Here is a 144,179-nt window from a genome sequence, read left to right as displayed (position 1 = left end):
GGTAGTGAAATACTTAGCTACTGTATGTCACTGCACAAACACAAGTCCTATCCCACCGCTGCCACCAATGTTAGAAATGGGTTTTTTAGTTGGCAGTCAGGTTGCCCTCTGTCCAAGCAAGAACCCTCACTCTAGTCAGGGTAAGTCACACACAATCCAAAATCAGCCTGTGCTCACCCTCCGGTAGCTTGGCCCGAGCAGTTAGGCTTAACTTAGAAGGCAATGTGTAAAGCATTTGTGCAATAAATCATACAACACCATAGCATAACACCACAAAAATACACCACACAGTGTTTAGAAAAATATATAATATTTATCTGGGTATCTTCAGGTCAAAACGATCAAAGTTGCAATATGAATTTGTAAAGATATCACTGAAAAGTGATATAAAGTGTCTTAAGTCTTTAGAAAGTAAACAGAATCTCTTTCAAACACAAAGTACCTGGTTTCTGGTGGAAAATCTCCTCAGAGGGCCACAGGAGAAGAGGTACGTGGAAAACTGGTGTGTGCGTCGATTTCTCCTCAGCACACACAGACTTGCGTCGTTATTTTCCACGCGGGGAGTCGGGTGTCGTTTTCCGGCGCGCTGACAGTCTCTCTCTGTGGTTCGCGGGGAGTACCAGATGTCCCGGGTCTGTGCGTGGATTTTCCTGCTTGTTTTCCGGCTGCGTGTCGTTCTGCGGGGCTGCGTGTTGAAGTTTCGATCTCACGGCAGGCGTCACGTCGATTTCTCCTGGGAAGTCGGGCGGCGTTGTCCTTGCGAGGCCGTGCGACAAAGGTTCGTTCTCACGGCAGGTGTTGCGTCGATTTCTCCCGGGAAGTCGGGCGGCGTTGTCCTTGCGAGGCCGTGCGTCAAAGTTTTGGTCGTCCCGAAGGCGTCGCGTCGATCAGCGTCGGTGTGCGGCGTTTTTCTTGCTGCAGAACAAGCTGTGCGTCGAAAAGTTCGGTGCACGGAGCGTCCAAGAGGAAGAGAGAAGTCTTTTTGGTCCTGAGACTTCAGGGAACAGGAGGCAAGCTCTATCCAAACCCTTGGAGAGCACTTTTACAGCCAGACAAGAGTTCAGCAAGGCAGCAGGCCAACAGCAAGGCAGCAGTCCTTTGTAGAAAAGCAGACAGGTGAGTCCTTTGAGCAGCCAGGCAGTTCGGCAAGGCAGCAGGCCAACAGCAAGGCAGCAGTCCTTTGTAGAAAAGCAGACAGGTGAGTCCTTTGAGAAGTCAGGCAGTTCTTCTTGGCAGGATGTAGTTTCTGGTTCAGGTTTCTTCTCCAGCAAGTGTCTGATGAGGTAGGGCAGAGGCCCTGTTTTATACTAAGTTGTGCCTTTGAAGTGGGGGTGACTTCAAAGAGTGTCTAAGAAATGCACCCAGTCCCCTTTCAGTTCAATCCTGTCTGCCAGAGTCCCAGTAGGGGGTGTGGCAGTCCTTTGTGTGAGGGCAGGCCCTCCACCCTCCCAGCCCAGGAAGACCCATTCAAAATGCAGATGTATGCAAGTGAGGCTGAGTACACTGTGTTTGGGGTGTGTCTGAGTGAATGCACAAGGAGCTGTCAACTAAACCTAGCCAGACGTGGCTTGAAGGGCACAAGGTTTTAGTGCAAAGAAATGCTCACTTTCTAAAAGTGGCATTTCTAGAATAGTAATATTAAATCCGACTTCACCAGTCAGCAGGATTTTATATTACCATTCTGGCCATACTAAATATGACCTTCCTGCTCCTTTCAGATCAGCAGCTGCCACTTCAACAATGTATGAGAGCAGCCCCAATGTTAGCCTATGAAGGGAGCAGGCCTCTCAGTAGTGTAAAAACGAATTTAGGAGTTTTACACTACCAGGACATATAACCACACAAGTACGTGTCCTGCCTTTTACCCACACAGCACCCTGCTCTAGGGGTTACCTAGGGCACACATTAGGGGTGACTTATGTATAGAAAAAGGGGAGTTCTAGGCTTGGCAAGTACCTTTAAATGCCAAGTCGAAGTGGCAGTGAAACTGCACACACAGGCCTTGCAATGGCAGGCCTGAGACAAGGTTAAGGGGCTACTGAGGTGGGTGGCACAACCAGTGCTGCAGGCCCACTAGTAGCATTTAATCTATCTGCCCTAGGCACATGTAGTGCACTCTACCAGGGACTTACAAGTAAATTAAATAGTCAATCATGGATAAACCAATCAGTAGTACAAGTTACACAGAGAGCATATGCACTTTAGCACTGGTTAGCAGTGGTAAAGTTCCCAGAGGTCAAAAGCCAACAACAACAGGTCAGAAAAAATAGGAGGAAGGAGGCAAAAAGTTTGGGGATGTCCCTGTCAAAAAGCCAGGTCCAACACAGAGCCTCAGTGATACAGTTAGGCACCACAGAGGGAACACATATAGGCCACAAACTATGAGCACTGGGGTACTGGCTAGCAGGATCCCAGTGACACAGCCAAAAACAAACTGACACACAAGTAAAAATGGGGGTAACATGACAGGCAAGATGGTACTTTCCTACAGTTCCCTCTCCAGTGTCCTGGGTGGTGCCTCTCTCTCCATGTTAGGCACTGCCACTCCTTTTCCTGTCCATCTGGGTGACATGGGTAGTGGTGACTGTTGAGGGGAATGGACATGTATGTTACAATTGCATAATCAGATGGGGTGCACAGGGCTGGGCTGTTTTGTGCGGGTTTGCATCTTTTGGGCCATGCAGGGTGCCTTTGTGAGGTTGCCATTGCATTTTTCTTAGGATGTGGAGATGCATTGTGGGTGGTGTAGTGCCTTTGTGATTCCTTGCAGAGGTGGGTGGCTGTGCACAGGGGGAGGTATGTGGGCCTGTTGGTGGAATTGTGGGCATGCAGGTTGACTGGATGTTGTGATTGTGGCCTGGGTGGGGTAGTGGTCCTGGTGGATGATGGAGGGGTGGGGTGGGGTGGAGCATCCATGTGATGGATATTGGGTAGTTGTAGATGACTTACCCGAGTCCATTCCTCCAGTGAGTCAGTGAGGCCCTCAGGGTGCAGGATGGCCAGTACCTTTTCAACCCAGTCAGTGTTGTCGGGTGGTGTTGGTAGAGGTCCTCCCCCAGTCTTCTGGACTGCAATGTTGTGCCGGGATGCCATGGACCTCACTTTCCCATGCAGGTCGTTCCATCTCTTGCGGATGTCGTCCCTCGTCCATGGATGGTGTCCCACTGCATTGACCTTGTTGACAATGGTCTGCCATAACTCCATCTTCCTGGTGATGGGTGTGTGCTGGCCCAGCATAATTGTGGCTCGACCTTCAGTATCTCGTTCACCTGGGTCCTTAGCTCCCTTTCTGAGAAGCGTGGGTGTTTGGGGGGTGCCATGGTGCATGTTGTGAGTGCTGTGTTGTGTGGATCTAGGTGAGGGTTCTGTTGTGTGGTTGAATGTGTGATTCGTGTGTGGTGGCGTTCAGTGTCTGCTTGTGGAGTTCTCAATTTCAGTTGTCCTGTTGGCGATGCAAAGGATTGTGGGGTGTGTCTGTAAGTGTTTTATAGTGTTGTGGATGTGTGTCAGGCGTGTGGGTTTCAAACTTGCAAATGTGTACAATTCTTACTCTTGGGAGCAATTGCTGGCCGTGGCGGTCTGTACCGCCAAGGGTCGTTTGACTTCCACTGACTGCCGCAGTGATTTGTGCACCATTATTTGGAGGGCAGGGAGTTTGTGTGCTCAGCGGTGGAGGAGTGGGATGTCCTGCATTTGCGGCAACAAGATTCTGGCGGTGACTGGTGGACGGGAAATTTTTGACGGATTCTGTTTTTGCATCTTTATATGGCAGGTTGCTGTTCCCCGCCAATGGTGGGATTCTGTTCAGCGTCGCCACGGCGGGGAACGGGGTTTACTGCCATGTTCATAATGACCGCCCAAGTGAGGTCATTGATAGAAAATGGCAGTCACGTCCGCAGCGGTGTAAACTGTCACCGCCACCTGTGATCCCCATTGGCCGCTGTAGTCCATATAGCCCCATATTAGCAAATGAGGAATAGCATGGTGGTGGAAAAAAACACCTTCTGCCATGACGCCCATCGTCGGCGGAGTTACCTCACTTCCACCTGTCCCTACATACAGGACAGGCATTCACCATTTTATCGTGTGGACAACATTCAGATAATTGAGAACTGCGTCATTGCTATGATTTGCAAATACATTGCCATTTCCCATAGTGCAACACATTAATGCTCAATGTACACTGAGGTGACGGTTCCATTGTTCAAATTGTGACATCCTACTCACTCTTGTGTACCTTAGATACCTACGACTGCAGAGGAATAGGAGGAGGAGACAAGACTACATGTACATACCCCTTGTGGACTTGGCTACACTGGAGGACAGGCACTTAATACTGACCTATAGACTAGACAGGCCCACAATCACAGAGGTGTGTACTCAATTGGAGCCTGATCTGATATCAGCTATCTGTCAGACCACTGTGATGCCCCTTCTTGTGCAAATTCTATCTGTGCTCCATTTCCTGGCAACTGGTTCTCTCCAAGTGACAGTAGGCTTGGCAGCAGGAACGTCACAGCCAAAGTTCTAAATCGTGCTGGCAAGGGTTTTGTCTGCCTTGGTCAGACACATGTGCAGCAACATTGCTTTCCCCCAGGTGGAAGATTTTGCCACTGTGAAGGCAGGATTCTATGCAATGGGACATATACCTAATATTATAGGGGTGACTGATGGAACACATATAGCGTTTGTCCTCCACCCGCGACAATGAATAGGTGTTCAGGAATCGGAAGAGTTTTCACTCACTCAATGTGCAAATGGTGTGCCTGATGTACCAGTACATTGCCCACGTCACTTCCAAGTATCATGGGCCAGTGCATGATGCCTATGTCCTGAAGAATAGCAACATCCCAAATGTGATGGCACAACTACAGGGGCACAGGGTGTGGCTAATAGGTGAGCCTGAGTCCCCACCCAATGTATGTCAGTGTATGCCTTCAGGAGTTAACCCCATACCATTGTGTAAGGCTAATGTTTGTCCCTCAATACTTGCAGGTGACTCTGGCTACCCAAACCTATCGTGGCTCCTGGCCCCTGTGAGGAATGTCAGGACAGTGGCTGAGAATTGGTGTAATGATGCACATGGGCGAACCAGAAGAATTATTGAAAGGACCTTCAGTCTCCTGAAGGCCAGGTTCAGATGCCTCCATCTGACAGGTGGATCCCTGTGCTACTCACCCGAGAAGGTCTGCCAGATAGTAGTAGCATGCTGCATGTTAAACAACCTGGCCATGTGCCTTATCTGCAGAAGAAGGAGATTGGAAATGCCCTTGTGGCAGCAGTGGACCCCGAGGCCGGTGAGGATGAGGAGGCAGAGGATGAGGATGTGGACAACAGAACATCAGCTATAGATCAATACTTCCAATGACATACAGGTGAGAGTGTAACTGACCATTCCTCTGACTATTGATGTTTTCTGTGTGGCTGTAGCAGAATGGCATTCACTTTCTTTGCATCTCAACTGACTGTCACCTAGGCCTTCTATATTTGCAGATGTTGGTGTTACAATAACTGTGTACTAATGTGATGACTACAGACACCTACAGGTCTTCATTTGTATGCTATCACAGTGTTCAGATCATTTGCACTAGATGTGACTGTTTCCATAATTGCACAGTTTCATAACGTAAAACACTATCACTCATGTTGTGTTCAAGGGTGTTTATTGTAGTGCAAAAAAATAGAAGGTAAGGTGCAATCGAATGGGGTGATGGTAGAGGTAAGTCCAGGGTATTGGTCCAGTCTGTTTGTAGAACAGGTCCAGTGTCCAAGGGGCCATAGGAAGGGGAGCAAAAGCAGTTCAGAGTGGACAAGGTGACAGAGTGGGACACAAGGGGGACAATCAGGAGAGTCTCATTTCCTGGCGGAGGTCTTGCTCTTGGCAAGTGTCTCTGTCTTCTGCCTGGGCCGCAGGGAACGTTTGCAGGGTCGTTCACCTTCTGCAGGGGGTTGGGTGCTGGTGGCCTGTGGGTCCTGTGCCAGGGCCTCCTGTCCACTAGCTGCAGCAGAAGTGGAGGGCTGGTCAGTAGACTGGCTAGTGGTAGGGGCCCTCTAGTGTGCTGTCCATTCCCTCAGAATGTTGGCCATATCAGCCAGCACCCCTGCTATGGAGATCATGGTGGTGTTGAGGGCCTACAAATCTTCCCAGACCTTCTGATGGTGTACCTCCTGCAGCCGCTTGTTCTTCTGCATGTTGGTGAGGATCTGACCCATCTTGTCCTGTGATTGTTGGTAAGTCCCTAGGTCATTAGTGAGTGCCTCCTTGAGAGTCGGTTCCCTTGGCCTGTCCTCCATCTGGTGCACAGCTGTCCTCCCAGTGTCCCTGTTCCCCTGTGCCTGTGTCCCATGAACGGTGTGCCCACTGCCACTGACTCCAGGTCCCTGATTGTCTTGGGGGTGAGGTGTGGACTGGGGTCCATGTACAGGTGGGCACACTGTCGATTGACGTGTCCTGGGGACAGAGGTGTGGGATGTTGGGTGGGTGCTGTGGGGGTGGATACTGATGGGGGAGGCTCTGTGGTGGACTGTGAGTGGGCTGGGGTGGCTGACTGACCAGTGGTCCCTGATGGGCCAGGTAGTTCATCCAGATCCTGAAGTCCAGAGTTGCTGTCATCATTGGGGGCGTCTTCTGTTGGAGGACTTGATAGTCGTGGCACCTCCTCGCCGCTGGGATTGACTGGGGCACCTGTGGGGATATAAGTGGTGTATTATGCTTCATGTCTGTGACATATTGCACATCCCTAGCTTCCCCTCTATTGTTGCTGTTGCCCTGCCACCTTTGTTTGTGTATGGTGATGTATTGTGTGATTGTTAGTTCTCTGTGCATGCTTTTGTGATGGGTGTACATGGAGGGCTGGGAGGGCTGAACATGCATTGGTATGGCATGCAGGGCTTGGCATTGGGGTTAGTCATATGAGTAGTTGCACTGTGTGGGATGTAGTGGAGTGATGGGAGTCAGGATGAGGGGGTGAGATGGCATGCAGGTATGGGGTGATAAGTAGTAAATATTGACTCACCAGTGTCCAGTCCTCTGGCTACTCCAGTGAGTCCTTCAGGATGCAGTATTGCCAAGACTTGCTCCTCCCCTGCTGTGAGCTGTGGGGGAGGAGGTAGGGGTCAACTGGCAGTCCTCTGGATGGCGAGCTGGTGCCTTGCTGCCACGGAACATTCCTTCCCCCGAAGGTCATTCCACCTCTTCCTGATGATGTCCCTTGTTCTTGGATTCTGACCCAGGGCGTTCACCCTGTCCATGATCCTCCGTTCATAGCTCCATCTTCCTGGCAATGGATATTTGTGGTACCTGTGCTCCAAATAGGTGAGGCTCTACCCTGACTATTTTCTCCACCATGACCCGCAACTCCTCACCTGTGAAACGGGGTGCCTTAGTGGGGACATGGGTGTTTTGTGGTGTGTGTTGGGCAGAGGGTGTTGAATAATGTGGTGGGGTATGGTATGTGGGGTGCATGACGGATGAATGGGTGTTTGTGGTGTGTGTGTAGTTGTCTCTTTGATTTTCGTGTCTGTCTCGTGGCAATTTTTGGTGTTCATAAAGGGTTGTTGGTAATGACAGTGTGAGTTTTATAGTACTGTGGGTGGGTGTGGGTGGTGTGTGTATGAATGTCAAGTGTGTGATTTTCGTTTTGCCCAATGTTTTGTTGTTCTGTATTTGGGTGGCCATTCTGAGCGCGCCGGTGTGTATCGACAATGGTTTACCACCATTCAATGTCCGCCGTGGTGATTCGTGGGTCCCAATGTGGTAAGCGTGGTTTTGTTGGCGTAACGGTTTGGGTGTTCGTACGGACACTTTAATACTGACCTTTCGGCTGGCGGATACATGTTTGTGGCAGTATTCTGTCGGTTTGGGGTGTGTGTTTCATAATATTGCGAACGGATGATCGCCACCGTGAAGGTATGTTGGCGGCCGTCACCGCAGCGTTAAGCAGCATTTACCGCCAATGTCATAATGAGAGCCTTAATCTTTAAATATTCATATCTCTAGTTCCCTACATTGAATTTTGTTGTTTTAGTGTCATTTTAAAGATGAAAATAATTTCTATGTTTATAAATTGTTGTTGGACTTTTACTGTGTGTTGTGTTTTACTTATTTACTGTTTTGTTGATATTAAATGCTTTACACACCTGTCTCCTAAGTTAAGCCTAACTGCTTGTGGGCCAAGCTACCAAGCTACCAAGGGTTGAGCAAGGATTAATTTATTAATACATTGACTGGACCTAGTGTGGGATTGTGGCCTGTGACTAAGTGTAGGTACCTACCTGCCCTTACTGACAATTCACTTTACAACAATCTATTATATCATCCATTACCAATTAATCTAGTATTTTGTTCAGTTGTTTCCTCACAATAATAGAAAAAGTCCCAGGATTTTGTGTTATGGGTTGTGTATTATTTTTATTTTTTTACAATTTTTTTCTGCTGTGTGTAAACCCTTATAGTTCTCCCAGACTCTGTGCAAATACCTCTGGAAAACTTTTGGTGACCCATTCTTCTCTTCCCAAATTCTTCACAGGCAATACCTATTGTTTACTGAGTGGATTTTAAACTATGCCTAAATTCCAATGATCTTTCCATTACAATATGTTCACGTCAATTCAAGCAACATATATAACATTATACCTGCACTGCAATTCTTAAAGTCCAGTTTTACTTTATATAAATCTAGAAAGTCAATTACACTACCATCAAAAACTAAATCAGCTGATTCTAAAGCTTTTTCAAATACAACATCATCAAGCTGTTCTAATACCTTCCTTTTGAATATTATTGTGCAAGGGTAACCCAAAACAGCTAACAAAGAGATTGTCTTATTCAATACAGCACCGTGTCAGTAGGGAGGTTCTTAACTTTGCCATCTCCAGTACTTAAATTCTGCAGAACAGATAATATAATCTCTGCCTTTGCCGCTGAGTCAATTGTCATTTTCACTTAAGCTTTTACTAACTTCCTTTGACTCACTGACCTATGACACTTTGGACCTAGATGAAGATTTATCAAACAATTTTGTTGTTCTTGCACCACACAGGGTGTTACAAGGGCAATGCAATCCTTAAAACCAATGTACCAAGCCACGCACAGCCACCTTGCATGGCCCTGCATGGCTTGGTAAATCTGGAGAAACGCAAGGCAGCCCAAGTCACTGCTTTGCACTATTCTATGCTGTGAAGACGCTACTTGGGTGGACTATTCGTATTTCACATCCATCCATGTTTTCTGCTGCACTCCATGAGGAGTAAATCTGGGAATGCGTCAAAAAATGTACACCTTTACAATAGCAGCAGCACACTTAGAAAGAAAGAGGAAACAGCTTCTAGGGATTAGTTTTGCAAGTTGTCCGTGTACAAAAACAATCCTGACTGCAACTCAAGGACCCTTGCACTATGTCACGTTGGTACTATGCAGCACAGTGTGCACCAGTGCAGTGAGAGAACAGGAATGTGCCATTTTGTCACCCCCCGTCAGCAGCAGCAGCTGTCAAATACAATGATAATAAACTATGGCCCATATTTAAACTTTTTGACGCAAAACTGCGCCAACGCAGTTTTGCATCAAAAATATTACCGCCAGCTAATGCCATTTCTTTGCGCCGTGTGGGCGTCAAATTTATACTTTGACGCACTGCGGCACAAACCACTGGTGTGAGTCATTTTCTCTGACACACACCACAGCGTCATGTCGTAAAGGAAAATGACGTTAACGCAGCGGAAATGACTGTGAGCCGTTTTACGACACCGCAAACCGGATATGCAGCGTTTTTTGACACAATTGCGTCAAAACTCGCCGCAAACACAGCAATTTTTGCAAAGGAGAGCCAAAATGGATCCAAGATGCTTGCACAGACCCCAGGAAGATGACAACAGACCAGGAACCAACCATGAGGACCCACAGAAGACCCAGGACAGGGAGAAGAAGAAAAGAAAGTGTTGCTTCAGTGCAGAGGAGCAGGAAATTCTGGTGAAAGAGATGACGGAACATCAGCACCAACTGTTTGTCACCTCAAAGTTGCCAATCAGTAGGAGAGAGGCAATATGGCAACAAATTGTTAACAAGATTAAAAGTGTAGCAGAAGTACGCAGAACAGTCATCAAGTGCAAGAAACGCTGGCATGGCTGCAAGTGCAGGACCAAGGAATAGATGGCCAGGAAAAGGAAGGCAGCACTGCAGACTGAAGGTGGGAGTCCAGCACACCAGGAGGCCCTGGACCACATGGAGGAGATAGTGGCAGCCATCATCCCTGAGGAGATCGTCACAGGGATTCAAGGACAGGACAGCACAGACTACCAGGAGACAACACACATGCAGGGTAAGTCGCATGGGGAATTTAAATGCACAAATGTGAACTGTAAGCGGGGGACATACCTCCTACACAATGCATGTAAGTTATGCTATTCAGGGAGTGGCATGCGCAAAGGGGCACGGCACGGGGGCATGGCCCGTTCAGAGGAAACCTTGGGCACACCACTAGACAACACCAACAAACTTTGCATGGGGGTATGCTGCCATGCCAACGATGTTACAAAGGTAAAGCCAGGCCAGGAGGGCAGGGCACAACGTCAAGCTGGCATCCTGTCACACATCAGCCACTAAACTCCCTACATTACCTAGGGCCCAATTAACAACCTCTGGCCATACCTACAAGTGGAATGTAACAATGACAACAGTTGCCACTACCACCTCCAATGTGTGTGCAGGTCAAGCAGCTAATGGCAGTAATGTCCCCATTGATCTAAAACACCTAAATTAGAGGGTTCAGGATGCCAACGTTAACAATCCCCTGACCATAGGTGCTGCAAACATCAGCCAATGTCATCAACATTAGGAGGTACACAGCACTAATGTCATACCCATGCTGCATATGTCAGGGTCCACCCTGTGCCTGGGTCACAATGCAACATCCCAAATGTCATACTGCTCAGATAACAGCATTGAGGGGGAGGACACATGTAGCTGGTCACAGAAATACACCTGCACAGTCAGAGGAGGAAACAGGACACTGCTATGATTATCAGGGCAACCACACATTCCCCAACATCAGCAGTACACATTACCAATGCTGACATCCATATTGTGCCATAACAATGCTATACATAGCATATGCTACATTTCAACTACATATAAGTGGATGTGAAAGATCAGAGACTGGGGCAGGTCCAGATTGTCAAGTGTGGTGCTAGTGCCACCAGAGCACCCACAGCCAGTGAAAGGCCTCACCATGAGAATGGAAGTAGACGGAGGGTTGTGTAGGACAAGAAGGTGGCAATTCACAATTTGGCCAGAACCAACACCTAGAGGATATGATGCTGACAAGTCCACAAACTGACCACAATACATGTGACATGCAGGTGGGGCATAGGCCTGGGAGAATGCCAATCTGAAAGACAGGAACAATGAACAGGAACCAAGATCACAATGTGAAAATAATCAAAAGGCAGGTATGTCACATTACAAAGCCCACAACACAGACACACTAATTGTACCATATTTCATTGCAGAGGACAATGGGTCTCCTGTGGATATGCCTGTCCAGGACTACCCTGATGACATAGATGATGAGCTGACAAACATCAACCAGCAGACCCTCCAAGAGGACCTTGAAACCCTCCAGACCCCACCTTCAGTCACAAGGAGGAGCACAGAACTAGCAGCCATCACAGAGGAACCACCCACAACCCCTATTGTACGACCTGCCAGCTCCAACACAGCTGAGGACTCTGACGGCACTGGCACCAGCTTTGAGTGAACTGTAGTTGGAGTACAGCGGGAGCTGGCCAAGGAAATGCGGGTGGGGATGCAAACTATGGCAGCCAGCCTAAAGGGGGTGCGTTCATGCATGATGTAAACTGAAGAACAGGCAGCAGCTATGCAAGGATGAACAACTATCCTGCAGGAAGTAGAAAAAAGGCTGAAGGAAATCAGCACAGCCGTAATACAATTGACCCAACACCTACAACAGCAATCCTGCCAACGCGTGCACGAAAGCAACATTGAACCCCTCAGGGCCGACCTGGCTGCCTACCACCGTGCTGTGGCTGCCATTCTTAAGGACCAGCAGATCCTCCTTGCTGCAGTACTGCCCTTAAGACCCCCACAGTGAGCAGCCCCCTGGATGTCTGACTCCACTTCTTCACACACTGAGATGTGTGTTGCCCCTTCACAACCACCACCACCAAGGGCAGAGGAGGCAACACACACATCACAAGATGAAGACCAGGAACAGATCACCTTCACACATAAGAGTACCTGGTAGCACTAGTTCCTGCCGCATGGCCACCTATTACCAAGGTCCTGGGCTTTGCAACATGCCAGTCTTGCAACAACTGTACTCAAGCACTGTTCTGCAACCCACTGTTTATCTTGTCAGCCTGCCCTGTGATTGTCTCTCACTAACTCATTGGCAAATTCTGTCCCTCTGCACTGTCTGACACTTCACCCCAGCATGTCCAATGACATGTCCTTTTGTACTTGTGTAGGATCACAATGGTAGATGTCACTATAATGGACTCACAATCATGGACAATGTACATATAGCACTACAGCACTTTTCAATAAATAGCACTTACACAACCACTTTGTCTCTGTGTAATGTGACACATCAAACGTGCGGTAGATCGGTGAAGTTTGCCTCCTGTCAATTATTATAGATTGTCAATAGAACTGTCCTGAAATAATGTGGACTGATAACTATGCATAGTGACCTGGATTGTACCATCATCTGCCCTTCCTGAGGGTTATTTCTGAGGAAAATAGAAACTATACACCATAATGCTGTGTTGGACAGAATAACGCTTCCTCAAGGGATGTCTAAGCCAGAAAATAGTGCCTTCAAATTGTGGCTTCAATGCAAAACTAACGCATGTGACATTTGCCACAAATTTAAGCTAACACTCACCAAACTGCATGAATGGAGGTGTATGAGTTGACATCCAAATAAGTAACCATGCTGAACAGTGTAACAAATGATCTATGTGAGCAGTGTACACTATACTACAAGAGAGCATACAACCACTCACCTTATAAAGATTTCCTTGGACATCAGACTGCAATCAGACTTAACACAGTGTCCCCAATACTGAATCTGGAAGCACAGTATGTGACATTGAAAACATACATCATGAAATAACCACACTTTGGGATCCATAGTGACCGTGATTGGTGGTTGCAATGAATGGCCGAATCTTAGCTAAGTAGCTTTGGGGTAGCTGTCAATGTAACAGCTCATTTGAGATATGGTTGCAGCATAGGACGCACATTCTAATACAAAAGAGACACTGTTCACTCATGCCAAGGCCCTGATCTACAAGCATTTGACACATACTGTAAAGGGTTACCTAGATATTTATTAAACAGTAAAAACAGAAGTGAAAACTAGGGGAAACACCTTACCTAACCTAATCTACTCTAACTAATCATTACCCACAACTGTCCCTAACTAACCTAAGCTAAACTTACATATCACATTTAACGAAATGATCTAAACATCTACTCCCCACCCCCCTTATAAGACGGGACACATGGAGGACAACAGATAGTAACCTAAACACATACTATCCTATACTAAACAAATATATTTTTTTGTAATATTTTATTTTGTATTTTTTTTTATTATTTAAAAAAAAAAAAACATTCCCAACATTGCAACTACACACACACACCCACACAAATAATAAAAAACAGTAGAAATGTTTAGAAACCCTCACGATCCACCCACTACCACTAACTAAACTAACAGCCTATACTAACCTAACACTAAGCCCCCTAAACCCACAAAGTATGAGAACCAGGAAAGAGGAGGGAGGGAAGGGAATGATGTCTGTTTAGATGCCTACAGGTTGGCCCTCCTCAGGGTCTTCTTTATGGGATGCACCCGCCGGTTGACCTGCACCACCTCCTGCTGCAGTCTGGTCATCTTACTTAGGACACGGTCCAAGTTCCTTTGCATCTGAGCAAAAGCAGCAGGGTCGATGGCTGCAGCAGGGGTGGTCTGTGTGCCAGCCGAGGAAGTATGGGTCTGTGTTGTTGCAATGGCTGTAGGCTGCCGTGCAGGTGGTGCTGTGACTGGTCCTGGAGCAGTTGCAGTTGATGGTCCCGCAAAGGTCCCAGGTGCTGTTGGTGCCACCTGGGTGGTAGTGGTGGTGCTGCTGGTGGTAGCTGTGGTAGACACAGAAGGGCCCCCCTTGTGCAAATGCCCTCCAAGCTCCGGAGGCACGTTCATGGCGATATCTTCGGGCCATGTTGCGGTACCCAGACTCGACATCAAGTATGTGGTGGTATTGCATTCCCCACCATTGAAACTCCCTGACCTGGATGGGAGTCATATTTGCAGCTGTTAAGACAAATAGAAAATCAAACATTAGGTACTGCATTGTGTGAAATGGCACAAGAAGTAAATCAGACAATACATTTAATGTACTTGTAACAGCACATATCATCATTCAGATCACTTATTGTCCCTGAGGAAGTACATGGCAAGCCAGCCTACAAAGGTCCTAACACACATAGCACATCCAAACCCTACAAGATGGGTAACAACTGGCATGATTTTGGCATCATAGTTCTGCCAGTTGTCAGCAAAAAATCATGCTGCATATCCTCCACCACTGCCAGGGCAACAAATGTCTTTGTACTGGATGGCAATCTAGGGCCACAAGATCTGCGAGTTGTAAATGGACTTGCCAGTATGGAAAGCATGTGCTAATCATGAGTGGGTATACTAGGTTCAGACAAGTGATTTACTGATTTATATGCCTGTGTACCAAACTTGTATCATCAGTCCTAGGTACACTATTCACAACCTACGCATGTGTCTGGGGGGTGGGGGGAACAATCAACTAATAATTTCTAACAACAAGGACACCCAGGAAGCTTAGGAAAGCTGGACATGGGTTTGGCCCAGCACACACACCACAGGTAAGGAGGAACTCCAAATAGGAGACAGCCAACCCTTGGAAAATCCCATCAAGAGGTATGTTTGGAAATGCAGACCTTTGTCCACATCATTTACGACCAGTAAGCCATTACTTACACCAAACAAGATGCAAGAATACCTCTGGCCATGAGTTGCATGCACACCTAGGCCATTGTACTCAAGTGCCACATACTGGTAGCACTACATGTGGAGCTGCATGCTGCTAGGAAGTTTAACATATAGTTCAACATGTTCATTAGTGAATAGGGAAGCAGAAGTCTGTGGGTAAGAGTTTGGCATCCCTATTCTGGGAGAATTCGGGTCTGACTGGCTGACTAATTCACTAATATGATCCACTACTACTTTTTCTGAATCAAGTTTTACCCACATGACTCATCCCTATTCACATTGCAGTGCCTACAGGACTGACCTAGAATACCAAAACATGACAATACAATAAGGATTGGCCAACTCAAAGATGGTGATAAAATGATATTCCACTCATGGAACAAAACAAATGATTGGCCAGCGCATCACACCTTGCTATGTGTCTAACACACAGGAGCCCATCACACATCACCAGCAAACACAACACATAACAGAAATATGACCACTTTCTGGAGATGTCTGGGTCCTCAAATCGAGCCACCTCGCCAATAGTGTAGGGTGCCGGTCCACCTGTAAGGCATGGAAGGGAGAAATGTGCTCGATGTCTGTACACTGTACAACAATTCCAAAGACAAATACTATGCGTAAGATTAAATCAGAAAGTAAAGCCTCTCAAACATGATGAGACTGCATCTTACATACCATGGCAAACATGTACAGACCCAGGGACTCCAGTGAGTGATACACACATATCTGCACACATGCATTGGCCCTAACTATCATGTAGTGGCAAACATGCTCCTTCATTAGTGAGCAGACAAAATCATGGAGTGTATTCGTCTCATCATGTGTATCCATGAGAGACATCCAAAGCCACTTTCCGTGAGGACTGCATTACCAGTCAACCAGCCTTTGTGACTATGACCAATTTATGACACACAGGTACAATGTACAGAGGGCCAGGGACAGTTGTTAGCCCTCAATTTATATTAGTTTCTTCATTTGATGTGGCACAGCTATGATGAGTTGCACCAACCATAGAGATATGAACCCATGTGCATACCTTTTGCCTGCCATCCCTAATTTAAATGTGGCACTACAAACTCCAAATATCAGTCTAAGAGGTTAGCTGAGCGCAGCTAGAATTTGTTACGTATGTGTCCAAAACCAGATCAGACATGTATCTGAAAAGAATGGAGGGGCACAATTATTCCAAATATTTTCGGGATTTCCATGATTGGTTTCCTGACACACTCACCGAACACACATGAAACATATGTTTGTGCCACATTGCTATCATCAATTGATGTGAGGCCTGCACTACTAATTTTCAGGCTCCTGTTGTGTCTATAAGGTTAGTCTAGCTGTTGCGTCAACAAATTACAGTAATGTGTCGGAAAATTCTATACCTCACAGGCAACTGTGGCCTATATCTATACATATTTTGCACCTGATTTGTCTTGCTGTTTGACACAAAGGCGGCGCAAACTTACTAAATACAAATGTATTTAGTAAGTTTGCGGAGCTCTTGCTTCCAAAGAGGTTGCAATTGCGGTGTTAACAAAGTAGAAATATGGCCCTGTATGTTTCACTAGCATTCCACATGCTCAACAACATTGCCAGCAGATATTGTAAAAATCAGCTAATGTCACTACAGAGCATTTAAACGTGCACATTGACCTGATTTGTACTCATCAACAGGGCCACCAATCACAATCCCCAGGTGGTCCAGCAGATCTTGCTCCTTGGATACAAGGTCAGCCCAGCGGTGCTTCAGCTGGTGGTCATTTCGTGGTGTGTTGTATATCCTCTGCAGATGATGCAACACCTTTGCCCACCGGAGCTCCGTGCCTCAGTGTGATACCCTTGGATCACATGACCACCTGCCTCAATCATCAGGGGTAGGAAATGGCACACCAGCCAAATGAACCCACCCAGCTCCTCCTCTCCCATCCTGCCAAGACGAGGCCTACCCAGCATAATGGTACAAAAAAGCAATAGGGGATAAAGGGTAACAAAGGAGAATAGGGGGAAAGTAGGACAGGAAAAATGCAAAAAAACTACAAACACAGCCCAACTATACCCAAACTACCACTACCCACAACAGACTCCCAACAAACAAAGACAATTGTTGACAACACAAGTGACCACAAAAACACTCAGACAGGATACCAGAGACAGTTATTATACACAAAAAGACAATTAGAAGACCACATTGGAATCAAAATCACTAAATGCACAGAGACAAATCGAGACACAGCCACACAGTCAGGAAATATGACAGACTGCAAAGTGAAAGTGAAAGTACACCCACTGTACCAATTCTGTAAACAGGATATCCTATTACATCACTTCCTGCCTAAAATGCGGTGCGTTTTTATTGTAATGCGTCAAAATATTATGACGCTTACAGTCTGCACGTCATTTTTTATTGACGCACCAGAGTAGATTTAACCCCGCATCGATATGTTTCAAAATTGTTTCAAACTTAACCAATTTCTGGGAGTACAGTGTGGAAAATACCGCTCAGGGCCAATGGATGTTTCAGGGCATTATGCGTCATATTTCGGGCATAAGCGTCATTTTTAGATGCATGTGCATCATTTTTTTTACGCGTATGCTGCAAAATTTCTGAAAATTAACTGGGTTTGGGTCATTTTACCATTTTAATAGTACATTACATTTGTGACAATACTGAGATAGGCTGATTGCACCCACTTTGGGCATGATGGTTTATGGGCACATGTAACACATCATACCATGATCCGCTACTTGATGTACAGGATTTTCACTCTTGACTGACGCAATAGATGGCCAAACGTGTGGGTTACATATATGTATTATACAATTGGGCATGTTTGGCGTCAGGAGAGGATAGCAAGATGACGCACAGAAGTACAATTACTCAATGCCTATGGGTCAGTGTGTGTGCTTTGGCTACTAATATTGTTGTTGACCCACTGTGTGACCATCACAAGATGCATTATAGCAAATATGCTTGTATGCATGTTGAGTCAATGTGTCCAACCCTCAGATGCAAGTCAGTGTGGAAATGAGAGAGGACATGTGTTAGTCATACATGTAGCAACAACTGCTGTGTGCACTTTCTGGTTTTTGGGTAACATAAACACCACAAATGACAAAGCATGCACTGGATAGATAGCAGACGTCCAAAACTTGGCCATCGCATGTCCTGGAATGTTGGATACTACTTCCTAGGCACTTGTTGGTGAACCCACCATGAGTCAGGCACGTGTACATACTAAGTGGGTACCATGTTTGTGACACGGAGAGCCAAAGATAAACCACATTTGTATTGTCACGCCACAGTTGAAGTCAAATAACTGAGCCACAACTCTCCTGTGGCAGTGGAGGACCAGCAGACCAAGCAGCAAGTGGCCACATATTTCCAGTGGTCAAACGCACAGAGGTGTCTGGTTAATGTGTGTGGGCCAATGTTTAGCCTGTATATTTTTAGGGGTCTATGTTGTCACAGTTACGGCCAGGTCTAGTCATGAGTCTGTGGCGGCTATTCCTGTATCTACTAAGTATCCTTCGGAGATCAATGGAAGTAAAGCCAATGAGGATTTGAGAACCCACATGGGGATGGTTCAACCCTGTCACTGCAGACATGTTACGAGACTGTCAACAGGGCAACCTTGGTGTGCCGAGTAAGATAATATCTCAGGATTCTTGTACCGGCAGGTGTCATCACAACATTTGTACACAGGTTGGCCTCTAAAATTCCCACTGCATCTAGGAACATCATAGCCTCTGTGCTGATTATTCTTGCAGCTATTCACCAAGCACGGCCCATCAATATGTTGTGAGTAATGTGAATCAGCATGTGGACTGTCAGGTTCCTAACATGTGTGAACATTTCATGCACATTATCTGACATTGCTGGTTCTCTTGGAGGCACGTACCAAATCCCTGGATATGGCCATGGTACACTGTCACAATTTGTCACTCATGCATACATGAGACCAAGACAAGGGATAGGCCATGATTTGGGTATTTGGAGACAAGTTCCCAACAATGGTACAATAAATAAACAGATTATGCTATACAATGTAATTGAGTATGCATTGTAGATCCACCTGACAAAATACCCCAGGAGGAATATGAGGGTTGGGAAAGCAACTATGATACAAATGCAGCCACAAGGAACCTTTAGGGTAACGCACAGACAGGAGCCAGTCAGGCTAACAGGATGCAGGGTCAATCAGGATCCAGACATTTCACAAGGTAAATACTCAGTGGTCTGACTGAGACTGGTCAGAGGAGGAACTAGACAGTTGAAATGGAAAACTGTGTTTGTCCTGTGTTTTGGAAGGTGTCACATTACCCCAAGGGCTGTGTTACACAGCTGAGTTATACAGCAATGCATAACACAGTTATCGATAAAAGGGCAGCTTCTATGCTGTTCCAAGCATCTGCAAGGGGAGTACATGTGTGTGCAGCATCAGTCTTTCCCAAGTCCTGTATATGAGATTCCCGTTCAAAGGGCCAACAGTACCGTTCACATGGGAATCAATGTACAGGTGATAACAGGTCTGATAAACTACAAGCCAGTGCATTATGTAACGTGACATCCATGCAGACAGAAGTACAATGACTATGGCATACCATACTAATGGGGGAAGCACACTGGATTAACATTGTGAGTCTGGGAGTGTTTAGAGTAGGGATTATCTGGGTACACATATTACCATTCCAGGGACCTCTGAAGACGGGTGGGGTGAGACCGGGATCATGGGTGTGTCAGGACTTAGGACATGGGCTGACATGTACATGGAATGTCATGTGCGCAATAGTTTCATAGCTGTGGCACTTGTGCTATCTATTTGCTGCTTATATGGAATTCTAGTTACACATAGTCCTTGCAAAGATAGGTGAAGTAATAGTTACTGCTGTCAAGGGTCTGGTCATACATTCCTGTTACTAATGCAATAGCACATCCACTGCCTCATGTATGATGCTTTTTCTTCCATTATTGACTGATGGTGTCTTAGTTGTGTGCCATATGCTGCAATGAACCATGTTGCCAACATGTATGTGTGAAATAGGCGTGGCCCTCTGCTATTGCCCTTCAAATGTGAAATGTACAGGATATATGTCATTTAGAGTGTGTGTGAATGTGACTGTAGATTAATACGCATCACAATAGCTTTGGAATTTTCTGTGTCCTGATCGGTATATCACCAATGCTCCTTGAGGCTACACTCTTATTCTGATAGTTAGAGAAAATGTTATGCAAAAATGATTACCCAGACCATGATATGGTGATTATTATAGGTGTTTATTTACATATGTTAAAACAGTGGTGATGGTGAGTTGAGTCTAAAGAATTGACAATATGTTGGCGCCTACGCAATCCTGCAGCTGTGTATTGTTGGTCCCCCTCATGTTGATAGCCAGCATCCTCCTCTTCCTCCTCTTCCTCCTCTTCAGGCATTTGTGGCTCTGGTTCTAATAGGGGAATGTTCCTTCGTACACATATGTTGTGCAGGATGGCACAGGTCAAAATGATCTTGCAGACCATTTCTAGTGAGCATAGGAGGCTGCCTCCAGTGATGTTGAGGCACCTGAATCTTGACTTCAGGGTGCCAAAGGTCCTCTCGTCTATGGTGCGTGTCCTCCAATGTGCCTCATTATAGGCACGCTCTGCTGTAGTGCATGGGTTGGCAAATGGGGTCATAATCCTTGTCTGGATCGCATACCCCTGATCAGCTGAAAGAGAAAATGATTGAGATCATGTTGATGTAGCTTGCACCATTAATATCACCTTGCATGGCAGAAGTTCTCTTGTGTTGTCTGTGACTCATTTGTGTTTGTGTTATTGTGTCGATTCCTAGGCTTCTAGGATGTACCATCAGCACTGGGTTGTTTCCTTAGCTGAATGAGTTTTTAGCTGCTGACCAGATGTCAGCAGTATATTTTGAGAGTTGCAGTACAGTGTGTACTCCCTTGCATTGTGGCTTGTGATACAGGTGTCCCTGTGTCTTCATTGGGGGTGAGATGATAGTTCCATACTCAGAATCAAATCAACAGTGATGGTAACACGTTTGCATCTATGTACCCTGGACATCCCATACATTTTGACCAATGCAATAGATTAATTTAACCTTCAGTGAGACCCTTAGATTTTGCAAGGTGAATATTAGCCAAACTTCTCCGTACGTTGTGATCACTGACGTGTTAACATTTGACTGTACACTAATTTCACATGTGTGACAAGTTCACTGCAGACCTATTTCTCTGCCCTTGCCAAGTTGACTCAGGTTGTAATGTGTACCTAGACTACTGCACATGGTCTAGTTCAGCTGGCTAACTTTGCTGTGAGGTTTTCATTTTGAATTTCAGAAGGTCCGTATGGCAGGACATCTGTTGTGTGTGTGTACATTTTTCACAATGCATATGTGTAGGAATGTGCACTTTCCATATTGTCCCATCAAGATGTGTTCTTTGCACAGTCCACTTGCCTCTTGGTAGTGAGCAATGTGAGAGCAGGAATGATGTTAGATATTGGAACAGCCTCAATGATTGCACGTGACCTTTATTGTAGTCATCATAATGCTATGTGTGTCATGGTGTTTGACCTGCAGCAACAAACATTCCACACCCCTTACACAGTACGTATTGATTTGAAGGGTGTTTGATTGAGTGTTATTGATGTGTTCTTGAAGTTTAATCTTCGCAGATGTAATGCCAGTTGGGGCCATGTGTTTGTCATTGTGTTGTTTTACATTTTCCCCTTGTGTCTGTGGAGTGGCATCAGTTGTTATTTGGAACGGTAATTTGTCCCTAGGTGTGTCTCCCATTGGGTGAAGATATGAAACATGCCTAGCGGTGTCACAACCTCAGTGTGTTTCGGTCCACATGTCGATGTTGTGGTGTATGTGTTGTGTGTCCTAGAGAGTTGCTGTGCAGTGTGTTTATAAGTAGGTTTCTGTACTTACCAACAAGTAGTCCATTTCCATATCGTTCGTCCTGGAAGTGTTGATTGATGGTGCAGTGACAGAAGATGAATGAATCATGTACACTCCCAGGATACTTTGCCGCGATGTTGGTGATCAATCCCTGGTGATCCACAATGGCCTGCACATTGATGGAGTGTGTGTGCTTCCTGTTGCGGTATAGATGTTCAGTTGCAGCAGGTGGCACAATGTGTACATGTGTGCAGTTAATGGCACCAAGGACGTGTGGGAATCCATAAATGTGGTAAACCCCTGTTTTGTCTCCTTCTGCCTCTGCTGTGTGTTGGGGAAGCTGATGTGGCGGGTGTGAGGGAGATGATGGCATCCAGTACCTTGAGCAGGAAGGTGGAGAATGATGGCTGTGAGATCCCAGGATCCAGGGCGCTAGTGGTTTGAAAGGAGCCACTTGCCAACATGTGTAGTACAGCTAGCAGCTTGGTTTCTGGTGGGATGGTGGGGGGTGTCTGCAAGCTGGGTGCCAAATGTGGCTCAATGTTGCACAGCAGCTGCTGAATGGCTTGCCAGTTCAACCTGTACCTCTGGATGATGTCATGTTCCCTGAGGCCATGAAGGGTTGTCCTGGTGCGGAATATCCTCTCTTGCCTTTTGCGTTGCCTTTGGGGTCCCTGCTGGTGTTGTGGATGCTGCTGTTGCTGGTCCTGTGCTCTGCGTCTACGTGCACGCTGGATGAGAAGCACCTCCATGTCTTCCTTTTGCAGCTCTGCTGTTGATTCTGTGTGTTTTCATTCAATACAGGTGTGTTTGCCCCATTTTAATGCCTGCCCTGACCCAGGCGTTAATTTTTGACGCAAATCGGGATGTGCATCATTTTCTGACTCCGCCTCCCGGTCGAGCGAGATTTTTCGCGGTAGCATAAATAAGGCACACGGGTGTCATTTTTTGGACGGGAACGCCTACCTTGCATGTCATTAACACAAGGCGGTTTCCCGCATCCAGAAAATGCCGCACATGGCGGAATTTTGACATCCGCGGGCTCGGGCGTCAAAAACAGAGTATAAATATGCCCCTATGCTTATTATCATTGTATTGTAGAAGGGGTGGGGCCACAGGCCATAACGATCACAGGGGGGAGTGCTCAGCACTCCCCCTCAGTGCGCATGAATGTTTGGCCGGCCCTCTCTGTCCAACTTGGCAATGCAGCGTTGCTGGGTTGGAGAAAGCAGGCAGACTCTCCCAGTCTGCCTAGGAGCGCTCTGACTGGGCAGTCCGAACAATCTGAATGCTGCTGTCATGCTGTCAGCAGCATGACAGCAGTGTTTAGATTGGCCTCAGGGCAGGCTGGGAGCCTGTACCTGCTGCAAAGGAAAGAGGAGCTGGGTGATGGTGGTGACAGCGGAGGCGCATACAGGTAACATTTTTTTTTTTTAATTATTAACTTTTTTCTTTCAACCCCCCCATCCTGCGTGCCGCACCGCCGCCCCCACATGCCTTGAGATGCTACTGCATTTTCTCAGCTTTAATAGCCCTGTTCCAATGTTCTCAAGGAATGGAATGGTAACCCTTGTTTTGAAGGAATTTTGGCAGTGGATCGAACGGCATGGTTGTTGGCTAAAATAGTATAACATACCTTAAATGCAAAAATATATTCTTCAAATGTAAGAATGTTTAGATGAATACACTTAAAATGGTTTAGTAATTTATTCATGGAACCCTCGGTCACAGAGGTATATCACGGACTGATGAGTTTGTGCTGTTGTTATAAATGTATTGTAGATTGGAACCAGATATTAGCCAAAGCATAATGCGGTGACACTTAACTGCTGAATTGTGTGCATGTCACGGGAAATAAATAAATAATTAGTTGAGCCATATAGATATATAAAAAATTGTGCATGTCACAGAGGAGTTGGCAACTGTTTCCATTTGATGTGACGCATGTTTTCACATATTTAGGCCCGTATTTATACTTTTTTACGCTAAACTGCGCTAACGCAGTTTAGCGTCAAAAAGTTTTGCGCCAGCTAGCGCCATTCTGAAGCACCATGTGGGCGCCGTATTTATTGAATGGCGTTAGCCGGCGCAAGCAGACCGGCGCTGCCTGGTGTGCGTGGAAAAAAACCACGTACACCAGGCAGCCCCGGCGTTGGGAAAAATGGCGCTAGGGCGTCTTAAAAAGGGTGCAAGTCAGGTTGGCGCAAAAAATCGCCTCCACCCGATTTGCGCCATTTTTAACGACGCCCAGACGCCATTTACATGACTCCTGTCTTAGTAAAGACAGGAGTCATGCCCCCTTGCCCAATGGCCATGCCCAGGGGACTTATGTCCCCTGGGCATGGTCATTGGGCATTGAGGCATGTAGGGGGGCACAAATCAGGCCCCCCTATGCCAAAAAAAAAAAAATATATATACTTACCTGAACTTACCTGAATGTCCCTGGGGTGGGTCCCTCCATCCTTGGGTGTCCTCCTGGGGTGGGCAAGGGTGGCAGGGGGGGTCCCTGGGGGCATGGGAGGGCAGCTGTGGGCTCATTTTGAGCCCACAGGTCCCTTAACGCCTGCCCTGACCCAGGCGCTAAAATCCGGCGCAAATGCGGGGTTTTTTGCCCCGCCCACTCCCGGGCGTCATTTTTGCCCGGGAGTATAAATACGACGCATTTGCGGCGCAGTCATTTTTTTAGACGGGAACGCCTACCTTGCATCTCATTAACGCAAGGAAGGCGTTCACGCAAAAAATGACGCTCTTTACTCATAGTTTGGCGCTAGACGCGTCTAACGCCAAAGTATAAATATGGCGTTAGTTTTGCGCCGAATTTGCGTCGAAAAAAACGACGCAAATTTGGCGCAAACGGAGTATAAATATGCCCCTTAGTTTTTACCAGAATAATAATCATTAATATGTAACTGAAGGAATGCATGTGTCACAGAGTTATAACCCACCCCAGATGCGAGTGTCAGTTCTGGGTCTCAGCTGTCTACTAATAATCTTCCCTCTAATAATAGGGACACAGACCTTCTTTGGTGTGTGAACACCACAGTTTGTTAACCCATTAAAATCAAGCACTGTTATAAGCCATCACGATTCAATGGTCATTAATACGAAACCTATGGCATGCACAAATCAAAACACAGGAAATAGGCAATAATTGCATTGTAATCTGATTGAGGTCACAGTCATAAATCACTCCTTGCTGCATCATAATTCACTTAGTCCACCACCATAAATCACTCAGCTGACATTACCTGGGCTCACATAACTTTGGCGTGATGTGCCAGGCTTCTAGTTTTCCCTTGCTACTGATGACTGGCATTTATGACCCTCTTGCAAAGCCTGGGCTGCAGGTGCTGTGTCAGCTTTGTGCTGATCTTCTGTCAGCTCTCCATTGTCCCTGCCGTGAGGCATCCCAAGGAGCCTGCACGAGCAGCTATTCTTTTTCCCCTCTTTGTTTATCATCGGCATTCATTGGTGCTGACTCCAGGTGCCAGTTTCCCTGGTGACCAATACATGGCTGCAATGCCCATAAACCTGGCGTGGGTGAGTGGGATGATGATCTCTGCAACAATGCCCCTCACTCCCACTGGTAGCTGCCACTCACGGGTATGGTGGGACCGGGTGAGGAGGGCTGTGAAAAAAATAAAAAAAGTTTTTAAAAAAGCTTACCTTTGAGGGGCAACGCATATGTCTCCCCTCGTCCTCATCCTCTTCCTCCTCCCGGCTGCACACAGGCTCCCAGCAAATCATGATGATGCTGTTACCAGCATGACAGCAGCGTTGTGATTTGTCTTAGTGGCCTGCTTTGCCACTCAGACTGGGAGAGGGGGACTGTGCATGTTCTCCACTCAGCTGTGCAATACTGCCAGGTAAAGAATTTTCAAAGTGCGTAAAACTCCTTCTACAGCCCTCCTACAGCCCCCTCCCTCTAGCCCCACCCCACCCTTACTCCCAGGAAAAATAAAATGATAATAAAATGTAGTTATTATCATTTTATTATTCCTTTCCCCAGAATCCCTGCTCGCTCCCAGCTTACTTCTGCGAGTTGCCTATGTCAACTCGCACTGTACAGGCTACATGCTATTTTAAAACACGCTAGCCAAAACTGCATGCATTTCCAGGACCCCAATGCTTGTGTGCCCCTCCAGCTTGTTGCCTCGGAGTTCATTAGTCAGGTCCTCCTCTGGGGTCTGGATTTGTCTTCCTGGCCCATGCTTCATCTCTGAATGCTGAGTTAATGTTGCTGCTCGAGATATTTTGTACATTTTACATAGTCAGTAGTCAAAGCAGTATGCAGTGACACACAATTGGGTTGCATGCTTGTCACAAGATGTGATAGTGAATTTGTTGGGTCATACAGATATGTGGAAATTTGTGTGTGTGTCACAGGGGAAATGACAAGTGTAACATGTTATTATGGCAGGTGTGAATATGTAATTTACCTAGATTTTCATCTTAAAACAGACTTTTTGTAGACTTTAAAATGTAAAATATGTTTGTTTATATGAGGAACAAAATAGAAAATAGTTGTTTTGAAACATTCCTTAGTCAGAGTGGACCTGTACCTGAATCTGTTTTCCGTTGAATGCACCGAATTGCAAACCATACTCTGATTACAGTGTGCAGGTCCTGAGCTGATGAAAGTGCACAGGCTCGGAACTCAGAATGACTCAAACGAAGTGTTCAAATCTAGAACATCAAAATCAATCCAAGAGTCGCCAATACATTCATAATAGCTTGGCGCAGAGTGCAAACTCACAAGACCGACAGCTCATGTCACATAGAGATGCACACGGACAAAACTGAAGGAAATCCAAATTTAATTTTGTTTCAGTGTTGAACCAAAAACAATTATTTCCATGCTGTCAAGCATTAAAGGATGGACCAGGTCGTTGCTAAAGTAGGAAAGCAACAGAAACAGCAGAGTGAAAGATCTAACGTATCATTATCGAGCACATTGCTTTATAAATGCCAATCCTCATAACTTCTAATAGAATCCCAAACAATCAAAGAATGCATCACACACTCTGAACAACAGAGCAGAATGTGTCTCCGAATCACCCTCATACAATAAACGTAAAAGATATACTCCAGTTGAGAAAGACTGATCATAAAACAAGAATGTTAAAAGAACCAGTAGGGAAGCTCTGCACAAGGTAACACAAAACAGAAGCACAGGGAGAATAGGCACTCAAGAGACACTTTGGCATTCAGAATAACTAACACAGAAGACGGACATGCATAAAATTGATATAACAGCATCGATAATAAAGAGACTGTGAGGTGAAGTGCTCAGGACTTCCACACAGAAAGACTGAAGCTCAGTAACTTCTTCATCCACAATTACTGTTACAAATACTGACTGCAAATACCAACATATAGGATAGACATGCAAAGGCAGGGTCTGTGGAGCTGATATTAAAGTAAGAGAAGACAATACTCACAGTAGGCAAGAAACAACAACTAGGTTGTCAGCATTCTGATGATCACAAGAGGAGGACGCAAGGCTGCAACAGTAGGAATATTGCAGCCAAACCCTACATTGTAGGCCCACATTTTAATGCCTCTTTGCAAGGCAGTAATGCAAGAAAACAGAATGCTGGAGTCCTGGTGTGGTAGCATGATGGTTCCAATAAACAAGAAGAGTCCAAGAAATATCCCACAGAATTATGGAAAAATTACATTGCGTGATATACCCAGCAAAATGTGTGCCAAATTGCTCTTGAAACAGCTGGAATAATGGGATGAGAAGTAAAATATACTACCTATGATGCAGATGGGATTCAAAAAGGTCATTCAGCTGTTGATGGATGCTTCACATTAAAGCTGCTTACAGAGAAATATACTTTCCAAAACCATCAATCGCTATATGTGACCTATATTGACTTGACATCAGCCTTTGATACTATTAATCAATCAAGGTTATGGAGTAAATTTGAAAACTGGGGTATTCCAGGAGGGTTACTGGCTCTGTTAGTCCAGTTACACGAGTGCTCATGGACCCAAATAGAGCTAAGGAGTAATGGAGATCTGTCTAAGAAATTTCAAACCACGGATGGCCTTCGTCAAGGCATTATACATTCCCCCTTCTGTCCTCTATTTATGTCACAAACAATGCAGAGACCTGGTTGAGGGTGAGGTCTTTTCTACTATGCTGAGGCAGGCTAAAATACCATTGTTATTCAGTGCAGATGATACTATTATTTTGGACCTTACGTTAGTTGGCATGCTGAGTTTGCTGGACCCTTTTGCAAACTACTGTTGGGGTAAAGCACAACGGGGCCTGAGTATTGCCTCCATTTTAGCTTGGACATTTTAACTTAGCCTTTCTTTCTGATAGTGACTTTTTACTTGTTTTTTTTACTCATGCGATCTTGTCCTGAGAAAACACTGTACATGCAGCCTAAATCTTGCAAGCATCACTACTATGCAGTCTGAACACTCCATCCAAGGCTGGACACAGAGCGCAATGCCCTTGTATTATGATTGTCCATTGGAGTCAGCTCATTACTTACAGACTATCATCACATCAGCTCAGCACCTCTGACACAGTGCGATATGAACACTGCTTTTGTTATAAATCCTGCCTTTTTGCTACATTCAGCAGAGGAGCACTTCTGTTGAGATTATTCTGTAACTGTGTAGTTTGACCGAGATGCAGCCCTGCTGACTCTGACCTTCATCCTGCAAAGGAGGATAGCCTGCACTACACCAAACTGGCTCCCTGGCTTCCTAGTGCATATCTACCAGGTGAGGGAGTTAGGCTAGCCCAATGAATCTGGCAGTGGGTGCTCCCAGAATGCACTCAACCGTGTAGGTAATAACAGTTAGGAGCAAACCAAAACAGTAACGTTATCATGGTTCACCAGTTTTGTAATGCTGGTTACCATGCTTTGCTTCATCTGCCTAATAATCACAGCTCATGCTTTTTTTGCAAGAATATGATAGTTGAAATTCATGTTTGAAAAACATTTCCATATCTTTATTGTGTCTCGAGTTGGGTGCACAGACTGACAACAAAGGGGTAGATCTGTTGCCACAATTACTTGTTTGAGGTTGCAGATGCCATCTGGTACCCGGGAAAGTTTAGGGGTTCAGATGGGGCACAATGAACTAGCTAGGAATTGTGTCAACATTTCCTAATGGTATAGATTGACTGAATCCCTATAACCTGAAGTTTATGTTGACCTGATACACAGTCCTACTTAATTTGTAGGAACCAGATAAAGTTACACTGCCAAAGTTCTAGATCAGATACTTATTTAATTTGTCTCCTGAGTTGGGGTTACGTGTGCCCAACCTTTTTCACCTAGTCAGGTTTGAGGTTGCAGATACCACCTTGTACCCCAATAAGTTTAGGGGTTCAGATGGGGCACTGTGAGACAGCTAAATAGGAAACATATTACACTGTGTTGATTATGACTTGATAATTAATGTGTCAAAAACCAATGCTATGTCTTTCTCTGGGATTCAACCCAAAATCCATAAGAAACAATCAACAAATTGAGATTGTATCAGAATACAATTATTGTCTGGGCATGACTTTCATTCAGAATCGAAATTTTAAAACCCACTTTCAGCTGTAAGAAGTGCTAATTAAAGCAATGGCTGATGGGGTGGCCAAACTGGAAAATAGAAAGGGCCATTAATCTGTGGAGGAGCTCAGAGAGACATACAACTTTAAAATTGCATACTTGTTGCAATATGGCTCTGAACAATTGGTATAGAAAGACATATACATTTAAAAATAATTGAAAGGGACAATTGGTAGTCATTGTTGAGTCATCCAAGGGGTTCACTTAATTCACCTTTGTGAATAGACCTAGGTCTCATGTTAATTTAATAATTCCAAAGACTCGAACTATTGGAAAAGAGTCAGGGCAATGGTAAGTTGTACGGTTGGGGATATTCTTAAATCTATCCCCTAAAATCTTAAATCTTCAAATCTAACCCTTTAATCGATGCATTTACATCGATGCCTTAAAATCTTAAATCTATCCCTTAAAATCTTAAATTCTTAAAACCTAACCCCTAAATCGATGCCTCTAAATTGATACCCACATTTCCCTGGATAACGAATTTGGGCAGAAACACAAGCTTTGAGAATCCAAGGGGAACATTAATTGAAGGTCAAAAAATAGGTTTGAAGAAGATCATAAAAATTCTGATTAAGGAAACCGTCTTTTTACGTGATTCAGCAGACTGTTCCCTCCATATCTATCTTGCACATATGAAGGACCAGTGGTGGCTCCTCTGCTATGGCAAAGGAGAGTCTCACTCCCCCGCCAGCAGCAGCAGCTGCAAAATGTTTACAATAAAAAGATAACAAATTATGTTTATTATCGTTTTATTGTAAAAGGGGCAGGGCCATGGGGCGTGACCAGGACGGAGAGGGGGTGCACAGCACTCCCCTCAGTGTGCATGTATGTTTGGCCAGGCATCTCGGGCCAGCTAAACACACTGACGCACTGAGTTGTCTGCAACCCTATGTTGTCAGGTTGGAAATAGTAGACAGATGCTCCTACTCTGCCTTGGAGCGCCAAGCCAGTGCGCTCCAGCAAATCCCAACACTACTTTAATGCTGCCATCAGCATGAAAGCAGCATTAGGATTTGCTGCAGGGCAGGCTGGGAGCCTGTGCCTGCAAGTGGAGACAGAGGAGCGGAGCTGCGCAGGAAGGAATGCTTTTTTAATAAAAAAATGTAATGTTGTGCTTTGTGTCCACTTCCCCAAATCCCCGCCACCCCCCTGCTCGCCACATGCCACACTGCTCCATGTGCCCCTTTACCGCAGGGTGAGGCGCAACTGTGCAGGACACTGTGGTGATAGGTAAAATGCAGCAATATTTAAAAGATGTAAAGTCAAGGGCCATCAGCTATTGGATATTGAAGATAAGAGTTCAATTTATAGAAGATGTCGAAAACTGGGCTAACTACCTTATTAGAAAACACTAAAATATGCAATTTTTCAAAAATCGGCCCATTATTACTGAGTCACCTATTAGTCTTTTGCTCAGTCTTTTTACAAGGAAGAAGGTGCCTTTGAAGGCTTATTTTAGAGCATTGGGAATTAGAACCATCACTACTCTGTCTTCTATTTGTATATATTGTGAAAACGTAAACTTGTGCTACATAATAGGTAAATTTTTCGACATTGTTACTGTGACAAAAGAGGTCACAGTAGTTTATGTAAAGGAACGTTGGAAGATAATACCCTAATATGCACTTTTCATACCTATACAATGCTGCCAGGTGATATGAGCATTTTTTGCGTTTGAAGTTTCCTTCACGAATTTCTGCACATATTTTTAAAAACTTTGAAATGTTTACCTAGGATCTAGAACTACAGATGCTATGTTTCTTATTGTAACACAATGAGAAAATGTACTTTGTATTTTAGATTAGGTTAATGTTCCCAAACAATTAATCTCCTACTGGTGCTAACTGTGGAGGGGCGGAGGTGGCTGATTGCAATATAAGATTCTGATATGCACTTTATATAAATCTTTTGTTGTAACCAATCAACAAATCCACTATTGTACCCAGGGTAGTTCTAAAAAGCTTGTCCTTTGCTGCTAAGTTTTAAATTCACTTTATTTATATTATGTTCCAGATAAGTAGAATGGTAATTTACTATTGAGCTCGGATTGAGAGATTGAAGTTTTATGATGTTTGTTGATGCATTTCAATTGTTATCTTTTTATTTTTACTTGGAGGGCCAGTGCTCATGTGACATTAGATTTTAGCTTCTTGGTTAGGTCAGATGTTGGTCAAGACCTTTTGATTTTACTAAAAGTATATTTATAATATACTTACATAAAGGGTCTTTTAGCCATGTTTCTTTCATCCTTGGGTCTGCTGTGTCATTCACATTTTGCTTCCACTCACTACAGCATACAGCCAGAATGGAGCAGTGGGTCGAACTGCTTAAGTCATCAGTTAACTTCATTTTGAGTGAGTGCATTTTGCTCTCGTAAAATGAGCACATCTACAGTGCCAGAGTTTTTTTTACTTATAATAGTATTTGTGCTGTGTTTAGAGCCCCATGTGATAGCAGGATGCTTTTGACCTACATAGCACATTCCATCATTATAATTTCCAATCTCTGCTAATGCTGCTGTAAATTCCTTTTGGAGTGTTTATCTGCCTGCTGCTATTTCACTAATCTGAAAAGATGAGGAGAACATAGGCCGTCATTACAACCTTGGTGGTAAATGGCACCTACCGCCGTGCTGACGGGCGCCAACATACCGTCACTGTGGCGGTAATCCGCCACGGGTATTATGACCCATACAGAGAATACCGCCACTATACAGACACCCACACAAGTCCGCCACACCAAATGTCAGCGATAAACTGGCGGTACCAAAATCCACACCGTTACACCAACAGGAATACACCCACAGTATCACGGCCCACAAATCAACACAGCGGTCTTTCAACCGCCGTAAACCATTGGCGGTACACACCGTTGCACTCCAAATACACACACACTTACAATACTACACCACATTGGACAATTCAAACTGCACACACCTGACACACATACACCACACCCACACACTCACAACACTATAAAACACACACCCACATTACCCACAACCCCTTACAACCAAAAGAATCGAACAAGCACAGAGAGACAAGCAAGGAGCACACATACACTCAGAGGCACAGAACACCATCACTCATACAACATCCATGCACATCACATAAAACATCACAACGCATCACCCCACACATCACCTCACACATATCACTCACACCACATCATGGCACCTCAAAGACACCCCAGGTTTTCTGAGGAGGAGCTACGGGGCATAGTGGAGAAACTCATCCGGCTAGAGCCACAGCTATTCGGATCACAGGTGCAGCAGACGTCCATTGCTAGGAAGATGGAGCTATGGCGGAGAATCGTCGACAAGGTCAGCGCCGTGCGACAGCATCCAAGAACCAGGGATGATATCAGGAAGAGGTGGAACGACCTATGGGGTAAGGTGTGTTCTGTGGTATCAAGACACCAGATTGCTGTACAGAGGACTGGAGGTGGACCCCCACCTCCTCCCCCACCACTAACAACATGGGAGGAGCAAGTATTGGCAATAATGCATCATGAGGGCCTCGCAGGAGTAGCAGGAGGACTGGACTCTGGTAAGTCAAATCTTTACTACTATATCCTCCACCCTACCTGCATGCCATCACAAACTCCAACCCCTACCCTCACCCCCATCACTTCACCACCTCACATATACCCCACTATCACAACCCACCCATCACAATATCAAGCCCTGCATGCAACACAGTGCATGGATACCCATCACAGAACTGTATGGACACCCATCACCACAGCATGCCCAGTAGAGAGACTCACCCAGCCCACACAATCAGCAATCACACAAGTCCAAGGCGACAGGGAAAGCACAATTCCATGAGGGAAACACACCCATTGCACAAGATGGCACACACAGATCCAATAACAATGCATTTGCATCCCAACAGGACCCCTACCCAACGTCACCTCACAGGAGTTGCCAGTAACATCCAGTCCCCTCAAAGAAGAGGCCCACAGTGATGACAGCAGCTCTGCACGCCTGGATCACGAAGACCAACCTGGCCCATCAGGGACCCCTGGACAGTCAGTTACCCTGCCACAGTCCTAACCCGTGGAGAGCCTCCCCGCTCAGGAAACACCACCACAGCACCCACCCAGCGAACCCATGCCACTGTCCCCAGGACACGTCAATCAACAGTGTGTTCACCACTACAGGGATCCCAGGCAACCCCACTAACACAGGACGGTCAGGGACCTCAGGTCAGTGGCAGTAGGCACATGGTTCAGGGGACAGAGGCACAGGACAACAGGGAAATGGGGAGAAGTGTTGTGCGACAGGGGGAGGAGAGGCCCAGGGAACTGACACTCCACAAGGCACTCTCCAACATCATGGGAGCATACCATCATTCCCAGGAGACCATGGGCACGGTACTGGCCAAGTTGCAGGAGACCCAGCGTCTGCAGGAGGGACAGTACATTGGGATCAGTGAGGACCTCACCAAAATCTACACCATCCTGGTCACCATATCAGGGGTGCTGGCTGATATAGGCAAGACCATGAGGGAGGCAGTGGCTCAACAAAGGGCCCCTGACACTAGCCAAACAGACGAACAGCCTTCCACATCCGCCGGCACTAGTGGACAGGAGGCACCACCACAGGACCAACAGGCCACCAGCACCCAGCCCCTGCAGAAGGAAAACCACCCCGCAAACGGTCCCTGCGATCCAGGAAGAAGACAGAGAACATTGCCAAGACCCTCGCCAGGAAATAGGACCCTACTGTCCCACTCTGTCACCCTGTCCACCTTGAACTGCCATTGCTCCACTTCCTATGCCCCCTTGGACAATGCACCTGTGATGCCATGAGACTGGATTCTACCATGGACATTCCTCCATCATCACCCCAGCCCCTTGCACATACCCCTATACTTATTGGCACCTAAATAAACACCCTTGAAACAAATACCAATCTTGCAACGTATATGTTAATTTACTCATACCAATGAATGACAGTTGTTGGGCAGCAGTACACATAGCAGAAGCCAGAATGGGATACACTGATCTGAAAAAAGCAAATCCAAACGGAACAGTCTGTGTCCCTAGACAGATGGTAAGAGGCTGCCATGTACAATGTCCAAAATAAACTGAAATGTCAAGAGTAGTTGCAGTGTCTTACCTGTGTGTCACTGGAAGTACTGCAGGATAATGTTTGTTCTGTAATCAACATCTTCTTCCTCTGTCTCCTCTTCCTCACTGTCCAAAGGCTCCACCCCTGCCACAACACCATCACCAGACTCATCCTCCAGCAGAAAAAGCACCTGGCATCTCAATGCCAGGTTGTGCAACATACAGCATGCCACGATGATCTGGCACACCTTCTTCGGTGAGTAGTACAGGGATCCACCTGTCAAATGAAGGCACCGGAATCTGGCTTTCAGGAGGCCGAATGTCCTCCCAATCATCCGCCTAGTCCGCCCTAGTGCCTCATTGTAACGTTCCTCTGCCCTTGTCCTGGGATTCCTCACTGGGGTCAGTAGCCATGAGAGGTTGGGGTAACCAGAGTCACCTGCAAATATCGAGGGACAATAGTGAGACACACACTAACCCTTAGGGACAACCCCATACCCAGACACCTACACATACTGTGTGGGGACCTTGGGCTCACCGATTAGCCACACCCGGTGCCTCTGGAGTTGGCCCATCATATAAGGGATACTGCTATTGCGCAAGATATAGGCGTCATGCACAGAGCCAGGATACTTGGCATTCACATGGGAGATGTACTGGTCCACCAAACACACCATTTGCACATTCATCGAATGGTAGCTTTTTCTATTTCTGTACACGTGTTCATTTCTGCGAGGGGGGACAAATGCCACATGAGTCCCACCAATGGCACCAATGATGTTGGGGATATGTCCCAGGGCATAGAAGTCAGCTTTCACTGTGGCTCCATCCTCCACCTGGGGGAACATAATGTAGCTGCGCATATGTTTCAGCAGGGCAGACAACAACCTGCTCAACACATTTGAGAACATTGGCTGAGACATCCCTGATGCCATGGCCACTGTAGTTTGGAAGAAGCCACTTGCCAGAAAATGGAGCACTGACAGGACCTGCACTAGAGGGGGTATTCCTGTGGGCTGGCGGATAGCTGACATCAGGTTTGGCTCCAATTGGGCACACAGCTCTTGGATTGTGGCATGATCAAGTCTGTATGTGATTATAATGTGTCTGTCCTCTATTGTCGACAGGTCCACCAGGGGTCTGTACACCAGAGAATGTCGCCATCTCATCATCTGCCTCAGCAGTTGTAGCATATGGAGGATAACGGTGAGCAGAAGGTCATATTTCCACACACAATGCACAACTGTGTACGAATGAATGTTACAGAAGCCGTGTGTTAAAGCGCGAGTGCATATATGTGCCAATATGTGCTGTGACGCAGTTAGCTGCCATGCCATGTGCCCCCCTGAAATGGCTGCTGCCTGACTTGTGAGGAGGGACAAGGGGAAATGATGTAACTACGCTGGCATTGTGCAGCGTCGCAGTAGGTGGTTGAAGACCGCCGTGCAACTCCGCATTGGTTATCATTGGGCCCTATGGGTCCTAGGACCCAATGGCGATGTACACCAGCGGTGACGTTACGCACCGCCACGGACGTCACCACCATTTTCTACCCATTCACTCACTTGATACCTGACCATCAACAGGAGAGGACCTACACTACAAGTGCTGTTGTGACCTGAGTCTGGAAGCGACAATGGCTACAGTGTCTGGGGAAAGGGCCCCTGCCTTCGCTGTGGAGGAGTTGGAGAAACTGGTGGATGGGGGCCTCCCCCAGTACACGCTACTCTACGGTCTTCCAGACAAACAGGTGAGCATGATGCATGGGCAATGCTTGTTTGGAGTGGTGTGAATGTAAGCCACATGTTTGGGGATGGCCTGAGTGCTGGATGTGAGGTGGTCAGTGTATGTGCGTCAGGGCATGGCTGGGAACTGGTGGGCAATGGGTATGATTGCCCGGACGGGTGACTAATTCCCTTTTCTGCTGTCTTTTCCCTGCAGGTCAGCGCCCACCAGGAAAAAGGGTATTTGGCGTGCCATCGCCAAGGAGGGGTGGACCCTGGGGGTCTATCACAGGCGGAGAAGCCACTGCCGCAAGAGATGGGAGGAACTGCGCCGCTGGAATAAGAAGACAGCGGAGTCCCAGCTGGGGCTGGCCTCCCAACGTGGAAGGGGTGCCTGTCGCACCATGACCCCCCCTGATGTTCCGCATCCTGGCGGTGGCCTATCCGGAGTCGGATGGGCGCTTGAGGGCATCACAGCAGCCACAGGGGGGTGAGTACAGTTGAGAAAGCTGACTTTGCACCCTTTAGGAACTAGCTGGGTGGGGGATGTGGGCTGTGGGTGCCCCCAGGCCAGGGCGATCATGCCAGGGTAGGTTCCTTGTTTGCAGGCTCTGAAGCACCCTACCCCAATGGTACACGTGGGCAACTACTACTGGGCAGGGTCCTGTGGGTGTTAGGTGTGCAGGTGCTGGCGGTTGGCATTGTACCCCATGGGCTGGTGACTGTCTTTGTAAATGGTTGGGCATGGCCTAGTGCATAGGGCAGCACAGTGTGTGTTGTGTCTGCCAACGGTAGTGGTGTTGCTGACATTGACCATGTGTATCCTCTGTCTCTCCCCCCCATTCTTGTTTTGTCACCCTGTCCCTGTGTCCATTAGCATCATCTGGCGGAGAAGAAGAGGCACCGGCGATGGAGGGAGCTGCTTCCCACATGGCCCATGAGGGTGAATCCACTGAGGGCGAAAGCACCAGTGGGACGGAGGGTGAGGGGAGCTCCACAACGGGGACAGGAGGGGATACCATTGACAGCGACTCCTCCTCTGATGGTAGCTCCATGGTGGCGGCGGACACCTCTGTGCCTACCCTAACAACAGGTACAGTCGCATTCCCCCCACCAGCACTGCCCTCCAAGCAGCCGCTCAGTGTGTTTCACGTGCCCGCTTACCCAGGAGGGTGGGCATCTCCTTTGCCCCAGGCACCTCAGTCCCTGCCCCAGTCAACCCTGCTGCCCTCAGTGAGGAGGCTATTGACCTCCTGAGATCCCTCACTGTTGGGCAGTCAATCATTCTGAATGCCATTCAGGGTGTCAAGAGGCATTTGCAACAAACAAATGCATACCTGGAGGGCATTCATTCTGGCATGGTGGCCCAACAGAGAGCATTTCAGGCTCTGGCCTCAGCACTGTTGCCAGCCATTGTCCCTGTGTCCAACCTCCCCCTCCAACTTCCACTACCCAGACCCAATCGCCTCTACCTCAGCCTATCCCAGGCACACCTTCAGACCAGCATGCACACACATCAACACACAAAAGTGTCTCAGGAAAACATAAGCACCACACATTATCACACAGGCACTTACACAAGCACCATACCCATGCACACATACCAACATCCACTGCCTCCACTGTGCCCCTCTCCTCCTCGTCCTCCACCTCCCTCCCAGTATCGTCTCCACTCACACCTGCATGCACTACAACATCAGCCACTGCCTCCATCACCAGCACGCACAACACAACGCTCACGAGCAATCACCACCTCCACAACCATTCACACTTCCCTGTATCCTCTCCCAGTGTGTCTGTGAGCCCTCCTCTGAAAGTACACAAACGCAGGCACACACCCACTCAACAGCCATCCACCTCACAACAGCCTCCAGCCCATGCACCTTCATCCAAACTCAGCAGACGTACACCTCCTACAACCATTACCTCTTCGTCCACTCCCACACCCCCTCCATCTTCCTGTCCCAAAGTGTCAAAAAAACTTTTCCTAGTTAACATCAACCTTTTCCCTACACCTCCCCCCCTGTCCTTCCCCTAGAGCCAGGATGTCTAGATCACAGGCCAGCACCTCAGCCACCAAATCTGTGTCCGCTGTGGTCCCTGCAAGTCCAGGTGGATCGAAGGGGGCACCCATCCGAGATGTCAGTGTGCCACCTACAGATGGGAAGGACCACCCAATTCTGCCACCTTCCAAGATCAAGAAGGGGCTGACATGCAGTAGGGGAAATTCGCAACACCCACCCAGCAAGGCCTCATCCAAACCCAAAAAGGACAGTGCCAAGGTCCCAGCAGCGACTACCAAGGTGGGGAAGGGACACAAGAGCAAGGTCAGGTCACCTCAGGGGACGGAGCCTCCTCGTGAGGGGTTGGTGACAACCATTTCCCCAGACATGCCAATGACATGTACCACGGTCACCACCACCGCAGCGACCATCACCTGCACCGCCACCTGCATCGCCACCTGCACCGCCGCTGCCACAACGTCAGTCAGCAGGATCCTCCCCAGTGATCAGCCATCCGAGGCTGCCAGAGACAGTCTGGTGTCTCCCTCCACCACTAAAGACACTTCCACCGGCAGAATCTCCGCCCCAGCCACCACCACCTGCACCGCCATCTGCATCGCCAAGTGCCCAGCCGGTGCCACTACATCGGACGGCAGCAGCATCCCCAGTGGGAGGCACCACCACCAGCACTGGCACTACCAGCAGTTTGCAACCTCAGTTGCCACAGGATGGAGCGTGGCTCTGCCTCCATGGAGTATCATGCTATCTGTTCCATGAACATCTCGGTCCGCAGACACCCAGGTGAGAGAATGTGAACTGCCATACCACTGGTGCAGCATCACTGGACACAAAGCCCCCTCCAGAACCAGTGGAGAGATGCATCCACTCCGCCTATCCTTGGCAGGATGAAGCATACTGGGCACAAAGCCCCCCCCAGAACCACTGGAAGAAGCCATCCACTGCAGAGACTGTGGCCTTGCACTCCCCAGGACCAAGCAGTGGGCAGAGCACCCACTTGAGAGACTGTGGTTTTGCACTCCCCAGGACCAAGAAGTGGGCAAAGCACCCACTTGAGAGACTGTGGCTTTGCATTCCCCAGGAACAAGCAGGGGGCAAAGCACCCACTTGAGAGACTGTGGCTTTGCACTCCCCAGGACCAAGCAGTGGGCATGTAGGCCCCTCCAGGAGCAGTGGCGTTGTACCATCTTCCGGCTGAGGTGCCTCCCCTCCCATTCCCCCTAAGTTGCCTGTGTTTTTTCGACCTGATGCCCCTGCAGTGTTCTCTCCATTTTGAGGCAGGTGTCCTGTGTGGGCTTCGCCCATGATTTTTGGGACCACTGGTCCACGGACTTTACAAGGGACAGTGTACTGCCTTCTTTACATGATGTAAATATTTGTATATACTGATATACTGATGGGTATATTCTGCCTCATCTTTCTCTTTCTGATATCTGGAAAGATGGTGATTTTAGCACTGCAAACCTTTTGTTGATGCCATTTACAGAAAAAAAGCAGGAACTTTCTTCTGTGCACCTTTTCCCATTTGTCCCCCCCCCCCCAAAAAAACGATTGCTATATTTTGGCTAATTTCTCAGTCCCCTCCAGAGGAATCTACAAACCCTGGGTAGCTTCAGAATCCCCAGGATGTTGGAAAAAGGCACACAAATTTGGCATGGATAGCTTATGTGGACAAAAAGTTATGGACGTCTAAGCACACAATACCCCAAATAGCCAAAAAAGGTTTAGCACTGGGGGTGAAAAGGCCTAGCAGCTAAGGGGTTAAACTTGACTTGTTCACTTAATGTCTGGGTACAGCTGGGCTATCAAGTCAGCCCTAAAACGGCTTGCATATGCATCTATTTTATCATGTATAATTCTTCCAAACGTTGTAGGTGTTGAATTTCAGCAACAGGCACATACAATTGCAAAATGGCATGAAGATGTAAGGCACATCAAAAACATCTCCCCTTCTGGAGATATAACAAGCAATGGTGAATCCACGGGTCTGTCGGTTGTTTAGTACATTGACACAGACACTATGCACGTACAGCATACACATACATCCAAACTAAACATCCATGTCGGCATGCACATAAACAGCAAAACACCTGCAGGTATCTATAAACACAGACAAATCAACATATTTACAGGCACAAATGCACACTGACCAATAAAGATACAGGCAACCATGCACACCGACTTAAGATGCAAGTCACATGCCTTCCTAATTGCAAAGAACGAGAAATGCTGCAGTATATTTCGTTAATCAGAATGCGCAGAACCCATTCATTTTACTTGCTTTTACACAATTGAGTAAAATGTCTGCTTTCTTATGGTTATGTGCCAAGTAGCAATCCCCTCTAGAGAGCTGGCAAAGCTAATAATAATAGTAATTGTTTCACACCAATTTCCCAAAACGCGACTGCTTGCAAATGTATGCTTGGACGTGTCGCAACGTGTACTCATTGCTTCGAATCAATTTACTAGATGTAAATCATGCACGACTTTCTCTGGAATATACAAAACAACCGTATTTATTGGAATATAAAGAGTGTTAGTGTTTACTGATTCTGAGCAGTCTACCCTTCCCAAACAAATGCAATAATCGGCATTGTCCCAACTTCTGACTGCCTCCCCACTAAACATGACAGCGTCTTCTATAAGACCCACATAGTTCACTCTTCTGAAATCCGAAATGCCGTGATTAACAATCAAGTGCCAGCAGAAAACTGCGATTTCTTTAACGGCATTTAAAAATAAAACAAAAATATGTGATCGACGTACAACCTATAAATATGATGCGATTTTGTAAATGTTTGGGAATAAATGTATTAGCGGAAGAATGCACAGAGAGCCACGTTTTAAATATAAGTCTGGGATACTGCTTGCGATTGTGGGACAGAATTAGCCTAGATCACACCACAACCCCACGAGATGTTTGGCTACAATCTTACTTACCCCTCCACCCTTTTCTCCCTTCAACGTACATGTAAAATCTGACATCAATTCCACTCACCCTATTCTATTCTCTGTAAATTTGACTCACCAAAGCCCCTCTCAGTACTAGTGAATGCCCCACTCAATACATCTTCACAACCTACTCCAACGTACTGACCTCTACTGCATACCCCCTTAATTCTAGTCAGTGCTTAATTTGTGCTTGTTGTTTCTGGTGCTGAGCACCAGCACTTATTTTTGAGGGCTGAGTCTTATTATTCTGCCTCAAGCATTTGCTGCGAGCAAAAGAGACATGTGGGAAAGACGGATGAAGGGAAAAATGAAAAAGCGTCACAAAGGGAGAAAGTAGAAAGGTTCAAGAGTGAGCTAAAGGGGCACGGAGTGACTTTGTATGGATTGAAGAGGCCCGAGATGGTTTCAGGATTACGCCGCCTCAGTATTCCGTGTTCGCACATTTAATTGCAGCAGCTGCATGTTTAAAAGGAGGGCTTTGGGCACCGGCACCTTTTTATTTACAAATTAAGCACTGATTCTAGTGATGGTGAGGCGAGAAGGATAGACTGTCCCTGTGCTGGGGGAATTGGCTTTGGTGGCCTCCATCTGGGCTCTGAGGTCTTGACGTCTGTGCTCTAGGCATGATGTGTTTAGACCTTCTATATACAGGAATCCCTTGGAGTTCTGCTGGAGAGTTTGAATTGTTTCCCGTTGTTATATTTGCATTATGAAAATGTTCTATCTATATTTCTGACACTCTTACTTCTTATTGGAAGCCTTTGTGTTCCTTTCCTTGATTTTCTATGATTACTGGTCGATAGTATCTCTACAATGCCATTCTTTTATTTTTGTATTATACTGTCCATTCTCTGTGCATAAAGCAATTCACCTCTCTCTCTGGGAGCCCCTGGGATGCTGATTCTTGGGGACTCCATGTGGCAAGCCTCAGAGGGCACAAATATACAGGATGTGGTACCATGCCAGGGAAATGAGAGACTGGCTGAGAGTACTATTATATGAGGCACCCAGACCTGGATAATAATAGCAAAGTGTAAGAGGCACCCAGGGCACCTGGGGCAGAACAACAACTGATGACCTCTCACATACTTGCAGCATGCCACCACATGTACCACTGCTGCAGTGCTAACACTCCTTTTATGCTACATTCAATCCTGATGCAGACCACACATACACTTCCTTTTTTCTGCATTCCACATTTTTACTCACTCTATGTCTCAATGTCTCAGGCTCACCAGTAGTCACTCGCAGACACCCAACCCCCCTTACTATTAGCCAGTCTCAGTTACTCTCGGTCTCAGCTTCAATCAGTCTGTCACTCTGCCTCAGTCCGTCTTTCAACCACTGTCCATCTCACCCTTAGTTTTACCACTTTCAGTCAATTAATCTGTTATTCGGTCTCACCCTTAGTAATTATTACTTGCTTTCTTATGTGCAGCCAGTCTCAAGTACATCCAATTTCATTATCTAAGACACCTCATCCTGTGTACGTCTCAAATACTTAGGTGGTCATTCTGACTTTGGCAGTCTTAACCAACACAACACCGCCAAAAAATTAACAGAAAAATGACGCCGCCGGCCAAAACAACGGCATGAAGGAGGCGTCTGCACCACCAGCACCGCCACGCCGAAAACATCCTGCCCGCCAAATAACGAATCACAAATCTGCACTGCAGTCTCAACACGGTGCTATTCCATTTGTGGAAAAAAATGCCCCTTTACCAGAACACTGCACCACATTGGACAATACCATTACCCCACACCTGACATACATATACACACCTGACCAGAGCACTACAAAACACGCCCCCACACATACCCAGAACTCTTTGCACCCAGAAACTTTGTTTGAGCGAGGCAAGAGCACACTGAAAGAATGCACTACACCTAGATATCACAGGCACCATCACAATGAACATGCATCATACAACACACCATTGCACACAAACACCACAAACCACACACACATCCCATTACACAAACACCAACCAACAAACAGCACACCCAGCATCCCTCCACAACACACACCCCCATCCACAAGCCAACCACCATGGCACCACAAAAAAACCCAGATTCACAGATGAGGGGCTGAGGGTAATGGTCGATGAAATCATCAGAGTGGAGCCGCAATTGTTTGAATCTGGAAAACGACTCATGGCAGAGGATACTTGTCAGGGTGAACGCTGTGGGGAACCATCCACACACAAGGGAGGACATTAGGAAGAGGTGGAACGACCTACGGAGGATGTTATGGGCCATGGCTTCTAGGCACCAAATCGCCATCATGAGGACTGGTGATGGGCCCCCACTGCCCCCACTACCTCCCCCAGAGTTATCATCATGGGAGGAGAAGGTCTTGGCCATCCAACACCCAGAAGGGCTGACAGGAATACCTAGTTGACTGGACACTGTTAAGGCAACTACACACCCTGGCCATCATTTACCCATGCACAGCATGTACCCCCACCATCGCCCCCCCCCTCACACCACCCTAACATGCACAAACCCACCATGGACCCAATGCCCACTCTTGCATGCCTCAGCTCCCTATTGACATCATACCCTCACAGGCCCACCTAGTGCATGGATACCCCACACTGCATCAAGTACTACAACTACTACAATGCAACACTCCCTATCCTTGCATGACTGCTGCATCCAATTCACATCTCTGCCCTTGCACATTAAACCATGTCACTCTCCTTCACAAAAAAGTATTTGGAATGCACATCAGTACATGGCACTGACAGTAGCAAGACAAATATAAACTATTCCCCAAAATAGGACCATTGCAACATTCCACTGATGGAAACACAAGCAGTGGTCTAGTAACTGTGAATGCCATGAGCGTCAATGATGGCATACAACCAAGTGTATCACTTCGACAATACCATAATGTGACACAATACCACTCATTCCACAGGTCTTCCAAGTACTGCTACACAGCAGAGGAGGCCAGTGACAGAAAGCCAAGGCTTGGAAGCAGGTCCAATAGTGGATGAATCCCCTGGATGTCTGGATATGGATGACAAACCTGGCCTATCAGGCATGAGTGGTCAGTACACCAACACCAGCCTCACCCTGCCCACAACTGAAACAAACTCCCCTGTGGCATCCAGTGCACAGCAGAGCTCACCTTCCCAAACCTGTGTCCCAAGGTCACATCAATGATCAGTGTGCCTCATAGGAGAGGAACAAGAGTCAACGGTGAAACCGAAGATAATGACGGTCCTGGTGTCAGTGGGACAGGGCACACTGTACCAGGGACATAGGCACAGGGTGCAAGGGCCAGTGGGAGGGCAATCGTGGGCCAAGGGATGAGGCAGGTACAGGACACGACTAGCAGGATGCCGTCTCCAGAGTCCTGGGAGCCTACCAGCAATCCCAGGACATGATGGGCCAGATACTCACCACCTTGCAGGATACCCAGAAGAATACCACCAGGAGGCCATGCAGCAGTGGAAGGCACTCAATGCCACCATGGTCTCCATATTAGGGGAGTTCAAGGAACTCAACAACATCCTGCAGACATCCTCTCCCCAACAGCAGGCCCCATCTAGTAGTCAGTCAACACCACTGCCCTCAACATCAGTACCTGCTACTGGAATGGAGGCCCAGCAGGAGCACCCACAGGCCACCAGCACCCCTACCACAGCAGCTGAGGGACCCCCCCCCAAAAGAGGTCAGACATCCAGACATCCTGCAGGACCTGAGGCAAAGACCAATCCCCCCATCAGAAAGTGATCGTTCTCCTAAACTGTCACCCTTGTGTGCCACTGTTACACCCTGTTGGCTGTCCAATACCAAGTTCCCATCATTTTGATGCAAATGGATACAGGACCTGTGAAGCAAACAGCTGTACCACCCACTCTGATCTTCACCTAGACCATTACCCCACTCCTCTGGACTGTGATCACAAGTCATGGCGCATGTCTCTTCATTGTTTGTAGTGGCACTTCTGTTTCCACGCCCCAAATATATACACATCAGCACAACAATAATGTTAAAGTAACAGATAGGTGTGTAAGTACATCCATATTGTTGTAACATCTACTGTCAACGATGCCAACAGGCAATTCAGTAAGCAGATTGCAAACGGAGATATGACCTGAAGAGTGAAAATTAAATGGAATTATGCACAATATTGTAAGGTATGCAATCCACAGTCATACATCAACAGCAGTTGAATACAAACAGAGGATGAGTATCCCAGCAGCTATGATACCACATATATAAGAGCCCGCATTGTCACTCACACTCACATACATGTATAGGACAGGAAAGATGTCACATAGATAACATCCTCTACTGTTCACCTCCCTGAGTAGTCAGGAACAGGTAGTTGCCACACAGCAGCTGACAATGCAGCATGACATGTCTAGACAGCATGACAAGACTTGAAAGTCCCCCTTACATTTACCCAAACAGGCAGACTGAGGACCCAAAATCTTTAGTACAACCATAAGGATGTTCCCTAATGGCACCACCATTCCATACATGTCATTAGCAGCAATGCATTTCCACTACCCCTCATGGTAAGTCAGCTACCTTTCAGGGTCAGAAACTAAGATGGAAGGCTGTAGTCCCCACAAACACCTTGATGCATGCAAAGTCTGGGTAGAGACTAGCTTTAACAATACATATTCCAAGTGCAGTTGACATACAAATCACACATACCTGTTCATCATTGAAAGTAGTGATGAATCAGGTAAGTCCTGTTGTCATGTGTCTCATCCTCGTCTGCCTCCTCCTCAGTATCAGAGTCACCGGCCCCAAACACTGCTCCAGCATCAATGTCCCCCTACTCCAACAGTGGGATGTGCCTTCTGAGGGTCAGATTATGGAGCATGCAACATGCAACAAAGATCTTGCAGACTCTCCCTGGTCAGTATTGTAGGACGCCACAACCGGACACATGGAGGCAATGAAATCTAGCTTTCAAGAGGCCGAACGTCCTCTCAATCACTCACCTCGACCGCCATGTGCCTCATTATACCAGTTCTCCCCTCCTGTAGTTGCAGGTGTCAGGAGCCAGGGCAGGATTGGGTATCCAGAGTTACCTGAGTGGAAAAGGGGGCATAACTATAGTACCATGCTAGGCAGTGTGCAGACTGTGTAGGGAGGGGTACAAATAAATGACATGGAGAGCAGTACACATACTTATGAGCCAGGCCCTTTCTCCAGGTAGCTGTGAAATCAATGCAGGGACACTGCTGTTCCTCAGGATGTAGGAATCATGTACTGATCCATGTAATTTTGCATTTACATGTGTTATGTATTCGTCTGCAAGACACGCCACTTCTACATTGAGCGAATATGTACTCTTCCGGTTTCTGTAGACCTGTTCATTGGCCCTGAGAGGTACCAAGGCAATGTGAGTCCCATTAATGGCCCCTATTACATGCGGGACATTTGATATATTGTAGAAAGCTGCTTTAACAGTGGCCAATTATGCACATTGTGGGAATCTAATGTACCTGTTCAGATGCTTGAGTAAGGAATCTAGCACATCCTGTAACAACTTACTGAACTTGGGCTGTGACATCCCTGCTGCCAGTCCCACAGTCACCTGAAAAGAGCCAATCACCAGAAAATGCAGAAATTACAACACATGTACTGTTAGAGGGATGTCATGGGGATTTCTCAAAGCCGGCAGGAGGTCTGCCTTCAACTGGGCGAGCAGTTCCTTGATGTACAAATGGTTCAGTCAATAGGTCAGGATGGTGTGGCACTCTTCCATGGTTTCGAGATCTACAAGTAGTCCAAACTGGAGCATTCCTCATCACTCCATTTTAGCAATATCAGGCTAGGGAGGCAAACAACAATCTTGGAACCTCTCACAATGGTGTGCACTAAGTATGACATACGACAATCACAAGTATTGGTCATGTAAGTTGGATGTCATGTTGTGGGAAGACAAATTACTCCACACTCCATTCCTAACCAGACAATGCCACATAGTCCCTGTGTTCCATCATACAGATTGTCAATATTGACAAATGTAGTGTGGTGATGTCACCTGACACTCAATACATATGTGATTATCCACAAAGTATAACAGAAATGAATCAATTTATGACGATAGGCAGGTAATGACGCTGTGTGAACCCAGGGCTGTCATGTAACATACTAAAATGGCATCCGCCTGTCCTGCATGCATTGGACAGATGGAAGTAACCTCATTCAGCCGGCGACAGTCGTCATGTCAGAAGGCGGCCGGAACTGCAGTGCAACTCCTCATTGGTTAACATTGATGTCTATAGGAAACTGGGACCAATGACGATCACTGCCGGCAGTGACGGTCATGACCGCTGCTGTCGTAACCGCCATTTTGTATGGGCCAGCTCCCTTGACTCCTGGCATTCAGGCAAAAAAAGTCCTCCACTTCGTGTTCAGCTGTGTCCTGAATCTTGGAGCCACGATGGCACGCACTGCAGGGGGTAGGGCCTCAGCCTTCACAACTGAGGAGCTAGAAAAACTGGTGGAAGGGGTCCTACCCCTGTATGGGTGGTTGTACGGTGCTCCAGGGCAGGTCAGTACAACGTTCTTTGTCTCGTGTTTTGGGTGGTGTTTGACGATGAATGTGTGTGCACACTGATGTGGCATGACTGATTTGGGGGTTTGCATGCACATGATGTGTGTGGTATATTAGCAGTGTGCATAGTCCATGTACGTTGTGTGTCGCCAAAGGTTGCAGCTCTATTGGTATCATTTACAGCATGTCCCACATCTTCGGAATGTTTCCCATGCAGGTCAGTATCCACCACAAAAAAGGGTTATGGACAGCCATCGCCATGGAAGTGCGCACCTGAGGGTCCATAGCCAGCAGAGCACCTACTGCAGGAAGTGGAGGGAGGACATGAGATGCTAGGCCGGAAGACCACAGAGGCCGAGTTGGGGACTGCCTCCCAATGTGGAAAGGGTGCCCGTCGCAACCTGACCCCCATTTGGGCCCGCATACTGATAGTGGCCTACCCAGAGCTGGATGGGCGCTTGAGAGCAGCACAGCAGCCACAAGGGGCTAAGTGTAGACTGTTAGGTGACTTCTGCATGGTTGTGTACTGTGACCCGCACTCGACTTGGATTTACGTGGTCAGATGAGATTTAGGGAGTGTACAGTCATGGTTGTCACACCAATCATGTAGGAGTGTGATACATTAGCTATGTAGAGCCATGCAGGAACAGAAGTGGTGGTACTGTGACACACATTCAACTGTACGTATGGGTCGCTCAAATGTTCTATCATGTCACTGGTTGCACGCTCCATCTCTGTGTGTACTGTAGTAGTATAAGGTGATCTTATTGGCAATGTATTTGGGTAATGACAGGTATGTTTCGTTAACATTGCAACTGCTTCAATTGCAACATCAATGGATCGCTGTGCCACATGTACACCACACATTCCTGTCAGTTAGTTTGTGTGCTCAGTTCCTCTGAGGTCAGATTTGTTTCATCCTGTAATGAATAACATGTGGTTGGGTATGTTAATAGGTTGAAATGTTGGATCAATCTTTTAGGCAGTTGACAGGCATGTAGGAGTTTTAAATCAGGTGTATAGGCTGCTGGGATGAGGTGATCACTGATATGTTTGGGTATTGCTTGCATGACTCTATAGTTCATGACTGCAAAATGGTCTCTTGTTTTCCCGGCAGGGGCTAATGTATGTTTTGTTTGCATGTGAAGTGGATGTGGGGGTTATCACCATTTACTCCCTTTCTGTTTCTCCCACCTTCCTTCTCTCTCCACCTCTGACTATGGTGCATTAGCATCATCTGGCAAAGGAGAAAGGGCACCAGTGAGTGGGGATGCAGCAGCCCACGGGACACAGGAGGCTGACACCAGCGAAGCCGAGGGGACCAGTGGAATGGAGGGTGAGGGGAGCACCACGGGGGAGACTGGAGCAACCACTATATCAGATTCTGATTCCTCCTCCAATGGTGGCTCCCAGGTGGTGGCAGACCCATCTGGGACCTCCCCAGCACCATCCTTGTCTGCCACCCCCCTTACCAGCACTGCCCTCCTTGTAGCTCCTCACCCAGTTGTCTGTGCCTGCTCACTCAGGAGGGTGTGCGTCTCCTTCGCTGCACGCACCTCTGCACCTGCTACAGTCAGCCCTGCTGCCCTCAATGAGAAGGCTATCTCTGTAGGGCAGACAACAATCGTGAATGCAATCCAGGGGTTGTGTTAGAAATGGGGTCTTTGATTGACAGTCAGGTTACCCCCTGTTCAAGCAAGGACCCTCACTCTAGTCAGGGTAAAAGAGAATCACCCTCAGCTAACCCCTGCTTACCCCCTTGGTCGCTTGGCAGAGCAGTAGGCTTAACTTCAGAGTGCTAGGTGTAAAGTATTTGTAAAAACACACACAGTAACTTAATGAAAACACTACAAAATGACACAACACCAGTTTAGAAAAATAGGAAATATTTATCTAAACAAAACGACAAAAATCCGACATACACAAGTCAAGTTATGAATTTTTAAAGATTGAACTAAAAAATAGCGCTTGGAAACAAAAATGCTTCGATGAGATGTTAACATGGCGTCGTGACAGAGTCGTTCCCAACAAGCCGACACCAGCGGCGCCGGACACGGAGTCGTGTAGACCCCCAAGTACAGTACCTTTGGTGAAGAGTGAAAACAAGCCGATGCGCGAAGTCGGGGATCGCGGCGTCTGTGCGAAACGTTGAATCCCCGCACTTCAAGCGGTAGGGCGACTTCCACGGAGTCGTGGACTTCAGCGGGGCTGCAGCGGCGTCGGGCCTGCGAAGAGCGTCGCGTTCCAGCGAAGGTCACGGCATCGGGTGCAGGCGGCGTCACTGGATTCATCAGGGGCGTCGGTCCGGAGTCGTCCAAAGTCGATTTCCTTGGATTTCCACCAGCTTTCCTTTCAAGGGCCCAGGGACTAGATAGGGCACCACTTGTCAGAGCAGGAGTCTCTCCAGAGACTCCAGGTGCTGGTAGAGAGAAGTCTTTGCTGTCCCTGAGACTTCAAACAACAAGAGGCAAGCTCTAACTCAAGCCCTTGGAGATTTCTTCACAAGATGGAAGGCACACAAAGTCCAGTCTTTGCACTCTTACTCTGGCAGAAGCAGCACTGCAGGAAAGCTCCAAAAAGCACAGTCACAGGCAGGGCAGCACTTCTTCCTCAGCTATCAGCTCTTCTCCAGGCAGAGGTTCCTCTTGGTTCCAGAAGTGTTTCTAAAGTCTGTAGATTTGGGTGCCCTTCTTATACCCATTTTAGTCTTTGAAGTCACCTTTCTTCAAAGGGGACTCACACCTACTTGTGAAATCATGCCTTGCCCAGGCAAGGCCTCAGACACACACCAGGGGGTTGGAGTCTGCATTGTCAGAGGCAGGCACAGTCCTTTCAGATGAGAGTGACCACTCCACCTCTCCCTCCTAGCAGAGATGGCTAATCAGGAAATGCAGGCTACACCCCAGCTCCCTTTGTGTCACTGTCTAGTGTGAGGTGAAAAACAACCCAACTGTCAAGCTGACCCAGACAGGGAATCCACAAACAAGGCAGAGTCACAGAATGGTTTAAGCAAGAAAATGCTCACTTTCTAAAAGTGGCATTTTCAAACGCACAATCTCAAAATCAACTTTACTGAAAGATGTATTTTTAAATTGTGAGTTCAGGGACCCCAAACTCCACATGTCCATCTACTCTCTAGGGGAATCTACACTTTAATAATATTTAAAGGTAGCCCCCATATTATCGTATGAGAGAGACAGGCCTTGCAACAGTGAAAAACAAAGTTGGCAGTATTTCACTGTCAGGACATATAAACCACATTACTATGGCCCTCATTCTGACCTTGGCGGGCGGCGGAGGCCGCCCGCCAAAGTCCCGCCGTCAGGTTACCGTTCCGCGGTCGAAAGACCGCGGCGGTAATTCTGACTTTCCCGCTGGGCTGGCGGGCGGTCTCCTTCAGACCGCCAGCCAGCCCAGCGGGAAAGAGGCTTCCACGATGAAGCCGGCTCGGAATCGAGCCGGCGGAGTGGAAGCTGTGCGACGGGTGCAGTTGCACCCGTCGCGTATTTCACTGTCTGCGCAGCAGACAGTGAAATACATTTAGGGGCCCTCTTACGGGGGCCCCTGCAATGCCCATGCCAGTGGCATGGGCACTGCAGGGGCCCCCAGGGGCCCCGCGACCCCCCCTACCGCCATCCGGATCTCGGCGGTCCGACCGCCGGGATCTGGATGGCGGTAGGGGGGGTCAGAATCCCCGCGGCGGTGCAGCAAGCTGCGCCGCCGCGGAGGATTCAATGGGGCCGCGGTACACTGGCGGGACCCCGCCAGTGGTGCCGGTCCGACCGCGGCTTTACCGCCGCGGTCGGAATCCCCATTGAAGCACCGCCGGCTTGTCGGCGGTGCTCCCGCGGTCCTCCGCCCTGGCGGTCAAAGACCGCCAGGGTCAGAATGAGGGCCTATATGTCCTACGTTATCGATACACTGCACCCTGCCCTCGGGGCTACCTAGGGCCTACCTTAGGGGTGCCTTACATGTAAGAAAAGGGAAGGTTTAGGTCTGGCAAGTGGGTACACTTGCCAAGTCGAATTTACAGTGTAAAAATACACACACAGACACTGCAGTGGCAGGTCTGGGACATGATTACAGGGTTACTTGTGTGGGTGGCACAACTAGTCCTGCAGGCCCACTAGTAACATTTGATTTACAGGCCCTGGGCACCTCTAGTGCACTTTACTAGGGACTTAACAGTAAAACAAATATGCCAATCATGGAGAACCAATTACGTACACATTTTAAACAGGAGCACTTGCACTTTAGCACTGGTTAGCAGTGGTAAAGTGCCCAGAGTAATAAAAACAGCAAAACCAGAGTCCAGCACACATCAATAACCCGGGGAACAGAGGCAAAAAGTGAAGGGAGACCACGCCGAGGATGAAAGGTCTAACAGGCTGGCATCCCAGATGCAGCAGTCCAATTCTTTCCTGGATGGCATTCACAATGCCTTGTCTGGCCTGCAGAGATCATTTCAGGCTCTGACCTCCTCGTTGACGGCAGCCAGTGTCCCTTCATCTTCCATCCCCTCTCCAACTACCTGTTCCCAATCCACAACCCCTCTCCCTACACCCGTTAAGGGTACACCCACAGACCAGCATACACCCACTACAACACACAAGGGGCGCAAAGACAAACACAAACACCACAAAGGAACCCCCAGGCATGCACACAGATCCCTATGGGCTGCAGCATTTCTGTTGCCACCCATAGGGAGCTCAGATAATTCATACACAGGACTGCCACTGCAGCCTGAGTGAAATAACGTCCACGTTATTTCAAAGCCATTTCACACTGCACTTAAGTAACTTATAAGTCACCTATATGTATAACCCTCACTTAGTAAAGGTTTTGTGCAAAGTTACTTAGCGTGAGGGCACCCTGGGACTAGCCAAGGTACCCCCACATTGTTCAGGGCAATTTCCCCAGACTTTGTGAGTGCGGGGACACCATTACAAGTGTAAACTACATATAGGTCAATACCTATATGTAGCGTCACAATGGTAACTCCGAACATGGCCATGTAACATGTCTAGGATCATGGAATTAATTGTCACCACCAATACCATTCTGGTATTGGGGGTGACAATTCCATGCATCCCCGGGGCTCCAGCATAGAGCCCGGGCACTGCCAAACTAACTCTCTGGGGTTTTCTCTGCAGCTAACGCCGCCGCCAACCCTCAGACAGGTTTCTGCCCCCCTGGGACCTGGGCAGCCCAGTCCCAGGAAGGAAGAACAAAGGATTTCCTCTGAGAGAGGGTGTTACACCCTCTCCCTTTGGAAATAGGTGCTAAGGGCCTGAGAGGAGTAGCCTCTCCTGGCCTCTGGAAATGATTTAAAGGGCACAGATGGTGCCCTCCTTGCATAAGCCAGTCTACACCAGTTCAGGGATCCACCCAGCCCTGCTCTGGCGCGAAACTGGACAAAGGAAAGGGGACTGACCACTCCCCTGACCAGCACCTCCCTAGGGGAGGTGCCCAGAGCTCCTCCAGTGTTTCCCAGACCTCTGCCATCTTGAATGCAGAGGTGTGAGGGCACAATGGAGACCTTTGAGTGGCCAGTGCCAGCAGGTGACGTCAGAGACCCCTCCTGATAGGTGCTTACCTTTCTCTGTAGCCAATCCTCCTCTGAGGGCTATTTAGGGTCTCTCCTGTGGGTTTCTCATCAGATAACGAATGCAAGAGCTCACCAGAGTTCCTCTGCACTTCACTCTTTGACTTCTGCCAAGGATCGACCGCTGACTGCTCCAGGACGCCTGCAAAACCGCAACAAAGTAGCAAGAAGACTACCAGCAACATTGTAGCACCTCATCCTGCCGGCTTTCTCGACTGTTTCCTGGTGGTGTATGCTCTGAGGGCTGTCTGCCTTCACCTGCACTGGATGCCGAGAAGAAATCTCCCATGGGTTGATGGAATCTTCCTCCTGCCAACACAGGCACCAAACTTCTGCATCACCAGTCCTCTCAGTCTCCTCTCATCTTGACGAGCGTGGTCCCTGGAACACAGGAGCTGGACCCAAGATTCCCCAACAGTCCAGTGGCCCTTCTGTCCAATTCTGGTGGAGGTAAGTCCTTGCCTCCCCATGCCAGACAGTAATCCTGTGTACTGCGTGAACTTCAGCTGCTAGGGCTTCTGTGCACTTTTGCAAGACTTCCTTTGTGCACAGCCTAACCCAGGTCCCCAGCACTCCGTCCTGCATTGCCCAACTCGCTGAGTTGGACTTCTACTTCGTGGGACCCTCTTTTGTTGTGCTGAGACGACCGCCATGCTCAGATCTTCTGAATGCCTGTTCATGTGCTTCTGCGGGTACTGTCTGCTTTTGCGTGGGCTCTCTCTGTTGCTGAGCGCCCCCTCTGTCTCCAAGGGGCAACCTCCTGGTCCTTCCTGGGCCCTGGCAGCACCCCAAATCCTCAACCGTGACTCTTGCAGCTAGGAAGGCTTGTTTGCCATCTTTCTGCATGGAAACAACTCTGCATCCTCCAGCTCGCCGTGGGACATTTTCTGACCAAAGGAAACGTTCCAGGCACTTTCCGTTGTTGCAGAATCTTTGGCTTCTTCCACCCGGAGGCAGCCCTTTTGCACCTTCATCTGGGGTTTTGTGGGTTCCTGCCCCGGGACACTTGCGTGACTCTTGGACTTGGTCCCCTTCCTTTGCAGGTCCTCAGGTCCAGGAATCCGTCTTCAGTGCTTTGCAGTCAGTTGTTGTCTTTGTAGAATCCCCTATCTCGACTTTACGGTCTTTCTGGGGTAGTAGGGTAACTTTACTCCTACTTTTCAGGGTATTGGGGTGGGGTATCTTGGACACCCTTAGTGTTTTCTTACACTCCCAGCGGCCCTCTACACACTACACAAGGCCTGGGGTCCATTTGTGGTTCCCATTCCACTTTTGGAGTATATGGTTTGTGTTGCCCCCTAGGCCCATTGTCTCCTATTGCATTCTGTTGTGTTCTACAGTGTTTACACTACTTTTCTAACTGTTTACTTACCTGATTTTGGTTTGTGTGTATATTTTGTGTATTTTACTTACCTCCTAAGGGAGTATATCCTCTGAGATACTTTTGGCATATTGTCACTAAAATAAAGTACCTTTATTTTTAGTAACTCTGAGTATTGTCTTTCTTATGATATAGTGCTAAGTGATATAAGTGGTATAGTAGGAGTTTTGTATGTCTCCTAGTTCAGCATAAGCTGCTCTGCTCTGCTATAGCTACCTCTAGCAGCCTAAGCTGCTAGAACACTACTAATCTACAAATAAGGGATAACTGGACCTGGCACAAGGTGTAAGTACCACAAGGTACCCACTATAAGCCAGGCCAGCCTCCTACACTCTCACCACAACTACCTTCTCTGCCACATGCAGCACATCCAGCTCACTTGCACACACCACACCAACATTCACTCACACATCTCCCGTTCCATCACTCTGCATCTCTTCCCCCTCCTCCCAATGATTGCACATGTACCCACTCACCCACGCAACATTCACCTACCACAAATATGCACACATTGCACAAACCAGCATCCATGTACAGCACACCAACATGTCAGATGAGCACTCCCTCTGCCTCCACTCCTATCCCTGAATCATGTGACTGCCCCAGTGTACCTAGAAAAGTCTTCCTTGCTGCCCTTGACCTCTTCCCTACTCCCGCCCCACCCCGTGTTACCCCTAAAAATGTTGTGTCCTCCTGCCCCTCCCAGGCCCTTCCACCATCCATTCCTCGAGTAAACCCTCTGGTGTTTGCCCTGCCCCTTCACCCAGCAAAAACTCCACCCCTCCCAGAGCCAAAATCCCCCATCCGATGCCCAAACCGAGACATGCCCTTTCCAAATCAAAACCACCCCCACCGCCCCCAAACCCCTGAGGTGCCTGTCTGTCCCGTTGATGCCCCTATGCCGTGGAGGCCTATTTGCTGTCAAGTTGGGGCCATGATATCTGGACAATGTTTGCTGCATTACCGGGCATTGAACTTGCCATTTGCCACATTTCGTGTGTAGTTTATTTTCATGCATTTTTAAAAATGCACATCTGCCCACATTGCTGTGCTTGGCAAGTTGAGATGTTTGTCCTGGTTTCCTTATACATGGTGGTGTGACATCTGTGTGCAAAGGTGTGTGTGGTCTGTGTATGGGTTCTGTCTGCATTGTTGCATGCACTGGGTAGATGTGCATGTTGTTATGTGTCTGACTGCTTGCTTGTGGGATTGTATGGAGTGTTGTGTGCATCCGTGTGTATGGTGCTGCATCTGTGGATTTCCTTGTATGTTGGTTGTACGTAATGTATCACATGTGTCATTGTTTGGATGTGTGTTCACTGCTATTGATTGTGTGTCATTGCTGCATACAGATTATGGTGTGTGTATGTGTGGTGTTTCACAATGTGCCAGTCTCTGTCTGTGTTGAGATGTTTGTGATCTAGTTGTCGCTGTATGGTTATGGGGTGTTGTGATGTGTATGACTGTGTTGGTGTATGTTGTGCTGTATGTTTGGCACGTATCTGCTTGGCTTTCTGTGTGTGTATTGGGTACTTGGCTTTGATGTATTTTGTGTGTGCGTGAATGTGTGGCCTTTGCTGTCTGTGTGGGAAATGTGTGTTATGTGTGGAAGTGTATCACTGCCATTTCCTCCACTCTGTGCTAGGCGTACTTACGGTTGTCGTCTTCATCGATGTTGCTGGCCCTGAGGGTGTGTGGTGAGATACAATGTTGGGAAGACTGCAGTTCATTTGCCTTGGCGGCCACGGACGCATCACTGTGCCTGGAGGTAGTTGTCTCCTTTTGTACTTTATGTTTCCGCCAAGATTTTTGTCATGTTCAGCCTGCCCCAGATATCCTGGCAGTGTTGTGACTCGGAATGTGGTGGGCAGCACATTGGTTTCCGCCAGCCTGAAGTTGCCTACCACCGCCGGATGCTGCTCGTCGGCGGTACTGGAGGTCAGTTGTCTGTGTGGCATTGGGTTCACTGCCTTACTCGTTAAATGGCAGTCTGCACCACTACCCTGGCAGTGGTCACAACACGGCCGCTGGGGTAGAGGTCAGGTTACTGCCAAACTCAGAATAACCACCTTAGTCTTAGACACTCTCAATTGTTCTTAACCACTGTCTGTATCAGATTCTAAGTCATTCATTGTCAGTCAGTTTAAGCTTTTTTGTGTCTCACAGTGACATTTAGTTTTAGCTTTGGCCATTCAATCATTCTGTTTGTCTGTCATGTTCTGTGACCTAATCACCATCAGTAACAGTTGATCTTAGTGCCAGATTTTGATTTTGCCAACTTGACAGCAAACCTTGTCCACAAAACCCTCAGTCCACCTTCCCATTTCAGCCACTCTGAGTTAGTCACCCTCACTTTCTGTTACTCTGGTTCCATAACTCTCCATATAAGGGACTCAGTTAGTTACTGTCTCTCTGCTATTCTCACCTAGCATGTCACTTATTCTCAGTATCTCTTCTACACTGTAATTCACTCACCCTCATCCTCTTACTGCCTTATCCTCTTCCACCTTCTCCGCAATCCACCTAACCCTCCTCTTCCTTCTTTAGGCTTACCCTTCTTTACTGTTCTTCAACCTGACTTCTTCCTCCACTACCTTTGCCTTGGCCTCGTCCTCATGCTTCTTCTAAAATGCCAGCTTCAGTCCCTATACATCTCCTATACCTCAAGCCTTATCCTCTACATCTCACTCAACCCACTCCACTTTCTCTGGCTCAAATTGTCTCCACTCTCTCCACCTGACATCCTCTCCTCTCCTCTACCTCTTCCTGTCCTATCTCTCCATCTCTCCTTTTGTATAAACTACCTCCGGTCCAGCTGCCTAAATCTTCTCCTCTCCCTCCATTTTAACCTCCTCTTTTTCCTCTGCTGGGGACATTCTTGTATCCTCCATCTCATGGTCCTTTTGCTCTTTCATCGCAACCACTCTCTCTACCTCAATCTTCTCATTTTTGTCTTCTCCTTTGACCTGTATCTCCCTGACTTCCTTCTCCTCCTCTTCCTCTGTCTAGACCTTTGCTCACTCCTTCTACTTCAATCTCCACTTGCACTGTTCGACCCACCCTCTTCTCCACTCTTTCTGCCTTGATTTCCTCTCGCTCTTTCCACCTCACCTTGACCTCAACAACTTTTTCTACTTCTCTGGCTTGACCTCTTCTCTCTGCCACAACCTCACCTTTCTCTTCCTTTTTCTCTCCCTTCTTCTCCATGAGCTCTCTTTCCCTTTGCTTAACCTGCCTTTCTTCCTCTTCTTCAACCACCTCCCTATGCTTTATCTTCCTGTCCACCTTGCCATCTTCCATCTCTCCACTTAACAACCTTCACCTATTCTTGTCATGTTCTCTTCCATTCACATGTCCAGTTTGTCACTTTACACCATCGTCTTTTGTCAGCATTACCATCCTCTTGTACTCTTGTCTCCTGCACTTACTTTAGCCTTACCATGAATGCCTCCCCCTCTCTTTCCGGAACCGTGAAATGCGTACATCTTTGTGTAATGACATAGGTTACTTTGGTTGAGTACTCTAGAAACATTTTTTGGATGGTTTTTGCATGACAGTATTGTGAGCCGAACAAGCGGGGCACATATAGTTATGTACAGATGCAGAGGTGTTTTTACAGAAACGTCACTAAAGGCATTTAAATAACTTAAAGCACGTTATCTACAGAATGTTCCAGTGACGCTCATTGACAGGTTGTTTTTATGGCACTGGGCAATTACTAGTTGATCACACATGGGTTGAGGTGTAGTGACCTATGAGGTTGGAGTTCAAGTTTCTTTAACAATATTTGATTTGTAGGTACCCCTGGAAGAGTCATGTGACCCAAAATGCTTGATCATTGTAGAGTTCTAAAAAAGTAATGAATGCCATTGAATTCAACATGTTGCTTTACACATCTAAATTAGATTTATTCAAAATATAAATGAACTCAACTGATATTATGGTTCCACTGTTGAAGAATTATTGAGAACAAAATAATTAATAAAGACAATTGATTACAATTTTTTGGAAATACATTTAATGAATAAACTGGAGTGGAAGAACCCAAAGGGGCTGAAGTAAATTGTACCTGGGCACAGGGAAGGGGGTTCCAACTGCCAGTACGAGTTAGTGGTTTTGAAATGGGAGCATCAGGAGACTTGGCCCCCACCTGGACAGCACAATGAGGTCAAACTGATCTGATAATTGAAAAAGTTCACAGAAGATTAACAGAGTGTGTGAATGGACCATTGTTTACAATATAACTCTTGTTATGCCACATTCATTTTGGGTGCCTACCTCAGTTACTCCCCGCACATCAGGTTTGTTTTATTAATAACTTTGGCACCATTTTCTGAATCTTCAAAAACTTTCCAAAAACAAAGTTCATCCACCTCAGGTCCTTCTAAAAACGGTTTGGGGTAATCTGTCAAGCAAGGGCTGAGAAAAAGGAGTGGTCCCAAAAAAAGTTGTTTTCCCATGTTAATTCCATAGGGAATTTAGGGAAGAGATAGAGAAAAAATGGCAGAATGGAATTACACCAGACTTGCCAAAAAAGTTAGAACTTTACTAATAAAACATGCCTTTTATGATTTTATTTTAGATTTTTTTTGCATTCAAATAGGTTTTCAGCGTAGGCTCGAAACAGTTAGAGAAACAGGTGTATCTGGACAGTGCATACTGTGGGACTCCTGACAGACTCCAGAGGTACTGCCAATTCCGAGAAAAAATAGAGTGATCTGTCCTAGGGTGCCTTTTTCCCCTAGGTGACCTTGGTCCTACAGGACTGAGTGACCTAATTGGCTGGGCGCAACTTAAACAAAAACTTTATGGCTGTCATTACAGCACACTCGGACTGACTCCCATGACCTGAAGAGGAATTAAGTATTTACACTTGTTTTTGTTACCAATGCTTTATTATGTGCCTTTTCTCATCCTATGCAAGAGATTTAATAGGCCTGCTGAAGAAACTATATGACATTCCATGAGAGGCGAATTGTTGACTTTGCACTCTGGATGTGAAAAGCTATATACAGGTATTGAACAACATGACATGCAATCCTTGGAATGTTTCTTGGCACACTAATCCATCTATCATATATAGTATGTTCCCAGGATACTGGAACCAACTAGTTTTGTTTTACAGAATAATTTCTTCTTGCACCAAAAAGATCTGCTTAATCAAATGCTCGGTACAGCAATGGGTGCCAGGTTTGCTCCTTTGTATGTCAACCTTTTCATTGGTTGGAATAGGAGGGAGCATAGCAAGATTGAAACCATCCATAGTGGATAGGTCCTTGCAATTCTGTGGACCCAACATATGTGTGACATCTAGTATTTTGAAACAGTACAGAAAAATCACTAAAATATATTAATTTGTACTTAATAACATTAATGTTGAGTAAACATTGGATTATGATAAATCTAAGACATAATTATTGGATTTAGAACTATATATACATGACCAGAAACTCTCCAGTAAGTCTTTCAGAAACACAATTGCAGTACAGCAGCATACTACAATAGCACCACAGGACATCTGCGAAAACAAGACAATAATATCTCATGTGAGGAACTGTTAGGACTCAAAAGTAATTGAAGTGAGAATCAGGAAGACCTACTTGAAAAATCTAAACCTCTAATCAGACTTAAAGATAAGGAATATACATCTAAAAATTGCCCATCTCTCTGAGAGAGCACTATCTCTCTGAATCAATACTCAAGAGAGTTGCAAAGTAACATCAATATATAATGAGGAAAGAGACACCTGGAAAAGTAAGACCTATCACCACATTTAAAAAAAAGTGAAATAGCTTTAGTCTTACTAATAACTACATCTCCAAAAATAACGTATCAAACAGCAGGACAAATTTCCTTGCTCCCAGTGACAGATGTATGCCTAAATAAATCATTATTTGGTCACCAGAGGAGCCCAAAGGTTCTTTTTGTTATTGCTGTGTCTGCTGTAGATATGCTGTAGACATAGCTGAAACAGCTTTTGAATCTTGATAACTCTATTAGGTTTGACATCCTCAGTTTTTAAAGTTTAATATGACAGTTGCTGGGGGGGTGTTAGCATACTTACCTTTGTGCTTTCCTGGTACCACCAGCACACACTCCACTTACGTAGGTGGGATCCAACTCTCGCATTCTATTTTTTTAGAATATGGTTTGTGCTCCCCCTAGGGCCACTATTCTCTATTGTGTTTTAGACTGTTTGCACTGTTTTCTAACTATTTGTATGCCTATTTCTGAGAATTAATGTATATATATTGTGTATTACTTACCTCATAGGGGACTATTGCCTCTATAGTATTTTTGGTGCTGTGTTACCATTATTTATGTAACACTGAGTGTATTCTTTCAAGTGTGTAAGTGCTGTGTGACTACAGTGGTATTGCATGATCTTTCCATGTCTCCTAGATAAGCCTTGGCTGCTCATCCACAGCTACCTCTAGAGAGTCTGGCTTCTAGGCACTGCCTACACTACACTAATGGGGATACTTGGACCTGGTATAAGATGTAAGTACCTTAGGTACCCACTACACACCAGGCCAGCTTCCTACAATGATATTATGGCATCACTCTGAACTAGGCAAAGCTTGAATTAACCTGTGCCACTGGTAATCACTTGGGTCCACATCCCATTCCATCATTCTTTTGCCCACCAGGCTACCTCAGTTTGGACCAATCCATATGCCAATTACCCATGACCCAGCTCCAAAAGGAACAAAGAAGTCCAATCTGCCAGACCAAGTCTCCACCAAACACAAGCAGCTCAAGGAAAATGTTGTTATGAGTGGATCTCTTCAGTCAGTGTAGCATAATTCCAGTGGCACAGTGAGCACTGAGCCCACGTCTGGACATATCCATCTCACTTAGGTCTTTGCACTGAAGTATACATAAAAGTAATGGTGGAATTCTTGCATTAATATCAGTAACTGGTAATCACTCAGGGCCGCATCTCCATCCATTGTTATTTTTAACATCATGCCACCTCAGTCTAGAACCAGCCATATGTGAATAAGTCTTGATCCTGTTCCAATAGGAACATTCCACTCCTTACTGCTGGGTGAGGTCCTCCCTGAACACAAGCACCACAAGACCACTTTTGCCCCGATTGGGGCTTTTTATTTGAGTGTAGCTTGGCTGCAGTGACATATTGAACACAAGACCCATATCTCGGCACACCCATCACACTTAGGAAGTTGCAATGAAGTACACAAAAATTGTGATGGGTGGAATGGTTGAATTACACCTAACCACTGCTTCTGACTCAGAGCCACATCCCTGTCACAGCCATATGGAAACCAGTCCTGACACTACTCTCAGATAGGAAGAGTTTAACCTGAATTGCCAGGCATTGCTGTCCCTGAAACTGAGCACAAGCAACTCAAAACTAGTTTTGCCATGTTCAGAACTATTCAATAGGGTGTAGCTTGATTCGAGTGGCATAGTGAGATGGAGACCCACATCTGAGAATACCATCTTACCAAGGGTGTTATACTGTATACAAAAAATATAAATGGGATGCTCAAATGTATTCCAATCACTGGTAACCACCTGGGCCTCCATTTCAGTCCACCAGTAATGTATGCACCATGCCTCAGTTTAGACCCAGCCTTGTGTAAATCATTCTTGACCATGTTCTAATAGAGACAGTTCAATTTAAGATGCTGGTCAAGGTTCTTCTTCCTGAACGCAAGCAACCCAAAACTGGGTTTGCCATGATTGGGGATCTTCAGTCAGGTGTATCTCGGGTCTAGGGCACAGTGAGCACAGGACCCAAGCCTGGGCATACCCGTCTTTCTTCAGGTGTTACACTGAGGTATACGAAAATGTGAGGGATTGAATGCTAGAATTAATCTCAACCAAAGGTAATCACTCGGGCTGCGTTCCTGTCCATCATTATTTTGCACAAAATGCCACCTCAGTTTAGCCCCAGCCAAGTTGAGAAATAGTAAAAAAAACATGTTCATCTTTGGGGAGATCAGGTTTATTATACCCCTCAATGTAAGCAATACTAGGGAAAGTGTTGGATAGATATATTGTTCTTACCTGAACCTGAACAACACCAGGGAATGTATTGCACTCTGGATGGATCAATTTACCTAATATTATACCAACTTTGTAACAGTAGGGAAAGTGTTGGGCTTTGGAGGGAGATTTACTATCCCCGCTCTAACCTGAGCAACAGTGGGGAAAATATGAAACCTTAGAAAGCTCAGATTTAATTTTCACTGTCCTAAATGAATGCAAAATCAATTAAATGTATGTAAAGTCAAAAAATATATAAAACATACTTCAATAAACAAATTTAAAAAAAATACTTGTAATGTTATATAATGTATATAGATTATTTAAAACTAAAACCACAAAATTAAAATTTAAAATTAGATTAGAACATACTAGTAATTAAAATGGATTTAAAGTAACTCCCACCCAAATGTAAAATTCCAACAACCACAAAAATGAATTAAATTATTAACAGATAATTCATAATGATATGCAATAATATGGTAAATTATACAATTAATTGATAAAGAATCTTAAACAGAATCTAAATAAAGGCAAATGATTAAAAATAATTAAATGCAAATTTCCTAGATCAGGAAATGCAAACTCTAGCAATGTCATGTTTGATCAGTGCAGTAGCACTTTGGCAACCACCCTCAATCAATTTCACAACCCTGAGTTTTTCAGATTTAACATTTATTGTTCATTTAATATTCAGTAGAGGAAAGTGGATGTAACATAATACTTTATAGCTGTCCTCATTTCTAACAATTGGTAAATTAGTCCAGTTACCCAAAGTGGTAAACCACAGATACAAACGGTAGCCCTTCAAGTCACATTAACATAGATAATATTTTATCTAAGGTCATGAGGCTCATCTGCTTTTTCTCTCCTGGTAGCCTCATGTAGGATTTCTCCTTTTGGGTACTCAAAGATTACAAGGGTTATATTTGTGATGTTCAAGGGTGCCCAATTAGCTGATCTGAAAAGTTCTTCATAATGGGATTCCTGTAGCATGACCCACGCTTGTGTGTGTACACCTTCTTCATCTAAGTGATGTACAGATCTTCTTAACATTAGACTAAAGTGATTTATACAAGTAGTTTACACTTTACTTTTCAGATCAGCTTTCATCAGACTAATGTCCACCACAAATTAGCTAGTTTCTTGAGTCTAAGGTGACCTTATAATACCCTTCATATAAAATGATCTGCTCAAGTGAATTTGTGGACAGGACAAATATCAGATGAATTACTGTAGTTATCGTCTCATGTCCTGCACCTCAGGACTAGGGAGCTTGTCCCTAAACAGACAATCAGGGCCTCCTAACCATCGCTTAAATTCGGATAGCTAGAAGAGGAGGCTGCTCTTTTGCCTTCTTGGCGGTGGTCCGACCTCCACCGTGAACCTGGCGGTCATGAGGCTGCCAGGTTCATACTGAGGGCTTTTGTACTTTAATCAACTATTTAGTCGGCTTGTTTAATGCTATATATATCCTAATATCTACCAAGGAGATCGCTTACACAAATAATGCAAATATACACTTTGTGTGTACTGTACATTTGTCATGCACAACATGGGTGGCACTTTGGCTGTGCACATTTTCTCTGGCATTGCTTTCTCAGTGACTATGAAGCAGTTTTGGTAGCTTGGATTGAGCAAAAAGGCAATCCACAGAGAAACACATGAGGTTTTGTAAGACATTAAGCAGACAACAATTACATGTAAAGAAATTAACAATTTAAAGGTCCATACTAAGCTTAAGTGAAAAGAAAAAACATTGTAATGAGAAAAATGAAATGAAACTGGAGAAAAACAGATACAGCAGTGAAAGATGTAATATCTATATTTATAAGACACAGGGCATGATTCACAAAGGTAAACTAAGGGGGTCATTACAACCCTGGTGGACGGTGTTAAGGCAGCGGTAAGGCCGCAAACAGTCCGGCGGTAAAAAAAATGGAATTATGACCGTGGCGGAAACCGCCAACAAAGACAGCCACTTTAACACTCCGACCACCACGGCGGTACAGACAAACAGCTTGGCGGTCACCGCCAACAGACAGGCCGAAGACAATGTGCCGCCCACAGTATCACAACCTACCAATCCGCCACCTTTTCCGGGGCGGATTCACCGTGGATAAAAACACGGCGGAAACTGCCATTTCAAAGGGAAAACGCTCACCTCTACACACTCCACGAGGAAGGAGGACACCATGGAACCAGAACTCCAAATACTCCCTGCAATAGTTTTCCTGCTCCTATACGACCATCATCGTCGCTGGCGCCGTAGACAATGGTGAGTACTGCACCTACGACATAGGGGAGGGGGAGGAAAAAGTCAGGGACACACAACCGCAACACCACCACCCCCGACCCTCACCCACTACAACACACACACCAATGCATATCCAAACAGTACAGTAACATCCCCCAACCCCCCTGGAAGAATGCAAAGACAAAAGTAAATGAGTTCAACCATTGTAATAAATCAAAATGCAGTAACCAAATATATACAGATATATATACGCATTCCACAAAATATACATCATGATTATTATTGCAGGAAATGCACCATTCAATGTCCGTGGACCACTGGGCCCAAAATGCATGGGCGAGGCCCACATCAAATACCTGATCAAAACGGAGAGAACACTGCCGGGGCATCAGATAGAAATACAACAGGCACCTCAGGGGGAAGGGAAGGAGGGGCACCTCAGCCGGATGAGTGCACCACGCCAGATCCACGAGGGGGTTCCATGCCCATTGATGTATCCTGGGGAGTGCAAAGCCACAGTCTCTTAAGTCTCTACAGTGGGTGGTTTGCCCACTGTACCATCCTGGGGAGTGCAAAGCCACAGTCTCTCAAGTCTCTACAGTGGGTGGGTTGCCCACTGTTCTATCCTGGGGAGTGCAAAGCCACAGTCTCTCAAGTCTCTACAGTGGGTGGTTTGCCCACTTTACCATCCTGGGGAGTGCAAAGGCACAGTCTCTCAAGTCTCTACAGTGGGTGGTTTGCCCACTGTACCATCCTGGGGAGTGCAAAGCCACAGTCTCTCAAGTCTCTACAGTGGGTGGGTTGCCCACTGTTCAATCCTGGGGAGTGCAAAGCCACAGTCTCTCAAGTCTCTACAGTGGGTGGGTTGCCCACTTTACCATCCTGGGGAGTGCAAAGCCACAGTCTCTCAAGTGGATAACAGTCTCCACTGGTTCTGAAGGGGGACTGGTGCCCAGAGTGCTTCTTCCTGTGCAGGACAGACTGAGTGGATGCATGTCTCCACTGGTTCTGAAGGGGGACTGGTGCCCAGAGTGCTTCATCCTGTTAAGGACAGACGGAGTGGATGCATGTCTCCACTGGTTCTGGAGGGAGACTGGTGCCCAGAGTGCTTCATCCTGTTAAGGACAGACGGAGTGGATGCATGTCTCCACTGGTTCTGGAGGGGGACTGGTGCCCAGAGTGCTTCATCCTGTTAAGGACAGACGGAGTGGATGCATGTCTCCACTGGTTCTGGAAGGGGCATGGTGCCCAGAGTGCTTCATCCTGTTAAGGACAGACGGAGTGGATGCATGTCTCCACTGGTTCTGGAGGGGGCATGGTGCCCAGAGTGCTTCATCCTGTTAAGGACAGACGGAGTGGATGCATGTCTCCGCTGGTTCTGGAGGGGGACTGGTGCCCAGAGTGCTTCATCCTGTGCAGGACAGACTGAGTGGATGCATGTCTCCACTGGTTCTGGAGGGGGACCGGTGCCCAGAGGGCATCACTCTCCCCGTGACGGTCCCAGTACCGTCACTGCCCCTGCCCAACATGGGCTAGTGGTGCTTGAGTTGGAGGTCCTTGCCCTGTTCAGCGGTCTTTGCCCTGTTCAGCGGTGCTTGACTTAGCAGTTTCTGACCTGTTCAGCGGTGCTTGCCATGGCGGTCTTTGCCCTGTTCAGCGGTCTTTGCCCTGCTCGGCGTTGCTTGACTTAGCAGTTTCTGACCTGTTCAGCAGTGCTTGCCATGGCGGTCTTTGCCCTGTTCAGCGATGCTTGCCCTGTTCAGCAGTGCTTGACTTAGCAGTTTCTGACCTGTTTAGCAGTGCTTGCCATGGCGGTCCTTCATTGCCCAGCTGGGCTGGGGCTGGCGGTACTTCATTGGGCAGCTGGACTGTGGCTGCCGGGGCCCTCCTGGGCACCTGGGCTGTGGCTGGCGGTGGCCTCCTGGCCAATGACTCTGGCGGTGGCCTCCTGGCCAGTGACGATGGGGCTGCTCTCCTGGGCACTGACTCTGGCGGTGGCCTCCTGGCCAGTGACGATCGGGCTGTCCTTCTGGGCACTGACTCTGGCGATGGACTCCTGGCCAGTGACGATGGGGCTGCCCTCCTGGGCACTGACTCTGGCGGTGGCCTCCTGGCCAGTGACGATCGCGCTGCCCTCCTGGGCACTGACTCTGGCGGTGGACTCCTGGCCAGTGACGATGGGGCTGGCGGTGGCCTCCTGGGCAGCAGGGATGATGGCGGTCTTCTCCATCGTACTGCTCCTCCCAGACTTTAGCGATTTCTTCTGCCCCTTCCCCACCTTCAGAGGAATCACAGCTGAGTGGACACTCCCCCCGGGACCCTTGTGAGAGGCTTTGCTGGCTGGAGCCTTCCCCCACTCCCGCCGGGCACTGTCCAACTTCTGGTGCTTCACAGGGGGGGGACTGGCTGTGCTGTGGCTCCGTGTCACACTGGCTGCCCTGGTGCCCGGTGCACTCTACATACCTCTAACAGGCACCACTGGTACCGGAGATTTTTTGGCTGAGGTGCTAGGATGGGGGTAGGTGGGTGGGGGGGTGGGAAAGAGGTCAAGCTTGGTCAGGAAAAGTTTCTTAGGAACACTGAGACGGGTAGCTGGAGGGGGTCTGGGAGTGGAGGAAGAGGAGGTGGTTGTAGGAGGTGTAACTTTTGTGGCTTTGGGTGCAGGTGCATGCGCTGGAGGCTGTTGTGAGGTGGATTTATGTTGGGTGGGTGTGTGCCTGCGTTTGTGTCCTTTGGGAGGGGGGTGTCACAGACACTCTGGGAGAGGACACAGGGGACATGTAAATGGTAGTGGGGTGTGGTGAGTGCAGGTGAGCGGGGTGTGGTGGTGGGTGTGTTGGTGCGGGACCTAGTGGCTGTAGATGTAGTGCATGCAAGTGAGAGTGTAGATGACACTGGGAGGGAGGAGGGAGACAATGAGGAGGGGGACACAGTGGAGGCAGTGGATGTTGCTGTGTCTGTATGTGTGTGATGCTTGCGTGAGTGCCTGTGGGATGTGTGGTGCTTATGTTTGCCTGAGCTTCCCTTGTGTGTTGACATGTGTACAGGCTGGTCTGATGGTGTGCTTGGGATAGGCTGGGGTACAGGGGATTGGGTCTGGGTGGAGGAAGATGGAGGGGGGAGGCTAGACACAGGGACAATGGCTGCCATCAGTGCTGAGGCCAGAGTTTGCAGGGTTCGATGAAGGGCAGCCTGACCAGAATGAATGCCCTCCAGGAATGCATTTGTGTGTTGCAATTCCCTTTCTAAACCCTGGATGGCATTCAAAATGGTAGACTGCCCAACAGTGAGGGACCTGAGGAGGTCAATGGCCTCCTCACTGAGGGCAGCAGAGGTAACTGGGGCAGGGGCTGAGGTGCCTGGGGCGAAGGTGATGCCCGCCCTCCTGGGTGAGTGGGCACGGGGAGAAGGCTGAGGGGCTGCTGGGAGGGCGGTGCTGGTAGGGGGGGGTGGCGGCTGTACCTGTAGAAGTGGGGGGCACAGATTTTGCCACCACCACAAGGGAGCTTCAATCGGAGGACGAGTCTGTGTCGCTGGTTGCAGATCCTGTGACCGCCGTGAAGCTCCCCTCGCCCTCCGTCCCACTGGTGTATTCCGAGTCCGTGGTGTGGGCCTCCATGGCCATGTGGGATGCAGCTCCCTCGTGCTCCAGTGCCACTGTACCTCCGCCTGATGATGCTGATGCACACAATAACAGGGCGACCAAAAAAAGGGGGGGGACAGAAGAAAGACAGGTTGAGTGCATGGCTTACCGCTACCGTTGGTGGACAATACAAACACAGCAGCCCCCTGCACTACGCCGCGCTGTTGGGCTCTACAGATGCAGTTCCTGGGATATGGCCTACATAGCTATAGTGGACATCAGCACACATAGATGACACACAGGCATGTATACCTGTAGTTGGCACTCTACAGAGGTGGGGTGGAGTGCCACATGGCCTGCATTACGGAGGGGCCTAGCCTACAGAACTCGCCCTGGCCTAGGGGAACCCACAGCCCTCCTTCCCCACCCAGACACCTTCACTGCACGCAAAGTCCGCAGAATGATGTTGGACTCACCCCGTGTGTCTGCTGTGATGCCCCCAAGCGCCCATCCAACTCAGGGTAGGCCACCGCCAGGATCCTGAACATCAGTGGGGTCATGGTGCGATGGGCACCCCTCCCACGTTGGGAGGCCATCCCCAGCTGAGCCTCCCCCGTCTTCTTGCTCCAGCGGCGAATGTCCTCCCATCTTTTACGGCAGTGGGTGCTCCGTCTGTGGTGGACCCCCAGGGTTCAGACATCCTTGGCGATGGCACGCCAAATAGCCTTCTTCTGGTGGGCGCTGACCTACATGAGATTTACAGGGGAAGAAGAGAGGTCATTACCAACTGCACTGTCAAAGTGAGTGGGCCACATCCCTACCCTTGCCATGTGTGCACATGCATTCACAGTCCTTCATGCACGCAGAACTGTGGCCCCTTCCTTCTTACAACCAGCCCTCTCCACACAGGCATAGCCCATACAACTTGCTCCCTGTGTACTCACCTGTTGGTCTGGAGGACCGTAGAGTAGCGTGTACTGGGGAGGACCCCGTCCACGAGCTTCTCCAACTCCTGTGCAGTGAAGGCAGGGGCCCTTTCCCCAGACGCACAAGCCATTGTCTCTTCCAGACCGAGGTCACAGCAGCACTTGCAGTGTAGGTCCTCTCTTGTCAAAGATCAGGTATCGAGTGATTGAACAGATAGAAAATGGCGGTCACGTCCGCGGCGGTGCTTATCCTCACCGCCGGCGCAGTTCGTCATTGGCTCCTGAGACCCATAGGGTCCAATGTTAACCAATGCAGCGTTGCGCCGCGGTCTTCGACCGCCTACTGCGACGGTGTACAAACGCCAGCGCAGTCACCTCACATCCCATTGTCCCAGTTTAGAGGTCAGGCAGCTGCCATTTCAGGGGCCCACATGGCTTAATTTTCAACTGCGTCACACATACCTAGGCCTAGACTCAACACACATACAGACAACTTTTTGGATTATGTTTCCTGTTCTGTGTAGAGTGTGGGTACATACCTCTGAGTTGTTTGACTCTATGGTCGCTGTTGTCCTTCCTAGGTACCGTCAGCTGGGACATGTGAGCAGATGGCGGAATCCGACGGTGTACAGACCGTTGGTGGACCTGTTGACAATGGAGGAGCGACATTTAATCATCACCTACAGGTTTGACCGTGCCACAATCCAGGAACTGTGTACCCAGTTGGAGCCAGACCTTATGTCAGCAATCTGCCATCCCACAGGGATCCCCCCTCAAGTGCAGGTGCTATCAGTGCTCTATTTCCTTGCAAGTGGGTAATTTCAAACAACAGTGGCCATGGCATCAGGGATGTCCCAGCCTATGTTTTCTGCCTGCTGAAACACATGCGGAGCTACATCGTTTTCCCTCAGGTGCAGGATTTGGCTACAGTTAAAGGTGACTTCTATGGACTTGGACATATCCCCAACATCATAGGTGCCATTGATGGGGCCCATGTAGCTCTGGCCCCCCCCACAGAAGTGAACAGGTGTACAGGAACCAGAAGAGTTGTCATTCGATGAATGTACAGATGGTATGTTTGGCAGACCAGTACTTCTCCCAGGTAAATGCTATGTTTCCTGGCTCTGTGCATGACGCCTACACCCTGTGGAATAGCTACATCCCTTATGTGATGGGTCAACTCCAGAGGCACCGGGTGTGGCTATTAGGGGACTCTGGTTACCCCAACCTGTCATCGCTACTGACCGCAGTGAGGAATCCCAGGACAAGGGCAGAGGAACGCTACAATGAGGCCCATGGGCGGACAAGGAGGGTGATCGAACGCACCTTCGGGCTCCTGAAGGCCAGGTTCAGGTGCCTCCATATGACAGGTGGTTCCCTATTCTACTCACCAAGGAAGGTGTGCCAGATCATCATCGCCTGCTGTATGCTTCACAATCTGGCTTTGCGACACCAGGAGCCTTTTCTGCATGAGGATGGTCCAGATGACGGTGTTGTGGCAGCTGTGGAGCCTGGGGACAGTGATGAGGAGGCAGCAGAGGAAGAAGACATTGACAACAGGGACTCAGTTATCCAGCAATATTTCCAGTGACACACAGGTGAGAATACATTCCTGCCTACTACAAGTACTTTCACAATTCTACCTCTATCCTGTCTGTCGATTTCAACCAGTATATGGTAACTGAGTTGTACATTTCCATTACGGTTTCACAGGTGTGGTTACCAACGTGTGTCATCTGCTTAGATTCCTCATGGACTTGAGATGTGTGACATAGGTATTTTGACATTACATTTGAGAACGGATTTTGTCACTGTCATTGCTAATACACATTTTCAAAATCACAGACTGACTCCAGATTGTTTTGTGGTTCAAGGGTGTTTATTAAAGTGCTAAATATTGGAGGGGGGTGGTAAAATGGTGAGGGTTGACGGTGGAGCAATGTCCATGGCAGAGTCCAGTCTATTAGTCTCACAGGAGCACTGCCCATATGGGCATAGGAAGTGGAGCTGGTGCAGTTCCAATATGGACAGGGTTACAAAGCGGGACAGTGGGATGACAATCAGGGTGGTCTCATTTCTTGGCGGGGGTCTTGCCATCATGCCCTGTCCTGTTCCTGGATATCAGGGACCGCTTGCGGGGTGGTTCTCTGTCTGCAGGGGGTGGGGTGCTGGTGTGGTGGTCCTGTGGCGGTGCCTCCTGTCCACTAGCACCGGCGGAGGTGGTGGGCAGGTCATCGTCCATGCTAGTGTCAGGGGCCCCTTGGAGTGCCACGGTGTCCCTCCTGGTGTTCAGTATCTCCTTCAGCACCCCTACGATGGTGCCCAGGGCGGTGCTGATGGTTCTGAGTTCCTCCCTGAAGCCCAAATACTGTTCCTCCTGCAGGCGCTGGGTCTCCTGAAACTTGGCCAGGACCGTTGCCATCGTCTCCTGGGAGTGGTGGTATGCTCCCATGATGGAGGAGAGGGCCTCGTGGAGAGTGGGTTCCCTAGGCCTGTCCGCCCCCTGTCACACAGCAACCCTCCCAGTTCCCCTGTGTTCCTGGGCCTCCGTCCCCTGGACCGTGTGCCCACTGCCACTGCCCCCAGGTCCCTGTTGCTGTTGGGGTGGTGGGTTATCCTGGGATCCCTGTAGTGGTGGACACACAGCTGATTGACGTGTCCTGGGTACGGAGGTATGGGCCCGCTGGGTGGGTGCTGTGCTGGTGTTACCAGAGGGTGGAAGGTCTGTGGTGGCCTGTGACTGGGTGTGGGGAACCGACTGTCCTGAGGCCCACGATGGTCCGGGCTGGTCATCTGGATCCAGTTGGACAGAGCTGCTGTCATCACTGTGGGCCTCTTCTGTGGGTGGGGTAGAGATGTCTGGACCCTCCTGTCTGGTGATGTTGGGTAGTGGTCCTGCAGGGGTGTAAAGGCATGATTATTGCATCTGTGTGTGTCATGGTGTGCAATGGGTGTGTGAGCGTGTACCCCAGTGCTAGCATTCCTGTGTGGGGGCTTGTGTAATGATGGTTGGGGGGGATGTTCTGGGTATGTGCAGTGGGCATGCTTCAGTGAGGGGTGTCCATGCTTTGTTGTGTCATGCAGGGCTTGGTGGTGGGATGGGTGGTTTGTGTTATTAGTACATTAGTGAGGAGTTGGAGTGATAGGGGAGGGGGTGAGGGTGAAGGTCTGTGATAGCATGCAGGTAGGGTGGGGGATATGGTAGTTAAGATTTGACTTACGAGAGTCCATTCCTCCACCGACTCCTCCGAGGCCCTCAGGATGCATAATGGTCAAGACCTGTTCCTCCCATGTTGTTAGTTGTGGGGGAGGAGGTGGGGGTCTGCTGCCAGTCCGCTGTACCGCGATGTTGTGCCTGGAGACCACGGAACGCACCTTCCCCCATAGGTCGTTCCACCTCTTCCTGATGTCCTCCCGATTTCTTGGGTGCTGTCCCACTGCGTTTACCCTGTCGACTATTCTTCGCCATAGCTCCATCTTCCTAGCTATGGAGGTGTGCTGCACCTGTGATCCAAATAGTTGTGGCTCTACCCATACGATTTCCTCCACCATGACCCTGAGCTCCTCCTCCGAGAACCTGGGGTGTCTTTGCCGTGCCATGGGGTGGTGTAGGTGATGTGTGGGGTGGTGTATGTGGTGATGTGTAGTGGTGTGTGGTGTTTTGTGCATGGATGTTGTTTGGGTGATGGTGTTGTGTGCCTCTGTGTGGTGGGATTGTCTCTGCTGTGCTGTCTCTCTGGCCTTCGTCAACATTTTTGGTCTTAGGGGTTTGTGGGTGATGTGGGTGTGTGTTTTATATAGTATTGATTGTGTGGGTGTGGTGTTTGTATGTGTATCAGGTGTGTGTATTTCGAATTGTCCAATGTGGCAGTGTTTTGGAGATGTGTGTGTATTTTGAGCGCGGCGGTGTGTACCGCCAATGGAATACCGCGGTTGAAAGACCGCCGCGTAGATTAGTGGGTCGTGATAGCATGGGTGTGTTTCTGTTGACGTGACTGTGGAGGTTTTATTATCGCCAGTTTATCACTGACCTTTGGTGTGGCGGACTTGTGTGGGTGTCTGAATTTTGGCGGATTCCGTGCTGTGGGTCATAATAGCTGTTGCGGAATTCCGCGGCGCAGGCGGTGTATTGGCGGTCTTCTGCACGGCGGTAAGCGACTTTTACCGCCAATGTTGTAATGACCCCCTTAGACTTTTGGTCTGCACTTAGTCCAAACATCGAAGTTTCTGACTTTGGGAATTAAGAAAGGGCATATACGAGTACTATCTTTAGGCCCACACTTGGGGCGGATCACCACCCATAGTGTGGACATAAGGATAGTAATACTAAGGGGCATATTTATACTCTGTTTGTGCCGGAATTGGGTTGTTTATTTTGACGCAATTCCAACGCAAAACTAACTCCATATTTATACTTTGGCGTTAGACGCGTCTAGCGCCAAAGTCCATGGAGTTTGCGTCATTTTTTTGCGTGGACACCTACTTTGCGTTAATGATATGCAAGGTAGGCGTTCCCGTCTAAAAAATTGACTCCGAGGCATGTTCGCCGTATTTACACTCCCGGGCAAAATTCACGCCCGGGTGTGGGCGGGTCAAAAAAAATGACGTCCGGCCGCTTTTGTGCCGTTTTTTAGCGCCTGGAGAAGGCAGGCGTTAAGGGACCTGTGGGCTCGGAAGGAGCCCAGAGGTGCCCTCCAGGGACACCCCCTGCCACCCTTGCCCACCCCAGGAGGACACCCAAGGATGGAGGGACCCATCCCAGGGACATTAAGGTAAGTTCAGGTAAGTTTTTATTTTTTTGTGGCATAGGGGGGCCTGATTTGTGCCCCCCTACATGCCACTATGACCAATGACCATGCCCAGGGGACATAAGTCCCCTGGGCATGGCCATTGGGCAAGGGGGCATGACTCCTGTCTTTGCTAAGACAGGAGTCATTTCAATGGGGGTTGGGAGTAGAAATAAATGGCGCAAATTGGGTTGAGGTGAAAAATTTGCCTCAGCCTGACTTGCCCCATTTTTTGGCGCCCAAGCTCCATATCCCCCTACGCCGGCGCTGCCTGGTGTACGTCGTTTTTTTTCACGCACACCAGGCAGCGCCGGCGGCTAACGCCGGCTAACGTCATTGAATAAATACGGCGCCCGCATGGCGCTTCAGAATGGCGTTAGCCGGCGCTAATTTTTTTGACGCAAAACTGCGTTAGCGCAGTTTTGCGTCAAAAAGTATAAATATGGCCCTAAATGCTGTTTATAATTCCCAAAATTGTAAACTTAGACATTTGGTCTAAGTTTAGATCAAACGTCTATTACCTTTGTGAATCAGGCCCATGGTGTTTTGAGCAAGAGAACTAAGAAGTACAGATTTACTCATTAATAAATACAGTGCAACTGTGTTATACACGCTGATGCTAGAAAACATGGATTAATTCTTCACAGATTTTAATCTACAATCACTTTACAGAAGAAAACTAACGGGCACATACTCACAAGATGTAATTGTTATGGGTGATCCTACTACATGGATTTACCCTATTGTGTTTAAGTTATGGTTAAACACCTTTTTTGACATACAGCACATATACTGCAAGTGGGATATTTGCAGTTCGACTCTGTGTAGTATGCTATTTATTTCCATTGTGAAAGGGGATCATAGCACAACTAAGGCTTCATCTGACATGAATCATGGCTGCTTCCTACACAATGGTACTAAGCAGAATATTCCACTATGCACATCTGCATATTTGCATATATACTTTATATTGCCGAATCAATGGTGTGACCTTGAGGTAATGTTTAGTCTGGGTTTCCACTGAAAAATCACTTTTTGATATGCTTGTAATATTGGTGCAGTTTGTCGAATTGGCACAACACTTTCGAATTAATGGTAATATGATTTGGGTTTGAAATGTGAAGTTTCAGGCTTCTCATTTTAAGTCCCAGTGGACAATTTGCTCTTCACTACAAAAAATGCTAAATAGAAACTTGGCATGAAACTAGGCCTTTATTCAGAGATATGCCTTTTCTTGGTTGCTTGGAGCAGGTAATCTGCTGTTGGATCCTTTAGCAGATCCATGAGAAAGTGTGTTGGATCCAACAGGATATTGCCCATAACTTCTCTGCCCTCAATGCCATCATCACTTGCTTGGGTGCACCCATAATATCCCTGTCTTAAAGTACATCCCATACAACCCTCCATGTCTTGTCTCCCTGTTTGTCTTCCCACACTGTTTCCCCAATACCCCTCATGTTCTCCCAAGTGTCTCAGTCCCGTGGAGTTTCAGGTTCTCCAACAGCCAGCCAGGAGGAGGCCACCAGCCCAGAGGAACTTATTGTCATTGCAAAGGAGAATGACCATGAGGACAGTTGACTGGACTTGATAACTTGACTGTGACTGCACTTTTTATTTGCTCCCTGTACATTGACTGATTACCCTGACATTTCCTGATGATTTAGTTTCTCATTTCCAATGATAGTTTTTATTTTTTTAATAATAATATTCTGATAACAATAATATGCATCCAATCAACTTTGTCATGTAATTCATTGCATAGAAGTATACGTATAGAATTGGTTAGCTATGCCTTCCACATGACCCAAATGTACACAGATGGTTCTAGTGAGGAACATGTCCTATACAAGTTGTTGACACATATATGGCCTACAGCCATGAGAAGCATTTGACCTTCATCAACAATTGTTCAACTCAATGTAAATGTAGAATATGTGATTTATTCACATAGTGCTTTGCACACATATGTCATATTGCTTAAGGGGATCTCACTTGCGTCTTACCAGGTGAGGTGGTGAGGATCATTGTGAGGTGGTGCTTTTCCTTGGTTTCTTAGTTGCAGGTGGGTGTAATTCAGGAAGAGGGTGTACCTGCACAGGGGGAGTGTCCATCCCCATAGGGGGTGGGTCTACGTGCATAGGGGAGGTTGTACCTGCAAAGGGGGTGGGTCTACGAACACAGGGGGGGTCTACCTGCACATGGGATGGGTCTATGTGCACAGCGGGAGGGTCTACCTGCACAGGGGGTGGAAAACCCTGCACCGGAAGGGGTTGTACCTGGACAGGGTTGGTGATCCCTGTAGAGGAGGGGGATACTGGACAGAGGTTGTCAGACCCAGTACAAGGAAAGGACATGACTGTGCAGTGGAGGGCCTGTGCAAAGGGTATGTTCCTGACGTGGATTGTTGTGGGCCCAGTGCAGGTTCCCTGACCAGGGGATGGGGGTTAGATGGTGCAGGTAAATGTATTGAATCCCCTCCAAGCATTGACTGTAAGGATTTAGGGCCACATGTACCAACGTTTGGTTCTGCGACTCGCAAATTGAAAGTCAGAGCGACTCGCAATTTGCGAGTCGCAAACTCAAATGTTGTATAGTGTCAATGACATTATTAGCAATTCGCAAGAGGGTTGCAACTGCCCACCTCATGATTATTCATGAGGTAGGTCGCAATTTGCAACCCCCTTGGGAATGGCGGCCCTCACAGGGCTGGTGGCCTGCTGGAGACAGCAGACTACCATGTCTTTGACTGCTTTTAAATAAAGCATTTTTTTTTTTTAAATGCAGCCCATTTTCCATAAAGGAAAACGAGATGCAATTCAAAATAAAAAAATGAAAAGTTTGCGTTTCATTTTTTCACAGCAGGCACTGCATAGGACCACTGCCTGCTCTGACAAAATGTTTTCACTGACATTCACAAAGGGGAAGGGGTCCCATTGGGACCCCTTCCCGTTTGCGAATGGGTTAGCACCAGTGTGACACTGGTGCTAACTGCGATTGTTTTGCAACCACATTCACGGTCACAAAACAATCATACATGGGACACCCCTTCCTAATTGTGAGTCGCAGTCCCTTTTTGCGATTCGTTAAAATGTTTACCGAATCGCAGAAATAGTTTGCTACATGGGACAGTGCATTTTGCACTTCGCAAACAGCCCGATTCGCCGTTTGCGATGTGCAAAATTGTACGTACATGTGGCCCTTGGTATCATTTTAATTATGCCCTCCATCATCTTCATTACCATTGCATGGTGTCTTGCACTCTCTTCCCTCTGTATGACCATGATGACATACATCCTCTTCCCCATGTTGTCCCAGGAACTTTCCATCCTCACCAACAATTTGGATCATTCTGTGCACCAACTGTGGGAGTTGGCGTATGTCCTGTAGTGAGGTAAACATGTCAAACAGTGTAACCCCAACGGCACATATTTTCTGCCTCACATCTGCCTGTTGCTGGAAGAAATTATGCTCCCACTCTCCATCAATATCTTCTAGCCATCTTCACCTGGGGCAGCCTTGGAAGTGACTAGCACATCCACCAGCGGAGTGGGGGGTTGTGAGGTGGAGAAATGTGCCTAGAGGCTACCTGCTCCTCACTAAGGCTGGCATGTCCCTCAGATGTTAGAATGAAGGCCTGGGAGACACTGTCAAGGTAGGAGTATGTAGGGGAACCAAAATGTTTGACCTGGATGTGAGGGCTGTGAAGAGATGAGGTGTGGGTTGGAGTAGGTGGGGATGGGCAATTCTATAGGGGGAAGGAGGAAATACCATGCGAACCACAGCAGATCTGGATTTAGTAGGTAATCTGCATGAGCCAACATGTGTGGTCAGGGGATTGGCTTCCACATCACTTACAGTCAGCCCATGATCTTCCATCTCCTCTACTTCCTCCTCCTACTGTGCCGTGTTGACAGCTGACAAGACAGCTCCCGTCACTTGTTAATGGTGCTTCCTCCCAACTCAAGTCATTGCCTATACCATCTATGAGACAGAGGTTGCAACAGGCTAAGTAATTGTCTTACAGCATGATGTGGTGCAACACAGGGATAGAGTCAATTAATCTTCACATCAACGGATGTACCACATGTGACCTGGTTTGTGTACCCTTAGACATGATAGCTCACACTGTGACATTGAGGTGTATAATGCAGATGTGCCATGCAAATGCAAACTCACCAGTTCTCACCACAGTGTTGAGATCCTCCTGGATGTCAGCTGCTGGAATGGCTTCCTTGAATGTGTTGCGGAAGAACTGGTCTATGATCCAGCTGCTTTGGAAAGAAGTGACAACATTACTTGTCACTGTTCGGTATGTATAATATGTGATAATGCACACCTTCAGCACACATCACTGAACTTGTTGGGTATCTTTTACACACCAACTAAGGGAGAGTGCTAAAATGGTAATATCTGCTCATCCCCTTCCATAAGATTTTGGTTATTGTGGATAGGTAGGGTATTAATTAATGACACTATATGGCTCACTTACCTGACAGATGGATGGTAGTGGGTTTGACTGCTGCAGACAGGATGTCTCCCAAACCCCTGGATGGTGTGATCTGAATCACTGAAGTAGTCCTGGAAGCAGCTGTAATGTAACATACTTATCCATTATTGACTGCAAAGGATGGTGGTGATGAGTCTACACGTGCATGTCAGAGGTATGGACCAGTGATCTACAAGCTACAGGCGGCCCTCATATCACTCAAGTATCATGATTACAGGCAAATATTTAATTGGTGGTTACTGCAAGCTAAGGGGCAGGAATAAGTTGGTTATACTGCACTGGCTACCTTTGGTCACACCTGCAGTTTCAGTGGCATCATGCATCCTATGTATGATGTGGTATCTGCTGATTTGTATATGAATCTTCCAGAACATGCAGGGCTGTATGATCTTTGCACATCAGATTTAGGGCCAGATGTAGCAAAGCTTTAGCGACTCGCAAACGGCGAAAATAGCCATTTGCGAGTCGCTAAAGACACTTTGCTATGTGAAATGCATTTTGCGAGTTGGAACCGACTCGCAAAATGCATTTCCGAGTCGCAAATAGGAAGGGGTGTTCCCTTCCTATTTGCGAGTCGCACTGGTATGCAATTTCATTTGCGACCGCGATTGCGGTCGTAAATGAAAGCGCAGTTACCATCCACTTGAAGTGGATGGTAACCCAGTCGCAAACGGGAAGGGGGTCCCCATGGGACCCCTTCCCCTTTGTGTCTGGACCAAAAAATAATTTTTCAGAGCAGGCAGTGGTCCAATGGACCACTACCTGCCCTGAAAAATACCGAAACAAAAGGTTTCGGTTTATTTTTCAAAGTGCAGCTCATTTTCCTTTAAGGAAAACGGGTTGCACTTTGAAAACAAAATAACTGCTTTATTTAAAAGCAGTCACGGACATGGAGGTCTGCTGACTACAGCAGGCCTCCTTCCCCGTGAGTGCCCTGAATCGCTATGGGGTCGCCAATTTCGACCCACCTCATTAATATTAATGAGGTGGGTCTTTGCGACCCCATTGCGTCTCGCAGAAGGTGTCTGAGACACCTTTCTACATTCCAAATTGCGACTTGCAATTTGCGAGTCGCAGGGACTCGCAAATTACAAGTCGCAATTTGGATTTTTCCTACATCTGGCCCTTAGTCCGTATATTGACATGTACATTTATGACATGCACAATTATCTTCAAGGTGTGGGTTACATTTATTTTTATATACCCCATACCACCAACATTGCTAAGTTTGTACTGTGAGGTCTGCCATTTCTGCCGTGCACTTCTCATTTGGCCTGTTTGTACAATGTATGTGTACAACATCATGGTCTTTTTTACCTGACACTGTATACGGTCATGTATAGCACACAACCTATAGTCCTCTGTTCAGGAGTTTAGCCATTTGTTATCAGGGTGGCAAAGTGAAAGTGAAACATAGATCTAGCATCCCAGATATTGGTCAAGTGGAAAAGCTGGGCTGATCCCCACATTTACTGTTTTCACATTATGCAGTTCAATTACTAGATTAGTAGGCTTCCCAGCCTCTACATGCAACTTTCCAGCCACTACGACACCCCCAAACGGAAAGTCTGCGGATATAATTACAGCACTCACCAGCATCATTACATTAGATGTTGTGTCCTGGGATTTCGTTAACTGGTATCCATGCCAGGAACTCAGAAACAGGTTCTGCCCCCACCTTTACATGATCTACTTGGGGAAAAATTTATGAGCCCCACAAGGCACTGGAGAATCATTCTTTGTGCAACTCCAGCTGCACACACCAGTAAATGATGTCTACGAGGGCCAGGCCTCTTGAAAAGTGTCAAGACTGAACAAGTCACTGTGTGGCTTTACTCTGCACTTGATTCACATTCCATGAACAATGGGGACACTTGTGACACTTCCCCAGAGTGATACAACCATGGAAAGCTGTGAGAGCACAAACGCCTTACACATTTTGAGGTGAGGCATACAGTTTTGTTACATATTGACTTGCTTCACTACCCAAACAATATCACCTACATAAGGGCCAATATGTACCCTTAGGTAAGTAGTCTATATATGCATTATTGGGAGATCTGTCATTAGCCAACGTGTCAGGTTGTGGTATTCTGTTGTGATCCATATAGGAGCATATGGGGATGGGTGACAACAGTGACACTGGACACACTTCACCGTTTCGGAACATTAGCATTTGTGAAAGTCATTTAAAAAAAATGATTTAACAGTGTCCGACATCCTCCCAGTGTGTAGTGCCTGCCCAGATGTCATACCCATACATGTTGCAGAGGTCATTTCAGGCTGTTTTTTCTGAACAACATTAACATACTAGTTGGCACATTGATACACAACATTACTTAGTTCATTTCACAAGTTTACCACAGTTCATGAATACTGTGTATTGTGACCATGACTTAACTGGTAACAATGTAGGAGATGATGCCCTCCCCTGGTCATATTTATGTACCACTTTGTGCTGAAGGTATGGGTTTTTGTGCTCCATGACACTGCCTCCATGATGGTGCAGTGACCTGTGCTCCCGTGTTTGACTGCTTTCTGGCTTTATGTTCCAACAAAAGGGAAAGGTCATCAGACTAAGCTAAGATTTTTGCTCATGAGCAACCTGCCACAATATTATACATTTGCATTTACATGACAACAGCAGTGGTAAATGAATGAGGGACTTTATCTGCTACCATTCACCAGTGTTGAGTGGATGAGGCAGCCATTATGAGCCACTGTTTGGAACTGAGGTATTGTAATTTGGAATTGCCATTACAAAGGATTCTGGTACATGCAGCTTTATGAACTTTTGAGACACATGAGGGTTAGAGACACGATACAGATTGCACTTACTTTCGAGTGAGAAATCGACGCATTGCTGCCCTTTTTTAACACACACTCGCCCGTGCGGTGTGCGCTAACAACGTTCTCACTGTTTTCTGAAGGATTTAAGATTTGTTTGCTTTTAAAATTCAGAACTTGACTTGTGTATGTTGATTTTTTGTTGTTTTGGTCTTGTGTTTTTTTAGATAAATATTACCTATTTTTCTAAACCTGTGTTGTGTCATTTTGTAGTGAGTTACTGTGTGTGTTGGTACAAATACTTTACACCTTGCTTCTGAAGTTAAGCCTGCCTACTTGTGTCAAGCTACCAAGGGTGTGAGTGGGGGTTAGCTGAGTGTGATTCTCCTTTACCCTGACTAGAGAGAGGGTCCATACTTGGACAGGGGGTAACCTGACTTCCAACTAAAGACCCCATTTTTATCACGGTGGAACGCCCACAGCAACATCCATTGCACACCCCTCTGATGCAGAAAACTACACCAGAGGGCCCCATATTTGCAAGGAGGAGTTAAACCACAAAAAGTGGCTTAACGCCTCCTTGCAAATATGGTGCAGCGAAGAGCACCACCGGAGTGTCACTGAAAGTAACGCTCCAGTGGCTCTAGGGCCCTTTAAATCTGGACCTAAGAGTGTAGTTTTACATGTAGGATCTTTACAATGGCAGAGAATTCTAAACATAAAAAGATAGTAGAGTCTCTGCAATCATAATGATAAAACACATAAAACTACACTCTTAGTTTGTGACTAGCAAAACAATTGTAAACTAATAATGAAAGTGTAAGTTTACCTTTGTGAATGCGGCCTGTTGTATCCAGAAAAAAGAACAGGAAGTCCTAGAATATGTTTTGACCCTCAGTGTGGATTAAGTAAAGTATTTCACTTGTTTCCAAATTTTTCACATTCTACACAGTACTTAATAGACAGCACGGATCAAAGGGCACCACTTAGAGTCAGAAAAATGTGGGGCATCTGACAGAAAGCTGATAAAGCCCTGTGTCAAACTTGTAGGTCACATGCCCCATTGGGAAGTGTGTGTAGTGTCAGGTTTATGATGGCAGAGATTCTGGTAGCTTTGGTGTCATACTCTTTAGACTGACTTCCTGAACGCAAGAAAACCGCTGCTCAGTAATCATCAGAATGTTCCCCATCTTTGGGGGGAAGGAAAGGGGGTTACAGTGTATATTTTCCTTGTTTGTGACCACAAGAAAATGTAGGTGGTCTCAAATAGGTAGGAACACAATATGACCTCACACACTAGCAAAACATTTACAGAATGTTGGGCTATAATTTTTCCAATAAAAAACCTCTTCTTCGGAAGGTAAAAAACTTTTATGAGAGGGGTAAAAAAACATGACGCTCCCTCAGTAAATTGCTCTGCTTTCACTGCATGACTAAACACAGTTTGCAGTAAAAATGTAGGGCAAGCGCACGTGCACAATGTAAATAACCAAAAGGCAAACAGCTGCCATTTACATCACTTGTATTTTTTTGTAATTGTTTTCTATCGTGAAAAGCATCCTCATGTCCAAAATGGGCAGAATAAGGCATTCCATGCTTAAAATCTAAGAGCCTATTTATGAGTCCCTTATACCGCTGTGGGCTCACTTTTTGTGATGCAATGGCGGTGGAAACCTTGAACTCATATCTATGAGGCCATGCAAAGCCACTTTGCATGGCTTTGAATGGCCTCATGGAGTAAGGCAAGGCAGCTGTGTTGCTTTACTGTGCACAATGCAGGTGTTCCATGGGCATCGTTGTGGGTGTTTCCATGCAACACCCATTGATTTTGACACATCTCCAGATTTACAAGACCTTGTAAACTTGGGGATGCTCCAAAACCTTACGCCTTACAAAGGGAAGTCACAATCAAGAGAAATATCTTTTCCTCTCCTCGTTTTTTCCTCTTTCTATGTATGCTGCATTCTTCAGCACACATAGAAAGATGAAAAAGTCTCCCAGGATTGCTTTTGTGCAGGAAGGTGAACCTGCCTGTGCAAAAGAAATACTGCATACAGCACAGAAACCCTTGCACCATGGTGCAAGGGTGCCAGCATTGGCACAAGGCTGCCAAAATGGCACCAGCTCAGTGGAAAAGGACAGAATGCACTGCATGACATAGATATGGTGCATTCCTGGCCCTTTCCATTCGATGCAAAGCAACACTGCAAGGTGACAAGCTGCATTGCCCTGTGCCAAAAGCCCATAAATATGGGCCTTAGGGCCAGATTTGCAAGGCTGTAGCACCACTGGAGCATCACTTTTTGATGCTGAGTTGGCGCTCAGCAGCAAGTTTATCGCCGGTGCAGGGGGAAAGAAAGGGGTGCACCATAATATTGTAAATACAGAACATCCCTGTGTTTTAGAAGTGACACAGCGCCCCTTCTTGTAAATCTGGCCCTTAGTGTGTTTAAGGTAATTCCTCATAATTTCACCGAACTGTTCCAATATTTTGCATAATTACATGAATTTCACACATCCCTAAAGTACCTCAAAATGTATTCTGCTTTTATGTGACAAAACTAGGACACTTCTGAATGATGTTAATGCATTAGCTATCACGAAAGAAAAACATCAGTGAAAAGAGTTTCAATCAATCTCAGAGAAGGAAAACCTGAGTCTTTCTGTGTTGCCACGGGAATGCTGTATTTAGGTTGTGCCACACAGAATGCTTATTATTTATTTATTTATTTTGTTATGAAAACTGTGTGCATTGATGTTCTTTATACTAAGCTGTCAGTGGAGTTTTACTGTTACCCTGCATGGAAAAATATGCCAGCAAATATTTTTTTTTAATTGTGCTTACAATAAGGCCTTTTTTTCTCGTGTAATATATTGCCTCAATACTCTCGGAGAATAAGTGTCAAGAACACAAAGGTGTTAAATGAAACCGGAAATAGGATGAGAATTGGCAAAATAATTTTACAGTCTTGGGGTGGCAAGGGCGCTAACTCTCTCTATGGACACCCAAGAGCTGAATTCATTCTAGTCTGTATTACAGAATGATGTACATGAAAGAGAGGAACTCTGCGTTGGGTATGTGTGTGCAATGTGGCTGTACATTATAATAAGTATATTCCAAGACTAATAAATCTGCAGCCAAACGGGTTCAAGGTCCGCTCAGGATCAGTCATGCCAGTACCACGCAATAAGGCATTTCAGATAATTTGAAAATCGCAATTAAAATATATTTAAAAAAAAGATAAACAATTGGTATTTGCAGAGACGCAAGTCCAGAAAGTGGCACTTACCGCTATCAACTAATAAAATGTAACAAGGGGTTTCATACATGGACGTCAATTCACCGAAATGCCAGGGGCAGCGGAAGTGACATCACATGCCCTTTGACCTCCTCTTTCACTCATACTTACACGTACATATACATTCATATTTACATACACTGTCTCTCTCACATAAACACACTCTCACACACAAGCACGCTCACAACATACACTTAAAAGCATGTTTTACTTACTTTAACTGCCAAGGAAGGGCGTATTCCAGCTAACTAACTAAAATTGACAGAAAACAAAAATTCGGGAGCCCCACCCATAAGGAGCTGCTTCTGTGTTCCAGCTAACTGTATTCTATTTTAATTACACTAATAATTTCTAATATATTATTATTCACTATTAGTGTAATTAAAATTGACAGAAACAAAATTGGGGAGCCCCATCCATCAGGAGCTGCCCCTGTGTTCCTGGCACTGAATGTGCCACACGTGGGGCCAGGGGGTCACAAAAGCAGTGCCAGGGGTAGCAAAGGGCAGACCAGGGGTCGCAGCTGCAACCCCTGGCACTCCTTAAATGATGTCCATGGTTTCATAACTGTTGTAATTTTGTTTTTTTTGGCAGTCGATGTATAAACATATCTAAGGGTGTCCACTGTGTCAATTTATTCATCAATAGATATAACAGGTTCAAAACACATTGCTCTCTTCTGCCACAATTCTGTAGCAATTCTAGTAAACAGGAGAAGTGATGTTTAGGACTTGATGAATGGATAAATTGTGCAAAGAAACACTCAGACAATGATCTGCCTAATGCATGTAAATGCTATCTGCCATCCACTTGCAATATCATTTTACATTTTCCAATACACGTATGCTAGTGTGCCACAATAGCACAGCTGTTTGACCTGTCAGTCTTAGGGTGTCTTACCCTAGACCTTTTGCCTCTTCTCTACCATTTTGCTGGACCCATTTGTGTTGGCTTTAAGGCTTTGGGCACTTTACCACTGCTAACCAGCACTAAACTTCATGTGCTCTTTGCTTAAATGTGGTAAAATTGGCGTATCCACAAGCAGCATATTTCATTTACTGCACTACAGGTATTCAAGGCCTGTAAATTAAATGCATCTAGTGGGTCTGCAGGACTGATTATGCCTTCCACTTAAATAGTCCTTTAACCCCTTCGCTGCCAGGCCTTTTCCACCTCAGGTGCCAGGCCTTTTTTTGGCTATTTGGGGCAGGGTGCACTTAGGCCCTCCATAACCTTTTTGTCCACACAAGCTACCCATAACAAATTTGTGTCCTTTTTTTCCAACATTCTAGGGATTCTAGACGTACCCAGACTTTGTGGGTTCCCCTGAAGGAGGCCAAGAAAATAGAAAAAAAAAATAGTTTTTAAAGGGAAAAAAGGGCTGCAGATGAAGGCTTGTGTTTTTTTCCCTGAAAATGGCATCCAGAAAGGGCTTGAGGTGCTAAAATTACCAGCTTCCCAGCTTTCAGGAACAGGCAGACTTGAATAAGATAAACACAATTTTTTAACACAATTTTGGCATTTTACTGGGACATACCCCACTTTTATGATTTTTTGTGCTTTCAGCCTCCTTCCAGTCAGTGACAGAAATGGGTGTGAAACCAGTGCTGGATCCCAGAAACCCAAACAATTCTGAAAGGTAGACAAAATTCTGAATTCAGCAATGGGTAATTTGTGTAGATCATACAAGGGTTTGCTACAGAAAATCACAACAGAAATAAAAAGATATTGAAATTGAGGTTAAAAAAAAGAGCAATTTTTCTCTACGTTTTACTCTGTAACCTTTTCCTGCAATGTCAGATTTTTGGAAGCAATATACCATTACGTCTGCTGGACTCTTCTGGTTGCGGGGATATATAGGGCTTGTAGGTTCATCAAGAACCCTAAGTACCCAGAGCCAATAAATGAGCTGCACCTTGCAGTGGGTTTTCATTCTATACCGGGTATACAGCAATTCATTTGCTGAAATATAAAGAGTCAAAAATAGGCATCAAGAAAACTTTTGTATTTCCAAAATGGGAAGAAGATAAGGTGTTGAGGAGCAGTGGTTATTTGCACATCTCTGAATTCTGGGGTGCTCATACTAGCATGTGAATTACAGGGCATTTCTCAAATAGACGTCTTTTTTACACACCCTCTTATATTTGGAAGGAAAAAATGTAGAGAAAGACAAGGGGCAATAACACTTGTTTTGCTATTCTATGTTCCCCCAAGTCTGTGGAAAAAAATTATACCTCACTTGTGTGGGTAGGCCTAGCGCCCGCAACAGGAAATGCCCCAAAACACAACATGGACACATCACATTTTTACACTGAAAACTGATGTGTTTTTTGCAAAGTGTCTAGCTGTAGATTTGGTCAGCCGGCACCTAGGAAAACCTACCAAACCTGCACATTTTTGAAAACTAGACACCTACAGAAATCCAATATGGGGTGACTCACCACGTTCTGTTACCCAGAATTCTTTGCAAACTTCAAAATTTGGCCATAAAAACACTTTTTCCTTACATTTCGGTGACATAAATTTCTGGAATCTGAGAGGAGCCACAAATTTCCTTCTGCCCAGCGTGCCCCCAAGTCTGCCAATACAAAATGGTACCTCACTTGTGTGGGTAGGCCTAGCGCCTGCAACAGGGAATGCCCCAAAACACAACATGGACACATCAAATTTTTACATTGAAAACTGACGTGTGTTTTGCAAAGTGCCTAGCTGTAGATTTTGGCCTCCAGCTCAGCCGTGACTTAGGGAAACCTACCAAACCTGCACATTTTTGAAATCTAGACACCTAGGGTAATCCAAGATGGAGTGACTTGTGGGGCTCTCACCAGGTTCTGTTACCCAGAATCCTTTGCAAATATCAAAATTTGGCCCAAAAAACACTTTTTCCTCATATTTCGGTGACAGAAAGTTCTGGAATCTGAGAGGATCCACAAATTTCCTTTCACCCAGTGTTCCCCCAAGTCTTCTGATAAGAATGGTACCTCACTTGTGTGGGTAGGCCCAGTGCCCGCTAAAGGAAATGCCCCATAACACTATCTGGACACATCAAAATTATCAAATACAAAACTTCCTGTTTTTGCTGGGGGAACCTGCGTTTTTGGTCCTGTGCTCAGCAGCCATACAGGGAAACCTACCAAACCCAGACATTTCTGAAAACTAGACACCCGAGGGAGTCCAGGGAGGTGTGACTTGCATGGATACCCAAGTGTTTTCTTACCCAGAATCCTCAGCAAACCTCAAATTTAGCTAAAAAATCACATTTTTCCCACATTTCTGTGTTAGATCACTGCACCGGGACAAATTTCCTACCACCCAACGTTCCCCTCAGTCTCCCGGTAAAAATTATACCTCACTTGTGTAGGTGGGCCAAGTGCCTGTGACAGGGAAGAACCAAAAACATGTCAAAATTGAGGGGGAACCAAAGTGGGTCCAAAAGGGCAGTTTGGAAAAAAACATTTTTAGGCTGACAAGTGGGGCAGAATTTCTATCGGTATAGATGAGACAATACTGGGTGGTAGGAATTTTGTGGATTCCTGTAGATTTGGGTAGGTTCCATCACAAAAATGTGGGAAAAATGTGTGATTTCCAGCAAAGTTGGAGGTTTTCAGGGCATTGTGGGTAAGATAATGGTGCGCGTGCATGTGAAGCACACCATCCTGGACTCACCCAGATGTTTAGTTTTCAGATGTGTCTAGGTCTTGTGGATTTTTCTACATGGCAGCGCCCCAAAGTCCAAAAAGTGCAGCACTCACCATTCCAAGTGGGACGATTTTGAGAGTTAGCTAAGCTCTCATGGCCCAAATGTAAAACCAAAACCCAAAATAATCAAATGTCCACTTGCTTGTCATAGGATAAGATGTTTTAGTGTGCAGGGGAGAGCTGAAAGACTGTTACCCCCTTCAGTTGGGGTGGGGGCATAACCATGCCCATACTGGTTGGTAGCCACCACCCTACTATTTTTTTTTTTAATTCCCTGGCATTTAGTAGACTTCCTGCCCCGAGGTGTGGATCGGGGTAATTGCCCCATCTGCCCACTGGTGGGCAGAACAGCTTTGGCCCTATTTATTTGGGGTGGGGGTATGGCCATACTCTGACCCTCTTATTCTGAAAAAAAATCTTCCCTGGTCTCTGGTGGGCTTTTGGGCCTTCCAAAAATAAGCCGATCTGCCCCCAAGGGGGGCAGATATGGCCAACAGTAATGTGCCCCCATGGGGAGCGACCCTTCCCCAAGGGGCTGCCCCCCTAAAACAAAACACACACACCAATCCCTGGTGCCTAAGTGGTTTCTGCCCCTGGGGGCAGATTGGCCTAATAGAAATATGGCGATCTGCCCTATGGCGAGTAAAAATGACCTAAAATAAATTTGCCCCCCAATGGGAGCGAAGCTTTCCTAAGGGGTCGCTCCCCTTGCGTGAAATTGGAGCAAAACAAATAAATCCCTGGTGTCTAGTGGTTTCTGCCCCCCCTGGGGGCAGATTGGCCTTATAAAAATAGGCCGATCTGCCCCCAAGGGGGGCAGAAATGTCCCAAAGATAATTTTGCCCCACGGGGAGCGACCCTTGCCTGAGGGGTCGCTCCCCACATATAAAAAAATAAAACAAAACAACAAAAAAATCCCTGGTGCCTAGAGGTTTCTGCCCCGCCCCCCCCCGGGGGCAGAAATGGCCTAAAACAAATTTGCCCCCAAAAGGAGAGCGACCCTTGCCTAAGGAGTCGCTCCCCTCAAGTGAAACTGACAAAAAAAAAACCCTGGTGTTTAGTGTTGGGGGGCAGAAACAGCCGTAAAATATTTGCCCCCCTGGGGAGCGGCCCTTGCCCAAGGGGCCGCTCCCCTCATGTGTACATATAACCAAAAAAAAATCCCTGGTGTCAAATGGTTTCTGCCCCCCTTGGGGGCATATTGGCCCAAAAAAAATAGGCCGATCTGCCCCCAAGGGGCCCCAAGAGGGGCAGAAATGGCCTAGAAAAAATTCTGCTCCCAGGGGAAAAACAAAGTGCCCCCCTGGAGAGCGGCCTTTGCCCAAGGGGCCGCTCTCCTTGTCAAGTACATAAAAAACAAAAAAATTCCCTGGTGTCCCGCGATCAGGCAGCAGAAATGCTCAGAGAAGCCTGAAAGGAGAGGAAAGGCCTTTCCTCTCCTTTCAGGCTTCTCTGCCCCATGCAGGTGATCGGAGGAGAAATGCAAAGCATTTCTCCTTTCGATCGGGAGCTGGAAGCTGAGCTTCCAGCGCCGGAGGGTAGGCCTCTGATGAGGTCAGCGCGCGAAAGCAGGCTGATGTCATCAGATGCCACGGGGGTCATGGTGGGTGGGGGTGGAAAGTGAAGCGATTCCCCTTCCATCCCTGCCCAGGGGAGTGGGGTGCCTGGCCACTGGGGGGAGCGCTAGCGCTCCCCCCGGGGGCCCATAGCAGGACGAGGTGGTCTCGTCCCCGGTGCCGAGGACGAGACCACCTCGTCCCAGGCATAGAAGCGGTTAAACGTGTCCCAGGCATGTAATTGCAAGGCCTGTTTGCAGTTTAAACTGCCATGGCAACTTGTTATTTAAAACACCTTGCCAAGCCTTAAACTCTGTTTTTCTTACATTTGTCAACCCTAAGGGTGGCCCTAGGTAAGCCATATGGCAGGGCGCTGAGTGATTAAAAGGTAGGGTATGTTCTTTTAAGTTTTACATGTCCTAGTAGTGAAAACCCCTCAAATTCATGTTTCACTATGGTGAGGCTTACCTCTCTCATAGGGTAACATTGAGAATTATTTATTACATTTAATAAGCTGTAATTCCTGACCGGGACTGGGTTGACCTGTCATGTTTGGAATTGTAATGATAAATCCTCATTAATAATAAAGTCATATTTACTATTACAATTTTGAAAATGCCACTTTTAGAAAGTTGGCATTTTCCTGTGCTTAAGCCTTGTGTGCTTACAGTCAGCCTGTCTCCTTTTCACATCTGGGGTGGGGTGACTGCTGGGATTGTGCATTTGTTCTAGACAGCCAAATACAAAGAGTGTAAACTCTTGTAAGTGTGACTGATGGGCCATCCTGGGCAGGATGGGAGGGAAAAGTTGGTTACAGCTTCACAATTCCACCTGAATGGACTGCTCCCTGTCCACACACAATAGGCCTAACGGCTATGGATTATCACTCCAGCCAGCTTGGAAGCAGAGCAGGGAGGGAAGGTGAGTCCCTGCACTTTAAAGCCCTTGTCTAGAAGCTTCTCACACATTTCAGATCCAGGAAAACAAGTATAAATACTGGACCTCAAACTCCACCAACTCAGTAAATTGCTGCACCTGTGGATGCGCTGCTAGGTAAAACAACTGCTGCCTTGCTGAAAGGACTGCCACTCTGCTGAGCTGCTACTCTGCTGGACTGATACTCTGAAGAAGATGATGCCTTGCTGTGTTGACGTGCTGCCTTCCTGCTTGGGGAGGAAGAACTGGACCTGCAACTCCATCTTCCTCCCAGGACCCGAGAGTGAATCAAGGGGCTAATCTGCCTGATCTGAGCATCAGGGACATAATGTGCCCTCCCAGCTCATGGATCCGTCTGAAGCAAGCTTCTGACCCTCAGGAGGTCCAGGGCCCTTGGAAGAGGTTTTGTGACTCCTGAAATCAAGCTTTTGTGCTCTTCACGACTACAAATGGGCCTGCTACCACCAGAACCAAGTCGCTCGCACGAAGAATCAGCACAAGCCACCATTGATTTATCTCTTCGCACAGCAAACATCACAGCTTGGGGCTCCGAGGCTCTAGTCTGCCCATCTACAATACCTGGTCGACTTTCACACCTGCGGACCACCACCAACGATGCTCTCCTTGCTCCCGGTGAACTTCATCCCCGGAAACTGGACTCTTGGCTCAACTCTTGAGAGCGTAAAACTTTAGCTGGACTTGTCTGGGACTGTATCCGACTCATGCTCTATTGTGGTCGACCTGAACTGTTGTATTTTACCTGGTCTAGTGCAACCAGATAGCCCTGGTTGGCGCTTTGTGGTTTTAGCCACTGTAACTAAATTTAATCTTTAAAAATCTATTTCTACTTATTGTTTTTTTTCATTTTGGTCTTGTTTTGTTCATTAAATCAAGATATTTCTTTCTAACTAGGTGTAGTATCTTTTTCTTTGGTGTTTTCACTGTTTTACTGTTTGAAGTGTTGCAAAAGTGCTTTACACATTGCCTAGTAAGATAAGCCTGACTGCTCTGTGCCAAGCTACCAGAGGGCGAGCACAAGTTAACTTTTAGTGTGTATCTGACTGACCCTGACTAGGATTGTGGTTCCTGCTTGGACAGGGTGCATAACTCTGCCAACCAGAAACCCCAACTTCTAGCAATAGCTTCATACATAAAAAATGGGCACTTCCTAAATAACAATAACTTAAACTATTACAGATATTGCGAGGTAGTACACCAATTAGAGGATGTAATAGAGTTTACTTATTTAATACTGAAGTCAATTTCTATGTACAATTTTATAATTTGATTATTTGTATGCCATATGCCTACTGTGAAACCACAATTTTATCAGCCCTTGTGTTCCTTCATGTAAAAGAACGAACATGCCACAAGGTACAAGCACAGTGGTAACATAAGGCAGGCCTAAAAGAGGTTATGCCTGATGGTATGTACTTTGGCATCTTTTATTTAAACATGCACATGTGACAGTATTCCATGTGCATTTGGGCCACATCCCTTTCAAAGCATCATTTTCGTTTAAAATTGGACCTGCAGTGAAACAGTAATTTCTGTCAATGTGCTTCTACTGTCTTTGTACTGCATTTACCAACACACACCGTTGCAAGGTGTTGCGATATTCAATCTGCACAATGAATCTCAGGTACAATTAAGAATTTCCCTTGTGGTGACACCAAGATACACTGTTGTGAAATGTATGTATAATTATTATAGGCCCTGAAATCATCTTATTGAAATCATATACCTAAAATAAAACTGATTTGCAGTCCTTCCAAATGCTCTTTAATTCAGTCAATTTGGGCAGTACACATTGATCTGGTTGAAACTAAACAATAGTGAACAGAACCATTTTAAAGGTAACTTACATGTATGTAGCCTCCCTAGCTGAATGGTTACACCCTGTGAAACGAATCAAGGTACCAAATCATTCAAAGGAGAGGAGCGTTCTCAGAATGATCAAGTCAGACTGTGCTTTCTCAGTCAGTAGATTGCACCCTCCGCTTGACTTATACATTAAGGCCCATATTTATACTTTTTTAGCGCTGTATTTGCGCCACTTTCTGATGCAAAAATGGCGCAAATTTACTAAATACAATTGTATTTTGCAAGTTTGCGCCGTTTTTGCCTAAAAAATGACACAAATGTGGCGCTAAAAAACTATAAATATGGGCCTAAATTTCCTTTAATGCAACGAAAAGGGTAAACCGGAGCCATCATTGAAAACAAAATAGAAATGTTTGATATAGGTGACCCCAAACCAAATGCCTAAGGATTTTAATTCTGTCCAACAATTGTAAAACTGGGCATAGGCCATTTTATTAAGGCTTAAAAATTACAACAATATGATTACAATGTCACCTTTTGAAATGCCAATCTGCACCCCAGTCCTTGTCGTAGCAGATTATGTTGCTGACGATTCCTGACAGATTAGGCCTTTTTTTCAAAAGGACCAGTCTTCGATTTAGGCTATCTGAACAGGAAGCTCTATAGTTCAGAAAACCTGCCTAATTTTATTAGTGAGATTATCCAGCATTATCTGAAGTAACGCTTTATCATGCAAGAATAATCTTATTTCCGCAGTCTCAGCCAAAGACTATGACAAGGCTTCAGTACAAGAAAAGCTCTGCTAATTCGTTAGTGGAAACGTGGTTGAAGCAAGCCCCTCGCTGCGTCTGTCAAGCTGTGGATCTAACATTAGCCCTCCAGATGCTTGAAGTTCAGTTTCTGAAGCAAGCCACTCAACCATCGGTCAAGTTGTGTAATTAGCATCAGCCATCTTAATGCTTGGAGTTCAGTGTGCGTTTTACTGCAACCTCACCAACAGTCCACATTACATCCTGGTGGCTTGCTGGATCACAGTTTTGAGCCGCACTCCATTGGAAGGTGTTAGACTGGCCAATATCCAAGTCAAAAAACAATTTTAATACCTGGGACAACACGTTAAGCATTATGTGACTTCACGCACCCACAGGTCAGTGAATCCTTAATAAACTTGCTCAAAAAACGAATATTAACATTTAGATGATATGTCCACTTTTTCACATTAACACTGATTTCCATAGATGTTTATGGCCCGCTATTTTTACTTTCACATAAAGGAGTAAATCTAGTTACCTCCCTTTTTATTTATAAAATGTTCTAAAACATCTTTTGGTATCGAATGGAGATCTCCAGATGGAATTTTCAGATTCTCTTTTCAGTTAGCCTTAGCAGTTTAGGACTATTGTTCTAATAATCAGCTAGTAAGATTGTTCTGCTTTTTTTTTATCCATACGATTTATATAGGTACTTTGCTGTCGGATAGCAGTGCAAAGAAAATTATCTACCTCAGTGTGTCGACCTTAGGCGGCAGAACGCACTGTAAAACCATATAAATTTCTTCTGAAGCTTGGACAGACATAATTGTGGAAATGGTATAGTGACATTTGAGTTGAAACATTTAAGTAAGCATGATGACAAATATTTCCCTGAAGAGACCCAGAAACTTCCTCATTTCAACTTTGCTTTAAAAGGAAACAGTTTGGTCTCGCCCAAAGATTGACCCTGGAAGACTCTGAACAGAAAAAATTGCAAATGACTTTATTTAGATTTTATATTATGCATTAGCTACTGTTGTTCTCTATCTTGGGGCACTAGCTCAGGTCTACAAGGTTTGGATTCGGATGGGTGCAGGTACTTTAACTCAGTGCACCATGACTGAGTAGGAATGTCCAGGTATATGTAGCTCCACACAACCTCCTGTGCATTCCTGCTGGAGTGGTGTCCAAGCTTTCTGGGTTATTAACAGTCCCTTAACGTTTCAGGGATGCAGTGGTAATTCAAACTCAGTTTCATTCTTAGAATAGCACACTCAAGCATTGCATTAAGAAAAGACACCATGGGCCAAATTAACAAAGCCCTTGAGTTGCTCTTGCAACATGCAAGGCAATGCAATGCAATATAGGGGTTCCAGTGAAATGCACTAAGCTTTGCATGGCTTAGTAAATCCAGAGTAGCATAAAATCGCTACCAATAGTAGTAAACCTGGGATTACGTCAAAATGCCATGCAATCCTAACAAAGGCATAGCAAGGAAAAGTATGTTTCAATCAGAGGAGAGTGTTCTCTCGGAAATAAAACACAACTAGGCTCATCTTCTCTCATCACTGGCTCGACTCTTGACATTAAAGTGAATGCTAGGCAGTCTGGTAGGACCTCTTGTGAAAACGTGGTGTGAAGGCCTCTCGAATTCAGTTGTCAGTTATGGCGTTCTTATAGGAATGACTACTCACATAGCTTTTACTGCCAAATCTAGTGTGAACTATAGAAATATTCCAACATATAACTCGTATAAACCATGAAGACAATAAAAAGTCAAGTCGGACTACAGGGCATATTTATGAGCCGCTTGCACCGCCATTGTGCCACTTTTTGTGATACATTGGAGGCACAAACCTTAAAATAATTTCTATGAGGCCAGGCAAAGCCCCTTTGTGTAGCTTTAAAAACCTCATAGATATGTAGTAAGGGAAGGCAGCGCAAATTACAGCATTGCCTTACTCTGCGCAAGGGAGGCTTTCCATGGGCATTGCAGTGGGTGTTCCCATGCAACACACATAGATTATGATGGACCTCATATTTACAAAATCTTGTAAACCTAGGAATGAGCCAAAACCTTACGCCCACCCAGGGGAGGTGCAATAAGGAGAATTATTTCTATTTCTCCTCGTAGTTTCCTATCTTCCTCCCAGAACTGTTTTTTTAGCGGGAAGAGCCCCTTTTTGCACAAAAGCAATCCTGCTTACAACACAGACACCCTTGCACCATGGTGCAAGAGTGCCTGCGATAGTGTTAGGCAGCCACAATGGCACCAGTGAAGTGGGAAAGGACAGGAATGTGCTGTATTGCTTAAATAGGGCACATTTCTGCCCTTTCTCTTTAACGCAGGGCAGCACAGCAAGGTTACTTGCTGCGCTGCCCTGTGCCAAAAGCCCATACATGAGGGCCTACATGTTTATCTTACATGGCTACTTCAAGCCTTGAAACATGCATATTGCCTAGCTAATAATAAACTCGTGTCGCCTGATCTTCCGGATTTTTTAGAAAAGTCATTGTTTAGATGAAATGACAGATTCACAAGTTCTGCAAAAGATAATGACAGGCTGAATGTGGACCAAAGCAGACACGCTAACTTAATATTTAAAAAATGAAATATTGATGTATTCAATCTTTATATGAGTAGAAAACCATAAATAGATGCATTAAGCATTGCATCAACACTCTTTCTTTAAAACCTTGCATGATCAAATGATAATTCTAAAAACAATTTTCTTGTAATCAGAGAATATTGTCACAACCATACATCAGTCAGGAAAATCAATGAAGAGAGGCGTTTTGACAGCTACACAGAACATAAATGATATTATGTTGGGTCAAATGGAAAAAAATGCAGTTTAGTAGATAAAAATAGAAGACAAAAGAAAAATAGTCCATTGAAATCTTTTTTTAATCTGGATTAACCTCACTTTCTTTCATTCAAAATTGAATTCTGTTCATTTTCTCTGTTGGATGGTAGGGCAACCACCTCTAGTTATTGATAGAAACTGTTTCGTCAGCACCAGGGTCCTAGGTAACATATGAATGATTGATTAGGTTGATTGGCAAAAGGAGTGAGCATAATTTGCATACTTTGCTGTAGTGTAATTATTTAATATTACCCCAAATTATGCAAGATTAATTGAAATTACACAAGGAGTGTAACCCATCATTTATCACCAGGGTGTCCTGAAGATCAATTTTGCACTAAGAAAATAGTAATAATGCACCAAAACACAAACAACAGAAGCTTCTTGCGCTTACTAAGTATGTTTACCCTGGACTCTAGTAGTAGGATTTTTGGAGCAAGTTATTCATAATTATGCACAAAAGTGTAATTTTCAGTGATTTTGTGTCAAAAGGGTAACAAAAAATTACATAAATTGCTCTCATTATGTTGGCATAATCAAAATTTGGCTTAGGCCTGTAAAGTTGATGGATGAGAGCACTGGAACAGATTTAATTGGTTCCAGAGCATCTAGAGAGAGTGAGGATATTGTGATCAGTGGCTTCAGTGACATCAAAGATGCAAGACAATCATCAAGGAGTAAAGCTGGATTATCACAATGAGTATTTTACAGCATGGGTAGCAACACTGTTGATGTGACTGCAGTGGTTGCAGGAGTTTCTACATTTCTAGGAAAGCCATTGAGGGCTGCTTCAGATTTAACTTCAAGATGATTGAAAATGTGCAGTCTGTACACCAAAAGACTGGTCTCACTTGCAGAGCATCCATTTTGCAAAAAGGCAAGATCCAGATCTAACTTAGTTCAGAAAGCCAATTGTGTCCCAATTAGTGTTCTATGTTTCTCTGCATTTTTGCTCAACAGGATACAGGTACTTCATGTTGTCAAGAAGTTTGATACCCTTGTTTTATTAGGAGGAAGGTGAAAACACCATAGAAGATGGTTAGAAGTACGTGGGGAATCCTCTAAAATGACTTGAGAACAATGGTTTGCAAAAAAAGGGGATCAGACCAAACACAGCTTTAAATCCAGCCACCAGACCAGATCCAATGCTCTTGAAAAAGTGCCCAATACCATCCGGACTACAGGTGTTGAATATCATTTGTACAAAATCTTTACATTATTGGGGTTGTGTTTCTGTTACTGCCTCTGTATCTCTAAAATTCTAGCTGTTTGCATTTTTTAAGTATTAGCTACAGATGTTAAAGATATCTACTCCTGTAGTAAGGTGGCAACATGTTTCCTAGTTTTGTCAAAACATATGTCCTTTGTTTCAGGTGGGGAATACAAGGTCATATGACAACACTGTATTGCTTTAGAAAGTGTAATCCCATGTGGGTTTCTAGTTTACAACCCACAACATCTAGTGTTGGTTAACTTCAAAACAAACTGCTATCTAAAAGTGTATGGTAAATTTCAATAAATGAAACAGGAGTTACTGATGAGAAAACCCCCGGCCCTAACTTCAAAGGTTACACATTCCATGAAAGAAATAGAATCTCACAGAAGTGAGTGACCAAGAAGATTTTTACAGTTAGAAACAGTAATCAACATAGGGTTGTTTTCAAGTGGGAAAATAAGAAATTATAAGAATGATATAAATGTGCAGACTAATGACTTATATAGGCCCGGGCAGACATATAATTCAGCTTGTGCAGTCAAAGGGTAAATGTATGTAACATAAAGTTCCTGTCAAATTCCCCCATCCGGCATGTGGTGGAATTTAATCCTTGATGGCACATGCCAGGCTCCATAAATGTGTGCTAGTGTGATTTCCGGTAAGCATAGAACCTTCCGGGACCATTTTCTGATGCCAGCAATCGTGAATGGCTTCCGCTGCTTCTCAAGTAGAATCTAAATCAACTTGAAAATCCCTTTTTGAGTTGATATTCTACTCAAACCAGAGGTTGTTTTTTTTTTTGTGCAAAGCATTTTTTTTTCAACAGAAAGGAAGTGCCCTGAGACTTCGATCCTTCTACCCAGAATCCTAATCCCAGCACTTAGCCCATCCCCTAGTCATATCTCATTTGGATTTCAAGGTGAAACGATCACTCTCCTTGTCTGCAATTCCTGCTGCATATATACTATTGGCGTTCAAGGACTTTGTTTTTGTTACAGCACAACAAGGAAGTTCAAAAACTTTTGGATAAGAGTGTTGTTTGATAAAGGGCATGCATTCACCAGTATCTTTATTTGTACTTTTATTCAATTAGTAAATGTTATTGTGGTTGTGGTGGGTGGCCTGGAAATGCAGTAGGAGGGCTAGCATTTTTTTGCATTCATCTTTAAGAAGGGCAATCGGTCGCACAGTTAAATATATTTTCTCCATGTTTGTTACATTTGCACCATTCATTTATTTTACCATGTGGCCTTCTCTGCCCATGTGCCATTCAGCCAGTTCTAATCATTGGGTATATGAAACAACTGTTTCTGCGGTGTACGTTGTTTTAAACATCTATTGTTTTGGCCAGGGATGATACTGCATTAATTTTTTTTTTTTTTTATTCCACATTTTCTTGCTGCAAAAAGTGTATTTTGGTGGGGTAATATTATGCATTGGGAGGATGTGTGTTGTTGAAAACATTTTCGTAGCTGATTTCATTTTCATTTTTGGCATTGCTGAATTAATGGCACTGTTTTCTTCATTGTTTACCATGTCTCCCTTGTCTGGCTAGTGTGTGTGTGTGTGCGTGTATGATTTGTCTTTGTTCTCCATGCCATGTGGCTGGGGGAAATTTTGTGTAGTCAGTATCCATCCATAGGCCCTCATGTGCTACCCATGCCTCCTTGATTGTTTCTATTGTTTGACGTGGCATGAGCCATTTTGTGCAGCCAGTCAGTGTGCTTTTGCCATAGGCCTGTATGTGCTCTTTGTTGTCATTACCTCCTTGCTTGATGTTTTTGTATGACCATATGGCTGGTGGCTGTTTTTTGCAGCCAGTCAGTGTGATTTTGCCATAGGCCCTCATGTGTTCTTTGTTTTCTACCTCTCTTGATTGCTGTTGTTGTTTGACCAATTGCCCCTCAGCCATTTTCAGCCAGCCATCTAGAGTATTAATCCTGCTTTCAGTTTTCATTTTTTATGGACATTAATAGATGACGCCTATGCCATTTTTTGTTCATGTTTTACTTTTTTCCCTGATATCATTTTATTGTGCTTGACTATCATCATAGTATATGTACAAACAGTATTCATATAATATAATATTATATGTATTTATTTACATTTTTCTCTGCACTTAATTGCCTCCCAATTAATTTTCCATAGTCCCCAGTGACACATCAGTAATTTTTTTTTTTTTTACATTTTACCTCCACCATAGGTCTACTTCCCATAAGTCATAGATGCACATCGCCATTCATTTTGTAAGGTTTTTGGCATTTTCCCTAGCACCCCATGCCTGTCATAAGCACATGCCAGCATTCATTGTTTAAAGACTACATCACTTTTCACTGTCTACCATAGGCAGGCACCAGCACTCATTTTTCAAGGATTATGTCATTTTCTCCTGCACACCTGCCTGCCATAGGCACATACCAGCATTAATTTTGTAAGGAGTATGCAGTTTTTCCCTACACCCCTGCCTGTCATAGGTACGCACCAGCATTATTTTTTTGTGGATTATGTCATTTCCCTCTGCTCCCCCTGCCTGCAATAGACACATCCCAACATTAGTTTTTTAAGGATTATTCCATTTTCTCCTGCCCCCCTGCCTGCCATGGGCACACACCAGCATTGTTTTTAAGGATTATGCCTCCTCCCACTGCCTGCCATAGGCACATACCAGCATTCATTTTTAAGGACTATTTTATTTCAACCAGCATGCTAAAGGTTCACAATAGCATTAATTTGTTAGAGATTATTCAATTTTCCTCTGCACCCCCAGCCTGCCATAGGCACAAACCAGCATTTATTTTTTAAGAATTATTACATTGTTCCAAGCATCCACTGCCTGTCATAGGCACATACCAGAATTCATTTTTTAAGGATTATTCCATTCTCCCTACACCCCCTGCCTACCATAGGCACACACCAATATTCATTTTTTAAGGATTGCTCTGTTTTCCCTGCACCACCTGTCTGCCACAGGTGTGTTCTTTTAGATGCACATCAAGCAAACAGCTATATCTGTATGTTGTTATGTAGATTAAAATATTATTATTTGGGGATGGATTGTAATTATTTACACTATTGCAGTTCATTATTTGGGATAACCTCACAAAATGTTATTTTCCGTAGTATGAAAATCCAGTGCACCTTCATGATCTACTGTGATTGGTTGGACAAGCTTTGCAGCAGAGTGCTGTTCACACTATCCACCTGATGACAATCATGTGGACCAGTTGTCAAGCAACTGACATATGTATATTACTGCACACTGGATCTCTTTTGTGAGATTTAGCATATTTCAGCACTGAAGAAACTTTTAAGGGTGTTTAATGGCATGCAACAGTAGTGATGTTTGCCATGGAGAAATCCCACCCAGTAGCAAAAATCTTTAATACTTTAACAGTAAGATGTTTGAATGGCTGTGACCCAAAGGTCTCACAATTGCATTTGTTGCCACAGACAATGGCAGTAATATAGTGAAGGCCATGGTATATGGTGGTCATTTCAGAGTCCTGTGTTTGGTGCACTGCGTCAACATGATTCTGCAGGACCTTTTAAAAAAAGAAGCCACCGTTGCTAACATACTGACCACCTTCAGAAGAATCTTCACTCATTTCAGTCATTCTTTTAAAGACTGGCAGAAGCTGATGATCATTCAGCATGCTAATAGAGTACCTATTAAAGCCCTCTTACACTAGGTGCCACCACACTGGAATTTGACCTACTACATGTTGCAACATCTGTTTGAGTGGTACAGACTGATCACTGACTATGTCTTTCAAAGAGGAGTGGATGTAACTGAGAAAAGCATAACCAAACACGGACACATTGAGCCTAGTTGAATGCCTGACACAAATATTAATTCTTTTTGAGGTTTTCACAGGGGAAGTTAGTAAGGGGGACATAACGATGAGGCAAGCTATCCGGGTGTTGCATCTGCTATAGGACCAGTTAAAAAGGTGTCACAAAGGTTTGCAGGCATAAATGAAGAAGCGCATGAGTTGGTCGAATGTTTAATCCTTTACTTGACCGTTAGTCCAAGGCTGCAAAGAGACATTGGGGGTCATTCTGACCTCGGCGGTAAAAGGGTAAACCGCCACGGTCATTCTGACCCACAACTGCCAAGCCTCCAAAAACCCGACATCCACGGAAGGCCGCCTCATCAGCGGGCAGCGATAAACTGGAGATGACCAAACCTCCACCGCCACGCCAACACAAACACGCCCATGCCATTACGACCCACGAATCCACGCGGCGGTCATTCAACCGTGGTATTCCATTGGCGGTACACACCGCTGCGGTCAAAATACACACCCAGCTCCAAAACACAGCCACATTGGACAATTTGAAATACACACACCTGATACACATACAAACACCACTCCCACACATCCAAGCAACTATAAAACACACACCCACATCACCCACAAACCCCCACTAGTTGGAAATCGGAGAGAAGGCGATAGAGAGAGAGACAGAGAGAGAGAGAGAACAGCAATCGAAAACCCCAACACACACAGGAACCCAACATCATCAACCACACCACATCTACGCACACATCACCACACACCACCACTCACATCACCACAAACACCACCCCACACCTCATCCACACCACCCCATGGCACCCCAAAGACACCCCAGGTTTTCGGACCAAGAACTCCGGGTCATGGTGGAGGAAATCATAAGGGTAGAGCCCCAGCTCTTCGGCACACAGGTGCAACACACCACAATAGCCAGGAAGGCGGAGCTATGGCAGAGGATCGTCGACAGGGTCAACGCTGTGGGACAGCATCCCAGAAACTGGGAAGACATCCGAAAGCGCTGGAACGACCTACGGGGGAAGGTACGGTCGATGGTCTCAAGACACAACATCGCCGTGCAGAAGACTGGCGGCGGACCCCCACCCACTCCACCCAAATTCACAGCATGGGAGCAAGAGGTCCTCAACATCCTGCATCCTGCGGGCCTCGCTGGAGTAGGCGGAGGAATGGACTCTGGTAAGTCTAGTCTCAACTACTCCCCCCCCCCAACCACCAGCATGCCAACCCACACCCCCACCCTCACACCCATCCCCCCAGCACACATCCTCCCTGCCAATGTCTCACCAGCACAACCCACCCAACCCAAAACCAAACCCTGAATGCCAACACAAACCATGGACACCCATCACCTATGCATGACCCTTGCACATACCCATCCCCCCCACAAACCACCCTCACAACTCCTGCCACAAGGGAATGCCAGCACTGGGGGACAAGGGCACCCACAAATCGCACGCCATGGAACACACAGAAGCAATAACCATACTCTTTCACCCCTGCAGGGCCCGAACGCCAACACACCGGCCAGGAGGGTCCAGATATGTCCATCCCACCCCCACAACAGGCCCCCAGTGAGGACAGCAGCTCTGTCGACCTGGAACCTGATGACCAGCCCGGACCATCGGGGACCTCTGGACAGTCGGTTCCCCACACACAGACACAGGCCACAGCAGACCTAACCCCCTCTGGGAATATCAGCACAGCTCCCACCCAGCGGGCCCATGCCTCTGTCTCCAGGACAGGTCAATCAGCGGTGTGTCCGCCACCACAGGGCACCCAGGCTGACCCAACACCCCAACAACAACAGGGACCTGGGGGCAGTGGTAGTGGGCACACCGTCCAGGGGACAGAGGCCCGGGGAAACAGGGCAACTGGGAGGGCTGCAGTGCGACAGGGGGGGAGGACAGGCCCAGGGAACCGACTCTCCAAGAGGCCCTCACCACCATCATGGGAGCATACCACCGCTCCCAGGAGACGATGGCGACGGTACTGGCCAGGGTCCAGGAGATCCAGGCACAGCAGGAGGAACGGTACATGGGGTACAGAGAGGAGCTCAGGAACATCGTCCAGGCCCTGAACCTAATAGTCACCACATTGCGGGACCATGTGGCACCCCAAAGGGCCCCTGTCACCAGCCCGGTCCAGGAACAGCCTACCACCTCCGCCGGCGCTAGTGGATAGGAGGCCCCCACACAACGACGGGCCACCAGAACCCCACCTCCTGCTGAAGATCAACCACCCCGCAAGAGGAGCCTGAGATCACAAAGGAAGACAGAGTAGGATGCCAAGACCCCCGCCAGCCTAAGATCCCCCCGGATGTCATTCCACTGTCCCACATCGTCACCCTGTCCAACCTTGAACTGCCCCTGCTCCATCCTTCCACAGGCATATGGACCATGGACATCACTCCACCCCCCCATCACTGTTTTACTATCATGGACCTATATGTAGCACTTTAAATAAATCACTAATTGCACTGAAAACACTCAGGAGTCTGCTTGTATTCTTAACAAATGTATTACACATAACGGTTCAGAATTGTTCAGTTCCATTGTGATGACAACATACCAATTTCAATGTGCTTTACTCCATGGGCGAACAAACCAGAAGTCACGCAGTGGGTCATACAGCTCTGAAAAGTCAAGGGAAAGTCATAATTCAGTTGAAAGGAACTGGGGGGAAACACAGAAAGTAGAGATGCAGGAGGCCAGAAGTAAATGTAAAATGGCGTGGGGGATTCTTACCTGGGTGCTACTGAAAATACTGTTGTATGACTGTGTCCCTGTTGTCCGTGTCGTCCCCGTCGTCTTCCTCCTCTTCACTCTCCACAGGCTCCACAGCTGCTACGACACCACCATCTGGACCATCCTCCTGCAGAAAAGGCACCTGGCGTCGCAATGCAAGATTGTGAAGCATACAGCAGGCCACGATGATCTGGCACACCTTCTTTGGTGAGTACATTAGGGATCCCCCTGTCATATGCAGGCACCTAAACCTGGCCTTCAGGAGGCCGAAGGTCCTTTCTATGATCCTCCTAGATCGCCCATGGGCCTCATTGTACCGTTCCTCTGCCCTGGTCCGGGGATTCCTCACTGGGGTCAGTAGCCACGGCAGGTTGGGGTAACCAGAGTCACCTATTAGCCACACACGGTGTCTCTGTAGCTGTTCCATCACATAAGGGATGCTGCTATTTCGCATAACATACGCGTCATGCACTGACCCAGGGAACTTGGCATTTACATGGGAGATGTACTGGTCAGCCAAACAGACCACCTGGACATTCATCGAATGGTAACTTTTCCTGTTTCTGTACACCTGCTCATCGTCTTTTGGGGGTACTAAGGCCACATGGGTCCCATCAATGGCACCAATGATGTTGGGGATATGTCCAAGGGCATAGAAGTCAGCCTTCACAGTGGCCAAATCACCCTCCTCAGGGAAAATAATGTAGCTCTGCATGTATTTCGTCAGGGCAGACAACACTCTGGACAAAATCTTAGAAAACATAGGCTGAGAAATCCCTGATGACATGGCCACTGTTGTCTGAAAAGACCCACTTGCCAAAAAATGGAGGACTGACAGAACCTGCACCAGAGGGGGAATTCCTGTGGGTTGGCGGATGGGGGACATCAGTGCTGGCTCCAGCTGGGCACACAGTTCATGTATAGTGGCTCGGTCAAGTCGGTATCGAAGTATTATATGACGTTCCTCCATTGTCGACAGGTCCACCAGCGGTCCGTACACGGGAGGATTCATCCTTTTCCTCGCAAGTCCCAGCGGACGGTGCCTAGGAAGGACAACATGGAGCACAGAGTCAAGCAACCCACAGGTACGTAACTACAGCTTGCACAGTACACGATTCTCAATGCATTGAATGGCTTGTATGAGTGGCAATGCAAGGCCTAGGCCTGTGTGACGCAGTAGAAATCAGGCAATGTGGGCCCTTGAAATGGCGGCTGCCTGACCTGAGAAGTGTGACAGTGGGATGTGAGGTCAATGCTCTGGCGTGACACACCGTGGCGGTAGGCGGTCGAAGACCGCGGCGCCAAGCCGCATTGGTTAACATCGAACCCTATGGCTTTCACGAGCCAATGACTAGGTGCGCCGGCGGCCGCGGAACACACCGCGGCGGTACGCACCGCCGCGGGCGTGACCGCCATTTTCTATCTGGTTAATCACTCAAGACCTAATCATCCACAGGAGAGGACCTATACTGCAAGTGCTGCTGTGACCTTGGTCTGGGAGATACAATGGCTGCTGCGACTGGGGAAAGGGCCCCTGCCTTCACTACAGAAGAGTTGGAGAAACTTGTGGATGGGGTCCTGCCCCAGTATGCGCGACTCTACGGTCCTCCAGACCAACAGGTAAGTACACTGTGTGCACGTTGAATGGCCTATGCCTGGGTTGTGTATGGTGGATGTAAGATGGTGGGGTGGGGAGACAATGACGAGTGCAAGGCACGACAGATGAGAGCATGTGCCACATGGCAAGGTTGGGGAGGGGGGGCCAATCGCATCTATCATGCGGAAAATTGATGATATTTCAATTTCCACCCTGTACATGTCAAATAGGTCAGCGCCCATCAGAAAGTCGACATTTGGCGTGCCATCGCCAAGGAAGTCCGGAACATGGGGGTCCACAACAGACGGGGCACCCACTGCCGCAAGAGGTGGGAGGACATCCGCCGCGGGACCAGGAAGACCGCCGAGTCACTGCTGGGGATGGCCTCCCAACCTAGGAGGGGTGCCAGTCGTACCCTGACCCCCCTGATGTCCCAGACCCTGGCGGTGGCCTACCCTGATTTGGATGGGCGCGTGAGGACATCACAGCAGACACAAGGGGGTGAGTACCAGCACATTCAGCTATCTTTACGCGCAGTGGAGGTGCCTGGGTGGGGGAAGAGGGCTGTGGGTGACATTAGGCCAGGGTGCTTTCTGTAGTGTAGTCCTCTGCTTTAGCCATGTCCCTGTGCCCCCGCCCCCCACCTCTGTAGGGTGACAAGTACAGCTATCCATGGTCCTGCATCACCCATGTGCGCGTTTGTTGTCCCTAGACCTGTTGGCCTATTCACAAGTACTGAGTAGTGTACCCCGATTGCGCGGCTTAGTGCATGAGGCTCCTGTGTCTGTCCCCTCCGCCAACGGTGTTGACAATGCATGCACTCAACCTGTTTTTATGTCTCCCCCCACCCTTTTTCTTTTTCTTCTTGTGCATTAGCATCATCAGGCGGAGGAGAATTGACACCGGAGCACGAGGGAGCTGCAACTCACAAGGCCCCGGTGGGCCATGGCACAGACACCGAGGCCACCAGTGATACGGAGGGCGAGGGGAGCTTCACAACAGGGAGCCGTGGTGACACCAGCGACACCAACACGTCCTCGGATGGGAGCTCCCTAGCGGTGGCGGCAACACCCGTGCCTCCCGCCTCTACAGGTACAGCCGCCACCCAGCGCACCAGCTCCGCCCTCCCAGCAGCCCCTCAGCCTTCGCTCCGTGCCCGCTCGCCCAAGAAGGCGGGCGTCTCCTTCGCCCCAGGCACCTCAGGCCCTGCCCCTGTTACCCCTGCTGCCCTCAGTGAGGAGGTATTGACCTCCTACAGACCATCATTGTTGGGCAGTCTACCCTTTTGAATGCCATCCAGGGGGTAGAGAGGGAGGTGCATCGTAGCAATGCATACCTGGAGGGCATTCATTCAGGTCAGGCTGCCCATCAACGATCGTTCAATGCTCTGGCCTCAGCCCTGACGGCAGCCATTGTCCCTGTTTCCAGCCTCCCTCTTCTAACTGCCTCCAGCCTGTCTCTGTCTCCTGCTCCTCTGCCTATCCCACCCACACCATCAGACCAGCCTGCACACACCTCAACACCCAAGGGCAGCTCATCCAGACATAAGCACCACAGATCACACAAACATTCACCCAAGCAACACCCAGATGCAGACATGCCAACAGCCACTACCACCTCTGTGTCCCCCACCTCCTCGTCTCCCTCCTCCCTCCCTGTGATGTCTCTACTCACACCTGCATGCACACCACCAACAGCCAGTATTTCCATCACCAGCACACCCTCCAGTACAGTCCGCACACGTGCAGTCACCACCCCCACTGCCATTTACACGTCCCCTGTGTCCTCTCCCACTGTGTCTGTCACCCCCTCTTCCAAGACACACAAACGCAGGCAGCCACCCACCCAACAGCCAACCACCTCACGACAGCCTCCAGCCCATGCACCTTCACCCAAGGACAGCACACCTGACTCTCCTACAACCACCTCCTCTTCCTCCACTCCCATAACCACTACACCTACCCTTTACCCTGGTCCTAAAAAGGTTTACCTCTCCACTCTTGACCTCTTTCCCTCACCTGACCCCCCCTCCATCTGCTAAGAGTCCCAAGAGCGCCTCAGCCACCACCAGCCCGGCTTCAAGGGTCACCGTAGTGCATGGATTTTGGAGTCCCCCCTTTGCCAGCAGTGATACATCGGTCAGCAGCAAGGGGACAGCCAGCCTCCCCCCTGGAAAGAGGACCCGTAAACTAAGGGGCCGCCGCGGGACGACTGACACGGCTGCCCCCAAGGACCAAAGTTCTGCCACTTCACCTGCCACAACATCCAGGGGAGGCAAGGGCCAGAGAGCCACATCGAAGGAGGGCAAGGGCAGCAGGGCGGAGAAGTCAGCCAGCAGGAGCGCGGACCAGGAGGGCCCCACAAGCCCCATCCCGGGTGTGAGGGAGGACACCCAAGGGCCCAGGACACCGTCACCGAAGGGTCCAGCAACTGCACAGTCGGAGGGCGACTGAGCAGGGAGTCGTGGCCAGGTCTGACTCCCTTGACTTACTGAACAAGCACCGCTGAACAGGGCCCTGCCGTGCAGAAAGGCACCGCTGAACAGGGCCCCGCCGTGCAGAGAGGCACCGCTGAACAGGGCCCCGCCGGGAGGAGCACCGCTGAACAGGGGCCCGCCGGGATGAGCACCGCTGAACAGGGCCCCGCCGGGAGGAGCACCGCTGAACAGGGCCCCGCCGGCAGGAGCACCGCTGAACAGGGCACCGCCGGGAGGAGCACAGCTGAACAGGGGCCCTTCATTTCAAGCACCGCTCTGCTGGGCCCCGCCGTCTCAAGCACCGCTCCGCTGGGCCCTTCATCTCAAGCACCGCTCCGCTGGGCCCTTCATCTCAAGCACCTCTCCGCTGGGCCCCGCCGTCTCAAGCACCGCTCCGCTGGGCCCTTCATCTCAAGCACCGCTCCGCTGGGCCCTTCATCTCAAGCACCGCTCTGCTGGGCCCCGCCGTCTCAAGCACCGCTCCGCTGGGCCCTTCATCTCAAGCACCGCTCCGCTGGGCCCCGCCGTCTCAAGCACCGCTCCGCTGGGCCCTTCAACTCAAGCACTGCTCCGCTGGGCCCTTCATCTCAAGCACCGCTCCGCTGGGCCCCGCCGTCTCAAGCACCGATCCGCTGGGCCCTTCATCTCAAGCACCGCTCCGCTGGGCCCTTCATCTCAAGCACCGCTCCGCTGGGCCCCGCCGTCTCAAGCACCGCTCCGCTGGGCCCTTCATCTCAAGCACCGCTCCGCTGGGCCCCGCCGTCTCAAGCACCGCTCCGCTGGGCCCTTCATCTCAAGCACCGCTCCACTGGGCCCCGCCATCTCAAGCACCGCTCCGCTGGGCCCTTCATCTCAAGCACCGCTCCGCTGGGCCCTTCATCTCAAGCACCGCTCCGCTGGGCCCTTCATCTCAAGCACCGCTCCGCTGGGCCCTTCATTTCAAGCACCGCTCCGCTGGGCCCCGCCATCTCAAGTACCGCTCCGCTGGGCCCTTCATCTCAAGCACCGCTCCGCTGGGCCCTTCATCTCAAGCACCGCTCCCCTGGGCCCTTCATCTCAAGCACCGCTCCGCTGGGCCCCGCTGTCTCAAGCACCGCTCCGCTGGGCCCCGCCGTCTCAAGTACCGCTCCGCTGGGCCCTTCATCTCAAGCACCGCTCCGCTGGGCCCTTCATCTCAAGCACCGCTCCGCTGGGCCCTTCATCTCAAGCACCGCTCCCCTGGGCCCTTCATCTCAAGCACCGCTCCGCTGGGCCCCGCCGTCTCAAGCACCGCTCCACTGGGCCCTTCATCTCAAGCACCGCTCTGCCTGGCCCTTCATCTCAAGCACCGCTCCGCTGGGCCCTTCATCTCAAGCACCGCTCCGCTGGGCCCTTCATCTCAAGCACCGCTCCGCTGGGCCCCGCCGTCTCAAGCACCGCTCCGCTGGGCCCTTCATCTCAAGCACCGCTCCGCTGGGCCCTTCATCTCAAGCACCGCTCCGCTGGGCCCCGCCGTCTCAAGCACCGCTGGCCCAATGACAGTGCCGGTTCTGTGTCGTGCTACTGTTCACGCTGCACTCGGGCCACCCTGCCTCCTCCATTGCCTGTGGAGACTGTTATCCACTTGATGGACTGTGGCTTTGCACTCCCCAGGATATGACAGTGGGCAAGCCACCCACTTGTGAGACTTGAGAGACTGTGGCTTTGCACTCCCCAGGATATGACAGTGGGCAAGCCACCCACTGTAGAGACTTGAGAGACTGAGGCTTTGCACTCCCCAGGATTGAACAGTGGGCATGGTGGCCCCTTCTTGGATCTGGTGTCGTGGACTCATGTGGCTGTGGTGCCCCCCCTTCCCTTCCCCCTGAGGTGCCTGTAGTTTTATTATCTGATGCCCCTGCAGTGTTCTCTCCAACTGACTCAGGTCTCCTGTGTGGGCTTTGCCCATGTGTTGATACACTTTGGCCCACGGACAGTTGAAATTTCAGTGACTGTGCTGGACTTATTGCCTCTATTTATCGGTTACGCAATGTTTACACTTGGATTTTTTTGATTCGTTTTCCTATTTTACCAGGACTTCAATGAACCTATTTTATACATAAATTTTGTTTCTCACTTTAATTATATCTTTTCGTTATTCCGGGGGGTTTGGGTGGGGTCACTTTGACTTGGTGCTCTGCATTGGTGTGTAGATAGTTGGGGGGTGGATGTAATGCGTATGTGTGTGCCCGTAACCCTTCCTCCTCCCCCCCTCCCCTGTGTCGTAGGTGCGGAACTCACCGTTGTCGTCTGCACCGGAGTTCGTACTCGTGGTAGATGAGCAGGTAGACGAGAGCAGGTAGGATGTTCAATTCGGGCTCCATGCTGTCCTCCGTCCTCGTGGAGTGTATAGAGGTGAGCGTTTTCCCGTTCGTAGTCTGTTTCCGCCTTGTTTTTATCGGCGGTGCTCCCGCCCCGGAAAAGGTGGCGGGTTGGTGAGTTGTGATAGGGTGGGCGGTACATTGTCTGCCGCCTGCCTGTTGGCGGTGACCGCCGCGCTGTTTGTGTGTCCCGCCGTGGCGGTAGGAGTGTTAAAGTGGCGGGCTCTGTTGGCGATTCCCGCCACTGTCAGAATTCCATTTTTTGGACCGCCAGCCTGTTGGCGGGTTGGCCGCCGCTTTATCACCGACCGCCAGGGTCAGAATGACCCCCATTGTGTCTTCCAAAGAGAACATTTGTACAGCAATACATGATCTGTGGTACAAAAATACTGCCCACTTTCATTCCTTTTTCAGAAGTGGATATTTCACAATATAAGATGCTAATTACTGAGCAAGAAAGAGATCTGGAGGAAGAACAGCTTGAAGTTACAGTCCGAGGCAGACATTCTGGTGTGGAGCCTCAAACCTCCAGAGAGAACAGTGCTGTTGTCTCACAGCAGCCATCATCAGCAACGGCATTAGCAACAACACTGGCAACAACATCAGCAATAGAAGAATTAGCCCAAACCTCTGCAATAGCTTGGTTTCGACTGGCAGGGCTTAATTTAAGGGCAGAGATGAAGTCAACAGAGGTCAATAAGGTGTCAGCACCAATAACCATTCAGAGTGTAGTCTAAGACATCCTGGATGACCCAAAAGAGGTCCACCTGGATCAAAACACATTGATCTATTGGTATGGGAAGATGCACTACTGGCCAGAGCTCAGCAGGCTGGCAACACAGTATCTGGCTTGTCTGGTGCTCAGTGTGTCTGCTGAGCATATGTTCAGTGCAACAGGTGTAGCTTTCACAGTAGGAAGGACAAGTCTCTTTCCTCAAAATGTGGAGAGATTGACCATGATTAAAATGAACCAACACTTCATACCACATTATTACACTGTTCCTGGAAAGCCACAGGAGGAGGATAAGGCAATTGGTCAGACTCAAGTGCATTAGATGACCATCTTCTAGGTGAGCCGCTTGAGTTTTAAGACTCTACTTCTCTGACTGAGTAGGCCATCATAGATCATTCAGATTATTGTTGAAATGCTTTGCAAAAAATATCTATATTGCTACAAGAGTATATATTTTGTGTCTGACTTATGCATTCCCACCATTTATTCACATGCATGGCTGGAGTGGACTTGGAATATTGTGCAGTTGAGAAGCTTCCAAATTCTTGTAAAGGGCATGAAGACAAATGCCTGCCTCTGACCCATGCCTGTCTTTCATTTTTTTACTCCCTTGCAGATCTGCCACAGTAAAGATCATGCATTTACAAGACTGCCATAGTGTGGCTTCCATGAGAACAGAAGAGATACAATACTCAGGGGCCGCTCCTTCGCAATGATGAAGGAGCGTCGCCCCACTGGCTGAGCCAGCAGCTAAAAAATAAAACAATATCTCAATATTGTTTTATTTTTCAGCTGCTGGCTCAGCCAGCAGGTGCAGGTAAGGGGTGGGGTTGGTCCATGGGAGGGGGGACGAGAGCGAGTAGAGTCAGTGCACTAAGTGCACATGTCTGTTCAGCCGGCCATCTTATACCGGCCAAGCTGACATGAGCACTTAGGTTTCCTCAACCTGGCTGTGTTGCATAGCCAGGTTGGAAAAACTGCACAGACCCCAGTGCACTGACTGAGTGCCAGACCAAGCTGCTCAGACCAATCCTGACACTGCTCTATAGCATGAGAGCAGTGCCAGGATTTCTGGGGAGCTTGTGCTGGTGTCCCAGGGACTGATGGGACACCAACATCATAGAGGGAAGAGGATCAAGGTGTGTGGCTCCAAAACAGGTAAGTTAAAAAAAATATATTTGATGTCCCCACCCCTCCCCTTGAGGTTTTCGGTGGCCACTACTGACCATATGACAATTATGTACCACCATGGTTGGATTGAAACAGGTAACTATGAATGAGTGATGTATATTGAGTAAGTGTGAGCAATGATGATTCATATGGTGACTGAAATTGAGGGTGTACAACTACTTGGTAAACTTGATTTTGATGATTTCCAATGTTAGAGGCTGATGGGTGATTTTGCCTGAAGGGGATTGACCCTTCCACAATTAGTTATACTTACTTGCATGGGCCCTCCTTGCTGTACTTATGTCTGGTTCTTCATAGACTAGACCAGTCATTCCAGTTAACAAATAGAAATCTCAAAATGCTCAAATTATTTAGCTCTTCTTGTTAATCAACAGGAGTGCAACACAGGTCTATCTCTCTCAATCTCATCAGGAGTCAGACTAATTTTTTACTTGGAGTCAGGACTCAGCGTGGGGCTACCTCATCAGCCAGATGTTGTACTCACTTGGTAAAATGTTATGACAGTTGTATGGCTGGCCAGCCAGGTCCATGCAGCTACTTGCCTGGGATTGGTTGTAAAATTGCTCTCACTTCTCAATTAATGGTACATGAGTCATCATGAATACAGCAGCCTATACTGTTGCTTTGCCTCTTAGTCCACTCCTCATGAAGCTGACCTTCTGTCCTTCTCTTTGACTCTACAATATTGATACTGTGTTACAATCAGCAGGCTTTCTTTTCTTCTACACAAAAGGTGAAAGTGTCATAACACTCCTTCTTACTGCTTAGCTTACTGGATTGGTTAAGCCAGGACAGAAATTCCGAGCAGAATACAGATGCAAGGACCAATTTGGCAATTATAAACAGTATCATTTTTCTTTTAACAATCATAATATTTAGAACTGTGTGGGTGACACAACATTTAAATAAATAATAATAACTTGGGTCTCTGGGGCTTAAGGACAGTTTGCAAAGGATTTAATTGAAGTGTGTCCTTCATTTCCTTCCACAACACATTTAATGTTGTGCTGCTCATCGATCTTATGAATGTCGTTGTTGTGTAGTGTTCGCCTTTCTCACATCTTTCCTCAACTCCTCATTCCCATCCATTCATCAAACCCCTAATCCTGTTCCCCAGGCTATGAGATTGATTGAGGTGTGATTTAATTCACACTGTAAATGGAACACGCAATTTGTTGAGCGGATGTGTTGAACGTGATACCAACTCACTGAGGGATCATCTTACCTGAACAATATAATAGCCCACATAAGCCCCATTACCCTCCCAGGCATGAAAAAGATACCATCATCACAATGCCGAAGAGTCAGAACAATGTCAGATGATTTTCCAGTGTCCCAAGATAGTGCACACTACAACAAGAGTTTTTTGTAAAGGTGGTCATCTCGGTCTTTGATAGCTCACCAATTCTGTGTTTTCTTGTGGTCCAGTTGCCTGTGATGAATAATACTTCTGATGAATATGACAGTTGGAGTCCACCTCCCTGGAATAGGTGGGTGTGGGACCTTGCTTTGTGATGTCTTTCCTGATAGCGCAAGAATAGAACACTAATGTTGGAAAGTGGATTATTGGTAAGGGCAGGTAATTACATACACTTAACAATAGGTCAAAAACCCCGCTAGGTCCAAAGACGTTTCAATAAATTAATCCCAGTTCAACTCTTGGTAGCTTGGCAAAGTAAATAAGTAACACACAAAACAATAAAAATCCAACACTAATTTTGAAAATTAGATTATATTTTTATCTTTAAAATGACACTAAAATGTCTCAAAAATCCAATGTAGGGAACGAAGATCTGAATTTCTAAAGATTAAAAGTAATTCTAGTGCTTAGAAGCAAATATTGCTCAAAGGGTTGTAAAAGGTCACATTAGACAGGGACAAACTTCCGGCCACCCATGATGTCACATTGTTACACTTACCTTTAGAAGTGCTTCTTGAAACAGGAAAGTGGTCCACAGCACCAGCCAAATGTTCAGAGGCTTAGGTTTGCCTTTTGGGGTTTGGGACTGCAACTCCCACAATGCACCTCTTTAACTTATGGAGCTGTATACAACAGTTGCTCCAAATATCTCCAAACATTTGGATCTTCTTCCAGAGGTCCTTTTTGTGTCCTTGAAAGTGTCCACAACTTCATCCAAGGTTCTAGAAGCTCTGAGTTGCTCCTTGGGAATTGGGACTACATTTCCCAATATGCACCTGGTCAGAATCCTCAAATGACCACTGCACACTGGTCAGCTGGGCTCTCCTACTCTGGGCAGCTCCTTTGTACCTGTAGCTTACAGGGATTCCACTCCTAGAGATGCAGAAGCAAGGCAAAGTCCTTTTCTTGTTCAAGCCCAAAGTGTGCACCTGGTGCAGTCCTGGTGAATGCAGTGTCCAGGTGCAGGCCAGGGGTCCAGCAGGGTAGTCCTTCTTCTCCAGTATATTTTTCCAGCAGGGATCTGAGGTGTGAGTATAGCTCTGTCATATGTATCCTTGCTTCTGGGGAGGAAAGCAGGGGGGAGGGGCAACTGTCCAAACACAGGCAGTCCACTTCCTGGAAAGAGTGGCAGAAATCAATCCCACAGAGTAACATTCTTTAAAAATCCAATATGGCCGAATCTGAATGTTGGAGGTTAAGTCTGGCTGAGCCCACCCACTAGTGTGGCTAAGTTCCCTTAATACACCCCTCTCCAGTGTTCTCCTATGATAATCAGGGGGGCACCTAACTGTCTGGGTTTGCAGGAAATGGGGGCAGTCCTGAGCTTCTTAAAATGGCCTTCCCTCCTTTGAAGACCAATTTGGCTGCTCTCTTCCCAAACTGTCTCACCATCTCCTGAGACAGATCTCCTCCCCCATGCACTTCCTTTGTCTTCCTCCCAGGCCACTTTACACCTCATCAAGGTAGCCTGGACAGGCTGCCAGAGGCTGGCCAATTAGAGAAGGGCACTACAGAGCTAAAGCTGGCAGCTTTCAACTAGAGTTCTAAAACTCTTTCCCTGAAGTAGTTATATTAAATTCAACAATGGCAAGTTGTTGGATTTATTTTAACAATAAGTTTGATGTCAAACTTGAAATATTTAGCTCCTTTTGAGACTTTGTCAATCTAAAAAAATGTGTCCCCATTTTTTCCTCACTAGGGCTTATAATACATCTTTTATAAGGTCTTATTATGGTTTTAGTACACTCAACCCTTGGGGCACCTAGGGCACACCTTAGTGGTGACTTATATGTAACAATAAAGTAGTTTAAGACTTTGGAAGTACTTTTAATTCCACAGTTTAATTTGCATGTAACTTTATCAGCAGTCAGCAAAGCAAGCCTACATTTAAAAAAACACCGGGCACCTTAGCAGTGCACCTTGGGGTACACTACCTATGTCCGGGTCCCTAAACCTACATGCCCTACCACATACTAGGGACTTAAAGGTAGATTGACACAGCCAATTATAATTAGCTTAGTTTGTGTAATTATTTTACTCAAAGCACAGGCCCTGGGGCTGGTTAGCAGTGCCTAGGGTACGATCAGAATCAGAAAAACACCAATTTGAGTTACAAATGAATATATATTTTTTTGAAAAAAAACAAAGGTTATAGGGAAATTATAGTTTGGGTCTGAATTTCCATGCACAAAACCAGAGAAATTCTGCCATTATAGCTATATAGCAATGGTTAACTCAAGTAACTATAACTCGCCATGTAATAATTTTAATGCAAATGTTGCAGTAATAATATCAATGATGCCAAAGAAGGTGTTATCGATGATGTAATATGAGGTGTAATTAGCTGTGGATGGCGAAGGCACAAGTTATAGTTACCTTAGGTCCCGAGTTATAGTTACTTGAGTTAACCATAACTATAACTGCTGAATTTTTATGGTTTTGTGTGAGGACATTCAGAACTAGACCATAATGCCTCTGAAGCCTTTGTTTTTTTCAGTGAACCTCTATGGGTTTTTTAGCATGCACACATGCAAATATAAGTGGCTGTGCACAGTGGAGCCAGGCCCTGTTCCCAACCCTCCTGCATGCATTCAAACCCGGCTGTGCATGAGGTCGAGTGCAGTGGATGGTTTTTTTTTTCCATTTTTCTCTGGATCCCCGGATCCACCTGTGGATCAGTGGACTGGATCAAAATCAGGCTTTTTTTGCTCCTCCATGTTTCCTATGCGATCAGGATACCGGTATCCTGAACCCGTATGTGTGTTTGTACTTTTCTTTTCCCACCCAAGGCGATCTGAGATGCAGAATGGCGGATGCAACATTTTTGCCAGGTTGCAGCCAGCCAATCAGGGACTTGCTTTTCCCTTGGATCCACAGGTCCAGACCGTGGAGGATCTGTGTCCCTACATATATATATTTTTTAAAACTCTTATATCTCAGAAGGTAGAGATCGGATTTACACCAAATTATATGTATCACACTTTCTGGACCAAGAGCTAGCTTTCTACCAAATTTGGTGTAGTTTCATCCAGCAGTTCAAGCTATGGTCGTGTTAAATTATTTTTTAAATCCAATGGATTGAAAATAGGGAAATTGTGTCTTGGGGCCCCGTTTTCTCTGCCTCCCCACTTGATGGATCACCCCAAGACTTTCAAGACAGCAAATTTTTTAACACAGCTATAGCCTTAAATGCTGAACAATATTGTACCAAATCTGGCAGAAAGCTGGGTCTTGATCCAGAGAGCATGTTTTTTTGTTACTTGGTGCAAATCCCTTCAGTAGTTCTTGAGAAATTAGAGTTTAAAAATTATATATATATATATATATATATATATATATATATATATATATATATATATATATATATATATATATAGGGATGTAGATCCTCTGTGGATCCAACTGTCCCCGTGCTGCTATCTGATTGGCTGCCAACACTTTAACCTAGAAGTGTTGAAAGCCATCTCAGGACTCGCTTCAGCCGATTTAAAGAAATACAATTAAAAAAAAGAAAACGGGCCAGGGTATGGATCCCTCCAGGGCTAAAAAGCTTTTTTTTTTTAAATAAAACTTCGATAATTCCCACCATTTTTAAAAAAAGGGCATTTTCCCACCCTTTCCTTTCAATTAGCCCCCGGGTGGGCCAGGTCCTGACAGCATTTGGGGCTTCAAAAAAGGAGAGGGGAAGACTCGTGCCCCCTCCTAAGGCTTCTATTAGCCCCAAGGACCTCCACCTCCCTGGGGCGATCAGTATAAAAAATGTGGGGCAGCACATGGGGACTACCATCTCCCTGGGACAAAACAATACTTTAATATGGGAAAGGCCATATGGCCTCCCCCGCAGTCCTGGTGGACCACCATCTCCCAGGGCTTTAAAGTGAAATTAGTATGGGGAGCCCCACAGTCCCCGCATGATCTGGGGACGGCCACCTCCAGTGGGCTTTACACTGAAATTAATGTGGGGGTGCCATGGGGGGCCCCCCTGCAGCCCTGGGGACTGCCATCTCCCCAGGACTATAAACATAATTAAGGGAGGCCACATGGCCCCCTTGCAGCTCCAGGGACTGCCATCTTCCTAGGGCATTAAACTAAAATGAATGTATCCCCCGTTGGTTAATCTAGTTCATGGTCCCGGGGCATTGGGTCCCCAGGGCAATGTTGGGCAAGGGATGACTAACTGTGTCTATAGCATAATAGCCTCATGGGGGGGTTGCTTGCACCTTTGGGTTCCCGGGGCCAAATGTGGCCCAGAGATGGGGGCCATGTATCTGCGCCCCGAAAAAAAAGGGACAGGCTATGGAAGATTGGACCCCCAGGGGCCAAAATAGGCCCAGGGAAGGGGGACGTATGCACCCAGGCTTTGTTCCTTTGGGGTTGACCATATGGCCTGGCCATAGGCGGGGAGGAGAGGTAGTCACCTTAGGGCATGAGTTATAGTTACTTAAGATAAATGTAACTATAACTGCTGAATTCTATGGTTTTGTGTGTGTCAAATTGAAACCTAACTGTATCATCCCTGTAACCTTTGGTGTTTTTAGTGAAAAAAATACATTCATATATCAGAACAGTATCCTTTCAGGCTTAACACCACACATACATTATGCAAAAATGAACAGAGAACTCTGGGTAGTTCACAAGTTAAGGTGGAGAGCAACCTCCAGTATAGAACACCCTACAACATCATTAACACTCTAAATTTGCTCACCTCATATATCTGTTTTTCTAGCAAACTTTTTAAGCCTAAGATTAGCACAGTGCCATCCATGCTGAGCTAAAAGAGACAAAGGTCTGGATTTAGATCTTGACGGGAGTTTCATCATCCAGCTGTGATGAGGGTTCCAAGTACTCCATCAAGCTGACAGAGCTCCGACTGCTGCATTTAGCTGCCTAGCAGCTGAACTGCCATCCTCATCAACAAAGTGCATCAACAAAGTGCGTGTAAGCAATTATCTACTGTTGACACGCCTGACTCCTATGCTGGTTAACAGTACTCCGTCGCCGTCAGGACGGCTGGATTGTGCCGAGAATATTTATATTTCACCATTGTGCTGGCATTGTACTAGCATCAGGTTCATGATGGTGGGAGTCCGTTGGTGGACCGGCTCAAATTGCACTATGGCTATGGCATTTGGATGGATGCTAGCAGTAAACACCTGATGTATGTTGGCTAATTTTGAACACCTGTATACAACACTATAGAACACACCATGATCCTTGGCACAACACCATTTTGCTGCTGCTACACAGAAGTCATTATATTTCCTTTTTATTGTCAGTCATGGTGGATGAAATCATCAGAGCAGCACCACAATTGTTAGTAGCCCAGGTATAAAATACAACTATGTCTCAGAAAAGGCAAATGTGCTCCAGAATAGTTGACAGAGTGAATGCTGTAGCCAAAAACCTGTGCACACAGGAGGACATTAGGAAGAGGTCAAATGACCTGTAGGGGCGAGTGCATTCCCTCACCTACACGCATCACCTGGAGGCCCAGAGTACTGGTGGTGGTTCTCCCAGCCCCCAATTGCAACTATTTCCCTGTGAGGATAAGGTGTTGCACTAAATCCTGAAAGCTTGACATGAATCTCTGGTGGAGTGGAGACTGGAAAGTTTGACTTATGTATGCCTCACTAAATATAAGTTGGCTATACATAATGTGTTTTACACCTTGTAAAAAATATAGCCACAAATTTAAAAATCACAAATCTATTGTCATCATCAAATTAGTAGAATTATGGTGCCATCACTCCTTTTAATAGTGGGCAATATGTGTGGTCAATGTGTGTGTTTTTCTTCATTGACAGATTCTTAAGACAAAAGGTTCAAAACCCCGTCTAATATGCCATGAAGGTATAGTTCTTATGAGTCATTTTTTACCTATTATCATATTTCACATAAGTCATAATTTAGTAAGTATGTATACATCTTCACTGCATATATTTAACTAGGAATGTTCAACTTACAATTTTCTAAGTGTTGGTAATGTCAAATTGATAGGACTACAAATACCATGATGTTTGCAATATGATGTTGGTCATTCTCTCTTTTCTTCCATATATGTACACATATTTCAAAATGTCAGGCATTTTTCAAACCCCAATTTATGCAATGAATAAAAAATTGATTATTTCATGTAACTTTGTGTGTTGACACTTCCTTGTCATTTCATTGAAGTGATGTAAATGGTTTTACAAATCAAAGTATAATGACTTAAAAATGTATATCATGCGATATTGTATGCAGAATATGCGTTGTAATGATAATAGATCTACTTAGCAAAGTTCATATAATGACCAATTGCATCAACCCTACTAAGTTGTAAAATAGTCTAAAGTTTTATCCTGCTAGGCTTTGGAATAGTTTATGTCATTTCTCCTATATACTGAGTTGGGTTAAATGTGTGGTATAATTTATGTACACTTCCTAAGTAATCTTTTTCTTTTCATGACATCTCTTTACATGGCTTTTTGTTTTAACTTTGCATGTGTGTAATTTATAATGTTTGGCTGATTAGCAAAAAATACTGAAAGGTCTAAACATACTGTTAGACCTGGTATCCTTGGCGTGGTCTCCCCTGTCTTTTTTGCCTCTGTTTCACAGGTTTTGACTGTCTGCTGGACTGTATTTTTGCTGTTTTTGGTACGCTGGGCACTTCACCACTGCTGACCAGTGCTAAAGTGCAAGTGCTCCTGTGTAAAGTGTGCGTGTAGTTGGCTTTCCATGATTGGCATATCTGATTTACTAGCAAGTCCCTAGTAAAGGGCACTAGAGGTACCCAGGGCTTGTAAATAAGATACTACTAGTGGGCCTGCAGCACTGGTTGTGCCACCCATATTAGTAGCCCTGTAAACATGGCTCTAAGCTGCCACTGCAGTGTCTGTGTGTACAGTTTTAAACTGCCAATTCGACTTAGCAAGTGTACCCACCTGCTAGGCCTAAACCTTCCCCTTTTATACATGTAAGGCACCCCTAAGGTAGGCCGTAGGTAGCCCCATGGCCAGAGTTCAGTATATGTTAAAGGTGGGACATGTACTGATGTGTTTTACATGCCCTAACAGTGAAATACTGCTAAACCCAGTTTTCACTGTTGCAAGGGCTATCTCTCGCATGGGTTAACATGAGGGCTGCCTTTAAATAACTTTAAAATTCAGATTCCCTTTGGGAGCAGATGGAAATGTGGAGTTTGGTGTCTCTGAACTCACAATTTAAAAATACATATTTTAGTGAAGTTGGTTATTAGATTGTTAGTTTGAAAATGCCACTTTTAGGAAGTGGACATTTTCTTGCTTTAACCATTCTGTGACACTGCCTGTTTGTGGATTCCCTGTCTGGGTAAGTTTGAATCCCCTCTAGACAGTGAGGCAAAGGGTGCTGGGGTGTAGCCTACTTATCCTGATGAGCCACCCTGCTAGGGTGGAGGGAGGAGCGTTCACTTACACCTGAATGGGCTGTGCCTGCCCTCTCACAATGCAGTCTCCAACACCCTGGTGTGTGTCTGGGGCCTGGCCTGGATAAGGCAGGATCTTGTGAACAACAGAGACTTTCCTTTTAAATTTGCCTACTTCAAAGGCAGACAGGGGTATACATAGTGGAGCCAAAACCCCATACTTTAGATCACTTCTGGAACCAAGAGGAACCTCTGCCAAGGAGAAGAGCTGAAGAGAAGTGCTGGCCCTGCCTGTGATAGTGCTTTGTTGGGCTATGCTGCAGTTGCTGCTTCTACCTGTGAAAGGGGACAAAGACTAGACTTTGTTGTGCATTCCTGCTTGGGAAGAATCTCCTTAGGCTTGGACTGAGGTTGCCTCCTGTTTTAAAGTCTAAGGGCCATCAAAGACTTCTTCTGCCAGCACCTGGACACTCTGCTAAAACTCCTGCCCTGCCACGTGGTACCCTATCCTGTCTCTGGGCCCTTGAAAGGTGAAGTTGGCAGACCAAGAGCTAAAATCCATGCACAGAACCCAAAATCTGCAACATTGCTAATAAACGACGTGCCTCCAGCTTCACAGCTGTAATTGCTGCTCCACTTGCATCGCGGCTGGGAGATAGACGCATCACGGCTGGAGAAACAACTCACAACACCTTCTTGCAGCTGCTGATAATGACCAAACCCCACACATCGCAGTTTTCTAACACTGTTTGACCGGATTTCTCATGCATCGTATCTGGGCATCAAAGTCATCCCAACCCTGCGCCGATCCGAGGTGCCCTGTCTGGAAATCGACGCATCACTCTTTTTTGCGAGGGAAAAAAATTACGCATCGCCAACCCGACCAGAGAAGAAACAATGCACGGCCTCACTTGCGAGTAAGGAATCGAGGCATCCCTGACTTTTCAGATGCATGCTCCCCCGTGCAGCTTTATTTTTTACGCAAACCAGGTACTTTGTGTAAAATCATTGTTTCCATTGTTTGCTCTGGAGTAAGACTCTTATTCTTTGAAAATTCATATCTTGATGTGTGTATGATGGATTTTTATTGTTTTTGTCTTGTTTGATTTAGATAAATATTACCTATTTCTCTAAACTGGTGCGGTGTCCATTTTGTAGTGTTTTCACTGTATTACTGTGTATGTTGGTACAAATACTTTACAGATTGCTTCTGGGTTAAGCCTGCCTGCTCTTGGCAAGCTACCAAGGGGATGAGTGGGGGTTAACCAGTTGTGTTTGTCCTTTGCCCTGGCTAGAGTTACGGTCCTTTTTGGACACGGGGTAACCTGACTGTCAACCAAAGACCCCATTTTTAACACATACAAATTATTCCATTTGTTTTTTTTTTTTAAATTAGTTTGCTTCATGTGTATCTCAAAACACATTTGATGCATAATCCAGATGTTTACAATTTGTTTTCTTATAATTTATATTAGGTTCTATACACAGAGCATGTGAACAACCATCTGCCACTGAGGATACTTTCACTCTAAACCAGGATAAGCCTTTACTGAATACTCTACTACTGCAAGACTGAAAAATATGGAGCAGCATGGTCCATTTTGTCTGTCTGGTCAGACAGCTTTAGGAAGTCTCACTTTGCCCACAGCTACACTGCTCACCCCAGCTCTTACAACACTTCAGCCAATAGACACCTCTACTTCCTGTGTCCAAAGAAATATCACCTCAATCTTGTCCACCACAGTCCTGGCTACAATTGAGCCAAAACCAACACCACCACCTCCAGTTCACCCAGGACCCAATTCAATGGGGCACACTGTCTCAAGGGCACAGAATAGTGGTGGTACATGGGAGGGAATATGTGGGCAAACAAAGTGAGGCCTATGGGTTCACTGTCACCCAGACCACCACTGACTAAGTCTTGGGATCCCTACATCAGTCCCAACACATCATGGGCCAGGTCCTTACAGAACTCCAGGACATTAAGCAGTTACAGAGGGGGCACAATGTAGAGATGCAGACTCTAAACTTGAATTTGAGCTTTCTGACTGGGTTTGACATTTACCACCATATGTGCAGGGCTTCCCAGCAACATCTATCTCTTTCTGTTGCCATGCAACATCTGTGTCCACTACACCTGCCTCAGCCAAAGAAAGGGAGGCCCTACCACAAGCAGAAACACCTGCAACCATCTCAGTCCCTGCAACTGTGCCCCCCCTCAGGAGGGGACGTTCATCTAGACCATCAGGATAGAATGTCAAGACCTCCACCACCACCAGCAGGAGATGATGAGCCTAATTTCTTCCAGTTTGTGGCTAGCATGCATTCTGTGGAGTAGATTCTAGATGCCTTTACCTTTTAGGTGCCAGATGTATTTTGTACATTGGACTTCAAAACATGTTTGCCTCTAAAACAATAGTTTCATTCACCATGATCAGCTCTATTTTGGTTTTCAAATTTGTTTTTTGTTTTTCATCCTGTATTGGTTCATTTGTGTTTATGAGAATTAAGTCCAAGAGTGGTGTTGTATTTCTTTTGGTATTTTCTTTTTATTTCTTCCTTCCATCATTATTATTTTAAAAATACAAATTATCCATAAAATGTTTACCCCCAAAAATGTTACATTTAGGTAATGTTTCTCCCATTTTCAAAAAGGTAAAATATAACAAACGTCACAAACCTTAATGTATTAATCTCATAGATTAGGAAGTAAGAATTGTTTGTCAAATGTAAATAATAACATATCCTATGCATAACCAAAGTTGTCTCTGTCACGTTTATTTTTATAGTTCCAGACCTTGCCACCATTGAAGAACTGGATATAATCATATAAATCAAATTCAATGGGCAAACTATTCTTGATTCATGTCATCAGCTGGAGCCAGATAACCTGCATCACAATAGAAATCATACATCAATAACACCAATATCGAGAGGAGGGGCCTACCGGGTAGAGGCAGCAAGGACTCTTTCGAAACACACACCCACAGCCTCTGGAGTGTGGGTTCCACTTTGGAGAGAGATGGATAGAATCATGGACTAAGCCAAAGGTGTAGAGTGCCGCTCAGAAGGGAATCCTTGGGGATTGCCTGCCTCTCCAATCAGGGTGTATTTTCCAAAAACTGGAAGCTGCAGTAAGGAAAGAGTAAGGCCTAAGTAAGTGTAAATTTGGGCATACTACTGGAGACTCTAGCCCTGCTGGGGTGGGACTACTTCTCACAGCAGGCCTTGCCACCATCATAGCACCTGGCCCCAAGACAAGAGGACAGTCTTGCTCAGCACTATTAAAGTGGTTGTAAATTCTGTGGTGCAGACTGTCCATCTGGTCCAATAAAATCTACTGGCTTAGTGGCGGTTTTGAGAGTCAATTTTAAATCACAGTTCTCTCTAATCTCCATTGACACTTTAATCTCTTTTGGGGTCACGGCACCACTACAAAAAAAGATCTCCGGCAAAGAGCCCCCCCATTAGGGGTGGTGCCCGTCAGACATTGCAGCGCCCGTCTGATGAGGAGCATGGCCTATGATGAAGCATGACACCTTATGGGTGTGTGAGGCCTTTTGCTCCTAGAAATTAGGACCCCGGTCACGTCTTTCTATTTTACATGGTTGGAACAGTGTATTACTTATTTTTGATGTTTCCATTCGGAGGATATACACTGGACCATAATTCCTCCTGATCCCTTCTTTATTTTGATCGTGTACCACAGTAGACTCTGACCCTGCTGGGGAGGGACTATGCCCCCTAGCAGGCCCTGCCACCATCATAGTATCTGGCCCCAGAAACAGGAGGAGGGGCTTGCTCAGGGCACCTCTACTATTGTTGCAGGAGGTGCCACCTTGGATTAATTTCTGGGCCAAGCAGTCAGTGTCATTACTAATGAGATTGAACTGGCCAAAAGGTACCTCATTAGGGACTTTGGTGCTAACCTAGTCTGCTCTTCAGTTCTCCCTCCAGCCCCTTCAGATTGTCAATCTGTTTGGTCCCCCTCTGGTTCCACCAGTGTATTTCCAACTGTCTTACCAGTAGCAATGTCTGGGACGCCTTTAGGCTAGACGGATGTTTTGTCTGCCTCTACTACCCCTTGTAATTTGGATGCTACGTTGACAAATGGCAGTGAGCCCCAAACCAAGAGGAAGCACCAAACAAAGCAAGGGGGTTGTGATAAACTTCAGCAACATTTTGGCATTTAAGCTGGCCACAAGGAGTCAGTCGTTGCAGCTATAGATCCTTAAGGGTTACCTCCTGCAGAGGGCTCAAATTGGCTGGTAGCTGAGGCAGGTGCACAATTATCAATAGATTGAGACATCCTCTTTTTCTTGTAATGTGCATGCACGCTTTTACCCTTTGATGAATAAGATGTGTTCTTTGAAGAACACTGTTAGGCAGTTGATCTCCTCTTTGAATGTTACCCCTGGTGGGTAGTGGCTGGCAGAGCCACAGCCACAACCAATTAGATCTGTCTGTAATAGAGATCCTATGCTGTCTCTGCAGCTTCTGATGTAGATCCTGTTTTGTCCCCCCCAAGTTTGAGGAGTCACAGACACCCAATTGATGGGGACAAGTAGGAGTAGGTGACCCCCAGGGTGCACACCACACGTACAGGGACCTCAGCTAGGACATCTAGACAAGAGGCCAATGTGCAGTCCTCAGCCCCATCCAGTCGTCACAAGCCCCGATTGAGCCTCCCACCTGACTGCTGCCTTTATGTGGCCATTTCAACAGGAGTTATCCAACAGCAGGAGCCCGATGAAATATCTCATGGGCAGTTCAAAAACAAGGTGTGTCACTGGTTGTCCTGACACATGGATTTCAAAATACTGGAATATGATGTTACTCTGTTGGTAAGGAGGGTGGGCTGGTGGGGCCATCCTTCAAAACTATTGAAGGGGATTGTGTGATGGTCAACTGTAAAAGGCCTGGTCTGGCACATCAACTAGTTATAAGTGGGTTTATAGCTCTTCTAACAAGGGACAGCATTAAACTTGTTCCTTTGTTTTTTTTTACAAGCATTTGGCTCATAGGGCATGGGTGTGTACCAAGCCTTTATTCCTCTGTGATGCACCTAGTGATGTTTTTTCTGTCATGACCTCCAATAGATTTTTCCCCCTATCAGATCTGGATGGGCCCGGTTCTGCCCATTGGATATGGAGATATACTAGCTGGTGATTTAGATAGTTGTTCTATCCCCCTTGCCCAAATGGGGTGCCCCCAGCATTCCCGGTATTCTCTTCTGCCTCTTCACGCTCTGAGCTCACTTCCCCTGAAGATTGTATTGCATTTAGTAGTTGTAATAGCCCAGTATTTAATCCTTTCTCAGCTTTGGACATCCTTGCTCGAGTGACTCTACCCTTAAAATAATTGCCCTTCACTATCAAGATTGTCTTATGAAATGTAGCTGGTTTGGCCTCCAAACTTGACAGCCCAGATTGGGGTATTCCTCTAGATTTATTTGACATCTGCTTGCTTCAAGACAGATGCACCCCAGTATCAAGCAGGGTTTGTTAATTTCTCTCGGATGGCTTCCACCTCTTGGAGGAACAGAACTTTGGGCGGGTTGTCAGTTTGTATCAAAATCACCCTGGGTTGTTGGTCAAAGAAGGCTGCATTGGATAGTCCTGATGCACAATTTGTTTCCCTTACCTTTCCGTCAGTTAGGGTTTTTTACTAGCATAATGTATATTATAGGCATGAGGGCCATATTGCAGAGCTAAGGATTATTGATATGATTGGTACCCATATGGCTGCCCGTAGACACATTTAAAATTGTAGCAGGTGAGTTTAATTGTAAGTTTGAGCCATTGTCTTTCCTCCAATAGGATTTTATAGGTCACGAGTAGAGGAGGTCTCCTCCTGATCTGTCCAAGCACCTATATCTTGCCGTAAGGAGCCCAAAAGTCCGCTCAACGACACACCTTGTACTCCCGTGGGCCTCATTGTAGCGGACTTCCCCTGGAATGTTGGGCACCTCACCGGTGTCAACAACCAAGGACCGTTTGGATAGCCAGGGTCACCCGTAAACAAAATGGTAGAACAATACACACATATATGTGGGACATGCTACATTGTGATGGCAGGAGACATACATTGCAAATACACATTTCAGTTGTAACTTACCAACTAGCCAGGCCCACTCTGTGTAGATTTGTGTCGACAGCAGTGGGACATTGCTGTTCTGCATGATGAAGGAATCATGGAGTGATCCAGGAAACATGACACTGACTTGTGAAATGTACTGGTCTGCCAGACACACCACCTGAATGTTGATTGAGTGGTAGTTTTTCCTGTTACTGTACGCCTGTTCATTGGCACTGGAGGGAACCAAGGCTACATGAGTGGCATCTATGGCTCCAACCACATGTGGAATGTGTCCCATAGCCTTCCCATAGGCCAAATCCGCAAGTGGGGGAAACCTTCTGTAGCTGTCCAGGTGTTTCAACAAAGTACACAGCACATCCCTCAAAACCAGAGTGAACATGGGCTGAGACATTCCTACAGTAAATGCCACTGTATTCTGAAAGGACCGAGTGGCCAGCAAGTGTAGCACTGACGAGACTTGAACTATGGAAATATGCTATAGGGATTGCGAATGGCAGGCCTCAGAGCTGCTTCCAGTTGATCACAATTATCCATGATAGTATGATGATTCAGCCAATAGGTCTCGATACAATGTCTCTCCTCCATAGTGTGCAGGTCTACTAGTGGATGATACACTGGTGGTTGTCGTCCTCGCCTCATGGCAGGAAAACTACGTGAAGAAAATTAAACATTTATGTGGCATGCAGCATTCAGACATCTTGTAAAGTCAGATACACAACTCACACATATCTGTTGTCGAAGTCGGTTACATACTATGAAATCTACATTACAGCACATAGGTATTAACCCAATGACACGCTCATTGGGGCACATTCCCCCACTTAACTATTGAACCACACATACAGATCAATCAGTTACTGTACATGGTTGTTACTTCAACTGATATGACATGTCTTACACTGATTGTTGCACATCATCTACGTTTTCTAACAACCATGTGAACATCCGAGTTGGTGTACATTGCTAACACCACATGTCGTCCTGTACATTATTTACTGCACAGATGCAAATATTCACAACTAAACATAAAGGCAGTATTTACAGTTGTACTGCACTATACGAGGTATAGTGAGTTACGCAGGTGATAAAATTCTTCCATACATGTAATGTGCTTAAAATAGCAGCCACCTGACCTACTGTACTGGACACTTGGAATTGACCTAAGTCCATCCACGGAAGTCGTCATGTCGGTAGGCGGTCACAACCACAGTGGAAGATGCCATTGGAAAACATTACTCCATTGTCGGACTTTGGCCAATGGCTATGTCCGCCGGCGGTGACAGTCCTGTGCGTGGCGGACTCCTGAAACTGCTGCCAACAAGACCTCTACTATCTGAGCTGCTGTGTACTGCCTCTGGGAGCTATCATGTCACATCCTGCAGATGATAGGGCCCCAGCAATCTCTCCTGGGGAGCTTGATAAGTTCATGGAGGAGATCCTAATCCTGTATGAACAGCTATAAGGTGTATCAGATGAGCAGGTAAGTCCAATGCAATACCTGTGTGTGATAGGTGTGGTGAATGATGGTGTAACTGATTTTTTACCTAGTGAAGGTGTTGATGCATTCAGATGATAATCTGTAAATGAGTCTGACTTGACAAGATGGGAATGTGTGCCAACTTGATGTCACCGATGTGTACTGTCCACTACTAATGGTATGGTGCATGCGGATATGACCTTTTCCTTAAGTTTGTGTCATGCATGCAGGTCAACGCCCATCAGAAGAAGGAAATTTGATGTGCCATAGCCAAGCAAGTGCAGACTCAGGGGCCACAGCTGGCTGAACACCCACTGTAGGAAGTGGTGGAAGGACCTGGGACGCTGGGCCCGGAAGATCCCAGGTGCCCCGCTGGGGATGTCATGCCCAATGAGCAAGGGGGGCCCATCGAACCCTGACCCCCCCAACGGCCTGTATTTTGGAGGTGGCCTACCTCTGACAGTTTAGTGTATGATGTCTGAGTATTGCAGCTGTGACGATGTGGTATGTGTTACAGGTATGGTGACTACTAGGAAGACATGGTACTACAGTTGCCAATTGTATTGTGCAAGGGAAAATGTTAATCAGCTTTGTCTACCATATAGTATGACTGCATGTGGAGATGCACATGTGACTGAATCATATGTGTGACTCTAATCAGCTATATATATTTGTAAACTGTTCTGTCATCCTTTCCTCCTAGTGTTCCCATGTCCATTTACCCAAATGGTAAGTGGTGTAGCTCTTTGGTCTCTGGCCACTCCTATTCTACATGATCTGCTCGATGTGCAACATTTAGTCTGACAGATGCGTATCAGGGCCAAGTAATCCTGTGTCCTGAAAGTAGTTGGGCACTTCATATGAGGCTGTCGTCCAAATCAAGCTTTTGTTACGGGCAACTTAGAACACTCCCTATGAGGTCTGAGGAGGTGTCCCCATTATCATGTCAGATTCATACATTGGCAAATGTGAAGTTTGATAAGGGTGGACATCCTATAATGGGGAATATATGGTGACAATAAGACATTGTCATTTCATGGTATTACATTGACATGTGTACAAATTCCTTTAATCCCTGATTTATTTTGTGTAGATAAGGTAAGTGACTAGGGTGCTGAACCCTTAGCCCATGTGTATTGTCCATGCCACATAGGTCAATCCAATACCTATATGAATGCAACATATGGTATTTGCTGACTACATCATGTCTCAATTGATACTTTGTGCCTGATTTGATATTGTAGCCTCTTTTCTTCCCAGATATACATTTGCAAATTTGAGGCTATTAGGATAGTTTTGGGTATGGCTCTGCTTATTTCTGCCTGACTCAATGGTGTAGCAGGTGTTGTATTTCACATACACCTGTCGGTGCTGTGGGATATGTTGTCATTCAATTAGTTTGACTGTAGGTGTATGTGTCATTAATGTGTACATTAGTAATCAGTTGGGGTGTTTGTTCTGGAATTAGGTAGTGTGAATCATGTCTAGACAGTTGTTAGTGATATAGGTGTTCATATGTTGTCATGCAGAGGTTGCTATTTAGCATGCATGGTGTAATGGTATTGTTTGGTGTCCATTGTTTTGTTGATCTATGCTCCCTGTGGTTGTCTGTGGATGTATTCTATGTGCTAGGTAGGCCCCTATTGCAGTACATAGGACTGTTGTCTATGTGACAGTGTATCAGATTGGTGGCTGCAGAAACTCCAAATTAATCTTTTCCTAGAGTATAGATTTTTGTCTCAATGACGTGCTATCTCCTTTTGTGATGTGCAGTGTATGGGGATGCTGCATGTAGTGTATTCATTTGAGGTTTTTGCAATTGTGTAAGTTGTGTACAGAATGAACAGATAGACATGTGATTGGAAAGGAATATGCTGTGTCGTATGTGAAATGAGATGAGTTTACTTTCATGGAACATAAGTTTTGGTGATGGACTGGGCAGGTATGGAGTAGGAGTTGGCATGATATTGTGGTATCAGTCAATTACATTTCCTTAGAATGATTTGATGATGGACAGTGATGATCTGTGTGGGGATACATTTTTTATGCAGCCAATCCATCTTGTGCATGATGCTTTTGAGCTGCAGCTGATTTGATGGGATGGTGAAGTAGTGGTCAGATGGTTGGCTTATGTTGTGCATGAGGCTGTTGCCATATGGGAATGATGGAAGTATGTGGTTGTGATATGACTGTAGTCTCTGAATGGTTTCTGACTGGGAATTTATTAGCAAGAGATGTATTGTAACAGTTGTGCATGTTGTAATGTATGTGTGTGTGAAGAATGTGATGACCTTATCTCTCTCTCTCTCTCTGTCTTTCTCTGTGCATCAGCATTGGCAGGCAAAGAAGTGGAGCACAGTCAAGTGGGGAAGCTGACAGCTACAGGACCCAGAGTACTGGGGCCACTGACACTGCGGTCCCCAGTGGCTCAGAGGGCGAGGGGAGTGCCATGGAGGGGGCAGGATCCACGTCTTCTTCATCAGAATCCTCCTCCAGTGGACCATCTCTGTCTGCCGCCCCCTTACTACCACTACCCTCCCTGCAGTTCCCCACCCAGTTGGCCATACCTACTCACCCAAGAGGGTGGGCATCTCCTTTGCCACAGGCACATCTGCCCCTGCCCCTGTCAGCCCTGCTGCCCTCAGTGAGGAGGCTATTGAGCTCCTGATGTCCATTTCTGTGGGTCAGTTGACCATTGTGAATGCCATCCAGGGACTTGCAACTCAAATTCAACAGAAAGATGCATTCCTGGAGGGCATTCACAGTGCACTGGCTAGCCTACAGAAATCATTTCAGGCTCTGGCATCCACACTGACGGCAGCCAGTCACCCTCTGTCTACGGCCCCCTCCCCACCTTCCTCTTCCCAATCCCAAACACCTCTTCCCTGACCCAGCCAAAGCAAATAGACAGACAAGCATGCATCCACATCAACATCCAAGGGTCGTTCAGTCAAACACAAGTACCACAAGACACACCACCAGCATGAACACAAGCAACATACACCTGTACACACATCAACAGTCACTACCTGCCCTGACACCCCGACTACCCCCAGCATCACAGACACAACACCTGACAGACATGCAGAACACCACACCAACATTCACAGATCCAGCCACTACACCTATCTTACCTACAGACAGCACCAAAGGAGACCCGCAAACATCCACCCCAATCACCAGGCCTGCAGACAACACAACCATTGACACTCCTACATGAAGTACATCGACCATACCTGCAGTCACCACCCCAACAGACAGTCACCCACCCACCACAGCATCCCCTAGCACCTCCACCCCCTCAATCCCATACACACAAATGCCCCCACCCACCCTCCCAACATACTGCCACCACCCAAAAAAATACCTCCACACACACAGACCCATGACGAGCAAACCGACAAGTCAGACAACCACTCCCTCACCCTCCACTCCCAAACCCCCTTCTGATGACCATCCCAGTGTGTCTAAAAAAGTGTTCCTTTCATGTTTTTACCTTTTCCCTACTCCTCTTCCCCCAATGGGACCCTTAAATGCCCAGTTTCCCTCCATAGGCCTTTCCCTTCGACCTCCAAGGCCTCTCCTACCCCCCTGCAAGTACCCATTCCCCTCCCCGTTAAGAAGTCTACCCTTCCAAGCTCAATCCCAAAAGACCCCCTCCCTAGCCTAAGCCCAACCCCCCTTAACCCCTCCATTTATCCCTGAGGTGCCTGCCTGCCCTCTTTATGCCCCTACCCATGGAGGTTACATGGCAGTCAGGAGTCAAGTTCGGGGCACCAAGATGTGCATCAAGTGCATGTTGCATGATTTATATTTGGACTCGCCTATGGCCCTGAACATTTTAATATATATTCTTATTTCTATTACATATTTGGACCAACCAGTAGTTGGTTTCAACATTACATAGTTGTCTTGAAATTCTTTTCTGTGGGCATTTTTGAAAATGGCTGACATTGTGTGTGAGTATTTGCATGCTTGTGCTACCTGTTTTGTCTGGGCAGCATGTGTGGTTGTGTGCAGAGCATTTGTCCCCCAGTAATGATTGTGTGTTGTTGTTAGACCTGACAGCCTTAGGGTGGTCACCCCTAACTTTTTGCCTGCCTCCCTCCACTTTTTGGACACTGTTTTTGCTGGCTTTTAGACTCTGCGCACTTTACCACTGCTAACCAGTGCTTAAGTGCATATGCTCTCTCCCTTTAAACATGGTAACCTTGGATCATACCTGATTGGACTTTTTAATTTACTTATAAGTCCCTACTAATGTGCACTATATGTGCCTAGGGCCTGTAGATTAAATGCTACTAGTGGGCCTGCAGCACTGGTTGTGCCACCCACTTAAGTAGCCCCTTTTCCTTGTCTCAGGCCTGCCATTGCAAGGCCTGTGTGTGCAGTTTCACTGTCACCTCGACTTGGCATTTAAAAGTACTTGCCAAGCCTAAACCTCCCCTTTCTCCACATATAAGTCACCTCTAATGTGTGCCCTAGGTAACCCCTAGAGCAGGGTGCGGTGTGGGGGAAAGGAAGGACATGTACCCGTGTAGTTTACATGTCCTGGTAGTGTAAAACTCCTAAATTCGTTTTTGCACTACTGTGAGGCCTGCTCCCTTCATAGGCTATCATTGAGGCTGCCCTCATACAGTATTGAAGTGGTAGCTGCTGATCTGAAAGGAGTAGGAAGGTCATATTTAGTATGGCCAGAATGGTAATACCAAATCCTGCTGACTGGTGAAGTTGGATTTAATATTACTATTCTGGAGATGCCACTTTTAGAAAGTGAGCATTTCTTTGCACTTAAATCTTTCTGTGCCCTACAATCCACGTCTGGCTGGGCTTGGTTGACAGCTCCTTGTGCATTCACTCAGACACACCCCAAACACAGGGTACTCAGCCTCACTTGCATACATCTGCATTTTGAATGGGTCTTCCTGGGCTGGGAGGGTGGTGGGCCTGCTCCCACACAAAGGACTGCCACACCCCCTACTGGGACCCTGGCAGACAGGATTGAACTGAAAGGGGACCTGGTGCACTTCTTAGCCACTCTTTGAAGTCTCCCCCACTTCAAAGGCACATTTGGGTATAAAACAGGGCCTCTGCCCTACCTCATTAGATACTTGCTGGAGAAGAAACCTGAACCAGAACCTGCATCCTTCCAAGAAGAACTGCCTGGCTGCCTAAAGGACTCACCTGACTGCTTTCTACAAAGGACTGCTGCCTTGCTGTTGCCCTGCTGCCTTGCTGAACTCTTGTCTGGCTGTAAAAGTGCTCTCCAAGGGCTTGGATAGAGCTTGCCTCCTGTTCCCTGAAGTCTCAGGACCAAAAAGACTTCTCTTCTTCATTTGGACTCTTCGTGCGCTGAAATTTTTGACGCACAGCTTGCTCCGCGGTGAGAAATCGCTGCACACCGACGCTGATCGACGCGGCGCCTTCGGGGCGACCGGAACTTCGACGCACGGCCTCGTAAGGACAATGCCGCCCGACTTCCAGAGTGGAAATCGACACGACGCCTGCCATGAGAGTGAAACTTTGACGCACAGCCCCGCGGAACGATGTGCAGCCGGAAAACAAGCAGGAGAATCCACGCACAGACCCCGGGACATCTGGTAATCCCGCTACCCACAGAAAGAGACTGTCCGCTCGCCGGAAAACGACGCATGACTTCCCCGTGTGAAAAATAACTACGCAAGTCTGTGTGTGCTGGGGAGAAATTAACGCACACCCCATTTTCCCACGTAACTCTTCTTCTGCGGCCCTTTGCGGAGATTTTCCACTCCAAACCAGGTACTTTGTGCTTGAAAGAGACTTTGTTTGCGTTTTAAAGACTTAAAACACTTTAAATAACTTTTCAGTGGTATCTCTACCATTTCACATTGCATCTTTATTCGTTTTGACCTACAATTATCCTGATAAATATTATATATTTTTCTAAACACTGTGTGGTGTATTTTTGTGGTGCTATATTTTGTTATTGTATGATTTTTTGCACAAATACTTTACACATTGCCTTCTAAGTTAAGCCTGACTGCTCGTGCCAAGCTACCAGAGGGTGGGCACAGGATAATCTTGGACTGTGTGTAACTTACCCTGACTAGAGTGAGGGTTCTTGCTTGGACAGAGGGTAACCTGACTGCCAACCAAAAACACAAATTCTAACAGTTGTGTGATGGCCATGTGTATGTTGGGGACATATTGTTGTCATGGTATTGAGTGTGATTGTGTTGACATGTGCTTCTTGCAGTGTTGTGTGCCTTTGTGTGGTTTGACTGTGTGAGTGTGTGGTGAATGGTATGTCAGATACCTTGTGATGTTTATTTGCTGGATATGTCAAATTCTGTATTGTATGATTGTGTGACAGTGTGTGTTCATTCACTGTTGGTGGTACATTGTTTGTCAATGGGTTGTGTGTACTATGGCTGCTTGCCAATGGTTTGATGGTTTTGCGGTTGCACTGTTGTAGTGTCGCATGGTGGTGTTATGTTTTGTTGTGTGTGTCTGTGCCGGTGCTGTGTTTCTGGGAGTAGGTGTGGGTTTTTGATGTATGTGTGTGTGGGTGTGTGTGTGTGTGTGTGTGTGTGATGGCCGTAGTGTGTGTACTGTGTATATGTGTATGTGAATGTTGCTTTATGTGAGTGTGTGTGTCAGTGTCAGGTTATTTGTGTGTGCTGCCCTCACCACCTGTTACCGATTGGTATGTTGTGTGTGTGCGTACATACTTTGACAATTTACAACAGTTCTGGTTCCATGACTGCTCTGGAGGAGTCTGGCTTTCTGAAGGTCAGTGTCTCCTTTTATACTGTTTGTTTCCACCTGGATTTCTGTGGTGGTGCGAACGCGGTCAAACCTTGGCAGTGTGCAACCTCATAATCTGTCCTGCGGGAACATGATCTCAGCCAGCCTGCAGGTGTCTATCATCATCCTTGGAGGCTAGATCAAACTGGCGGTGCTTTGGCTGTATTCTGTTGGAAAGACCTCCATGGTCATAATATGGCGGTCTTCTTCACCAGCCTGTTGGCAGTGTGACCGCCACCGCCAACATGGTGGTCCTCGGACCGCCAAAATTCTAATCAGGCCCTTAGTTTTGCATCTTGAGAATTATGTAGGTGTTGCCCCACACCTTGCCGGGCTGAAAATCCCAACCCTAATGTTTGCAGATGATACCCTTTTGCTTTCCAAATCCCCGATGGGGATTCAGCATCTTCTGGATTGCTTTGGGCCTTCTGCAAGCACCGGGAACCTTGGGATAAATTTCAGGAAGACTAAATATATGATTTTAAATCCCCACCTTACTACCCACGCCAAACTGGCCCTTAATAAAGTTGCCCTGGAGTGAGTTCAGGTTTTTTTTCTATTTGGGGGTTACACTCTCTGATCGGTTTGTTTTGTTGTCACATAGTCGAGTCCAAGGGTTTAAATTAGGGCAGCTCGGTGTAGGTATATTAAGGGCCCACTGTGGCTCCCCCTTTGGTCCTTTGTCTCCAGCCTTTACAATTTCTAATAGTCGGGCTCTTGGAGAGACTCTATATGGGGGGAATTCTGGGGTTTTCAAGACTCTGGGCCACTTGAAGCTATAGAAAATTGCTTTATGAGGGAAGAAAGAACTTCTTGTAGCACTCTACTGTTTGTGGCATGCCACCAGATACTGCCACAGTGTATTGGAAGGATCCTTTGGCCACAAAATGGAGTACTGCCATGATTTTCACTATTGGTGTTTTTGCTGTTGGATACCTATTGTGAGGAAGAAGATCTGGCTCTGGACAGAAATCAAGAATAATTTACCTATTCAATCTGAATTTTTTGATAATATCCCGTTTTTCCATAGTGACAAGGTCTGGAAATGGTCTAAACACTTGAGACTGTTGTCTCCCTGGGTTAATATGTCGGCGTTAAAGAAAAATGGGAAACTGCTCTATAAACGGACAAGCATATCTTTGGTAATCAACACACATCTCATGTCTTTGTAAAACTCCATATGTTTTTGTCACATATATGTACACTTTGTTTAGTGATATTGTAATTTTGAAAAAACAATGTTTTACACGCCTGATATTTTAAAACAAATAATGTATAAATAATACATTTCAAATGAATTGTTTATGTTATTTTAAAAAACAAAATCTGAAATTCTGTCAACAAAAGTATACAATTAATCTCTTCACTATCGTGTTTAAACAAAGCAGCGCTTTACATTATTCTGTTTCAATTTTTTGGGAAAGAAGTAATGTATGTGTTTTACATATGTAAACAAACTAGCCGCCATTTTGAATGGTGGTGACTCACTTAACATTTAAAAACACACTGGTTCACATTTCTAAAATGAAGACCACCTGACCTTGCTGTCAGGACGTTTGCAATCGGCGGATGTTGACATGGTGTGGGTGTAAAACTACACAACGGACACAGCTATAGGCTAACGTGTGTGACAGCAATGTACGAAAACCAATAGCTGTTTCCGCCTATGTTGACAATCGCATACATTGTTTGTCGTATGATAAAAGCTTGCTTGCCTCCTAACTCTGCAGCCAACAACATCACCTCTACCTTTGTTGCTGTTAACAACCTCTGGGAGGCATGATGCCTGGCAAAGCGGGTGACAGGCCCCTAACTTCTTGGCAGAGGAGTTGAAACTGCTGACCACAGAGGTCCTTTCCCTGTATACCCAGCTTTATGGGAACCCAGAGGAACAGGTACATATTTGAATGGAAAATGCATTTCTAAGTAACTTGTTTTTTTTAAAACAGGCTAAATTGTCCCTTTTAGTTCCTGAGTAAAGTGTTATGATTGGAGTGTAGTCAACTCAATAATTTGGCTGTGAACAAAATGATGTTTAAAAATATTTTTCAATGTCTTTGAAATGAAAAGTTATCTGGATGAATAAGGTGACTCTTCATTTCAATTTACTCACAATTCAACATTTTCCATTTAGAACTTGCCCCTTACTTCCAGGGGGCAGTAGACACTATGGGGGTCATTACAACATTGGCAGTAAAAGCCGCTTACCGCTGTGCAGAAGACCGCCAACACACCGCCGCGGAAATCCGCCACAGCCATTATGACCCACAGCACGGAATCCGCCAATATTCAGACACCCACACAAGTCCGCAACACCAAAGGTCAGTGATAAACTGGCGAAAACAAAACCTCCACCGTCACGCAAACTAAAATACGCCCACACTATCACGACACACGAATCCACGCGGCGGTCTTTCAACCACTGTATTCCATTGGCGGTACACACCGAGGCGCTCAAAATACACACACATTTGAAAAACACTACCACATTGGACAATTCCAAATACACACACCTGATACACATACATACACCACTCCCACACACCCAATACAATATAAAACACACACCCACATCACCCACAAACCCCTACGAGCACAATTGAGAAAGAAGCACAGAGAGAGACACCACCATCAACAATACTAGCATCCACAGGCACACAACACCATCACCCACATAACTTCCACGCACCTCACACAACACCCCACTACATTTCAGCACACTTATCACCACACACACCACCCCACACATCACCCACACCACCCCATGGCACGGCAAAGACACCCCAGGTTCTCGGAGGATGAGCTCAGGGTCATGGTGGAGGAAAACGTCCGGGTAGAGCCACAGCTATTTGGATCACAGGTGCAGCACACCTCCATTGCAAGGAAGATGGAGCTATGGTGAAGAATAGTGGACAGGGTAAACGCAGTGGGACAGCACCCAAGAAATCGGGATGACATCAGCAAGAGGTGGAACGACCTAAGGGGGAAGGTGCATTCCGTGGTCTCAAGACACCACCTTGCGGTTCAGCGGACTGGCGGCGGACCCCCACCTCCTCCCCCACAACTAACAACATGGTAGGAGCAGGTCTTGGCGATTCTGCATCCTGAGGGCCTTGCAGGAGTAAATGGAGGAATGGACTCTGGTAAGTGAAGTCTTAACTGTTACATCCCCCACCCTACCTGCATGCTATCACATACCCCACCCTCACCCCCATCACTCCAACTCCTCACAAATGTCCCAACATCACAAACCACACATCCCAACACCAAGCCCTGCATGCAACTACAAAGCATGGACACCCATCACCAAAGCATGCCCACTGCACAAACCCATACACCCCCCTAAACCATCATCACACAAGGTCCCACACAGGAATGCAAGCACTGGGGTACACGGTCACCCACCCATTGCACACCATGGCACACACAGATGTAATAAACATCCTTTTATACCCCTGCAGGACCCCCACCCAATGTCACCGTACAGGAGGGTCCACACATGTCCACACCACCAACAGAAGAGGCCCACAGTGATGAGAGCAGCTCTGTCCAACTAGATCTAGATGACCAGCCCGGCCCATCGGGGACCTCGGGACAGTCGCTTTCCATCACACAGTCACAGGGCACTACAGAGCTTCCCCCTCTAGAAACACCAGCACAGCACCCACCCAGCGGGCCCATACCTCTGTCCCCAGGACACGTCAATCAGCAGTGTGTCCACGACTACAGGGAACCCAGGCTAACCCACCACCCCAACAACAACAGGGACATGGGGGCAGTGGCAGTGGGCACACGGTCCAGGGGACGAAGGCCCAGGAACATAGGGGAACTGGGAGGGCTGCTGTGCGACAGGGGGATGACAGGCCAAGGGAACCCACTCTCCACGAGGCCCTCTCCAACATCATGGGAGCCTACCACCACTCCCAGGAGACGATGGCAACGGTACTGGCCAAGTTTCAGGAGACCCAGCGCCTGCAGGAGGAACAGTATTTGGGCTTCAGGTAGGAACTCATAGCCATCAATCCCACCCTGGGCACCATCGTAGCGGTGCTGAAGGAAGTCCTCAACACCAGGAGGGACACTGTGGCACAACAAGGGGCCCCTGACACTAGCCTGGACGATGAACTGCCCACCACCTCCGCCGGCGCTAGTGGACAGGAGGCACTGCCACAGGACCACCACACCAGCACCCCACCACCTGCAGAGGGAGAACAACCCCGCAAACGGTCCCTGAGATCCGGGACAAAGACAGAGAACGATGCCAAGAACCCCGCCAAGAAATGAGACCACCCTGAATGTTATCTATCTGTCCCACTTTGTCACCCTGTCCATCCTTAAACTGCCCCAGCTCCACTTCCTATGCCCATTTGGGCAATGCACCTGTGAGACTAATAGACTGGACTCTGCCATGGACATTCCTCCACCATCACCCCTCACCATTTTGCAACCCCCTCCAATATTGAGCACTAAAAGAGCACTAAAATAAACACCTTTGAAGCACAAAACAATCTGGAGTCAGTCTGTGATTTCGGAATAGTGTATTATCAAGTACTGTGGTTAAAAAGCTCTTTCGATTGTAATGGTAAAATACCTATGTCACACAGCTCTAGTCCATGAGGAATCAAAGCAGATGTCACACAGTGGGACCTACATCTGTGAAATCGTAAGGGAAAGTGACAACTCAGTGACCATACACTGGGTGAAAACGACAGACAGTAGAGAGGTAGTAGTGTTAAAGTACATGTAGTAGGCAGATTTTGTATTCTTACCTGTGTCTCACTGGAAATATTGCAGGATCACTGAGTCCCTGTTGTCCATGTCTTCTTCTTCTGCTTTCTCATCTTCACTGTCCACAGGCTCCACAGCTGCAACAACACCGCCATCTGGACCATCCTCCTGCAGAAAAGGCACCTGTCTTCGCAAAGCTAAGTTGTGAAGGATACAGCAGTCCACGATGATCTGGCACACCTTCTTTGGTGAGTAGAATAGGGATCCACCTGTTATATGGAAGCACCTGAACCTGGCCTTCAGGAGGCCGAAGGTCCGCTCGATTATCCGCCGTGTTCGCCCATGGGCCTCATTGTAGTGTTCCTCTGCCCTTGTCCTGGGATTCCTCACTGGGGTCAGTAGCCATGACAGGTTGGGGTAACCAGAGTCACCTGCAAATGGCAAGGGACAATTGTTAGACACGCACTAACCTGTAGGGATAACCCCAGACCCAGACAACCATTCCCACTGTCTTGCTTCCAGATGCTCACCTAATAGCCACATATGGTTCCTCTGGAGTTGACCCATCACATAAGGGATGCTGCTATTCTGCAGGATGTAGGTGTCCTGCACTGAGCCAGGGAACTTGGCATAAACATGGGAGATGTACTGGTCTGCCAAACATACCATCTGTACATTCATCGAATGATAACTCTTCTGATTTCTGTACACCTGTTCACTCCTGAGGGGAGGGACCAAAGCCACATGGGTCCCATCAATGGCACCTATGATGTTGGGGATATGTCCCAGGGCATAGAAATCACCTTTCACTGTAGGCAAATCCTCATCCTGAGGGAAAACGATGTAGCTCCGCATGTGCTTCAGCAGGGCAGACAACACTCTGGACAACACGTTGGAAAACATAGGCTGGGACATCCCTGATGCAATGGCTACAGTTGTTTGAAATGACCCACTTGCAAGGAAATGGAGCACTGACAGCACCTGCACTTGAGGGGGGATTCCTGTGGGATGGCGGATAGCTAACATCAGGTCTGGCTCCAGCTGGCCACACAGTTCCAGGATTGTTGCACGGTCAAGCCTGTATGTGATGATCACATGTCTTTCCTCCATTGTCGACAGGTCCACCAACGGTCGGTACACCGGAGGATGCTGCCATCTCCTCACATGTTCCAGCGGACGGTGCCTATGAAGGACAACAGAGAGCACAGAGTCAACCAACTCAGAGGTACGTACCCACAGCTTACACAGAACACGAATCATAATCCAAAAAGTGGCCTGCATGTGTGTTGAATCTAGGCCTAGGTATGTGTGACACAGTTAAAAATTAAGCCATGTGGGCCCCTGAAATGGCGGCTGCCTGACCTCTAAAGTGGGACAATGGGATGTGAGGTAACTGCGCTGGCATTGTACACCGTTTGCGGTAGGCGGTCGAAGACCGCGGCGCAATGCTGCATTGATTGACATTGGACCCTATGGGTCCCAGGAGCCAATGACGATGTACGCCGGCGGTGACGGTACGCACCACCGCAGACGTGTCTGCCATTTTCTATCACTTCAATCACTCGATACCTGATCTTCGACAGGAGAGGACCTACACTGCAAGTGCTGCTGTGACCTCGGTCTGGAAGAGACAATGGCTCAAGTGTTTGGGGAAAGGGCCCCTGCCTTCACATCGGAGGAGTTGGAGAAACTCATGGACGGGGTCCTCCCCCAGTACACGCTACCCTACGGTCCTCCAGACAAACAGGTAAGTACACTGGGAGCATGCTATATGGGCTATGCCTGTGTGGAGTGGGCGGGGTGTAAGAAGGGCGGGGGAAATTGAGGCGTGCATGAAACAACGGTGACTGCATGTGCCACATGGCAAGGATAGGGATGGGGGCCAATGACTGTGACGGTGCAGTTGGTAATAAGTTTCTCTTCCCCCTGTACAATTCATGTAGGTCAGCGCCCATCAGAAAAAATATATTTGCCGTGCCATCGCCAAGGATGTCCGGACCCTGGGGGTCTACCACAGACGGAGCACCCACTGCCGGAAAAGAAGGGAGGACATTCGCCGCTGGAGCAAGAAGATGGCGGTGGCTCAGCTGGGGATGGCCTCCCAACGTGGGAGGGGTGCACGTCCCACCATGAGCCCCCTGATGTTCAGGATCCTGGCGGTGGCGTACCCGGAGTTGGATGGGCGCTTGAGGGCATCACAGCAGCCACAAGGGGGTGAGTACACTCTCATCCTGCTGATTTTGCGCGCAGTGGAGTGGTCTGGGTGGGGGAGGTGGGCTGTGGGTTTCCCTAGGCCAGGGCAACTTTAGTAGGCAAGGTCCCTCCGTAAGGCAGGACATGTTACACCCCACCCCACCTCTGTAGAGTGCCAAGTACACCTAGTCATGACCCTGTGTCATCCATGTGTGCAGATGTCGTCCATAGCCTATTAGGCCATTTCCCAAGGATAGAACAGTGGAGCCCAAAAGCACGGTGTAGTGCAGGGGGCTTGCGTGTCTGTCTTGTCCGCCAACGGTAGCGGTAATGCATGCACTCAACATGTCTTTCTTCTGTCGTTCCCCCCCCTTTTTGTGGTCTCCCTGTTCTTGTGTGCATTAGCATCATCAGGCAGAGGAGCAGTGGCACCGGAGCACGAGGGGGCTGTATCCCACATGGCCATGGAGAGCCAAACTACGTACTCAGAGTTCACCAGTGGGACGGAGGGCTAGGGGAGCTCCACGGCGGGGACAGGAGCTGACACCAGCGACATGGCCTGTGCCTGCTCACCCGGGAGGGTGGGCATCACCTTCGCCCCAGGCACATCAGGCCCTGCCCCAGTCACCCCTGCTGCCCTCAGTGAGGAGGCCATTGTTGGGCAGTCTACCATTTTGAATGCCATCCAGGGTGTAGAAAGGCAGTTGCAACAAACAAATGCATTCCTTGAGGGCATTCATTCTGGTCAGACGGCCCTTCAGCGAGCTTTTCAGCACTGATTGCAGCCATTGTCCCTGTCTATAGCCTCCCCCTCCAACTTCCTCAACCCAGACCCAATACCCTCTACCTCAGCCTATCCTAAGCACACCTTCAGACCAGCATGCACACACGTCAACAAACAAGGGAAACTCTGGCAAACATAAGCACCACACATCCCACCGGCACTCACACAAGCATCACACACATGCAGACACACCAACATCCACTGCCTCCACTGTGTCCCCCTCCTCCTCGTCTCCCTCCTCCCTCCCAGTCTCATCTACACTCACACCTGCATGCACTACATCTCCAGCCACTACTGCCATCACCAGCACACCCACCACCACACCCCGCTCACGTGCAGTCACCACCCCACTACCATTCACACGTCCCCTGTGTCCTCTCACAGTGTGTCTGTGATGCCACCTCCCAAGATACACAAACGCAGGCACACACCCACCCAACAGCCATCCACCTCACAACAGCCTCCAGCCCATGCACCTTCACCCAAAGTCAGCAAACGAACACTTCCTACAACCACAACCTCTTCCTCCACTCCCAAACCCCCTCCAG

Source organism: Pleurodeles waltl, chromosome 4_1 (assembly GCF_031143425.1).
Source record: "Pleurodeles waltl isolate 20211129_DDA chromosome 4_1, aPleWal1.hap1.20221129, whole genome shotgun sequence".
Taxonomy (NCBI): Eukaryota; Metazoa; Chordata; class Amphibia; order Caudata; family Salamandridae; genus Pleurodeles; species Pleurodeles waltl.
This window is presented reverse-complemented; position numbering follows the sequence as displayed.